We start from the raw sequence: 144179 nt of genomic DNA on the forward strand, positions 1-144179 counted from the left end.
ATAAATAAATAAAAATTATTCATTACTTTAAATAAAAATTATAGATAGGCTACTGTATAAGTATTTTAAAAAGAAATCAATAATTTGCTATTTATTTATTTATTTATTTATTTATTTATCTATCTATCTGTTTTTGTGATTGCAAGTTGTGACTTTTATCAATTTGCCCCAGCAGTTGGCCAAAGCCAATCTCATTTTCTCTATTTACTTTAGTAAACCGTGCCACATCAAGCCATGGTGGTGTCCCTATATATGGTGCTGACCGCATGAGTCAATTACACACTGCTCCGACCGCATACAAAGTGTTTCATTGATAAATAATCGGCTTCTCTGCAAACCCTCCCTCATCTCATCTCTCATGAGATAAGGACAAAGAGACAAACAAACAGAAATAGCAAACGAAGGGGGACAGACTTGCCTGTTCCAGGTGTATCCGCCGCGGGGTGGGGAGTCACTTTAGCCAGCAGAGCACTCTGTTCGTGAGGGGCAGGACTCACAGGGACGAGGACGAGGAGGAGGAGGAGGAGGTTTATCAGATGGTTCGTCTGCTTTTGGGTCTCCATTGAATCTGAAGCTCTGCTCTGCGCTCTCGCATGAGAAACAACTCTCACCAAATTCGCAACTTTTTTTTGTTGCATCACAAGCCCAGAAATCGTCGAATAAACTTGAAAATCTTTTAAGATTTGTTTTTGCCGTTTTCGCAAAGTTTATTTCTTGTCATTGCGTGCCACTGAGGCTGGAAGTTTCCAGTGGACTGAAGTCAGGATGTCAGATATCTCAGTCAATGACCATCTGGAGGGGATATTGTCTGATTTTGAGGGTAAGTGCGCGCGTTCATTCATTTTAATAAGTGCTTTTTTTTGGAGCTATGAGAAACGTAATAATTCACATATTAAATGTTTAAAAACTTTTCTTAACACTTTTCACCATGTGTATGTAGAAAAATAAAAATGCAGATAACTTAATACTGATTAGAATGTAGATTAGTTTTTTCTCTTTTTAAAACTTTTTTAAACTCTCTTTTAATCTATTTTGGCATGCAATTTCTGGTTATGGACGTCTATGAACGTTTGTTTGATGCTTTATTGTAATGCACTTTGTGTGCATCCATTGTCCATACATACCCTAAGCACATGGATGAGTCGAGGCAAGACTGGGTTGGGAAGTCTGCAGTGTTAGGTCATAGGGCATGTTTAAGAGATCCTGTAAAGTGTATAATTTATGTATGCAAAATGTAAAACAATATTTAATACTGCAAACATGCCTTTAGTGTACAGTATATTCTATCTATCTATCTGTTCTGAAGAACTTGCAAAAGTTGTACAAGTTTATGTAGTGAAAGTTCCTCTGGTGTGCTGCTGTAATTATCTTAGCATGCTCCCAAACTTCTGTTCCTTTACACTGCAGAGCGTCAAGAACCATCTTCACAACCCTCACCACAGCCGTGTCCACTATTGAATCTGACACACATTTCTGAGGAAGAGAGGCACCCTTTCCAATAGATCCGTCATGGACGGACACAGCGGGAACAGGAGAACAATAGTTTCTCTCAGTGTTTAGACAGGTGCTGATGTGAAGAGGAAAAACAAATTAGTTCAAGCACTCCGAATAAAGCACCATCTATTATTATATTTGCGTGCTACTTGGAAACAGTTGTCAGCTAAATATTGTCTGAGGAAGCGCTTTTTCTGCTTTGATATGGTGTGGAGCAGTTTGTCTGGTAGATGCTACAGCAAAGACTGTGGCAATGACACATGATGACAGGGAAGATTGAGAAGTCTTTTTGCTTAGCAGTAAACAAACATGTTCACTGGGTGGGTTCCTTCAAGAGCTGAAACAGCACTACAGAGCTCAACATTTTGCCAATGTGCTAAACAAAATCACTTGACTTGCCTTGACTGCTGTCAGTTACCGCTAGCTTTTATTAAGCTCTTAAAAAGTATTATGACTTGAGACAAAGCGAAATTGAATTTAACTAGAAGATGGGATCATCGCAGGCCATATCACTTTGAGTATGTATGTGTTGAAAGACGTAGTGTTCTTAGTGCTGGCCACTTCAGTTTTCTCAGATTCATACTCAGGCCATGTGATTCCTGTTTGAAGATACCACAAGAGAGACATTAAATTCTTTCAGCTTCACCTCAAACCAGCCAATAAGGTCATTTCCGAACAAGAGTTCAGTGTGCCTCCATGTGCTTAAATGTGAAGATAGACAGAACCGCTGTTCATTCGGAGGAAAACGCCTCTTGGAATGTTGTGGGACGTATAGTGAGATTCTTGGTTCTTTTATATGGCCGTTTGTGGTCGAGTGACTTTGAAAAGCAGTTATCCATGTCTTATCAGTAGAAGTTTAATTGTAGGCATGAACTTTTGTGATGCATGGAGATGGCTGTTCAGAGGGTAACGACGGATGCATTTCCCGTAAATGTGATTGTGTGGAAATGTGGGAAAGGCAAAATATGTTCAAAAGAACCAGCCTCAACCTTCCTGTTGTGTAATTTGAGACTGGCCCATTAGAGAAGGCATATGGTATATCCCAAGGCTACATTTTTGCTCAAGCAGATCTAGGGTCTATATGTTTCTTGATTCACTAAAATCTACATTTAAACAAAGGATGATGGTTTTCATTGCCTTTGCAGCCTATATAGTGCATTCCTCACAGCATTATGGGAGTCATAGAATAAAGATTGAGGAGATATGGGGCCCCTGGTAAAGCCTTGTGGGATAAGGGAGGCTAAGCTTGAAAGTCTGTATGAAATATCTATGCACTTTGCACTCAGTGTGTATGAACACTAATGGGAAGAAAAAAATTTGACTACCAAGTTTAGTTCTGAATTTTTGTCACTAAACATGACACACAAATTTGATCTTGAACTTTAGAAACTCTAGAAATATCCCATTTAAAGAAAGACTCATCACTTGCACATCTGATGTCATTAAGAGATGTTGTGTTTGGTTTAGTTTTGTTTGAGTTAGGTTTTTTTTCTGTTTCAGTAAATACTGTTTCACAAAATAGTTGTTCAATTTGTGGTTGTTCAAACTTACACTATTTAGTGTAACGTGTTACCCAGTTGTTAGACAAAATATTTGGGTAAATAATGCATACTTAAAGATGCTGTATGTAAAATTTTGACTCTACTAAAGCATAAAAATAACACAATATGTTTGCAGATATTTAAGAAAATGCAAAGTTAATATACATGTGCGTTCCGAACATCCAGCCGAAATGTCAGTCTCTGTTTTGGTTTATGAAACCCGCCCACTGTCAGTTTACCAAATTGTATTTCGGCACTCCGGGTTGCCAGTTTCTACTACAGTTTCATTTTAGTTTTGTTAATTTATTTATTTTGTACGTATTTTAATTTTAATATACAGAATTCATAGTGTGGATATATTTAGTATGGTGTCTTTTTTTTCTTCTTTACTTAAAAAAAAAAAAATAATTGTGTATTCATTTATTTTGCTTGTAGATGGTAACACAGCTTTCTGATGTTTCATTTTGTTATGTCAATCACAGATATTTAATTTATGGTTGAGCTAAAATGGGGGCAATTGCAGTAAATTGCCTCACTTTTCTTGGCTCTATGTCAAATATTTATACCTACCAAATTTGCCATGAGGCAGTCTCACGAAACACTAATTATAACTTCATCTTTCTAAAGTATTGGAGTTTAAATGGTTGTTTATAGAGGCGAGGGAAGGTAAGAATTAAGTAGTAAGTTTATGGATTATTACGATCTCAGCTCAGCCTCAGTTTGATTACCATTCCTAAAAACAAGTCCACCCAAAACTAATTCTATACATGATGGTCTAGCTTTATTCAACCTTTGTTTACCCTTTGACCAGTGTTTAGAAAAGGTAGTTTCTAAAATGTTTCTCTAATATCAGATTCTACAAAAAGCTTCCAAGTTACATTTAGAAAGACACAGGTATCCTGGAGAACACAAAGTGGCTCAGGCATGTTGTTCACACTGGTGTTGAATAGCGCATGCAGTTATACTTGATCCCAATGATGGAAGAGTTAAATTCAACTAAAAAAGCTAAAAAGGTAGAGAGTATCTGTAATGCTGTATATGTTTTTTATTGCCCCCGGGGGAGTGCATGCAGCACCCTATTCGCATCGCTGCAATGCTAAAAATGGCAGCTCGGAATTTAGCTTCCAGATGTGCCTTAGCAGAGGTGGTCTGAGCAATGTCTGAAATATATGCTTTGGGTGGTGTTTTCAAGGGGTCGTTTGGGAATACCTGTGAGGAATGTGATGGTGGGGGATGGAAAACCACAACAGGCCCAAACTTGCCCCCACCCCCCATCAGCCTGGCCAGGGATACACTCTCCCTATAGGTGCATCTCTAAAACTTTCCCTCTCAAGGACTATGAAATGAAGAGAGAAGCTACATTCACACTGGAAATGTTGCTGATTTGAAGCATTTGCTCTGTACGTGTTTAACAGAAATGTCGTGGATCGGTAATATACATCCATCAGTGACAGTATGGTGTCCTCTTGACCTCCTCCAACTGTCTCTTTGACGACCCCCTCTGCAATTATCCCCAGGCCTTTACCTATTTGCCTTGCAGCCCCTCATCATAAACCTTAGGTCCAAAGTAACATAACAGATAGTGTAGAGAAACCATGAACTCCATGAACCTGAATCTGTGTTTGTACAGAGGAAATGTATCTTTTATTCTTCTGCATGTGGCTCCTTTTTGAACGGGTCAAAACTATATTCACTGTGCAAGGTTTGTGGCTGGCGACATGTTTTGAACCTTATTTACTTTTATTGTATGGACAAAAACTGTTGAAATATTCTTTTGTGTTTCACAAAGGAAAAAAATACAAGTTTGGAATGAGAACTTTAATTTTTGGTTGAAATATTTCTTTTGATCTTATTTCAGAAACCATTGGGAATCTGTGTTTATGTAGCCCATGAGTGCATCAAAGTTTTCTCCAAGGGACAAACCGTCCCAAGCTGGATTGAACCTGGTTATTAACAGGAAATTACAAAAGGACCCAAAATGTCCTTAATGAAAGAATGTAAACAAAGTATTTGACAGGAAGCATATAATCATCACAGCAGGCATTGGCTTCTATCCCGTTTCCCAAAGAACCATAACACGCTGCAGACCGTCTCGAGACTCAGTCGTGAGGAAAAAGAGAGCAGGGCAAATAAGGAGCTTCTCAGGTTCCTATCTTTTATCAGATTGTGCAGGCATTGTGCTGCTCCATGTGTTAACAGAGAGGATTAAACTGCAGCAAAGCTGTGAGAAATAATATTGAACAGCACAAAGATGGTAAGCTTGGCTGCCAGCGTAATTATTTCCTGAGTGTTTGACAGGGTGCCAGTAATTACCTGATACCAGCCCCTTTTTATCTTAGTCAAAGGGGAGTACAAGTTTACACTTGCATGTGCTGTACCGTAAAAAAAGCTGTTAGACATTGCAGCTTGGTTTGCTGTCCCTCCCTCAAGTGACTTTCTTCGCTTTCCAAAACTGTAGTGAGCTAAAGTGGTGTGTACTTCTTTGCAAAAGTGTACTTCTCCATCACTTTGAGTGCCATTGTGAGAGTACACACGGCAACTTTAACCTCCCCTCCATTGAATCAAATGGCACCCTAAGGGTGTTCTTCTCATATTAAATGCCTTCTGGGGCTCTGAAGAGAATGACATTGCTTGTAGCGCAATGCATGGACAGCAGTGCTGCTGGAATTCGATTAGGCCTAAACTTTCACAGCTGTGCAGATGACGAGGGGCGAGCTGAAACAAAGGGTCTGTGGTCTCCTCACTGTAAAAGAGGGGGCTGTTCCTGCGTGAAATGTGATTTCATTTAGTGCCTGTAGTCTTCGTGACTCTAATTAGTAGGATTCCCTATGGAAAGACAGGCGGCCCTGGCTCCAGCCCTGCCCCCTGCCGGGCGAAGATAAAATCAGGGCTGCTGGGCGAGATGCTTTGATAACTTCACACTGATATCTGCTTGTTTACACAAGGCAGCACCTGAAGAGGTTTGAAAACCTCTGGCGTTCTGTCATGGTGCCTGAGTGTGTGATATGCCAAAGATGACACGTGAGCCGTGGTAGTCTTCAACCACAAGCAACTCATGGCATCACACCCTAGACAGATCCAATTGTCTTCACAAGGTGCAATGGTGTCTATGTGAAATGCTCAAGCTTCCACTTTCTAATTGGGTCTGCCACAGAGCTGATAGGACATTTGTACTGTTTGCCACTGGAATTCTCAGTCACGGTGAAGGGCTGTTGTAATCCAAGCCTTCAGCCCCTGACACTGTGTCTTTGAATTGGTCCTTTGTGATGGAGGAAAAGCCACTGCCTCTCACAAAGGGAAAAGGTCGGAAAGCACTGTTTGCCTTCGGCTTTGTGTTGCTGCTTCTGAGAATGAGGGGATTATTCAGTGTCACCACAATTTCCATGCTCCAAGTGTAGACTTACCGTTCAGCCTCACGAGAGACTGTTTCCACAATCTTATTGTACATTTCATTACCACATGTTTTTAATGGACAACAAATGCCATTGTGCTTTAAACGTTAATGTAGGGGTGACATGGACAATTTTTACTTCACAGTCCATGTGGATTTTGAATCGTCAATTAATTTATTTGTTCATTTCTCTGGTCTTAGTATATTTCTAGTTATATCAAAACTACTGAAACTCTTTTGTATGAAAGATCATTAACTGGGGTTTGTATGTGCAGATATTTTCATCTACCTTAGTCCTAATCTCTTAAAGACTTACAAAACACAACCTGGCTGCTTGAACAAAGCATATCTGTTCACAGTTGTTATATCACCCTCAAAGCAAGATTGCTCAGACACCATTGTAATTATGGCTTGGCCCTTCAAAATCTGTCTGACAGGCATCCATTCAGTGAGGGCTCCAGGCTCCCCTCACCGTGAAGTGTATCCTTTTAAGGTTTTAGTGTCTCTTTAAATCAAAAACAGGAAATGACTGTCTTAGCTGATTTATGATTTATATCATGAAAGAAGTCTAAATGTTTGATATATTAACACCTATTTAGAAATGTATTACCTGATAAATTATTGCCTAGTGTTTCTGGAACTGAAAATTGCCCTTTGATTATTAAGTACAATTTAACCGACCTCATTTTAGGATATGGCTTTTGATTATTCATTAAGCCGTCAGGAGTGTCTTCTGACATTGACAATTCTGACGAGTTTGTGTTTTGTTTCTTTATACAGCTCTGAAGAGGTCCTTTGATATTGATGATGTGAATGAGATTCCCACATTCTCCCCTACATCTTCTGTCACGTCTCCCATCAGCCCGAGTGCTATCCTCAACAAGACAAATGATGTGAGGAGTCCAGGGAACCAAGTGTCTCCTCCTTATCGCTCCAGGATTAGCATCAGCTGCAGTCCTGTCCAGAGCCCCGTTATGAGAAATAGGATGGTTTCCAGCCTCTCCTTCAACCGAGGGACAATGGGAAAGCCTACTATCAATGCCAATACTGGGATCAACCGAGCTGCCTCTTTTCAAAACAAATTCAACCCCAACGGCTTCACTTCGTCTTCTGGGCCAGGAAGTGACAACGACAGTCTCCATAGCTCCTCTTCCAGCCTGGAGTACCAGGCCTCTTCAAAACTCTGCTCCTACACAAGCCCTCCCCAGAGTCCTGTTGGTGTTGGGGAATTCAAAGCCCAACGTTTAGGCAGCCCTGCCCTGAAGAAGTTCTCCTCACATGGAAACGTGTTCCATTCAGAGCTGGAGGGTCCTCTGGTCATCCAAACTGAAGCCATGAACATTAACCATGGCTCCATGCCTTCTTTGGACTTTCAGATGGAGACTGCAGGAATGAGACGAGTTATTTCACCTGGATCACAATTCACCAATACAGGTCCGCAGTGGAGTCCCCATAACATCCAGAACAGCAGTACCTTTGCAAGAGACTCCTCTATCAACAGCCAGTCACCTAGACCTAAAGATCCGATTCGCCTCAACAAGTTCCCTCTTGACCTTGATAACTTGGTTTTCAAGTCTCAGACAGAATCCTCAGGCGCACCTAAACCACCTCCAAGATTTCACATGCTATCCAACAGTCCCACTGTCTCAGCAGGTCCCTCTGCATCCATCAGCAACCTGGACAGCACCGACCTACCCATGGCCCACAACAACAACAAGAACATCATTGAAAAGAAAGAGCCCATCACACCTCCTGGAGCTATCCCAGTACCCAACATCAGCGAATCTCCAGTGCCTCTGTCTCCAGCCCAGACTCCACAGTTCAACATGGTCTCTAAGCCCCAAGTGGTCCAGGTGGCCCCTGCCTTACCTTCCCTGTCAGGACGGATTGAGATCAGCAATGATATAGATCAGGACAATATCCATGACAAAGAAACCGTTGGTTCCATATTACAGCGAATTGCCTCTTTCTCCAAAGTGGAGACTAAGGCGCCAGTGTCTGAACCAAGTCTGGTCATCCCCCTGAGTAATGGCATCAAAAAAGACTCAGCAGCAATACAACGTAAGGAGCTCAAGAGATCAGAAGGTAAGATGTAGTGTCCTTAATATTCCAATTTCAGAGACTTAATAGCTAATAACTTGAGTTATTAATGTTAACACGAAGAACTGGGTCAATGCCATCGGTGGTTATGCTTCATGTCGGAAAAAGATTTTCTATTGAGCTTGCATTTAAAATGGGAGGTATGCCCTTTGCAATGAATCCAATTAGTTGAGTAAACCGAACTGTATGGGTCTAAAGGCAGCACTTAATTTGAAGTGCTGCTGTCATCACAGCTGTCTTTCTGCACCTTACTGACATACTGTAGAAAAAAAGGTTGATGGGAGAGAAAAAAAGACACAAAAAATAGGAATTCCTGGCATATCAACAAACAGCTGAGTGCAAACAGTGATAACAGTTCAGGGGAGCCTGTCATCACTGCCTACCCAGTAAAGTGATCCCTGGCAGATATAGCTGAGTCGAACACTGCCAGAGGCAACAGAATCAGCCCCTTTTACAGTTAAATTTCTCAGGTGTGTAAATCTCTGCTTCCATGATCTCATCCAAGCCAGAGACTCACTTGCCATTAGGATTAGTGCAATCCAGACAGGGTTTGGACTCTTGGCCCCATAATTATGTTCTTATGTATGGCTTTACATAGCAATTGGTTCTAATTAATTCAGAACTGAAGCTTAGTGATATCAAAGTAAAGAATATATAGGGGGGAAGTTCATAATCAGCACCATGGACATCAAGTATTGTCACGCTCTGCTGTCAAATATCTTTTGAGTCCGAGCATTAATCTATGAAGTACATTTACTTTTATACATAGTCATTTAGCAGATCCAGCGTGACTTCATCATAAGGGTGACACTAAGCTCTACCCTTGTCGGTTACTGGGGCTAACTAAAATTTACAGAATATCCCATAGAAATGAACTGTAAATTTCCATGAACAGCAAGGTTTCCAGTAAAATATACTTGTACAATATAATAAATTAACTGGAAATCAATTTAATCTGCCTTTGTTTTTTGTTTTTTACTATAACATGATTGAAAATGCTAAAGACTGTTGAACAGAATTCCTCCAAATGCTTCTTACAGTCATCTGAAAAGCAAAGCGACATTTAAAAGTAATTACACTTTTTGCAACACTACCACTAGACCCCACAACTATTTATCATGTTTTTGGATCCTTTCAATAAAACTGGAAATTGGCAAATGAATTGGAAAGAATAAAACATGACTAAATTGGAAATCCAGTACTACCATACTGATCTAACTATTTCTCCTTTATATTTGTTTGGCAGAAATAGTGAGAGTGGTATGCATTCCAACATCAGCATTTGTCTTTTTGAAAAACGTGTCTGAGACACTGTGAGACAAGAAAGAGAGAAGACAAAAAAAAAAAAAAAAAATTATATATATATATATATATATATATATATATATATATATATATATATATATATATATATATATATATATATATATATATAAAAATATGAGCAAGCAGAAAACGTAATAGTCCTAAATCTTTAGTCAATAATCGTAATGATGAGGAAGGGAATAGGTTTCTATAAATGTTGGTTGCTAACATAAATGGCATAATTTTGGTGTAAAACTCTGTAAAACTAAGGTGAAGCCTTAAAATGGTAACGTGTGCATGTTGGATCCACATAAATGTCAATGTGTTTGATATTACAGTGGTGTACCACAAACCGTAATGAATTTTGATGTATTTTAGACAAAAATACATGTTGGGAAAGCTGTGGGTTTGATTTTGTCTGACCAGAAATTAGTTGGGGAATTTTCAGCTCCACATGTTTTATATTTGCCTCATTCTGTTGTGTTTTTCCCTCCGTCTTCACTTCCTGGGGTCATGTCACAGAGGGGAGAGGGGTGCATTTCCTGACCTGAGAAAATAGAGAGCATTGAACTGGAGGGAATCAGTGGGCGCCTGCAACTATGTTTGGACACGTAGATCCTTCTTGTATAGCTTTCTAGCAGTGTTGATTGTGCGTTTCACGTGTGAGCTAACATCAGGGTGGGCGTCTTGACATCTGGGTTGATCCCAGGCAGCCAGCCCCCACACTGAAACATCTCTGAAACATAAACATTTTCACAGTGATTTAGAATTTCCAGTGTTAGGAAGCACATCAAAATAGGTGCCGCCCCAGGCTTGTACCTCAGGCTGAGCTGTGTTGTTTGCTGTTTGTAAGATGGTTGAGCTGTAAAGTCTGTGTTGATGGGTTCGGATGAAACTGACTTTGCAGTACTTGCATCAGTGGAAGTCTGGGATGTGGGTGCTGTTTATGTCATGCTATATGCTTCAGGCAGTATTTTCAGTGGTTCTGTGGTGTCTTGTTTTCTTTTCATTTTTCCCTCAAAATATCTGGGTGCAGTACATACGGATGTAGCCCTTTTACAAAGCCAATAGGAAATGTCCACCCATGTTTTCATCATGTTCCATGTGCATTACGACTTGTTGTATTTTTTTAAATGTGAGTATATTTAGGCCTTACGTCATCGACCCATCATTGAGCTATTTGTAGGCCCTTTGCACAGTTTCCTGTGATAACAAGGGAAAAGATCATTCACTGTTCATGCCAAACACACGACACGCTCCCAACTGTGTTTATAGCTGTCCTGGGACAACAGGGCTTCCCCGTTCATTTATGCTGTCAGTAAAGACTATAATGTTAAGCTATCATATAGGGGCTATCCTATTTTTTTCCCCCTTAACCATTACAAGATAAAGTATGCTCTGTAAGTAAACATGCATAGTATGTAGGTTTGGCATGATATAGGGTGATGGGAAACCATGTACCATGGTTAGGAAAAGGTTGAGTTTGGTGAAAAGCACACAATTATTATTATTATTAGTAGTAGTAGTAGTAGTAGTAGTAGTAGTAGTATTATTACTATTATTATTAATATTTATTTTATTTATTTTTTTGTTCCATTATTAGTTTAATAATAAATTAAAGGTCACTTTAATTTAAGGTCCAATTCTCGCTTGTAACTAACCATTAACTACGACTCTTGCCTCAATAAACTCCTAATTTGCTGCTGATTAATAGTTAATAAAGTAGTTGTTAAGTTCAGGTATTGGGCAGGATTAGGGATGTAGAATATGGTCATTCAGAATATGTGCTGTATAAGTACTAATAAACAGCCAATATGTTAATAAAAGGCATGCTAATAAGCAATGAGTTAATATTGAGAATTGGTCCCTATACTAAAGTGTTACCAAATTAAATTCAAAGCCTAAAATCAAATTGTAACGCATTACAAACTTCATAATAACTTGAAGGAGGCGGGAACTGGCGAATATTCAAATAAAAACTTTAATAATAAAATAAACACAAAAAAGCCCAGGCCTGGTCCTCTCTCGTCCTTCACTGTCGTTGCTCCTCTTTTGTATCCTTCCGATCTCTTCCGTGGGACTCGGGACCGGTGAGTGGCGCAGGTGTCGCTCATTTCCTAATCACTCTGGGCAGCCGGGTGGCGAGCGATCTTTGACAGCACGTCCCTCCTTCCTCCCGGGTTTTGGCACCAGCCCTCCACCATATAAACTTCATAATCACGGGTAAAAGGATGCGGGAACCGGCGAACAATTAAATAAAAACTTGAATAATAAAATAAACACAAAAGTGCGCAACAGCCCCTCGCGTACGACTGTCGCGCACAAACCAATAATTAAAACCAATAATTTAATATTGTGTAGGGAGTTGTGCAATGACAATTACCCTCAGTAACACCAATCAGCAGTTTAGTCTGTTTTAATGGTGTGGATGACATAGCGCTGGTCATATAATTAGAATATCATCAACAAGTTGATTTATTTCACTAATTCCATTCAGAAAGTGAAACTTGCATATTATATTCATTCATTACACACAGACTCATTTCAAATGTTTATTTCTTTTAATTTTGATGATTATAACTGACAACTAAGGAAAATTACAAATTCAGTATCTCAGAAAATTAGAATATAACTAAAGACCAATACAAAGAAAGGATTTTTAGGAAATCTTGGCCAACTGAAAATTATAAACATGAAAAGTATGAGCATGTACAGCACTCAATACTTAGTTGGGGCTCCTTTTACCTGAATTACTGCAGCAATGCGGCGTGGCATGGGTTCGATCAGTCTGTGGCACTGCTCAGGTGTTATGAGAGCCCAGGTTGCTCTGATAGTGGCCTTCAGCTCTTCTGCATTCTTGGGTCTGTCATAGCGCATCTTCCTCTTCACAATACCCCACAGATTTTCTATGGGGTTAAGGTCAGTTGCTGGCCAATTAAGAACAGGGATACCATGGTCCTTAAACCAGGTACTGGTAGATTTGGCACTTTGTGCAGGTGCCAATTCCTGTTGGAAAATTAAATCTGCATCTCCATGAAGTTGGTCAGCAGCAGGAAGATTGAAGTGCTCTAAAACTTCCTGGTATATGGCTGTGTTGACCTTGGACCTCAGAAAACACAGTGGACCAACACCAGCAGATGACATGGCACCCCAAACCATCACTGACTGTGGAAACTTTACACTGGACATCAAGCAACGTGGATTGTGTGCTTCTCCTCTCTTCCTCCAGACTCTGGGACCATGATTTCCAAAATTAACTTTCATCAGAGAACATAACTTTGGACCACTCAGCAGCAGTCCAGTCCTTTTTGAAGCGAGACGCTTCTGACACTGTCTTTTGTTCAAGAGTGGCTTAACACAAGGAATGCGACAGCTGAAACCCATGTCTTGCATACGTCTGTGCGTAGTGGTTCTTGAAGCACTGACTCCAGCTGCAGTCCACTCTTTGTGAATCTCCCCCACATTTTTTAATGGGTTTTGTTTCACAATCCTCTCTAGGGTGCTGTTATCCCTATTGCTTGTACATTTTTTTCTACCACATCTTTTCCTTCCCTTCACCTCTCTATTAATTTGCTTGGACACAGACCTCTGTTAACAGCCAGCCTCTTTTGCAACAACCTTTTGTGTCTTGCCCTCCTTGTGAGATACTGAATTTGGGATTTTCCTTAGTTGTTAAAAATAAAAATAAACAATGAATGCATGTGTGTAATGAATGAATATAATTTACAAGTTTCACTTTTTGAATGGAATTACTGAAATAAATCAACTTTTTGATGATTTTCTAATTAAATGACCAGCACCTCTAAAGTCTAGTATGAATAATATCCAGTATTATGGGATAGTAAAGTGTCCATCAGATGCGCACTTCAGAGGAGGAAGTAGGTACTAGTGTGCCATTCCAAATTCATATTTCTTTCCTGTTTTTAACTGCAAAATATAGATGGTCTAGAATAATTTCTTAATAATTCCCTAAAGGTGAAGTGTGTAAATTGTGCATAATTGGCAACGTCAAACCGAATCGACTGCTATACTTCCATAGACTGCTATGGAACAAAAAAGTGCATCCTTGTAGTGTGGAGGACACAGAAGAGCATAAACAGCATGGTGATATGGAGTGACACAGAGAAGACTTTAAGGAATTTATTGCATAAAGTCATTATTTAAGTTTTCTTCAATTCCGAAAAGTGTTCCTGTTGCTTCATATAACCTAGATAGCACGTCTGATGGCAGATGGAGTATTCTGACGAGACTTTTCATAACTTTTATGGACCTTGACACTGTTATTTTACAGTCTATATCACAGTCTCAAGCCTCCAGGTTTTCATCCAAAATATCTTAAATTGTGTTTCCGAAGATGAAAGGAGCTTTTACAGGTTTGGAACGACATGGGGTTAAGTGATTAATGAAAACAATTTCATTTTAGGGTGGAATATCCCTTTAAACAAACAGTAGTGTACTGATAGCACAGCACCGAAAAGAACTGCAAAAAATAATGATTGGTTTTAATGAACATTCCTACTGTCTTCTGTTGGTTAGCCCTGCACCCAATCTCGCATCATTGGTTGAGCCAGTGTTGCTATGCTGGGCTGGTCGGAATTCTTAAACAAACAGGGCAATGTTTAAGCAGCACAGATAAACAGTTTTAACACTTTTTGTGTGTTAAAAAAAAAGTGTGGGGGGGGGGTTCATTTTTTTTTAAGGGCTTTTAGTAGGCTACTTATGACTGAAAATCATTTTAAAAGTTGTACAGTACTTGATGAGGGAGATTGACTTATGTTCTACGCTTCTTATTTCTCACATATATTGAAGTCTAATACTGATGTAGACATATAAAATCAGCCATCATGTTACAACTGGCTGTAAAAATGAAAAATGTTCTGTTAATGCATGTTAGCTGCTTAAGTTATTTTGTTATCACTCCCTTCTGCTCCAAGATGTTTTTCTAGTAAAAAAAAACACAAAAAAAACATGAAAACAAAACCAGCCAAAGGCTCTTCTTACGCTCTCTTCCTCTAACAGAGAGAGAGAGTGAAATCATCTTTGAAGCTGCTCATAAATTCAGCAAGACCTCCAGAACAGATGATGGTGTCTCTTCTGAAGCCGCCTCAGCTACTTATGTGGTCATATAAAGCATGAGTCTGCTGATGAGATGCGTTTCTTTTCATCACGATGACCTTAGAAGTTCCTCCCATATCCAGAGTGTAAAATTCCATCAACTTCACTTTTTCTTCATATCAGTCAAAGTGCTGCTTTCTGCATTTTTGCAGAATTGAAATCCAGTCAAAATGAAAAAGATTTTTTTGCCATATAAGTCTCTCTCCCTGCTTCCCCCATCTCCTATGTCTTGGCTTCATGTCTCCACTTGTCTGATGAAGGCTGAAAGCTTTCTGCTCCCTTTTATAGAATTTATTCTGGATCTAATGACACTGATTTGGGGAATAAATTCTTTGCAAGCAGATGTTTAGGCCACCCTTCCATTATCCCCTCCAGCTTAGGGAGAGAATGAGAGTTTTCTGCTTTGTAGAAGAAGTTGATCGCCTTTCTTTGAGTTGAACAGTTTAGTTACTTCATCAATTTCTCAAAATATAACTTTTTTTTTTAATCCAGAACATTATTTCTATAGTGTTTTTCTTTTCTTTTTTAACCTGTTTGTAGTTCATGTTTGGTGCCATTTCCAGTCATATCACAGCTTCTTTTGTATAGAGAAGGAAATGTGTTTCCTTAGCAGATAAGACAACATTAACAGGCAGCAGTATTCTTATCTTAAGCCCATAGAGGTGAGTCGGTAATGGGATCGACTTGCCTGTTACCAGGACATTTCTCCATGTGTGAACCTGGTGCTCTCTTCTGAGAAAGATTTGGATATGTCTTCTCCCCATTTAGCATAATTTAGCTTGCTGTCATCGATGATTTATTACCTGCGCATGCTGTCTGAGGCATTGGAGAAGATGAGCAGTGTTTATGGGTTTAAGCCGCATTGTGTGTGTTGCCACTCCACAACAACCCAGTATTAAATCTAGTGGAGCTTTTACAAATTACCATAGCAACCTTCAGGTGCTCTGTAATGTTGATGTGGAAAGGTATTGCCTGTGAGTAGAGTTAAACATGATAGCACTCATTTCCATGAGAGGAAAATATGCCCCTCTGGGTCACATTTGACCTCATCTAATCCTCTGAGCCTGCAATGTCAATGCTGATAACTGAAGGACAAGCTTTAAATCTAGTTTTTGGCCTCACATTCATCAGCTACATTTAAAAAAGGACAAAGATGAAGGAAAATCCTTATTTTAAGGAGAAATTGCTTCAGATATCAGGTCTTCCTGTTCAAGGCATGAAGATTAAACTCAGGCGTGATCGACATTCTTTCCAGAATAAATCAAGAGTACCTGTACGGAATCTGCTGCCAGAGAATTCCACACAAATCTCCACAGAATTCACATGCACATCATTCACAAAGTTCTACCCACACTGTGTCCCTTACATTAAATATTTGGGCTAATTTCATGGTGCTTTGAGCTACTGTACCATTAATAGAGTAATACCCTAATTTTGTATATTACATTACGTTTATTCATTTAGCAGATGCTTTTATCCAAAGCGAACATTTTATCACCTAACATGTGTTCCCTGGGAATCAAACCCACAACCTTTGTGCTGCTAACGCAATGCTCTACCACTGAGCCACAGCCACAAATTCAGGCCATTCAGACTTTTTGATGGTTTTGATGGTATCGTGTAATCGCTCAGTCAGTGTTTCAACCACGGAAAAAGCTAAAAATAAAGCTTGTAAACAAAATGTTGGCATACAATTTTATTTTTATTTAATTTTATAAGTTGAGTGTTGATTATTATATTTAAGTATAAATAGTAATTGAATTTGATTTTGGACTCTGTTGTTAATTGTAACCTTATAGTAATATAAAAGGCTCCCTATAGTTAAGATCCAACCTGTTCTCTAACCAATACGCTCGTATAGGTCGTTTGTCCAAATCCCTAAAATACGACCCATCAGAGCGTATACTACAATTGCGCTCCTATCGGCAAAAGGTCGTTTTCATATTAATGTTTTGTTCTCTTTTATTTGCACTCTGGTTTGCGTTTCGTGTAGCTCAGTTGGTAGATTATTGCGTTATACCTTGATATGTAATCATGCTATCATGAGTTTGATCCCAGGGAACGGACGTGCACGAAAATGTATATGCTCAATAAATCATAATTTAGCATGATTTCTGTGAGGGTTAGGTTTAGGGCTGGGGTTAGGTGTGGTCATTCGAACGAATAAGCCACCTACAGTAGTAAAATATGTAGGAAATACTGTGAGATCGGTGTAAAACGCCCACACATTGCATTCAAATAAACGTGCGTTTTGATTGGTAATAACGTTATACGTCAATTCATTACGACAGACGCAACACAATACTGTCATTATTTTTATTTCAACGTAAATATAGGTCGTAATAAATGCTTGCACAAACGACCTATATGGTCATTTTTTGTTGGAGTACAGGTTCTTAAGATCATACGCAGAGGTAGATTTTAATACCTAAGAAAATGTATTGTAATTGAAATGTATAATTGAATTGATTTATTATTATTATTATTATTATTATTATTATTTTATCTATTTATTTTTAAGAATTCAGGAATCCTGTTTGGGTTTTGATGGATATTCAGATATAAAAAATAAATGACAATTTTGACCCACAGGATTTCCCTCCATTTTTGCTTTAGAGTAGGCTTGATATTTTTGTGAATGAGTTCAGATGAGCTACTTAGGGGGCTTTGTAGCTGATCAGAGAAAAGAGAAGGTTTGGGAAAAAAATAGATAATTGGATGGGATTAATTAATTCTTAGTGGAAAAATATTTCCAGCCTGAGGGAAGTATGCACAGATCATGAGTTCAGATGTTCAGTTGTGTTGGCAGTCTGTGTGGGGCTAGCCTTATTGAGTTTAACACAGTACGCTGATAACAACACAGGACAGGTTTTATTAACCTGATATTGTGGATGCAAAGGTTCTCTGGGAGGGTTTTTTTACACTTTAGACAGAGAAATCTTTGTTAAATCTGGCCCGCTTCCTAAACAAATAATGCCACAAGTGCTTAAGAGTAGCATCGGTTAAACTGACATTGTTGTTCAGCTGTATAGAATTGCGGTTGCAGTATTCATAAATAATTTGAATGAGGTCTCAGTGGAGCAGAAACTAACATGTTTAATGTAGTTTATGTTGATAATCCAGCTTTTGTACTAAAGTTTGCTTTTTTTACATTCTTTTTAAAAGTTTGAGCCAACATTTAAAGCAGCTGATAACTTGATATATGATATGATATATGTTGTCTATTAATAACGAGTATATTGTCTCAAACAGGCAATCTGCTAATGGGCTGTGCACACAGCTCATTCCAAACATGTGACAGGGAGTGAGCACATCATTCAGGGTCTTGGACCGACTTGCTGATTTAGAAAGTGCCAGGAGTAATGCGTGGCAGCTGTTTGGGGCGTTTTCGATCTATCTGTATTTTTCCTCTGGTGAACAGGCACGGTCCTGGAGTGCGAGAATTGTGGATCAGCTTGGGGATTATGATTTTACATGAGGGAAAAACCTGTTTTTGCTGGGAATTTACTTCAGAGACTTCCTAGGTCTTTCTACAGACAAAGATATAATTAGTCAAGCAATATCAACAATCTGACGGCCCACGTCCAGTATATTTTCCTGGGATATGTACATAAATTGTAATTGTATTTCAAAGGATTTCATTTATGAGAGGCTGCACAACTTAATAGTGTTGCATAAGACTGTATAATTGATCCAGACGTAGAGTAATGGTTCACCTAAAAAATGTATTTCTCTCTATGATTCTGACACTGGACAGAGTTTTAAAACTCACTGGAAAAATGATGTATTTTCCAGCAAGTTTCTCGATTGAAAAATTCTTTATCTTTGACTATTTGTGTACCAAACTACTTAAACTCTTGGCAGGGGTTAAAGCAAAAAAAAAAAGCATGCAATGACTGGGACAACTTTAACATTTGAAAGGATACTATGGCAAAGTTATTGCTTTCTTTATTCAAACTGATTTTCTTTTTCATGAATATATCATTGACCTGAAGAATGAAAGCTGTATCATACACTTGGAAAATTATGAGCTACGTATATCACTGCTTATCGACACTAGGGGTGTGACAATACACTTAGCTCACGAGATGAGACAAAATACAGATACTTGGTTCACTAGAACGTGACAATATTTTAATACTATTTTTATTAATTTTCAATGACAAAATATTTGTCTTTTAATTACAAAAAGTAAAACAATGCAGTTGTATTTAGAAATATTTTAACTAATCTAGGGCTGTATTTAATGATTATTTTGGTTATCAAGTAATCTACCAATTATTTTTACAATTTAGTAATCTGATATTTTTTAGTAACACAAACAGACCGAAGTAAAAACCAGGCTTTATCATGACTGTTTATATATAAACTAATGATAAGGCAATAATAATTGGCTCAAATAAAAACCCAAAATTACATGATTGTGTTGAACAAAATGTGTTAAAATACATAATGTAATATGCCTATACAACTTTAGTACATTATGTATTAAAACAAATACCTGCAGAGGGTGCCAATGGCCTGGTGACGTTTCACTTTACAGCATGATTAAACCACGTGTTAAAATCCATTACATTTTAATATTTGGCCACATGCAGAAACATTTATTTTGAAATCATGATGTACAATACATGCCAGATTTAGACATAGGTTGAAGTATTCTCCTGTGTTGGCAAAGGTTTATAAATTATTAACGTTACAAATCTAGTGAGATCATACCAACTGAAGGTGACTCCAAAGTGATATCAATCAACAAGATTTGTTTTTTATTTTTTAATGTAGGATTTTTATTTATTTTTTCGCAACCAAACGCTGCACGCCGGAAATCTGGCTTGGTGCAAAGAACTTTAAGTCCTGCCTTATTAAAAAAGTATTTTAAAACAACAAACAATTTGAAACTATGTACAGAACATTAATTTTAAGCATATTCTTAAAAGGGATAGTTAAGCCAAAAATAATAATAATAAAAATCTATAATTTTTTCACTGTCATCTCATTCCAAATGTTTCTGTAAAAGGCAATTTTTAATAAAAAAAAAAAATAGGGACCCACTTTATATTAAGTGGCCTTAACTACTATGTACTTACATTTTAATTAATAATTTAGTACAATGTACTTATTGTGTACATACATGTTTTTACATTGTACTTATATTTAAAAAAAAACTACATGTAATTACATCTGTATTTAATTTCTGTAATTACATTTGTAATTACACTGTTGACCCATACTTTACACCTTAACCCACCCTTAAACTTACCCATACCTCCAACCCTCTCCCTAACCTTACCCCTATCCCACCTCAATAGCAGCAAAAATGTTTTACAATACAATATGAACACAATAAGTACATTGTACTTATTTTTTTATGTAAGTACATAGTAGTTAAGGCCACCTAATATAAAGTGGGACCAAAAATAGAAGTCAATGGTAACCAAAAATGTTTAGTTACCAACATTTTTCAAAATATTTTAATTAGTAAGTTTTTACAGGTATTTAACAACATGAGGATGATTCTAATTTTTATTTTTATTTTTTATTAACTTATTAATTTATGATATAATTATATTTACACACAATCATGTGTGTGAGTAGATGAGAACTGTGCCTTTAAGCCATGCCAAATTTATTTAAATAAATGTAACATTGTACTTTTAAGGCCCAATTATGGGCCAGTCATAGCATGTTATCCAGCAGAATCTTAACAATGGATGCTTTTGACAAACTTCAGTCAGAACGGTATCATCTTACTGTAACAAAAAATTCTCAACTTTTTTTTTTTTTAATATGGAATTCTTTAATCAAGTCATGGGCTCAAAGGTTCATTGATTCAGTCTGTCAACAGAAGTGCAACTTAATCCCCATATTTGTTAGACCAAGATGTTGCTCCATTCCAAACATTTCTTTGTTGATTATCCAAGTCTGAACATCAGAGCCGTTGCTCCGCGGGGTGACTGATACACTACCTCCAGAGGTTCGATGGGGGACTGATCACGCTGGCACGAGCGGAAATAGAGGTTTAGGGCTTCACTGTCGGTCACGTAGGGTGTCAAGGATATGATCACAGACCCAGGACTGTAATCTGAGTGTGGCCGGAGTGTTACGGTAACCGCTCCACCGCGCCGTAACATGTCGCACCTTCATTCTACAGACGTGACTCACCAGTCCTCACTCGTGCCTTCAATAATCTACTGTTTGTTATGCTTGGTGAAGCCTTCTATATTTAATCTGTGAAATATGTGCTTTTGGAGGAACTGATCTGACTTTGTTATGCAGGGAGTCCATTGTTTTGACAGCTTCTCTGCCCACATTTGGCCGACTTTGATCTGAAAAGGCCATTCGCATGTGCTATTGATTGATCTTTCTCTTGGGCCTGAGTTTCCATTTCTCTTACAGAGCTGTGGGAAATGGATGGGTCAAACAACAGACCTGCAGGTACTCTGGTCTCAAGTGAGAGAAAAATCCCACTCTTTATTCACGTTGAGTCCCAAGCCCCCCATTTTATACTAAAGGACCTCAGATTGGTGCATTCAACAGGGGGGCTTTTGGGTGATTGGCAGGCCGGTGTTTTGCATCATTTCCATACCCTTTGTGAAGAAGGTTATCTTGACAATTGCGGAAAAAAAAGTCAGGTTTTGAGTTGATAGATGAAGCCGAGAGCCAATTATTTCTGTTAGTGTAAAAGTCTAAACAAATGGCAGTCACAGACCGAGGGTTAGAGTCTGAGAGCAGACTGTTTATTCTCCTGATCTGAAATGAAAGGCTTGGGTTTTTTTTTTTCGTAGCTGTTATCTTTTAAGCTGTTTGACATTCTCTCAGGGTTTGTATCAGCCTTCAAGGCACCATATCTTAATAAACAGGAAACGGTAAACTCTGAAGTGCTCTTTCTCACTAATTCTTTACAGTGACTCATGGGTAATGAGGGGTGTTATGTGCTCTTTCTGACAGTTGCAACAGTGAGTCTCTCCCCTAAATATATGCCCCGATGTGCAAAACAGCTCTAAACATTACATATCACTTTGCCTGAAGAAGGAACTGATAATAATATGTCTTAAAAAAAGATGGGAACGAGACACTCACTTATAAAAGCCTTGGGGGCAAATTTCACTAAACGGTTTTGCCATTTTTGCATATTATTCAACAACCACCTGCAACATCTGTCCAGACGTGAGATGACGCATCATTAAGTATGTTCGTTTTTGTAATATTTTAGCCAATCAGATGAGTGAATTATGTGGTCACAAGAATTTTTGGTGGGCATCTATAGGTAAATATTTCAGCTTTCTTACTTAATAAAAAAAGCTAAACTTCAAACAAGCATTTACTTATTTACATTACATTATTATTACTGTCACTTTTGATCAATTGAATGCATCCTAGCTGAATAGAAGTATTATGTCTTTTATAACAGTGTACATCCATCAATGTTTTGATAGCTCCAAGTTAGCATACAAATGCATGCATTGAAATGTGTGACATTAGCATATTAATTAGGCGCATTGTGCCTCATCCACAAATCTTCTGTGCTGTTAACTGACTAGCAAGATTTCCGTGGTGAATCTTGCATCTGAAACACAAATAAACATCACTATCTGCATTCTTAGCAAATTCCCCTTTTTTCAGTGAGTGAGCGGGAGCTTTCAATGAATTCAAGCCGTTATATCACATTACAGGAAAGCTTTAACACATACTCCACCAGTTCCCACATATCTCCAGCTGTCTCAGTACACACAATCTTATTGTGCCGAATTGAAAAAGATTTCCCGGGGGCAACAGGAATCTGAAGTCACATCACAGAGGAGGTTTTATATGCCTTTTGTGGTAAACAACTGTCTCTTTGTCCAAATGACCCTCGGTTTGTTTGAAGCAGATACTTCCCCAGCACCTGATATGCCTGTAAGCTCCAGATGATAATACTAATATTTGGAATCTGTAGACGGACAGTACTGTCATTCATAACCAGCTACCACAGTTCATAGATAAACACAGAGAGTTCGGTGTAGATGGGCAGGGAAGCTGCAGAACTAATCGTATTCATTCCAAGCATCTGTTTTCCTCTCTTTAAAAGGATGATATTGTTTTGGGGAGGAGAGCAGCATCAGCTGTGCATAATGGGAGGCTGCTTGTTTTTGTGTTTATCCTTTGTGACAGGACGGGGAACTACTCACGAGGAAGGAAATGCCAGAACTAAACTTGTGCATTTCCCTCGTTTTAGAGCCATAATAAACTCACCCAAGTGTGTAAACATGAAAGATAAGATACTTACGCTCGCCTTTGAAAAACATCCAGCTACCATAAATAGTTTGATGTGTGCCAAGGATTGCTTTCCTCTGTAGACTACAACAGCCTGTAGTCTACAATTAATCTAAGTTTCTTCTTCTTTTTTTTTTTTATAAGTACAGTTCATGTCAATTAAACAAATATTAAACAAATATATTTAAACTTTCTTTTAGTTCTAAATGTGCACTATACACATTTCTTAATATTAAGCCCAATATTTGTTTTTAATATCACTGTGGATGAAGTGTATGATCTTTGGATAATATTAGTCTTTAAATGCAAGATATTTAAAGTGTACCAGAAGTATACTTGCAATAGTTCAACTTTTGCACAATCACATATACTTCAGTGTGTCTTTAGTTGGACCTCAGCACTATTTTCACACACTTAAAGTGCATTAAGCAATGCTGTTCCAATTCAGCAGGCTTTAAGAACACCAGTTTAGCATACCAAAAGTACAGCTGCAGAGTATTTTTATTAAGCATATAAAAATGTATTTGGAGTATACTTAACATGAAATAAATGTAATGCAAATACGAATTTGCATATTTATTTTTCACTTGGGTTGTCAAATCAAAAACCAATCAAGAACTGACTCAAAGAAACCATTTGGCTGAGAACTGGACTTCGCTGATCATGCTGCATGTTTGTGATTTACTGAAAAGAATCAGCTCGTAAAAATTGTTTACTCAAAAATGAGAGTTTGCTGGTTACACTGCATGTTTGTGATTCACTAAAAAAGAACCAGCTCAAGAGAATGGACATAACTGATTAAGTTGTATGTTTGTGTACCATAGAAGAACTGATTTAATCAAGTCATTTAATCAAGAAATGGGTGTTACTCATGCTCGATATTTCACGCTTAATATTAATGCAGGGAACTCATTTTAAGGTATGCCAATGGAACCAAAGGCCATACAATATATTTTTAATCCAACTTTAAAATCAATTTGAATAGTAAACGTTACAAGCTGTGTTTGCCACCTCCAATAAAAATCATTCACACCCGTGTGATCATCCCTGACCCTGGACCAGACGAGCTCCAATCATTTAAGACTGCTTTTATTGAAAGGGACTGAACCCGACATGCTAAACGTGTTTTGTGGGTGTGAATGATTTCTAATTAAATGAGCACTCAATTACAGCGATTGCTCTCTCTCAAAGTAAGTTAAGCAAATTGATGAGGCTAATGCACATTTCACAGGGAGATGAATTGAGGCTACACCGAGTCTTCACCCTTCTGTCTGGAGATAAGGACCACAGACACCCTGCTGAAGCCAGGAGGACATGGAAAAATGGGGGATGGACACCACAAAGAAAGAGGTTCCTTGAGTCTTTTGAGTCCAGGCTTGTTTGATAAGATATGAATGGAGCCCTTGTTGATGGTCGGGACTCGGGTGTTTTTCTCTTCTGTTTTGTTCACCCGAAAGTGATGAGACCAGGAAAAATAAGTGTAGTGGATATCTTTACTGAGAAAGGGAGAGATAGACACAGAGCATCTGGTGGTGAGATCCTGTTATTGTTAGTGCAAAGGAAAGCCCCAGCTTCAGAGGTCCTTGACCAGTTACTCTCTGTAGCCAGCAGAATGGAAACGGAATAAGGATGAGGCTGTTTTGAGCTCTTTGGGGGGACAAATCGACTCCGAGCAGGAAACTGTTACAATGGGACTGATGCCCTCTGATGTATTATAAATGTCAATCATTATTAGCATAATCACACACCCTCAAATTGTTTACTACAAATTTTTTTTAATGAAACCTATTAAATGTAATCTGATGGGAAAACATTTTGCTGTACAAAAATGAAAACAAACATTACAAGATATGAGCTCCAACACCAAAGTAAGTTGGTTTGGAGTATTCCTTGGAATGGAGGGGAAGAGAAATTTAGAAAGCATTATGGGAAATTAACTAAATTAAGTGTTCTACTACCATTCATTCTAAACATACATTAACATTCAAAAGTCTGGTTTCAGATTGATTGACTTTTAATTTTTGTATTTTTTTTTTAGATAAGCAATATAAGGCTGATAATCCTTAACATAGACGCATTAAATTGATTCATCAAGTATCCTGAAAAAAAGCACGGTTTCCACAAAAATACTAAGTATCACAGAAGTTTTCAACATTGATGATGACAATAAGAAGAAATGTTTCTTAATCAGCAAATCATCATATTAGAATCGTGTGACACTAAAGACTGGAGTAATGATGCTGGAAATCCAGCTTTGCCATCAAAATAATAAATTACATTTTAAAACCTAATCAACTTTTAAAGGCTGTTTTGGTCTTGACAGTTTGCATGTATGCCCACCGGCGCTTCACACCAGAATACCTTATACAACAGATCACCGCCTTATGCAAACACGGTAGCACCTAACTTCAATAGCTGGACTCTGATCCTGGGAGAATTTCAGCCATTTTTTTGGTTGTTGACTCAGTGCTGTAGTGTTCAACTGTGATGGAGTAATTAACCGTGTGCAGCAGACAGGTTATTAGAAGCAGAGTTTGGATAAGATTTTCCTGCAGGATACGTGATACGGTGTCTGATCTGGAAGCAGTACTCTGTGTAAAGGCCAGGACCATCAGTATTCCCATAGTATGGTTTAGCGCCTGTAGGCATGGCAATTTGTCTCAGCTCCACCAACAAACAAACCCTGGGGAAACAGTGCAAGGCTGGACTTGTAATAGTGGCAAGGCTGATACAAAAGACCCAGAGTTATGGCTTGTGGAAAGACAGCGGCTTTATGTAATGACTTTTCTGGCCGACCTGGAAGGAAAGGCAGGCGTTTGTGCTCAAACATGCATTAACATACATGAACTCCCCCGTTCCGCCACACACACACAGACTCGCTGATATGTTGGCTGTGTGAGAACATGATGCTGCCTGCTCATCACATTTCCCTGTGGTCTTTCCAATCAGTTGCGTAAAGCACAGGAAATATGGGTCAGACAGCAGATGTGCTCTCGACTACAGGACAAATCACACCCTCTTTCAACGTGTCAGGATCAAACAGCGTAGCCGGGGGGGCCAAATTCTGCTTTCTAAATGTCTCTAACCTTTCTAGAGGAGAGGAAAAGTGGGAAACGGATACCGCTGTGCTCCATGGTGGTGCATTTGTGGGGTCCGGTGTGTACGTGTTTGTAGAAATGTACGTGAGTGAGCTTGCGTGTACATGTTTGGGGATCGGTGTATATATAGCATCAGTGATGAATAAGGATGTCTGGGATAATGAGCAGATGAAATCTTTAAATGTTATCTTTGTGTTCGTTTATGCAATTTTCTTCACATGCTATACTGGTTAAGTTGAGCACTCATCATGTAAAAATGTATGAAATATTTTCTTTGGATTCTAAAACATAATTATTACTGTCAAAAATGGATTTGAAAATTTAAAAACAAAAATATATTTTTCAGTCATGCACAGCATGAAGTAGTAGTCTTTATTATACACTAGAATTCAAATGTTTGGGGGTGGTACGATTGTTCAAATGTTTTTTTTGTTTGTTTTTTTTCTCCAAGGCTGTGTTTATTTGATCAACAAGACATATTAATACATTTTAAAATGCACTTTATTCCTGTTATGGCAAAGCTGGATTTTCAGCAGCTATTACTCCAGTCTTCAGTGTCACATAATGCTTCAGAAATCATTGTAATATTCCATTGCTTAAGTGTTTGTGTTGCATAATATGTTTGAGGCAAATGTGACTTTTTTCTGCTTTCTTTTATGACTAGAAAGTTCAAAACAGCACCAAAAAAATAATAGAAAATTTGTTTTTGCATTAACAAATTTAATAACAGAAATCTCTCTTTTGATCAATTTAATGTGTCCTTGCTGAATAAATTTTACTGTGATTTATATTTTCTTTGGAACAATATATATATATATATATATATATATATATATATATATATATATATATATCATCTGAAGTTGCATTGGCTATTTTATCTTTAAGCTTCACAAAAAAAAGCAAGTGAAGTTTTAGCAGTAGTAATAAATATCTCTAAAAATTACCAAATTGACAGCTTGCAAGTATATGAAGGTGTGCCACAAGAGAAATTATAGGGGAAAAAAAAGCATCAAGTTAATGTATGAGAATGACATACAGCTGAAAAGTCTGTGAATCTCTCTCTCTCTCTCTCTCTCTCTCTCTCTCTCTCATTCCAGTCATGCTGTTCCTGTCCTTTACAACAGCAACAATCACATTCTCTTATGATAGACTCATTTAGATTGACCTACATCACTTTGGATAATAACTGCAGCTTTAAAGAGAAGATTGGTAGTTTGATGGATGGATTCTAATTTTTCCTTTTCATCCACTCCCTTTTTTTTCATTCTTGCATGCGGGTCTTCTTGCCTCCATGGAACTTGAGCGCCTGCCTTTGCTTGATCTAGCAATTATCCGGTCAACCACTAGGGGGTAGCAATGTTCTCATCTCAGATTAGCCCAGCTGATTCAAATCCTTTATTCTAAAAGATTTATTTACTCCCTGGAATAAAAACATGCGCTCTCACATTCTTTTAGTGACGCTAATGCGTTTTCAAAAAGCTGTAATCAGCTCTTCACGCACACCGCTTTGAGAGCGTGCTCTTTTTTTTTTTGCAGGAATTTATACGGTTGTATAATGCTGATTTGTTCTTATTTCACTTTAAACAAGCCTCTAATCACATAAAAACAATAATTAAGAGTCAATTATTCCAGAGTGCCTGGAGCAAAAGAGAGAGAGAGTGTGATTTTTATCAGGCCATGAGTGTATACTCTACATACTAACTGAGTCTGGGTTGAAACGAACAGGAGTTCTAATTCTCACTGCTGTTAAGCACTATGTTTGATCCCTTATAGATGCCCGATCTCTAGTGACCCCTAAACAAACCCCACTCCACATCATGGGATAAGGGTGGGATTGTGAAATGCTGAGCTGGCAAGGCAGCTCGCCTGGAATGCTGTTCCCTTCATTTATGTCCCCCTGCAAATGAGAGGGTTAACTTACACATTAGCACAGATTAAGGGTACAAATGAGACCTTGTGTCACTAAATGGGGTCAAAAGAGGGGATAAGGGTGGAAAGGAAAGGGCGAACACCTTAGGGTACTAGGGAACTCTAGTTCTTTCTTTGCACATTAACCAGGCACATTTTGCTTCTTGCAAATGACTGATGCTTATTTTACTTACCATCTCCGATGTTATGAGGTGGAATGTGTACACGTCTATGTGTTTGTGTAATTATACTACAGTCAATTTATATTTTATTATATTGTTATATTATATTTTATATTTAAATATATATTTAAATCATGTATTAAGATATGTTTTGAACATGTATATGTTTTAAACATGAATATTGTATGTTTTCTTTTTTTCTTTTTATATTTTAAGGTGTTTAATAGTAATTTATTTGTTTATTATTATTATTATTATTATTATTTATTTGTAATGTTTTTTTTTTTTTTTCATTTTAACTGTAATTAGATTTTTTTATCTGTTGATTAAATGATCCAACAGTGTGACAGATGCAGTATGTGGCATTAGTGGTTTTCAGAAAAAAAAATTCCAGTCAGGTTCAAGTTGCAGTTAGACAAATCACAATTATTGTATAAGTATATTCCAGGAGTTTACATCTTCCAGAAGCAACTGTAAGTACGGCCCAATAGGGAAAAGCATTACTAGTTGCTACTGTGATGTCTATATACCCAGCCTTTGCTCTGGGCAGGGGTGGTGCTGCAGTCTCTATCTGAGTGTTTTCCTTCAGCTCTAAGCGACGTGCTGAGGCTCTCGCCCCGACCTGTTGGGTGTTTACGTGTTGACACTCGCTACGATGGGACTCCACATTCCTGGCAGAGGCCTTCTTGGAGTTGCCATGTTAGGAAAACACTATCTGACACCAAGGCGGTTTGCGAGACAACTCAACACACAACTTGAATACTCTGAGGTCTATACTGGCATAGATTCCAATGAAGAGTTGCGTAAATACACTCCATTTCAGATTTTTCTTGAAGACTTTAGTAAAAATAGGATGTCTGTGACACTTCCCTTTTTCAAACCAATTCCACGTTTGCAGACATTACTGGATATTTATATAAAATAACACTTATTTGTAGGTGGAAATATATAAAAAAAAACTTTTTGCATTCGGTAGTGATTAATTCAACAAGCGTTATGTGATTTTAACATGGGCACCTCCATAATGCAACTTGCTCCGTATTAAATAAAACTGCCTTTATTAGGTTACTGATTGGCTTTTGAATTATTTAAGGTGATTTTTTTGTAACACATAAAGCAACTTAATAGGAAAAATTCCTATTAAGTTGCTTTATGTGTTACAAAAAATCACCTTAAATAATTCAAAAGCCCAAAATCACATTGGAAATGTTTAATCTGTGAAGCCAAAACATTGTGTTGTAGATCTAGTGTAGAAGGTCAAAGTTCTAAGCCTTCTGGACCCACATTTTCCCCAGCCCGGATGAGGGGGAAAGGGGAAAGGTGATTTCCTCTTGGACAGCATGACAAGGCTTCCTGGAAGAGTCATCCCTCCCTAATAACAACTGCATCCTGCCCTGAAAATGAAACGAGGCTCTGTAGATCCACATATGTTGTGAAAACACACTCAGCCATTGTGACACCAACATGCTGTGCCGTCTTGAACCAGTGCTAAAGATGCAGCTATTATATTATCATAGTGATTAAGTTACTCAAGGGAGCAGGCAGGAATAATTATAGAGACACCTTGTGTTTATTGATGGTTTTCTTAATGTCATTGGGTATGCTATAATGACTGAAGGATGATAGCACAACTAATACTATTACAGGCCATTAAACAAACACAAATACAGAGGGAGAGAATATGAAAGTGATTGCTGATCGTGTGTGTGTGTGTGTGTGTCTGTGTGTGTTTTTCTCCTAAATACATCCTCTTGGCAAGAATCCAAGAGTGAACGGTTAATGCAAAGAAAGCAAAATAGAAAGTGAAAAAAGAGAAGTGTGTGAGGGCGGTTTTGTGCATTGTGCGCTTGTACTGTATGCAATCGTTTTTGCTAGTTTTGGAAACCGTGTCCTATCAGGAGCAGCAGCTGTCAGGGCAGGACACGACTCGGCTCTTTGGGCACTGTTGATGGTAAGTTGACTTTGTCATCCTTATTAAGCTTAATCACCGGCTGTTACTTGGAAGCATTTGTTTACCTCAAAGCGGCACAATGTGGAGGTGTGGAGCATATATTTACCACCTCAGATTAACAGGAGACTGTCAAACAATGACAGCTTCTATTCTGACCACTGGAACAAATGATGTTGAACTATTTCACTTACTTTATTTGATAGAAAATGACTTGCTGCAGACTGATAGATGATTGATATGTAAGTAGGCTGATAGGTAGTATTAAGTTAGTTGCTTTGTTTATTTTTTCGTTTAAATTAGTTGGTTAGTCAGTCTGATGTGTAGTTAGTGAGTTGGTTTGTTGGTAGTTAGTATATCGAGCTAAATTGTTAAAATGCCTGACCAAACCATGATTCAAACCAATGTGCTTAGCTAAGTTTAGTTTAGTTCTTATTAGTTAGTTAGTAGCCCAACACAGATCATTATGGGGTCTGTCCTGTCCCTTTATTTATTATTAATTTAAACCAGTTAGTAAGTTAACTGGTTATTTTTATTTAGTTGGTTGTTTGCTTAGTGTAGTTTAGATTAGTTGGTTAATCAGTTTGATGTATAGTTGGTCAGTTGGTTTATTAAATGGCTAGTAAGTTTGTTAGTTTAGTTCTTTAGTATGTTGGTTAGTCAATTTTATGTTTAGTTAGTTGGTTTAGATTTAGTTGGTAGGTTGGCGGGGTAGTTAGTTTAGTTTGCTGGTTAGTCTGTTTGATGTTTAGTTAGTTAGTTTGTACTTAGTTGGTTTGTTAGTTAGCTAGTTAGTTTAGCTGTTTAGTTTGTTGGTTAGTCAATCTGAAGCTTAGTTGGTTTATATTTAGTTTGTTTGTAGTTTGTTTGTGCACTAGCTAGTTTAGTTTGTTGTTTAGTCAATTTGATGCTTAGTAAGTCAGTTGGTTCGTACTTTGTTTGTTTTGGTAGTAAGCTATTTAGTTTGTTAGTTTAGTTAAGTAGTTAAGTTTGTTGGTTAGTCAGTTTGATGTACAGCCATGGCCAAACGTTCTGAGAATTACACAAATATTAATTTTCACATTGTCTGCTGCTTTAGTGTTTTTAGATCTTTTTGTCAGGTGTTACTATGGTATACTTAAGTATAGTAAAGTGCTTGCAACGATTACATTTTTGAATCGTGATTAATCGCACGATTACCTGTGATTAATTGCATTGTTATGCACAAAATTAATAATGCATTCAAAAGTAGTGTATTGTGCGCATTTTTCATTTAAACGTACTGCTATATAAACAAGAGTGCAATAACATTTGGTTTGCAAACACTTTAAACAAATAAGTTTGCGTGATGATCTGTTGTGAAAAAAGAATTCTCCATTTCTTGTCTCCCAACATTTCTTAAAGCTATGTTGCTGCTGCTGTTTTTCTTCCACTGACCTCAACACATGCCTTGCTCTCTCATTGGCTGTAGCTTGTCGAGACACCTGAAAAGATGTGATGTCGAGTCGGCCGACCATTCCAGATATTCAGCATGCTAGATATTCATTTGGTGTTTGCGATGCGTCAATGGGCCTCTTTGACATGTTGTTGAGTAGTTCCCACGTAAAGGTTGGTGAGCTTCAATCACCTGCTGATTTTCCCCCGATCACAGCCCGAAACGTCGGCGAGTTTGTTAACTTAAAATCTTGTAGTGTGAACTTTAGTTATCACTTTTTTAAGCTTTTTTCCCAGATGCCCAAAACAGTATGAAACGGGATTCAACAGAGAAAAAAGATTTTACCCCAGTCCTCAGCAGTCCAATCCCTGCACCTTGTGCAGAATATCAATCTGTCCCTGAGAGAAGTGGCTTCTTTGCTGCCCTGCTTGACACCAGGCAATCCTCCAAAAGTTTTCACCTCACTGTGCGTGCAGATGCGTTCACACCTGCCTGCTGCCAATCCTGAGCAAGCTCTGCACTTGTGGTTCCCCGATCCTGCTGCAGAATCAAATTTAGGATATGGTCCTGGCGCTTGCTGGACTTTCTTTAGTGCCCTGGAGCCTTATTCACAGCAATTGCCCCTTTCCCCTTGAAGTTCTTGATGATCTGATTAATTGTTGATTTAGGAGCTATCTTACTAGCAACATTATCCTTGCCATGTGAATCGCTTTTTGTGCAAAGCAATGATGACTGCACATGTTTCCTTGCAGGTAACCATGGTTAACAGAGGAATAACAAGGATTTCAAGCAACACCCTCCTTTTAAAGCTTCCATTCTGTTATTCTAACTCAATTAGGATGACAGAGTAATCTCCAGCATTGTCCTCATCAACACTCTCACCTGTGTTAATGAGAGAATAGTTCATCAGTCGTCCGTGAGGGCCTAGCGCACTGTTTGGTGTTTATTTTATCATTAAAGTTTTGATTTAAAGGTCCGCAGGTTTCCGCCTCCTTTTTCCCTTGATTCTGGAGTTTTTATATTGTTACTGTATCACTTATTAAAGTAAAACATCCATGCTTTTGGATTTAAATTTAACAAAGCATGCAAACAAACAGCTTTCTTTTATCATGTTAATTTTGTGACCGCGCTAGTTCCAGTGACTTATTTCTTATTCGTTTTCTGATAACTTCCCTTTGTTGGTGAAATTATGTGGTTGTGAGACATTGTTTCTAAGAGGCAGGTAAAGGGGGGTTTTAGTGAAGCGAAGCGGAGCTTCTGGCCCGGCGGTTGAAGCACAGGGCTTTTTTGGTCCCAGTGCTACATGTCCGAGGCTATTAACACTGCACAGCCCGTTTAAAGCACTCGCTCGCACTGGCCCAACAGTGGAAAAGTGGCTACTGGTATGATGTCATCTGGTCTTTTTGTGGCAAGGCTGAAATGCAATTGCAATTCATCTGATCGCTCTTCATAACATTCTGGAGTATATGCAAATTACAATTATAACAACTGAGGCAGGAGACTTTATATTTGTGCCATTCTCAAAACTTTTGGTCAAGGCTGTATAATTAGTCAGTTGGTTTGTGCTTAGATGTTTTTTTTTTGTTAGCTGGTTAGTTAGTTGTTTAGTTTTTTGACTAGTCAGTTTGATGTTTATTTAGTTGGTTTGTATTTAGTTGGTTTGTTAACGAGCTAGTTTTTAGTTTAGTTTAGTTTAGTTTTAGGTTAAGTTTAGTTTATATAAGATGTAACATTACAATGAATTTACCTTTATATATTTGTAAAAACCCGATTCCAAAAAAGTTGGGACACTGTACAAATTGTGAATAAAAACAGAATGTAATGATGTGGAAGTTTCAAATTTAAATATTTTATTCAAAATACAACATAGATGACATATCAAATGTTTAAACTGAGAAAATGTATCATTTTAAGGGGAAAATAAGTTGATTGTAAATTTCATGGCATCAACACATCTCAAAAAAGTTGGGACAAGGCCATGTTTACCACTGCGTGGTGTCCCCTCTTCTTTTTATAACAGTCTGCAAACGTCTGGGGACTGAGGAGACACGTGGCTCAAGTTTAGGAATAGGAATGTTGTCCCATTCTTGTCTTATACAGGCTTCTAGTTGCTCAACTGTCTTAGGTCTTTATGATGCACCAAATGTTTTCTGTGGGTGAAAGATCTGGACTGCAGGCTGGCCATTTCAGTACCCGTATCCTCCTTCTACACAGCCATGATGTTGTAATTGATGCAGTATGTGATCTGGCATTGTCATGATGGAAAATGCAAGGTCTTTCCTGAAAAAGACGATGTATTGTTCTAGAACGATACATATATTGAAGACATATATTGTTCTAGAACGTGGATATACCTTTCAGCATTGATGGTGCCTTTCCAGATGTGTAAGCTGCCCATGCCATACGCACTCATGCAACCCCATACCATCAGAGATGGAGGCTTCTGAACTGAGTGCTGATAACAACTTGGGTTGTCCTTGTCTTCTTTAGTCCGGATGACATGGCGTCCCAGTTTAAATAAGCCTTGGCCCAGAGAAAACAACTGCACATCTGGATCATGTTTAGATATGGCTTCCTTTTTGACCTTATAGAGTTTTAGCTAGCAACGGCGAAAGGCGCAGTGAATTGTGTTCATCGACAGTGTTTTCTAGAAAAATTGGTCCTCAAACTGTTTCTTATATGTACATTTAACTTTTCAGGCCTCTTATTGCTACCTGTCCCAACTTTTTTGGAATGTGTAGCTCTCATGAAATCCAAAATGAGCCAATATTTGGCATGGCATTCCAACATGTCTCACTTTCAACATATGCTGTTTTATAACAAAGTTCGGGAGGAACAGTCGCAGTTCATTAACCTGATTAACACAAGTGGAGACCAATCAGTAATCAACTCATGACAAGGTATAAATAACAGCAGAACCTATCTCTGTTCATTGACAGTTTTCAGCATCCCTCCTCCACCCCATTTCTCCTCACTTATAGATCCATCTACTCTTACCACAACCGGGGGGAGTACTCTGGGTTCGGGCCACATCCCGAGCTCGGAGCCCTCCACCCGGACAGCACGCCAAATACGCATAAACTTACGGTATTAATATACGTAGATGTGAACTCGTGAATTGATATGTTATCTATATTCTATTGTGAATTAAATATAAGTTTACGAGATTTGTACATTATTCCATTCCTTTTTTTACTCACAATTTGTACAGTGTCACAACTTTTTTGTTATTGGGTTTGTAGTATCAAGGAGAGCATCTAATGCAGAAATGTATTTTAATCCCATTATATAGATGCAAACTAAAGGAACTTTTTAAGGGCCCAGTTCACATTTGGTAGAAACTTGTTGTTCTGTAATACTTTTCTCTTCTGGTAATTCTCAGTAGAAAATCCAGCTGTGCATCAGCTCAGTTTAGAAGGCGCTCTAACAGATGTCCGGCAGTTGGCCATTGTCCTCTCGCTCTGTCCTCACCTGTCCCTCCCACTATGTGTGGAAGACACTGAGAACGCACCAGAGGATGGGGTCAAACTTCAGAGTCCTTCTCTTTCGTCTGCCATGTCCTTTTAAGTTTGCTTGGATTAGGATGAGGTTAAGATGCTTTAATTGAATTAACCCCTTGAATCCCACACAAGCAAAAGCTGGAGTAAAGACCAGCAGCTTTCTCACGGTGTGTGGCGACACATCTTCATAGTAACCCGATACTTCCAGTCTCTTTGGGGAGGTTACCCTGGCAACAGTATGAATGAACTGACAGCATCTGTGCGTACATGTGCTTTTTATTAAAGAGGAGCAGTAATGGAGACATTTAGTGGCAATTCACTGTCCCTTGTGGCACAGCAAACGCACACTTCCTCCCCCTCTCTTCCTCTTCCTATCTTGCCTTTTTACTCAACCATATCAACATCCGTAAAAATCAACATCTGTTTAGACAACCTCTATGTTTGTACCACCAAATGGTTTATGAATTTAAAGGAATAGCTCAGTCAGAAATGTAATTTATTAAATATTCACTCTCATGTTGTTACAAAGTTGAAACTCGTCCATACAGTGTTGTTTTGGACCCTATCGACTTTCATTATATGGTCAAAGACAGTTTTCAAAATATCTTCAAAAAAGCTCAGAGGAATAAAATCCATACAGGTTTGGAATGACACAAGAGTGAGTACACAGTTTTGGGTGAACTATCTCTCAGTAAGCAATCCTTGTCATGCAGTGGCCCAGAATTATTTTAAGTGTATCTTATCATACATAGATTTCCAGAGTGTGTGGACTCGAATAGAGGAAGATGTATTAGTCATCAGATAATGACCTGGAATGACCAGAACAATGTGGCAGTGGAGAGCACTTTGTAGGAAACTCCATTAACAAACCGCAGTCAGTTAATTAGCTGTAGACGCAGCCGAGCATACAGACCCTGCATGTGGCTCGGAGCTTTGCGAAAGGCTTTTAGATGAAAGTGATGAATTGCTGTCATTGGGCTTGTTCTATACTTTATCAAATGATTAAATATTGAATGTAAAATAGACAGCTCTCGCCGCATGCAAAGGTCATCTTCCGATTGCCACATTAATCAAAATGCTTTTTCCTGTCAGCGGTGACGAGAGAATTCCCAAAACAGCAGAGATGCGCCGTGTGGTGATATGCTGCAGGCACAAGTGTATATATGTGTGTGTGTGTGAGGTTAGACACTGTAGGATGGGAATTTGCTCTTTCTGGAAGCTTCCACGGCTTCTCTTAGTTCATTTCGTACCGGATTTCCATTCACGCATCCCAGCATATTGTATTCTATTCACAAGGATTGCATTTCCATTTTTCTACTTTACCTGTCTGGGATTGTGAAAGACATTTCCTCGTATCTCAAGGGTGGGATTTTAACAGAGACTTGCGCTGATGACATAAGGAAAATGGATAAACATCCATCCCACTCTTGAGAAACACTCTTATTTAGGTAACCATGGCGATAACAGAGCTTGAGGAACTCCTTTTCTTTTGTGTGGCATAAAACTAGTTAAAATACAACCAGGAAGAGAGAGGCCCAAAGGCAAGGAAATGCATCACCCTCGGAGTGCTGTCTGTGGTTATGCTATGACACACCCTCACACACACACACACACAGGCGTGTTAGACTCACACATTCTCGTAACTGACATCCTGAACAGTTCGCAATTCTCTCTCTGACAGCACATGGGGCAGGGCAGCTGCTCCAGGATCCCACTTATCTGTTAAGGTAAAAGACTGATTTCTGTTAATATTTTACTATACCAATGTCTCTGCTGGAATGTTTCTAGTTTGTGTAATCTACTTACTAGCTGTCATTTGTCGAATGCAACTGGTTATGGTTTGCAATAGGCCTATTTGTTGTATTGAGCTGTAGAAACATGTTGTGGTTTTGTCATTGGCTGGTGTGTTATGAGGGGAAGTGTGAGTGTGTTGTTTTGGGGCCTCACTATGATACATCAGCCGTCTATTGAATGTCAAACAAAGGAACATTATTGTGATTCAAACATAAAACCATGCTCACAGCGTCTCAGCATGGGTTTGACCTGCACACACACACACACACACTTTCTTTCAGTCAAAGGCATTTTCACACTCTCTCATGGCTAGCTGTTTTGAAAAAGGCCCATCCTTACATGGGTGTATTCAGCGGTCTCCTTGACTTTAATTTATATGAGGTGGACTTCATTTTATGGAGAGCATAAAGACTAAACACTTAGATTTTGTGATAAGTCAGAATGACAGTTCGAGAGTGAGAAAAACACACTTCCTCAGTGAAACTGTGCAGAGATGCTTTACCTCCTCACGTTTGAACAGATCTGGAGGGGAGTCCTTAAAGAGATAGTTCACCCAAAAAAATCAATTCTGTTATTATCTGCCCATGTCGTTTCAAACCTGTGTCACTTTCTTCATTCAAATGTAAAGGGTTTTTATTATTATTATTATTATTTATTTATTTATTTTTGTAAGAATATTATTGCCACTCTTTTCAGTTCAATAATAGTGAATAGGGACAGAGGATGTCAAGGTAAAAAAAAAAAAAAAAAGTATCTAAGCATTCCAAGCTGTAAGATAGTTTGGTGTGAGGCAAAAGACTAGAATTTGAGAAGTTGGGATAAACAAATCATTCTTTTGAGTAATATTTTCAGTGAATCATTTGCTTCATTTCCCATTTGGCCTTAATGATTCATTTATTGCAAAATGTTCTCCTCAAATCCATCCCCCTGACTCAACGATCAGGTCGCAGTGTTTAAAAACCAACTGGATTATAAATAAAGGACAGCTTACATTTCAATCTGGCCATTATAAAATATTGCTCTTGAAGACTTGAATATACTGCTAGGATCATACAAACTACTTTTATGATTGATGATTTTTTTTTTTTTACAATGTTGAAATAACCTAAAGGTTCGAAAATGACAGAATTTTCATTTTTGAGTGAACTGTCCCTTCAAGTTCACACATGGTTTTCCATTAAATCCATTTTATTAAAATCTGTGTATAGTTTTTGAAGAACAGCTAAAATTATAACTGTTCAAATGAAAACATACCAATGTTTTTAACCAGTGATATCTGGCTTGCTGTGCACTAATAATATGTATCCATGCTGCTTTTTCTGTAAATGGTAAACTACCAGCTCGTTGTCAGAATAAAAACCACTCACATCTGACTGACCATTTTCACGTCTTTTAACAGCAATCCACAGCCTAAACAGCCCAGCGTGACAGCAAAGACAGGCACTTATTATTACCAGCACTGAACGAGTAACTGCGATTTGCTTTTCTTTTTCTCTCAGATGAGCGAGTCTGTGGATGCCAACTATTCAAAGAAGCACTAAAAATTCTCCTAATTGATTTTATGGGTCAATTACGTATTTTTCTCATTGTGTGGTCAGCAGGGGAGCCTGGGCCGGGCGACTGACAGCAGCCTTACTAGTGTGCAAATGAGTTTGAGAGAGATGCAGGGGGAGGAGGAAGGGTGGATGGGAGAAGTCCTCTTTTGGATTAGTGGAAGCTTCTTGGCGATCTGCATGTGAATGAGCATGAGCAGCTTTAGCCGTTACCCCTGCGCTTTTTCTCCATAGCGAGGGAGAGACACACTGAGAGAGGGGGAGAAGTGCATGGGCAGTTACACAGAGCACAAAGCAGAAGTTTAGGGACAAGTCTTGAGGTACATCACAGTTGCGGACTGTCTGGTGTGGGCCGCGGGGTCTTTAGTAGGGAAAGCGGAGTGGACAGAGCTTTGTGAATGAGAGAAGGTAAGAATCTCTTTTTTTATCCCATGGGCTTTGCGTGTGTCTCAGCTTCACTGCCCCTCTGATAACAATGGAACCAAGAGCAATGGAGCACTTCAACAGTGCCAAAAGGGGGAAGGGAGAGTCTCATGGCTGCCCGAGAGGACACTTTTCTAAAATCATGTCTTCAAAGGTGGCTTGTTTTGCTCTATTTTTGTAATTTCAGACATTTTCAGGCAGGAAGGAATTGAGGGTTGACACGCTCTGATGTTTGAAACCTGGTTACGGTTATTGGTTACCCCTTTTCAAGATGCAACAGGCGTGTTTGCCATTTGCAGCAAGTATAATCAAAAGCTCACTCTCTCATACAAGACCATTTGAGTCACTTCCTCTTGTGTGATGCAACATTTTAGAAGTATACTTTTGAAGTTTTACTAATTTGTGATGAAAATGAACAGGAAGTTGACACAGAGAGCCTAAGAGTCCAAAATGGTGCCATGATGAGGTTCAGATGTAAGGTATTTTTTGTGGTATTGTTGACTAGCATGGATAAAATGTGTTTTACATGGTCCTGGGACTGATTAGTTTTAGCATTTTGTGTTGGAGTTTTCCAGCATTTGAACTAGATTAGTGCTGAGTAACTGTAATTGGCATAAAAATTAGCAATAAGCTAGTGTATGACAGTAAACGCTGTTCTTTATTGCTAGCTACAGAAAGCTGTGGCTAAATTTAAGCAAAATCTGTGCAGAGTCACATAAAACACAACACAGGCCTCAGAAACTTTTACAGCAATTATCAATGCTTAATATTAACACGCACTATTGATAGTTCTCTTTCTCTCTTTCATTATCGGCCAAATAGGTCTACACTGTATTTTTAGAGATACTGCTGTGGTTTAAAATTCACATTGTGATGATATTTCCCATATGGGAAGAGGTTATGAGACAAAACAATGGCATGTAACATCCATTATTTTGAGCTGTAGATCAGATGTTAGCATTTAGCAGTTAGCACAACATATCTGAACATCTTTAAAGTGTAAAATGGGTGGTCGTTTAGCACTGCATTCTTTCTTTTTTTGCCTCTGTGGGTCTTTGTGATTCTCACGGGAAAATGGAGGTGACTTTATTATAAAATTAGATGTGTTTTTTGGTTTCTATTTCCTAGTTTCCTGTCATAGATCTGTTCATGACCACATTGGGCATTTGTGTGATTACACCACAGATTTAGTTGTAAATCATCTTGACATTTACCATTTTTGTTGCTTTATATATAACCCTATATCTCAAAATTGGTTTTAGTGCAGTTTGACACATCTAGTTGTACTTGCCCAGGTCTCCGACTCAGCTAATCAAAACAATATTGAGATGATTTTTATTATTTCACTGAAGTATGAGTTAAAATACACATATTTATGGTTTGGTGCCAATAAATGAATACTTGAGCCTTACTGATGGGGTTATGAGGGGGAAAAGTGCAAAAAGTTTTGAGAAACTAACTTTTTTTTTTATATCTGAGGTGCTTTGTACTAAGTAAGAGTGAGTTTTGTTTTCTCGCTGTGTGCTGCTGTGTTTCTTAGTCATGTCAAATGAAGATGGGCCACATCTGTGAACAGTTTTATTATTAAAGAACAAGAACAGACACTGAGCAAACCTGCAGACAGATCTGCTTTTATTTAAACTCAATATGCATGGTTTTTATTAAAAAGTTCCAACTTTCGAGCCCTTTTCTCTCACTCTGTTTGCTTTTCTCAAGCCTTTGGACGACTTTATGTCTCCCCTCTCAATCTCCAAGCATGGCTTTATTTGTCAGCTTCTATTAACAGGCAGACAGCATCAAATAAATAAATCTGCCAATCCACAGTCTGGCTGTCTCCTCTCCCTTTTGCATAAGCTTTGCTTTCTTACTTCAAACTTTGTGCGTCCAACAGTAACAACACATACTTTTCATATCACACAAAGTTCAAAATCAGAAATGTACTTGCTTCACCTCAAGTCAATGCAGTCTTGTGTAGATCCTCATGTGCTGGATCGCTTGAATGTAGTGTTAGTTAGGGAATAAGAAGCCTAGGATTAGTTCCATTTTGGTGTTTGGAGGACGTAAGCTATATTTATAGCTGATTAAGTCTTCTGGACCAACAGACGTGATCCTCAGTTCACAAAGGTTGTCTCAGCTAATCAAACGCAGCACAGGCTGCATGCTGATTTCTTACACGTAGTTATTGACTCTCTAAAATGAACATGAATCAGCTTCTGCATGTGCCATGCAATGTTTCAACTCTTAAGCCAATATAATTGGACAGTATGACTCAGCAAGATTTAGGGTTGTGGCCAGGCCGAAGTCACAGCATGAGAAAGTCTTAAGAAGTTGTGAGAAAACCATATTGGGGTGAATAACATCTTTACAGCCTCTAGCAGAAACACACCAACACTTGCAGGAATATTAATACCAAGGAAAATTAAGAAGGCATCAATTTGTGCCTGAGGTGGACGATTATATAATCATATTAGTTGTAAACAACTCATGGTGGAGCTTGTCTTGAATGGATTGTTCAGCCCAAAAATAAACAATTCTTCCAGCATTGTGGCAAAAACGGTTAAAACACTCTAGAAATAACCTATTCTTGGAAGTTATACAAATGTGTAATAACATGAAGGTGATTTGACAAAATTTGGGGGTGAACTATCCCTTGAAGATAAATTCTATTGTTATGGTGTACTTTGCATACTTGTGTTAATGACATTTAGTTGACCTGTTAATGGGACACACTCGTGTGTATGAAGCAATCAGAGCGTCATGTTGGGTGCAGCTCACAGTCACTGCCATTAGCAATGCATAATAAAGGATAGCAGACCTGGCATTTCCTGGGGGTCATTTTACAGTCCCATGTTTTCATACACAAATGAGCTGATTTGAACACAGACACACACACTTTGGTGTTGGCAGAGTTATTAAGCTCGTCTTCTCATATTTGAGATCCCTTGTTATATGCTAGATCTTCTTATATTGTGACTGCACAATTATAAAATTGTCGATCATAAATGTCAATTACTCCCTTGAAATTATTAATTGCGTTTATTACTATTTACACTGATATTCAATGTTGGGGAAGTTACTTTTAAAAGTAATGCATTACAATAATCCGTTACTCCCTAAAAAAGTAACTAATACATCACTTTTTATGGAAGGTAATGCATTACATTACTTTTGCGTTACTTTTTAAATCATGGCAGGGCTTGCTTTTTTGTTATTTTTATATAAAAAGTTGTATTTTTGTCAAATGTAAAAGTGAAAAGGAGTAAGCCTCAGGGAGAAGGAAAATGAAATTCATTGTCTGTACAGTAGAATGGAGAAGAAGAACGTTCAACACACATAAGCAATAAAAAAAGAAGTGCAAATGTGTATCTAGACTAATTTTTGCTTATTAGTATAGTTTAACTGGATCATCGAAGGTCAGCAGAAAAGACATTGGTTAATAAAAAAAGATTAAATGAGAGATGCAAGTCAGACTACGCCGCAGCCTGCACGTACTGTGCACAACCTCCGGCGAGTGTTGATGCAGAAGTATAAATCAGCCTTTACTCTTGACTTTCTCTCAACATGCGGACAGGAGAACTGTCAATCATTAATTGGGGAAAAAAGTGACTGAAGTTACTTATTTGAAAAAGTAACTCCAATATTTTCTTGAAAATTAAAAATAAATGCATTACTTTACTAGTTACTTGAAAAAAGTAATCAGATTATCTAATTTGCATTACTTGTAATGCGTAGCCCCCAACATGGCTGATGTTTTAAATAGTTTTACACAATTGTTTGAAGCAACGCTCGACCAATTGAGCTACAGAAACACTTAATTAAAACAGTGGGAAACCCCCTTAAGATAATCTGTAGAAAAAATATATTCACACACATCTTAAGCCTGCAGAATAATGCAAGTGGTCCTTTTCTCTGTAATCATGCCTTTGAATAATTACAGTTAAACAATTTGTTGTGACTGAACAATTTGTTGTGACTGGAGTATTGTCTCCACCAGGACAACTTCAGGGGTTATCAGGGGGGTTGTTACCAATCCTCTTATAAACAGAGCTGTCTCAAGATAGTAGCCAAATGGTACAAACTACAGTAAATGGATAAGAAAAAAAAAACATTAGCCCAGTAGCACTATCCAGCCCCTGCTGCTGCTGTGCTCAGACGGGGCATCCTCCGGCCGAGCCAGATGACAGGTGTGTGTGCCTCAGTAGTTAACCAGTGCCGTGTGAACTGCTGTCTCTGTGTTGGCCGCTCTCGCAAGTCAACTCAATTGAGCTGAACAAACTGACGCTCCGGCAGCAAACCAATTTCTGCTCTGGGTTGCTGTTTTTTCACTGCTGACATTATGTTGAATGAAGTTCAATGCACATTGGTGGTACTTTACATATCCATTTCCATTTTGTGAATGCAGAGTAAACCTTAAGATTAAATCAACCTCAACCTGACCCTCATATCGAGCATTAACAAATGAATCTAATGCCTCATTTCAGCCTAGGATGGAAGCACAATTATGGACAATTCTCAATTCTTCGTTTCCATTATTTCAATTCCCCATCTGAATCGATTTGCGCCTCACCTACATTTGCGTCCTGTCAGTCATCATGATGTGTATTAATCTTCACCTGCATGCTCAGAGCATGCTCACAGCGGCACAACTCTCTGGCTCATAAACAAGCCTGGCAAAAAATAAAAATCTTTTCCTCAAATGAATTGAAGCGGTGAATTAGGCATTTGTGCAAGAACATAATATGTCAGGAAACGTGGGCGCAGATGTAATAGAATGCCAGTGTAAAAATGCTTGAAGGAAACTAACCTTACCTGGTCTAGGGCTTTTTTCTGCTTCCCCATTCAATAATAATAGTAATGAAAATGTAAACAGTTCTGTTATTTTGTTAAAATAAAATACAAATATTCAATGAAAAACTTCTACTCAAATCTGAAATTAAAATAAAGCTAAATAGAAAAATAAAAAACAACAAAAATGGCTAATACAACAACAAAAGTACTAATATTTTAGCTAAACGTATTAAAATATAATATTATAATATATATATATATTCACTTTAATAAAATAAGTTTTAGCTAAAATATATATATTACTAAATAGCTCATAATAATACTATATAATTTAAATGAAGACTTAATTGTATTATTAAAATAATTATAATTTTATATTTTTTACACACTTTTTCATTTAATTTTTTTAATGTGATTCATTTAATGCCATTCTACAGTGTTTGGTCTGTAATTTTTAGGTTTCAGAAGGGTCCCTTGATATGCTGAGTTATATTGCCAAAGCCTTTCTGATGCAAGCTGCGAGGACTCATTTGGGACTGAGATTTTTCTAAAGAAATATGTGTAGTCTAATATTTGTTTAAGGGCTTCCTGAGAGGATACTGTACTGTATCTTCTATATGTTAAAGGTGTCATATGATGTTTTTAAAAAAAATATATAATTATAACACCATGTATTTGGAATATGTTGACATGCTTTTTTTTCAAATACTGTACATTATTGTAGGTCCTCTATGCCCTGCCTATCTCAAACTCATTGTTTTCTACAAAGTCCCTCCTTCTGACAAGCGCAGTCTGCTCTGATTGGCCAACTGACCCAGTGCATTGTGATTGGCTGAACACCGCTTGCACTCGTCAGAAATGTAAAGCCCCTTTCCATAATCGTGGGCTTCCTCTTTCAAAATAAATGTAAAGACAGTTAATAATGTCCTTAGTTTTACCGTCAGTTCAAGCCTGAAAGAGGAACAGAGTCGCGTGACAGACACAGTGATGAAGCTCGGATGTGTTTTCAGTACACAAGACACAGACGGTTAAGACAGCTGACTCCACTGTGTGACCTCGTCTCTCTCTCTCTCACACACACACGCAGACACACACACACACATACAATGCGCTAAACTCTGCATTTGAACATTCAATAGGAAAAACTTAAACTAATAACAAAAAATACTTCCAGTAGCTGATTCAAAAGCGCCAGATTGTTATATCAAAGTCAGAAGTACCTCCTCTCCTAATTTCACGAAACAGGTTGTTCATTAAATGCATTGCTGTTCTGTTGTAAGTAATCTTAAAGATTCCTAAATGCATCACTTTCAGAAGGTCAAATAAAGTGCTTTTGCTTTCGTCTAGATACACACAGCATCTCCCTGACATGGCTGCTTTAACACTAACTGTGGTTACCTAAACCACGCCTTCTTTCTTTGCGTGAACATTTGTCTGGCATTACGCAAATATTTCCACATAGTGACATAGACATGTGGGGGCGGGTTTGAATGAGCTGTTTTAGGGGGGCGTGGCAGAGTCTACATTTTTATAAAGAATATCTTGTTGTTTTAAATGATAAAGACTTTAATCTTTGAAACTTTACAGATCTTATTTAAGCACCGAGAGCTTGTAAGAATCCAAAACGAAAGAAAAAACTAAAATCGCATCATATGAACCCTTTAACTAATGGGTGTCTCTTTCTCTCTCTCGGCAGACACAGCACAGGAGCAGGGCCTGGATCTGGAGCCACCTGTCCAGATGGAGGAGGAGATGGAGGTGATGGAGGAGAGAGTGGTGGAGATAGAACATCCTCTGCCATGCCTCAGTGAATCTGACACACAAGGCATTATCAAGGGCAGAGATCTTTTCGGATATGTCGGCATTGAGGCAGTGCTGGACCAGATGAGACGCAAAACCATGAAGGCTGGCTTTGAATTTAACATCATGGTGGTTGGTAAGTGGAACATTGCTCTGACTTTAACTGAATTTTGAATGTGTTTTTAAGCAGGATATGTCCAGTTACTTATACAGAACAGAAAAATACAAAGCCCTCCAAACTGGTTCAGCAAAGTACACAGAAACTTTGAATTTCAAACGACATGCATAACGGCTCTGTCTAAACGACTTCACACCTCTTGTTTTCTCTGTGCTCAATGTGTGAACTTTAACTTGTTTTGTCTCATGAGCTTAGTTGAGATGGGGACGATTTAGCCAAGACTGCAGAGATGAAAATAGAACAGACTTGAGGTGTCAAATCAGGTAAAAAGTCACAAACATCAACAGTGGTTGTCTATGGTGGGGGCAGAAAGACTGTTCAGCCTCTGACAGGAAGCACAGATAGGTGAAGAGGAAATCGTACCATCGCCTGTTAAGGGAACTGTTTAAAAACTCATCTCCTTTCAGAGACTGTTGTTCACTTGGTAAAATAGTGTATTTGTTAAAGGTGGATTCTGTCTGTCTTGAAAGAGCTTGTTATAAACAAACATTACTTGTGTAGAAAAAAATTATGGGTGATATAGTCAAATTGTATTGCAATATTTTTCAATATATATAATATGCATGTGGTGGCTCTGACATGAGACCATCACTTAAATATAATATCATTTTATTTATAAACAACAAAATCACATTGCATGATATGTTTGCATAGATGCATTAAATTGATCAAACTGACAAACACTTATATTGTTACAACGATTTCTATTCCAAACGAAAGCCAATTTTTTAATTCATGAAAAAAATAATACTGATATACAGAAATCTAAAAATGTCATTAAATGTTGTATAAGGTAATGATATATTGTATTGTTTCTTTAATCAGCACATTGATTTCTGAAGGATCATGTGACACTGAAGACAGGAGTAATGACAGCTGAAAATCCAGCTCTGTAAATAAAATAGAACAGAGATCTGTTATCTTTTTATTTTTATGAATTTCATGAGAAGACTGTATTTTCTTATAAGTCTTAAGTCACAGATTTTATGCCAGGTTACCTGCTAGTGCTGTACTCTGCCGGCTCAGTAGAGCTCGCTGGTATTAACTGTCCTGGGCAGTTTCTGGACATCTGCCTGATTCAAACTGGCCACCTTATTCAAGCCTGACCAATCAGAGCGCTGGAACCCCCCAAACCCCCCTGAGCGTCTAGCAAGAGAGGGGGGTGTTGGCTGAGTGTGGGCCTTACCTAATTAAATGGCAAGGGCTATTGTTGTGTTGTCTGTGTGCTGGGAGGCAGGACCAGGCTGGATCCAAATGTGGCTCGGTGTGTTCCCCAACTGGGCCAGCCAAGGGGATTTATGATGGTCGCAGCATCACAAATTCAAGGCCATGCAGCTCTCCAGTGAGAGCCATTCTACTTTTTCACTTTTTTCATTCCTCTGTTTTTTAAACCGAGCTGCCAGGTTTTCCTCACTCCCTTGCTTGTGCTTTCTCTCCCCGTGGTGGCTCCTCCATGGTGGTAATAGAAAGGACATTTTGCCAAATCCTTCAAAGGCTGCGAGTCTCACAGAGAAACCCAGTATCAGCCGCTGTTCCGCAGCGATGTCAGCAAAACAAATTAAAGCTGAAGTGTGTAGTTTCTGCACCACTGAGTTCACCACTAGCTCTCCAAACTGTTCTTCCAAAACGGTCCTGCAACCCTGTTCCCATCTGTCATTGTTTGGACACTCGGGTAGACCCAGCCCAGGACCATTTGGCTTCCTTTTAAGTAATGAAAATTACTACAGCACTACAGCAGTCTCATTACCATCTGAAAGGACAAGTGTGGTGATTTTAAACCAGCTTTGTATTGTTACAATGTCAGCAGTACATATAAATATGTGTACTTTTTCCCTATGCCACCTGTTTTGTCAGCAAAACACTGTATCTTAACTGTTAAACTATGGATCGTACTTCTGCAGTTCTGTATTCCCACCCACAGACAGTTGGCTCAAGCCCAGAGCATAATGGTTGTCGAAGTTTCCCTATCTTTTTTTGGCAAAAGGAAACACCACATCCCTTTTTTGTATTCATGTAGCACTTTTTCCCCCTTCCTTCTGCATAGAAAGCAGAGTTTTATTAAATGCCGGTTTTTATTATAGACATTTAAAAAAATATTTCAAACATTTGTCCAAATAACCATTTGATTGGAAATGATGCACAGTAAAAAATACTTTTAAGATATTTTAAAAGCAATATCATATTAAAAAAATATATAGATATTGCATTGGTTTGTTTGAATATATATATATATTTATTTTTACACTTATGACTTATAAATCGTGACTTGGTTTATGAAATGATCCACACCCATGATCCACACTCACAAAAATAGACTTCTTATAGTGTTTTATTTTACATTAATCACCAATAGGACAAAACATTTCAGCTCAAAGCCTTTTTCTCCCTTCCTATTGGTGATTAATATAAAATTAAACACTAAAAGAAGAATTTTCTTTGTCAGTGTGAATCATGGTTTTTATATTTGAAAAAAATAGATTGATGCACAAAAATTAAATATTGTATGAAAAAAAAGAGTGCAGTGCAAACAGCTTTATGAATTATGACTTAAAGGAACTGTATGTAGTATTGACACAGAGTGGTTGAACTAGGTATTGCAGTCCAAATTCAAAATATTGGAATATTTTTTTTTTTTTAAATATTTTTTCACACGGCCCCTCCTCCTCAGACGTGACGCACATGCAGGTTGCCAGATTGACTACAACAACAGGAATGAGTGCGCTTGACGATGAATGAAATCGCTCTGAGTTTTCCGCCAACTGGCAACCCGGGGTGCTTAAATACAATTGGGTAAACTTGCAGTGGGCGGCTTTCACAAACCAAAACAAAGACCAACATTCTGAACAGGAACACACATTTTCAAAGGAGAGTAACTGACTGTAGCATTGTTTTTCAGATAAACAAGTATGTTAACTTAGCATGTTTCTTAAATATCTGCAAACATGTTATGGTATTTTTATGTCCAAAACTTACATACAGCACCTTTAAATCAGTCTTAAACATGAAAACAAATTTAATTCATTTTCATATTTAAAGACTGAACGTCTAGCTTTGGGTTTTAATGTGATGTTTATCTAACAAAAGGAAAAGATTAAAAATCTTTCTCTTTTTTTTTAATCAAATAAACCCCTGAAAAAAGTAGCCATGGTTGAAGAAACACTGACTGAAACACTCGACAAATACACTTCAGCTTTAAAAATGATCCACTCAAAGTGTGTGTGAATGATATTATGACAAAAACAGTCTTCACCTGTTCTCATTTTGACCATTTGGATTCTTCCTCTCTATCCAGAGCAGCTTGAAACCTGTTTGATGGGGAGCAGATCAGAGGCATGTTAAAGCAGATCAGTATTGTGATGAATTCTGCAGAGCGAACACGGCTCTGTTCCAGTGCTAACTCCCAAAAAAGCTGCCTCTGTAACATTCGGCCTGTGAAAGTTTCTTCCTTGCCTCAGTGAACTGTGGAGGTTACAGTGTTTGTGTTGTAGTAGGTATGGTGGTGCACTCCATGCCTGCTACTCTGGACATACATCAAAGGTGAACCGCTCTCTCCCTTTACCGGTAGAGACAGGCATGGAAATGCTAGTAGTAAAAAATGGAGCAAGAAAGATCTGACTCACTTTCGATGCACTGTAAAGCTATTGACAGATCATTTGATTTGCCCCTTTCAAAGGACTTTAATTCTGGACATGGAATGTTTGTATTGAAAACATATTATGGTTTATGTACAGTACGTCTTCTGTTTGTGTATTTTCTTGTTTCCCTGGCAGTGCATTGTAGAACACAAGGGCAGGGGTTCTGACAAGGGTGTGTTTGGGAACTCTAGCATGTATTAGCTAGCATGACATGACAGCGAATGCAAACTTGACAAGATACAGGAAGAGGAGGAATTGTGCGAAAGCAAGATATACACAACAGGATGAAGTCGCAGCAACGGAGGAAACTCTACAGGATGAGTTTGGTGGGCTATGCTCGCTTGTCCACATTTCCCTGCCCTGGGGTGCTCTTATCCAAGAGTCGCACACACATATGGTAGCACTTGGAGTCTGTTGGTCTGTGTAGTTTGTCCTCGGTTGTAAAGGTCAGGACCTTTTCGTAGCCTGAGGACTTAAACTACTACGAGTCTCCCAGTTTCCCATAAGTCAAGTAGCAGTCGTCTCCCAAATACGAGCTTAGCATATTGTGACATTTTTAATGCAGTCAATACATTCAGCTTTGTTGTCAACCCTCAAGCCAAGGGGGCTTTGTAGATACTGTGTTCAAAGAAAAGCTTTGCAAACCGTGCTTCAAAGTGTCTCAGAGGCGATGTGTTTTCACCATTTGAAATGCTTTTGAGAAATCAACTGGAGTTAAACACATATGACACTGGTGAAATTGCAACCTGCATTTGTTGGAGTTTCATGTGGTTGTGGTTAAATGACAAGCTGTTACAACACCGCGTTTCTGGGCGAGTGTGTCAATGCATGACTCACCTGACTGGGTCTAGCCTTTATTCTTTTCACATTATCTCGGCACGGGGGCTTTTATGAGGTCAGTTAATGTTCGGTTGCTTTAATGGCTCTCTCCCATACATTATTCTTCCACTGATGCAGACACTGTACTAAAATACTCTAAATAGTGTCACTGCTGAATATACAGCTTGCAACAAAGCACGACCGAAGCACTCCTTTTGCAAAATAAAATAATCTATAAGCCAGATCTTTCTAGTAAATCAAAAATATACAGCATGACAGGTAAAGGCTGAATCATGAATGGATGAGTCGGTTCTTGTTAGTGAATCAAAAATATGCAGTGCAATCAGTGTAGTCTGATTTCCAAAGGCATGTGACTCATATGAAGGTTTTTGTCAAAATTTTTTTACTCTTGTAGCCTAAATCACTGTAGTTGCTGACTAGTTGTTAAAAAAAATAATTCAAATTAAGAAATGTCATCATAAATTGGCAATGGATTTGCATTTCTTTTTCCAATTATTTCTTTCTAAATGGTATAGAATAAGAGTCATTTTTCAAACCTCTTGTTCCCATCCCCATAGAACAGGTATGGTTTATGTGACCACACTGAAATCTTCAGGAGGCCCTGCTTTACTCAGGCATTGTCTGAACTGGTAAATCATATAGGCCCAGGAGGACACACAACTTGCGTTGTCAGTTCCTCATAAATTTGACGTCAACTGCCTCCCATGGTAAGAGGCCATGGCATAAATCCATCAAAGCCTCTGCTGAGGTGGACAATGATAAAGGGGCCAGATCTCCCCGGCTCCGTCGTCTGTCTCTGTCAGATCGTTTCAGCCATTGACACTTCCCGAGGCAGCCAGGCCTCTCAACAGGTAGAAACGGAGCGCTGAGAGCGATTAGCACATTCCCCACCCCTGCCCTGTGAACGGGAAGCTGACCAGTGGGCCCAAGGGTCCCTCTGTGCGAGACCGAACACACACTGCCCATCATCAGCACTCAATACTAAGCGGCTCACGTTAACAGAGCACATGTCCTTTGAAGCAATGAAGGTGGCCCCATAGATTTACTCTTATTTGTGTGAATTGAGATGGCCTTGATAAGGCTCCCTCTCTGGTAATAGCTTCCTCCCTCTGATCTGATCTCCGTGAGGACTAGCGTGAAAGAGTCATTAAGTGGAAAAGCTCCCCAAAGCTCCCGGCGGCGTGGTGTTGTCAGTGTGTTTGGACACCCACCAGATAAGATGCTAAAGCACTTTGCCTTGGCTTGAACTGGTCCTATTACATCACCGATGATTTGCAGTATCAAGGGCTTATGTAAACCCCGGAGGCCTGCGCGGCCTGGTCATGTGATACTTTATGACCTCAATTTTATGTGTGCCATCTTATCTGTGTGCAGTAATAAAGTTTTATCCCCCCCTGCTAATGGTAAGCAAAGGTCGTCCTGCAAATAAACGTGCCCGGGGTCTGCTACATATGCAGTTAATTGTGCTTTACTGCAGTTTACAAACAAAAGTCATTAAGTCTGTTCTCGTTCTCATTGACAGGTCAGAGCGGTCTGGGGAAGTCGACGCTTGTAAACACACTCTTCAAGTCCAAGGTCAGCAGGAAGTCCTGCACTCCTAATTATGAGGAGAAGATCTCGAAAACTGTCCACCTGCAATCAGTCAGCCACAGTGAGTATTGAGCGCCTCTTTCTTCACAGCTACGACATCACACACCCGTCCGTCACACCCAAGAGGTCAAGGTTTGGCTAGTTTGCACAGCCTGTTTGCCCCTGCTGGTAATATCATAACTGCAGCATTTGGACCCAGTAAACGTCTCTGAACATTTATGGTCTTTCAATATTGTGCTTTTACCCCGAATAGCCACTAAAGGGCATTTTGTCAATACATTTGTCCCAAATTATGTACGTCCTCTATATACAGTGCTATCTAGTGTATTCATTTCATGGAATGTTCAAGTCCTCCTGCGAAGTTTATGTTTATGAGTTGGGAAGTCGTAATTAAATCATGTGTATTCAGATGACTTAGCTCGATGCAAGATGGCAAGACACTCTTTTTTTGCTTTATGTTTTTGGTCACATTTTATTGGACCCTCCTGGTCTAATTATCATTATTAACTGACTATTAACTGTGTTAACTATGACTTTTGCCTCAATAAACTCCTAATTACTGCTAAATAACAGCTCATTAATTGTTAAGTTTAGGTATTGGGTAGAATTAAGAATGAAAAATATGGTCATGGAGATGTGCTTTATAAGTACTAATAAACAGCCATTATGCTAGTAATAAGCATGCTAATAATTAAAAAGTTAGTAGTGAGAATTGGTCCCTAATATAAACTATTACGATGCTTTCATTTAGTTTATGAAGGTGTTGTAAACTGGTGTTATGTATTTTATGGTAATTGTATGATACAATCATATTTTGTACATGCAACTATATTGTAAATAATATGCACCATGTAAAGAGAAGTAGAATACCTAACCGGTTTTTATTAGAATTAGCATTTTTTCCCACTCAATTTAAAAGACAAGATGCTTCGAACCAATCTGATGTGTTACCATTTAGCCCCTCCTCTTCTTCTACATAGGGAAATAATGCAACTGATGAGTGCGCACAATGCCCACACTTATTTTGTATTTGAGGAATTGTACACTTAGTGTCCTATGCCTCCCAGGAATTTTTTTTATTTTTTTTATTGGACTCTCACTATTCTACGGTATTGGTACAAACCACACATGGTGTTTCACATCAGTAAGATGACGTGTTACAGTGTTGGCCTGAGTGACTTCTGAAAGGATGAAGGGATTAAAGAAGAATGACATTTAGACAGGACAAACTGGAGGCAGCTCAGTGTTTTGTAGGGTTTGACTTGGAAAAGGGCCAGAGTGATCGGAGCATGTGCTCTGAAAGGAAAAAGAAATTAAAAAGCCTGCAAAGGGGACGGATTAGGAGAGATCAATCACACAACTTCAACTGCTGAGATCAGGCCACGGCTGTCATTATGAGCTCTCTTTCAGAGAGAATGACAGAGGAAGAATGCGCAGGGGATGTGCTTTATCCCACTGGTCAGGAGATGACTGCTGCTCTAATAGAGGCCAACACTTAAACAAGGCGTCTGGCTCAGCTGAGTGAATGAATTGGTTGATTGAGCAATGTGGCGTCTCGGTCTTGCATACTTCCTCCAGAGTAACAATCAACAGAGGCTTGGGTTCTTCTATCAAAACAGGAAGGTGTGATTTTGTGGAGATGTGTAGAATTAAGTTTAATTTGGGCTTGTTTTGGCAATGAAGCAAAGCTTGTTTCAAAGGTTTCTGATGGCTGTAACATCTGCCACTTTGCTTTTGATGTAAACTATGAATCGTTTTACTGATTTTCTTGACTCTACATGAGGATCATATACTTGATTATATTCCTAAGAGAAAAATGTCATGATAAAATTGGCAATAAATGTTGGCACTGGGATTGATAACCTGGTAATTGTTTTAATCTTGTGGTTTCATCACAATACTTTAGTCAACATAAAAAATAAAACTCTCAAATTTAAATAAATTGTTAGCATTTTAAATTTAAATACAGCGGTTTTAGGTATCATAACATTATAATGTATAATTTGGATGAAATAGATGTTCACTTTGAAGCTGAAATCTTAGCTGAAGATTTAGCTACGTTTAACACTGTTATTAAAGTAAGCATGGAAATGTCATAACTGGATGCTCATGTTCATCCGCCTTTTGAATGCAATACACACTAGAAAATGTATCACAATACAGAAGAAAAGACCGGATGTTCCATCAATTTCATCTACGCTTAATTATTTTAATTTTTTTTACATTTTTATTTTATTTTAAAGATAAACTATGAGTGAGCATTAAGCCCAAAGTATACTTGTCTTTTGACATAAGCATACAGCATAGCCTTTTGAAGTATACTCCATTTGATTGTATGTGCGAACAATGTAAAAATATGGGAAATGATCGTGTACAATACAAACAGATCAGTTACATAGACCATCTCCAAAACCATGTAAGCAGCTATGCAAGAGATGCACGTACATTCAAACATCCCTCATACGGCAATGAAAAAGCAATGAATCTCTATTTTGCTTTTGGCGACGCCTTTTCGTTGGAAAGAGGCGTGAAAGGCAGATGCCGTATCAAACTTCACTAGTCCTTTAAATTAATGTATTGTTTGTGTGTGTGTGTGTGTGTGTTTGCTTGCCCTCAGTAGTTAGAGTAGTCGCACCCAGCTATCCGTCTTCATTTCTCATTTTAGACTGTCTGACAAGGGTCTAACAAACATAAAATTTTATAGTGGTCCTCTGTCTCTTATGTTCAGAAATAGCTCGGTAGGACAAGTAAAGAAATTGTGCTAACTTTCAATGGGTTTCAAAGGCCACTACGACTACAAACTGTAGACTAACTAATAAAATGTATACGCTATTGCGCTGTTATCTAATTAGCCCTGCTATTTTCATTTGGGTCAGAAGTTTTCGGAGTTACCCATGTTGTCTAGTTTAACCACAAATCTGCCCTTAAATAGAATGACCTACAAATTAGCATTTCATAAGCATGCTTCCGCTTGTAGTTTTGAGTGTCAGTCATTTGCTGTGCAAAGTCCTTTGCTGGGCTGGGTCATTAGCGTAGCCTGCTATGTTAATTTCCATGGTTCCTAGCTGACAGCAGAAATGTATGAAGACCGCTGAACTTTAACACTAGTCTGGATATGGGTGCAGTAAAATGCAATTACAAAACCCTACAGAGAATTATCACCAAAACGACGGTGTTAATTGTTACTAAGGCCATGTGCAGGTTTCGTAGCCGCTATGCTAAACCTCTCTTGTTATTCTTTTAGTTTGCTGCCCACTGGTTTTAAAATGAGTCATTTGATTTTGTTTTCTGTTAAAGCTTTAGACCTAGATCTGCTTGGTTATCTCTCTTCCGTTTCTGACCACTGAACTTTAACCCTAGACTGGATATGGGCACAGTAATATTTAATTACAAAACCCTACAGAGAATTATCACCAAAACTATGGCATTAGTTGTTACTACAGCCACGTGCAGGTTTCGTAGCCGCTATATTAAACCTCTCTCCTTATTCCTTTAGTTTGCTGCCCACTGGTTTTAAAATGAGTCATTTGATTTTGTTTTCAGGTAAAGTTTTAGACCTAGATCTGCTTGTTGATCTCTCTTCCGTTTCTAACTTCCCCTTGACAGGTTTTAGATATGTAAATGTTAGCCTGTGTCACACTCTTGCAACAGTTTTGCTTCTCTGCAGCTTTCAGTTCAGTAAGCCGAAGGACAAATTGTAGAAATCCGTTTTTAGATTCGAAACTATAATTTCCTGTAAATCTGTGCATTAAAATCTTCACAGTTGCTGTTTCAGTAAATTGTTTTTGTGGAAAATCTTAGAAGCTTTTGGAAGTTTTCTGTGTAAAATCAAGAACAAATGTTTTTAGCATATCTGTGTCATTGCAACTGGAAAGAGGTTTCTATCCAGTTGTAGCAGCATCTGTTGTATCTCTGTCCTGCCATAGCTAAACCTCATCCCTCACAGACCTCTCAAAACTTATGGCCCAATAGTTTATAAATGTTTGACATGCAGAATGGGAGAGAGGGTGGATGAGAAGAAAAGAATGGGAGAAGCTGGGTGTGCTGTTTCTTAACAAAAGAAGATTGACGATAAGTCAGTTCAGCTTGTGACTTCTTGAGATATCCCTGTGCTTCAGGAGACACCCCTCACTGACTTCTCAGTGTAGCACAACGTAAACATTACAGTGAATGAGAGTGTCCTGTTCCTTTTCGTTTTTTTTTTTTTATGTTAGCCTTCAGAAAAGCAGGTCCGTAGAGCTTGACACATGATGTAAATATTAATGTTTCGATTGCATTAGTCCTCATGTGAGAATTTATCACTATCTATACAATTACTGATGGGGAAAATGTTCTATATTGAACTTATTACATTAAAATATTTTAATTTGCATTAGTTACATACACTGCCATTCAAAGTTTTGGGGTTGGTAAGAATTATTTTTCATTTATTATTTTTTTTACATTTTTGTAGGAAGTCTCACCAAGGCTGCATATTTGATCACAAATACAGTAAAAAAAAAAAGAAACTGTAAAATTGTGAAATCCAAAGTTCTGTCAGGAAACTCTGGATGGTGCAGTCCAATAGGTCAAACTCAGTCTGACATACTGACATCATCACATGATGTAGCTGATTTAATTAAAATTTTTATTGTTTCTTAAACTTTTTGTATCAGCAGCCAATGAGCTTGCAAAATACTTTAAATACTTGACTAGAGCTTGCTGTAGCAGTTGAAATGCACTTCAGAAACCCTCCATCTTCCCCAGCTCCACCTGTATAGATCTGAGACTGGGCGATTTATGCATGTTACACTATGGGGTTATTTCATATATGATATATGTGCAGCAGCAGTATTTCTTACATGCTCACAGCAGCACCAGTTGTGGATGTATTGGAAGTAGCACATCTCAGTCTCTGCAGAAGCAGCAGAGTAGCAGATCTATTCCGCCAAGACCAACACATTAACATTGTCAAGTTCATTACCATGCCAATCCCTCCGAGAGTTGTCATAATAGAAATATTGTTATAATTTAAAATAACTGTTTTCTATTTTAATATACTTAGAATTATAATTGAATTGAATTCCTAAGCTGAATTCTCAGCAAAGATTACTCCAGTTTTCGGTGTCACATGATCATTCAGAAATGATTCTAATTATTCTATTTGTTTGTTTGTTTACATGGAATCTGTAAAGCATTTTAAGCATTCTTTGATAAGTAGAAAAAATGTCATTTTTGACCAATTTTGATTAAAACTTTTATTTCTTTATAAAGAATACAGCACCTGATTGAATGAACTGAATGAATGGCTTTGTATGCATATGTAATGATTGTCTCCTATCCTCCCAGCAATAAATGTTATTTTTTCTTAGACAAGATAAAGTATACAACCTTCTGTCTAGATTCTAATTAATGGTGCCTTTTTGTTCCCTAGCAACATTTTGCTTCTTTGATAGAGCTCATTCTAGTATTCATCAGTGTAAATATAACCCTCTGCAAATACTTTAAAAAAAGGCTGGAACAATAGACCTGTTCTGGTATTTTCTATCCAAATGACAAAAACTACTCCTTGTGTTACTGCGAAACTTCTAAATTGCCTCTGCAGTCTCCGTTTTGAGACATTCTGTCTAGCAGATGTCTTGCCGTCCCGTGCTTCCCCAGCAGTTTTGTCTTTCTAAACTACAGGCCTGTGGAAAACAAAGAGTACCAAAGTCTCAGGGTGCCTGACACCTCCACACACTACAAAGCTGCCCACTGGCCCTCACAGCCCGTGAAAAAAAGAGCTGACCGCCAGGAGAGATGAGTGTTACACAATCCCCCCTTCTCTCAAAGACTACACAGTGCAGAAAATGAAGTGGCGGGCTGCTCAATGCCACCATTCAGCTCTGCTCCCTCCATGTGGGTGAATACAGGAAGAACTAAGCCCTGCTTTGTCGCTGAGTCATGCCAAGAGAAGCATATGTGTTTCCATTAGCTGATCATGAGGGGGTTTTCAATCATTGGCCCAGCAATCCAAAAAAATGGCACTCTCTTTTGCTAACGACCCACTGTGAACGGAAAATTGATCATCGTCAAATAGGGTTATAGCACTTTGAAACTCATTGACAGTTTATTTTTTCCTCATTACAGTCTCGTCATATTTTTTCTGTGATTGCCTCATCAAGAAGACTTAACGTGATGAGTTAACTGCAAATGTCAATCAACCAATGCCAGGGATACAGCAGGCATCTCTGCTTGCACAAACAGCTTATTAGACCCTTTTTACAGACTGATTTTCATATTATACAATGCATTCTTGCAACATTATATCCGATATAGAGAATAAATGGAAAGCTTAGGGTCTTCGGTGTGCTATTTTAATTGATAGTCCTGGATTGGTAGTGGATTGATAGTTTCTGGAAAATGAAAGTTAAATCCTTGTCACCTTAATCTTCATTCAGTCTGCTGTGGATTTTTTTGCCTTTTCCATTCACTCTTTTACTCTTTTGTCTTGTTATTTTCTAGTCATCGAGGAGAAAGGGGTGAAAATGAAGCTTACGGTAATTGACACCCCTGGATTTGGAGACCAAATCAACAATGAGAACTGGTGAGAGCGATTTATTTATCTCTGAGAGATTATCAGATCAATTCATACGATTTAAAAATGCAGTAGAGTCTGAAAGTTTAAGAGCACATTTAAAATATGGTATATTGTGTTCAAAATCGAAATTTAATCTTGAAAATAAACACCGTTTTAGAACTATGAATCATTTTCAAATAAAACTCCAAATTAAGATACTGTACTATTTTCTAGGTCACTATTCAAAACCTAAAAGTATATTTGTGGCTGACATTTGTGACCTTTGTACAGAAGGTCAGGTGTTCTGCTGAAGCACTACATGCTCTTTGGGGTTTTATAAAATAATGCTGGAGAGCATGTTTAGCTGGTTTTACACTGAACCAAATCCAAAAGACATCATGGTATTCGTGTTGATTCAACCGTTTATTTATGTTGATAATATCATTTTCACTAGATCAGACTCAGGCTTTTGGTCTCCACTGTAACTGTTTATATAGCTCTACATTTTCGTGAGATCAATTCTCTAGTAATTAGAGAGCATTTTGCCATAGGCTTTCCACTGAAATCATACTTCGACTTTGCCTGACTGCTACATTAACTTTAAGTATAAGCATATGTTGTTAATTGTGATGATAATCCTTCCCTGTGTCTTTTGTCTCAGCTGGGAGCCCATTGTAAAGTATGTCAACGAACAGTATGAAAAATACCTGAAGGAGGAGCTGAATGTCAACCGGAAGAGAAGAATCCCAGACACTCGCGTTCATTGCTGTGTCTACTTCCTGCCAGCCACTGGACACTGGTGTGTATCAACGTCCTGCAAGCATCATGTGGTTCACACCTAGCCTAATGTGTTAAAATGCTGTTGTGCATCTGTCACAATTAATATGATATGGCTTTATTTTACAGGGGTGTGACTTTAGAGATTTTAACCTGTTAACCTACAGTAGTGAGAGTTTGTGAAAAAAATAATTCTTTTGGCAGCAAAACATATGCATCTTACTGAAAACAATCTGACAGCTGTGAGGTAGTTGCTGTCTTTTGGATGCAGTGGACCTTAACATACAGACAAAATGTCCCTCAGTAATGTTCCGTCCTGCTCTTCTACAGGTTACGCCCTATAGACGTGGAGTTCATGAGGAGACTGGGGAAGATAGTGAGCATCGTCCCTGTGATCGCCAAGGCAGACACACTTACCCTGGAGGAGCGGCTAGAGTTCAAACAGAGGGTGAGCTGTCCGTCATCAACACATGCGCGCAGAACTTCACTCACATTTGATGATATGCAGGCACAATCCGATTCATCCCTCTATATTTCCCACCCACACGTAAATATTCAGCCCTTCGCATAATTGAGGTCATGAATATGGATGACCTGCTGCTGTAAATGCTGGAATTTTCAAAATTCGCAGTTCAGTGATGTGGATAAAAAAAAGAAAAAGGGTGAGATGGATTGAAAAACCTGGGCTGAATGGAGCGAGAGACAATCATCGCATTCGAATATCCAAAGGTCTCTTGGCATGCGGCCGCTCGCTCTGGGTTGGAAAAATGAATAGGGCACACTAAGGTTATGAGCAGTTTCTACGACATCTCCGTCGGGAGACGGTCTCTCCTCTGACTGATGTATAGCTACTACTTGGGCCCGGGCCACTTGCCATCAGTTCTCCCCACGGAGCACTTTTGGACAGCTCCGACGGCACAGACCGCAGGGCCAGAACGGCCCCCGCACACAGTGTGTCTTCTATCAATATACACCAAACAACACTCCTAATGATGTACTCTGTCATTTCAGCCCATTATCCAGAGCTGTCTCTCACTGCTCAATAGCCCGAGCAGAGCGCCGTGCGGGGGCGGACGTCACACTGTGCTCAAGATATCAATCGCTGATATCATATCCATGTACAACAGCAGTACTCCAAAATCCTCCCCCACACCAACACATGGCAGCAAAGGCATAAATGTCTAATGCTTTGCACCTCGGGCCCCAAATTCTGACTGTGAGGGGGAGAAAGAAAAAAAAAACAGAATTTCCTGGTGAACTTTACTGTGGCCTCTGAGTGCAGGAATGCATGAGGGTTGAGATTGAGACTAGTAAAATACAGCGGGAAGAGCTGGAGGGAGAGAAGCTGCTGTCATATTTCACCCCCCGGGGCGAGTGTGCGGGTTTTGTGTATGTGTGTGTGTGCGGTAGGTTGTAAAAATCAGTGTGAATCCATCTAACTGGAATCTTCTCTCTGCAGATAAGACAGGACCTGCAGGCCAACGGGATCAGAGTGTATCCACAGAAAGAATATGATGAGGACGCTGAAGACCGGATACTCAACGATAAGATTAGGGTATGATGGCACTACTTTAAGAATGTATTGCTGTGCTGTGTTGATCTAAATGGTTAGTTCACCCTAAAATGATCATTCCTGGTGAAGGGTTTAGAAGTTAGGACAGAGGTATCATGTTTGGGGGTTGAAATTATTTCGAAAATGTTCTCATCTTCAGGCCATCCAAGATGCAGATTAGTTTGTCTCTTCATCTGAACGGATTTGGAGAAATTTAGCATTACATCAGTTGCTCACCAATGGATCCTCTGCAGTGAATGGGTGCCGTCAGAACGAGAGTCCACATTTAACTCCAGTCCATCACTTAATGTCTTGTGAAATGAAAAGCTGTTTGGAAGAATCAAATCCATCGAGCCTTGAAAAAGTCCATCCCTGGTTGTTCTCTTACATCAAAACTTACATATCTGTTTAGAATGGTTTTGTTTGTATACAGAGCTTGATCTATGCATATTTTCCTCCTGATTCAGATAAGATGATGTTGTCACTGGAAAAGGAAAATTATTGATAGAGGACTCGTGCAAGAAGCAGTGGTTTTAAGTTAAAAATGTCTTGATGGATTTGTTTCTTAGAAGAGCACAGCTTATCACTTCACCAGATGTTAATTGATGGTCCGGAGTCACAAGTGCATTGCTTGTGGATTATTGTGATGTCTTTTATCAGCTGTTTGGACTCTCATTCTGACGGCACCCATTGACTGCAGAGGATCCACTGGTGAGCAAATACTGTAATGCTCAGTATCTCAAAACAGGTTTTGATGAAGAAACAAACTAATTCACATCTTGGTACATTTTTATGTGATGGATTTCTTTAGTGGCTTTAAGTGGATTCATACTTTGTACTCAATGAAATTTTGAGGGTGTGGCGAATGTTTCTTTCAGGAAAACATCCCCTTTGCTGTGGTGGGAACAGATAAGGAACACCAGGTGAATGGGAACAAAGTCTTGGGAAGGAAAACAAAGTGGGGGATCATCGAAGGTGAGAGTCCGAATGAACACTATGAATTGTGGGTCATCAGTGATATTTTGTGTTTTGGATGCTGGTGTCTCCGCCAGGCTTCTTAACTAGTTTCACCAGAAAGATTGTTGGTTGACCTCCATGGAAATCCATGCTGGTATTTTCGGCAGGGAAACTGTAACAATCTTCAAATCTAAGTGTGTAATGATGGCTGACAGGCTTCACAAGGCAAGATTGTCTGTGATTTAGGTTATTCAACACTGCCATCAAGTGGTGTGTGTCGAAAGTACAGTGGTGCAATATCCCCGGATGAATTCTTGAACATGCCTTTGTATTTTGTTTATTTCAGTTGAAAATGTTGCGCATTGTGAGTTTGCACTCTTGAGAGATCTTCTTATCAGGTAAGTCATATTTTTTCACTTGCAAGTCTTCAAATATCATAACAGAATGACTTGAGTATACTAATGGCATATGGTCTTATTATTTAGGTCAAATGGGAGCAGACATTTATAACCCTTACATTATAGTTGACAAGATATCATCTCAAACTTAATGTTTTTAGAATATGGTCCAAACCACAAGATCAATGGCATCCCATACTAGTGTAAATCAAATATTCAGCTGTAGGTGGACAACCAGAGGTACAGAAGGCTTACTTCCTCAAGAATAGCTCAAGTGGTAGAGCATTATCGTTATTAATGCATTATCAAGCACAAGGTTGGGGGTTCGATTCCCCGGGAACACACGATAGGTTAAAATTGATAGCCTGAATGCACTGTAAGTCACTTTGGATAAAAGCGTCTGCTAAATGCATAAATTTAATTTAATTTAATTTAACTAATGTTTTTAGACATTCTTATCTCATCCCATAAAAAAACTACAATAAATAAATAAACAAAAACTACCAAAGGAATGCTAACTGAATTTAGATCATAATCATATGATTTCAAATCATAATTTAGAACCAATCCTACCTGGGGCGAGAAAACTAAAATCTTCTATTAAGAGAGTACTGGAAAAACTAAAAATGTTATTTAATTTTAGTTTTATTGTCTTTCTTTTCTTTTATGCTTTTTTTTTCTTTGCATTCTAAAATATCCTTTTTATTGTTTTATCTTATGTTTTATTGTGTCCTGTATAATTTTGATAGATTTTTTACATAGTTTTATTTGATTATTTTTATGATTGACTTCAGCTTATGAAAGAAATTTGATTCGCATTCCTTTAGATTCTTCAAACAACGGATTGGTCAGAGTTTCATGCAGTTATAACCAACGGTCTCACTATTAAGTGGCCTCAACTACTATGTACTTACATAAAAAATCATTACAATATACTTATTGTGTTCATATTCTATTGCAAAACACTTTTGCTGCTATCGACGTGGGATACGGGTAAGGTTAGGGACAGGTTTGATGGAATGGGAAGGTGGTTGGTTTAAGGTGTAAGGGATAGGTCAAAAGTGTAACTATAAATCTAATTACAGATGTAATTACATGCAGGTATTTTTAAAAATATAAAAACAATGTTAAACATGTATGTACACAATAATTGCTTTGTACCAAATGATTAATTGAAATGTAAGTACACAGTAGTTATAATCTGGGACCAAACTAACTGTTCTGGTCACATGATGTCAGTTTTACAAACTTTTCTTTTTTGGTTTAACCAGCTGAAATGGTTATGGGCTTTCTAAAGGTGATATCTGAGTAGTAGGGCCGAACAGCACAGCTGAGAAAGGCAAGAGGACATCCTTTCCTGTGAGCTCAGTAAAGGACAGGTTAATTACAGTCTGATCGGGTGAGGCCGGGTCACAAAGCCCCCTTGCCGTAACTCTTGGATGGCGGCCCGTTGACAGATGGTATGAGAGTGATTCCCTGCTGAAACGGGAAACAAAGGATGACCGTTAGAACTCTCCACACTTTTGAATCGCCTTTCACACGTTTTGATCGGCCTCCTGCTGAAGCCGAGATCAAATTACACCAACCGAATCACACAAAGGGATCATAAAAAGCTGATGTAGTCCGAAAACAATTCAGTTCCACATAAGAGAATGACTTTTATTTTACACTGTGCATATTTCCCTTAGGGGGTGTTACTGTGGGATCAAAACTGATATTATGCTCTACTGCGCTCTACTTTCAAGGTCCCACTTGCAAGATTTGAAGGACGTCACTCATGACATCCACTATGAGACCTACAGAGTGAAGAGACTTAACGAGAGCAATGCCAATGGACTGGCGCTTTCACCTTTGACCCTGGAAAACGGTACCCTAGAGAAGAGCGATGCAGAGAGTCACCTTTGAAAGGGATGGAGCGAGTGTCCGTCCTTCACCCCGAGTCAGAACGGGAGAGATGAACATTTCACTTCTAGATCGCCATTGATGGAAAATCGACACACGTTTGACTAAAGACATTTCCGCTTAGGCGTGTAAACTTCATATATGAGTCTATTTTTGAAATAAATCTATACTTGTGGCTAGGCATCTGGGATGAATTATGGGTAGAATTGAACCAGGTTTTGGCTAAGAGAACGTTCCCCTTTATTTTTTTTTCTCTCTTTAATCAGTTTTTTTGCCGAATGAATGGCACAGAGGGATGGCATGTTGGAAAATGTGTGTGTGTGTGTGTGTGTGTTCCTGCACACCTGACACCTCACAGCATGAGAAAATCCCACAATCTGTGTTACTGCACCTATACATTTACACTGAACCAGCAATGTGACATGCTCCTTTTGTTCTTTTATTTCTAAAAGTAATTATTTTAGGGTTTTTTTACCGCTAAATATGATCTTTCCCTGTACTTTTGTAAAAGAAGAGTTTAAAAAGAACCTTAGACAAATATTTTTGTTACCATAGCTGCTTCGAAGCTGAAGGTATTTTCTTAACGGATCATTAAAGACTCTTTTCCTGCTATCTGTAAATGGCTGCTGTGATGCTAGCCAATGTGTTCTTGATATAACGGGACATTTTTTTCAAATATAACCTTTGACCTTAAAGGTTCCGGTGTGAAATGTAATACTATTGATCATTTCTAACGCAGAGATAGATAAGGGAACTAGAGAAAGTCGATTCTTACTGATGTTTGCTGAACAGTAACAGGTCAAGCTTACGGTTGTATGTAGGAATGTTTGTCTTTCACTAACCTAGTTAACTTGCTGTTTAAAGGTACACATTGTGCTGTTTACTTCTCTCCATTGGACGTCAGGAGTCCATCTTGCCCTGTTGCTTATCAAAGCTATTGTACATATCCATAATGTCTTCTTATTTTCTATCACAGCATCACATTTTTTACTCGAAGTGTATTAGCGGCATCGTCATCATTTCCTTGTTACTAATATTACTATACATGTAAACACCATTGATTTATGATTAAAAAATTGCCACCGTTCAATATTTATGTGGAGCCACTGATCAATTGCGTTAGTTTCATTGGGGATTGCTGTAATATTATACACTACTGTTCCAAAGTTTTGGGGTGAGGTACATTTTCTTCCATGGATGAATGATAAGTGTCTCAGGCTGCATCCGAAAACTTAGGCAGGTGACTTGCTGCCTCGCTGCCGTATCAGGCAATGACTTTGCAGGCAGTGTTTTTGCACGAAGGCACCTCATGAAACGGATTTCGAACAGGCTTCTGAGGCAGAGTAACGGTTAAATGATCTACAGCAAAATATAGAGCGCTTTGGTGATAACTAAGAGGAATTTTTCATTACTGCAATATTAATTTTTTTGCTAGAAATTACATCAAAAGTGGAAAACGTTGATCAAATACAAACATTTACACACAAACTGACCGCAAATTTCAGATGCTATCTTTAATTTTGGGCTCAACTGTCACAGAATGGAACGCACAGGATTGTGGGATATCAAAGGCAGCGAAGGATACATCCATGCTACCTTAAAAATCGTCCAGATGAAGGCATCTCAGGAGACATGAACTGAAGCTTACATTGAATTCGAATATGCCTTGATGCCTTCCTATCTTGGAATGCGTCCTCCAAAGGCAGCATTTTTCAGTTTTCGGGTGGAGCCTCAGTCTCACCAAGGATGCATTCATTTGTACAGAATGCAGTCAAAAACTAATTACAATTTCAAATATCTGTGTGTGTGTGTGTGTATATATGTGTATATATATATATATATATATATATATATATATATATATATATATATATATACTAAAAACTGGTGTACATGGCCTATTGAAATTCAGCATTGCTGAATTTTTTATTTATTAAATAAATAATCTGTAATGGCAATGCTGAATTTTCCAAAGCCATTACACCAGTTTTTAATGTCATATTATCCTTCAGAAATCTTTCCAATATGCTGATTTGGTACTTTATGAAATTTTTATATTATTATCATTATTATTAGTTTATTAGTTGTATTATTAGTTGGAAATGGTTGTGCTGCTTGATGAAGTCCGGAATTGTTTTATTTTGTATAATATTTAATTATTATAAAAATATCTAAAAAGGTCAAGAGAAATGAATCCGTTGACATTATAAATGTCTTTACCGTCGCATTGGGTCAATTTAATGAATCCTTGCTGAATAAAATTAACTTCTTTAAAAACAAAAACTTACCGACTCCAAACTTCTGAACAGTAGTATTTATAAAATGTTTATGTGATAGTTGTATGTACAATGACTTAAAAAAGGTAATGTCTTCTTATTTTAGAATGGCCTAAACTCTTTACACAAGACAGACAGTTAGACAGATGTCTTTCTGCATTTAAAACCTCAATCATACCTCAACAGTCGCTTCACCTCTGATCCGTTTTCTTCGTGTCCTTGTTTGTGTTTTTAGTATTTGCGAAAGCCACTGAGTGCCAAGTGAAGACGTCTTCTTTGTGACTTGCTGCAGGAGTGTTAACATCAGACTAAATTTGCCAAAATAGCTTACTTAAGACTCTTATATAACACATGCTTATAAAGCAGAGCCCCATTTGCCTGATTGAAACATCTTTTATCAAGCTCTGCGGGATAGGTTTTTGTTGGCCTGCAAAGCACAACTAAGCTTTTCTTCATTTTCAGAGCCTTTTTCATTAAAAAATACAAAATAAATGTCTCACAAACGGTGTGTCTCAAAATAGGCAAGGTAGATGTGTTTGTGTGTGCGTGCACATTCAGAAAGCAACATTCAAACATACAGGAACAGCTAACAACATGTCTTAAAGGAATAGTTCACCCAAAAATAAAAATCAGTCCTTTATTCACCTTATATGTTGTTCCACAGAAGCAAGCTGTACGGTTCGATCATTAAATACATTTTGGGGTGAACTATGCCATAACAATTTAATGTCAGAGAAAATTAATGACGCAAATATGGTGCTTATTTTGTACAACTTTTACTAAAACGGTGCAGACTGGAACCAACCAACTGAAAACAACAACGCTTGTCTGACAAGGCACTGCAGCCATGAGATGGAGTTCATAAAACTTTTGTCTTTTTTCTCTTTCATTTAAAATTAACCACTACAACAGTATTTACAGAAAGAAATGTCCCCTAAAGAACTGGGAACTGTGACATGCCCATGGCACGCCAGAGAAATCAAATACCAAAGAAATGCGAGAAACATTTGAGCTAATCAGCGTGAGGCAGATATTTAACATTGCTCATTATAGGCTGTTGTACCACAGTCACCCAAACCAAGTGTTTGCACCAGAATAAAAGTCGTTGTTATAGACCCTGTATGAATGTCAAAAGCATTACTAATATTGGTTTAGTATTACATGTACAAGTACATACAAAGAGCCAACAAAAGAGCTGTTTTCTGTCGTTGAATCATGTCATTCTCAAATTTTATAAAAGAAACAATCCTGACATATGTTAGTTGGGAAGAGTTAGAGGTGATGATTTACAGATGGTTTATTCTATTCGCTTAACAACTAGAAGCGCCAGACATTTAGAGTTGAAAGCAAGCTGGAGGGTGAACAGAAACTCCCAACACACGCTGGATGGGATAAGCTAGTAAAAACCTTCAGAGAGCAAGATCAGAGGAACACTATTCATGGCAACTGGCCTTGAAAATGGTTTAAATTTACAGTGTAAATCAGACAGAAGCACTCCATATCTGCCAGTCAGATTTATCTGGCAATAAAGCGAAATTCGCACAGTAGTATTCACCAGTACTTCATTGACTCCCTGCCTCGATCATATGAGGAAGGCAATGTAGACACACAATAAACATCTGTTCATGTTCTTGCATTTAGCCCGTATTAACTTGTCTTTGATATTAGCTCAACATACAAAGTGAAACAAGCTTAAGTCTTCTATACGATCCATTGCTGATGTTACTCATCACTAAAAGACATGAACCTTTTTTTTTGCATATCTTGCCTCTTTCTTGATCAGGTTTCTCACGTGCGTGCGTAGAGCCAGGCAGCCTGGAAAACAGTTATGACCTCGACGTATTGATAGATATTTACAGATTACAGTGGGGTTAGTGCATGAGTTATCATACTTATATTTAGGGTTCTATCCTGTGAAAAAAGTTCCCACACGCATAAACTCTCATTCTATACAAAGATGGGAAAAGGCTCGGTTTGGAAGTGAAAACGATAGTATTTATACAAGATTAATACAACATCTCCGACAGTTTCATACAGTTGTCCTCAAATACTATGCAATGCCTTCGCGATATATTAATAATCTCTCTTTATTTCATTCATCTCAAATGGTTGTTTCTGTTATGGAGACATACGAAATGAAAAGCGCTTTGATGGGATTTCCTTCAGATCTTTGCGATTGTGAAATCAAATCGTGCTGCTTGCTTTGTAAGACTATCAAATGAATGTAAATACTGCCTTTTAATAGTTATCAGGATACCTTAAAGCAACCAAACAGAGCTACAATTTCAGCACAGGCATATGAACAAGTGTAGTATATTTCACATCCAGTCCTGGACACAATGCCGATTCACTATTAGGATACTAGACTTTATGACAGCATCTCTCACCTTACATCCATTTTACAATCACAAACAAAAGAGGTGAACTAGATTAGTCAGTAAACACGAGAAAACGGGCAGCGGTCGGGCTAGAAATAGGTCAACTCACTGTCAGCCAGGCCTCTGTCAACAGGTTATTGCCCTTCCATTCTTCTGTCAGGTGTGTGTTAACAAAAAAAGCACGTGCCTCGGAGACCGCGGTTATTCTAACCCTACAAATAATCGAATAAAGCTCAACTCCAATTTCCATAATAAAATAACAAATCTAAATCATGTTCTACTTCTAAATAAAGCTAGTACCATCCTCGGAAATGTAATAAATAGATAAATAAATATGTGCATCGTGTCAATAAATTAACCCACTACCAATGATAAGTAAAAGCAAATAAATACGTAACAACTTCAATGATTCAAGAGATAAAGTCACACAAGGTTGTGAGATTAAAAGTCTCAGGGGATCTCATCTGGGTAACCAGCAGCCGCTGACCCTGATTAGCTGTGACCCCCCATTAAACAGGTCACCAAGAAGAGAGATCCACTGTCTGAGGTGAGTGCTAATGTGTCTTTTAGTAGATATAATCAGTTATCTTTAAAGCCTAGTGAATTTAGAGTGGGATAGTGAAGTGTCCACTTAAAGACTGTGATGCTGGAATTACACACTCTCAGAAAAAAAGGTACAAAGGCTGTCGCTGGGGCAGTAGCTTTTCAAAAGGTACACTTTTGTACCTTTTAGGTACTAATATCTACACTTTAGGTACTAATATGTACATTTAAGGTACCAATATGAGCTTTTTAAGGTGCAACGGTGTGCATTTAGAAAAGGTAGGTACCTCCCCAGTGACAACATTTGTATTTTTTTTTTCTTAAGAGTGGACTGACATAGTTTACATCTGTTTGTTCTATACTTTATGGAGTAAGATTAGCTTAATGTGTGAATCTAAGACGTTTATAATACCTGGAGAAAGCTAGCAATCGATTCAAATTGTTATTGTTCTCAAATGTCCACAAAATAAAGGTTCCTTCCTGGCAAAAATAGTTGTTAAAAAGAACTGTACACTGTAAGATTTCTTTGGGAAAACTTAATATGGTTCCTCAATGCCATAACTTCTTGATCGTTTGTTTTTAAAATATAGTTAATAAGTCAAAATATGTTGCTGATTTTGGATGGCCAACGATGTAGAGATACACTTTTTGCATCTAGATGATGTAGTTCAGGCATGTACCAGCAGGGGCACTCACCAGCCGTGGTTTGAGTGGGACAGCATGGCTAAAATCTCAGTCAACAAGTACATTTCTGTACACTCTCCTGAAGAAAGAAGTACCAAATTACATGCACTACTACCATATCGGTCCACAGATGATTCGAAAATTCAGAGGTAAACACATTTAGCTAGTTAGGACTTAGGGACTGCTTTTAAATAAATCATTCGACAATCTAAGACTCCAAAATTAGTCACCACCCCATATTTTCTGCCACTTTGCGTGTGTTAAGTTTGACACTGTGTAAAGTAGGTGAACATTAAAGTCATCAACATCTAAGCAAACCCATCTGAGGTGATCTGAGCAGCATGTTAATCTCCTGAGAGGACAAATGCAGGGTTCAGTATGGTGTATGGTGTATGGTGTGGGGTGGAAAACAAGAAATGACGGTTTCAGCAAATTCCCCTACGGACCTGTGTTCCACATACCCCATGATAAAACGAGGTAGGCGCCACAGATGAGCACAATTGTGAGGGCGAAGAACCCGACACTTCTGAAAATAAATAGGCGCTGCTAATCTAAAAGCAGACATGTGGGTATTGCTTAATGGGAAAGCAAAACTGCTAGATGAAAAGAGACTACTGTAATAAGCTTGAGTGGGATGTTTGGGATCTCTTTAATTACACTGGCCTGCCTCTGCATTTGATGAAAATCACTGTAAACCATATTCACCAGATGTATTTAAAAGGACTCGGGCTGAAAGAGACAATTCGCCCGTACTGTAAGAAACTATGGAAGAACCGCCATGCTGTCCACAGCTGTAAAGGTTTGGCCTGGTGACAAGTGAGCAATGACGTGCAGTTTCAGTCTATGAACGGCTGTCACGTGGCCCAGCTGCATTATGGGATCACTCTGAGATCTCATTTTCATTTGACTCAGGATTAATATGGAAACCTGCACATAATCCACTAATATCAATTGACATCAAAATGGAATTAAAACAAAACAGGCAGATGGAAAAGCCAAGCTATCTTTTGTACAATCCACCGTCCCTCTGAACTATATTAAAATTTATGAGCAGTTCCGATCTGCCTCGCTCTCCCCAACTCAAAATATCTGGAAATGTCTTTAAAAGAGCAATCTGCTGGAAACAAAAAATAAAAAATAGCCTCCTGACTTCTGATTATGCTGGTTCCTTTCAGAGGACAGTACCAATTAATACTGTACCTTCACCGTACCTGGATTTCCTTCTTATTCAAAGTGTCCAAAACCACCAACACATACCATACATGTTTCACAGTAATCCTTCTCATCAAAAATAATGCGTAAAAAAAAAAATAATAATAATAAAAGAGAACTGCATGACAAAAAGCAAGTAGCGTAGATGTGAAAATCTAGGTAGCTGTTCATCTCTAAGGTTCTGGATTTTTCCCTTGATCAGACACCGAGATGGAGCGGCAGCACCACTGAGGGGAGCGAGAGACCCGGATGGCACTGGACAAAAGCGAAGAGACAGACCCTGTTGCAGTGGCTCCATAACCTCATTCTTTCCCTTAAATGTTTCGGTTCCTTTCTAACTTTCCCTGGATATATGAGAGACAGCTCAAACAGGCAGCGCACACCTTTATCACTTCAAGATAAACAGTTTCGGATGAGACACGGAAGCTAGTCTCACAGCTCAGTGGAGGAACATGTTTCATGTATGTGTGGGGGCTGATTCTTATGTGTCGTGTTATTTAATGAAAGATCTAGCCTCTGACCCACTGCGCTTTGTACATTTGCCCTCTCGCTCGTCAGTCCAGGCCCGTCCCGACCTTTTCTTTCAGATTTCCCTTTTTGTCTTCCATGTCAATGATCCCTTTTCACCCCTCCAGAAAAAAAACTTCCATTCAGGTTCTCTTGTTGATTCTTCCTGTGGGTCCAGGATGAAGATTGGGTTTATCATCAGTCTGTAGGAGGAGGTTTTGGTGATGTGGTGGGTGCTGGTGCCCATGAAACTCTTTGCTCTACTCGATGACCATGCAGCGCGGCAGATGCTGGGAGTAGTATTTGAAGAGTTCGGCTGTGGCGCCCGGGCAGTTGGTCAGTTCCAGCTCCTCCAGCTCTTGCAGTTGGATCAGGCCTGATAGGCCAGTAGTGGTCAGCAGAGGGCACCCTGAGACCGAGAAAATGAGAGCTGGTCAAATTTAAACACTAGCAGCCACCTCCACTCACCAGCTCACTTCCTGTTTATAAAGCTGTGTGACAACAATGCTGCATCCTAATATGCCTGCTTATACTATGCCCTTAAAGTATGTACTCTTTTGGTGAAGACTAAGTAGACACTTTTGTGTTTGGAGCAGAAGAGTAGCAAGCTTTTGGGACATACATGCGCTGTGTTACATTCACCTTGTCAACTTGTAAACTGGTCTGTCAGTCATCTTGTCACAGTTAATGTCCTCCATATTTCATTTAATTTAACTTCCTACAATATTTATCTGCCAGCTGCGGGGTCTTTATGCAGAGAACTCTGCTCATATTCTTTGCGCATAATGATGCATTTAAAAGTTAATGGCCAAACAGATATTTATTAAAGTTTTCATTGTTGTTGCAGATGAAATATAACATAGGTAAACATCTCTACTTAACTGTCCATAACACACATCCGCCATGTTTAAAGTTTTTTATAGCTTTTTATTAGTGTTTGGAGTTCTGAACCGATTCCTTTACCAAAGCACAATATATTGTGGGCAAACTTAGGCATTAGAGTGTGCACAGATCCACACTTCAAAAATCATTTTTGTTTTGAGACACACTTATTCTAATCTCACATAATATTTAGGATGGATAGTATGAACACTGGGATGTAGAGCAACACTTCTTTTTGCATAACAGATGATTTCATTTCAATTTTACTTTGTTAAACCTATATAAAAAATTAAGATTTTTTATTTGTTTATTGCTGTCAAAAGATTATAAAGATAAAATGCTATTAATATAAAGATAAGTGGCTTAAAACATTTAGTTACTTCAAATCAAAATCAATCTCATAAAATGACGTTTAGTGTACTATATACAGTATATATATATATATATATATATATATATATATATATATATATATATATATATATATATATATATATATATATATATATATATATATATATAGTTTAAAAGTGAAGTTTATTATGTCATATGACATTGACAATAATTATTTTAAAGGAACGTGCTTGGTCTGGATGAAGGGGTACTTGAGGCCTTTGTATGCAGCTATGTGGGGGAAAAAAACACTAGAATGGAAAATCCTTATGCACAGCTACTGTTAGAAGAAGGGGATTTTTCTAATCTGCAAATGTAATATTGAATAAGCTTTGTATATGTTTATGTGTTCATTAACTAAAAGGAAAGTTTATCTTTCTGTTCCAAAGCAATATATTTTTACTCTGGCAGCATTATCTGTTTTTGAGGGATTAACTGAGCTCATGTATTCATAGAAACAATCTACTTCCAAACATACAGTGTCATTTCATTATAGACCTTTATCAGGGCTTTATCATTGCCTTCTGCAGTATCAGCACTTCCAGAGTGTTTTTACCTGCTAGAGAGAGCAGACGAAGACTCCTCATGCCATATAGATGCTGTAACCCAAAGTCTTGCACCTAAAAGTACAGGGAAATGTTTAGTTGATGTGACATGCTAGAAATGATCTAATATATACATTTGAACCTAATTGTGATGAATAAAAAAGTTAATGGATAACGTATATGTCAGCAACCCATATCTTTATTTTCATAACAAGACTCGCCCATTAAGCTGACACAAACAGTCGCACAAACACTTACCTGACAGCACCAGCGCAGGTAGAGACTTCTCAGAGTTGACATGGTAGATAAGTAACCCAGGCCTGTATCTGTGATCCGCACACATCTGAACACAGCCATATAAAGAAGAGTCATAAGCACACAATACAAATATAGTAATCATTCTTTCCATGTACCAAATTTAATCCCAGTGAGGCTCTGTAAGAAGAAATATCAGCAAGATTTACTTAACACTCCATTAGTGCAAACTCAGCAGACTCACCGGTCCAGAACCAGCTCCTCCAGCTTGTGTAGGTCACAGGCGATATACTCAAGGGCCATGTCAGTGATGCGGGGGCACCAGGACAGATCCAGACTCCGGAGCTTCCTCAGATTCTCTGCGACCAATTCCACGCCATCGTCGGTGATCTTCGAGCAGCCTGACAGGCTGAGGGAGGTGAGGTTTGGCAGGCTGTGCACCATGTTAACTACGCCATGGTTGGTGATCTCCCAGCAGGAGTTCAGGCGCAGCGTGTGGGTGGTGTAGCCTTGCTTGGCGGTGAAGTAGGCCATGGCCGTGTCAGTCACGTGATAGGCCTGCAGGCTGAGCTCCGACAGGTTGGGAAGGAGCTGAGAAATGGCGGCGATGGCGTCATCTGCCACGTTGATGCAGTCGCTGACACTGAGAGAGGTAAGCCGCGCATTCAGGCTGGACCACAGGCCGGCTTCTGTGAAATCATTGCAGCCGGAGAGTTCAAGGTGCATCAGACCCTGCATCTGTTCCAGCATCACCTGAAGAGTTCAGGAGAAGCAATGTTATATCAAGCATACACTTAACTGCAAATGAGCTACTAGTGCAGTAGGTAATGGGCTACTCTACTAAACAACTGATGAGTTAATTCGACTGTATTAAATAAGCCTGAGAAGCTCCAGAAGAGTCTGAAAACCCAGGATGTTCTCAGAATTTAAGGTTATGATTTCCACTTAGTTATTGTTTTGTAAACCAATTCCTAACAGTGCTAGAATGTTCCAGGAATGCCTTTGTTCACTAACGGCTCCAATGACTAAACATTCTGTACATTAAACATTATCTAATTGCTTTGTTTATTGCTTTGTTTTCACCATAAATTAACTTTCCCAAAACCATTGCAGGAAGGTTTTTTGACAACCTAATAATACAAATACAGAACATTTCTCATGGTCAAATTCGTTCAAAGAGATTACTGTCTTTGGTTAATTGTAGAAAATGTCAACATGTGTTATAGTTATCAGATATATGTTATAACTCCAAATTTATCACTGAAAATAATAAAACATTGTTAAGCGTAAAGGGAAAAGCATAGACATTATAAATCTGTAAGCTTACTTTTACCTTCTACTATTTTGCACAGAAAGCCACGCGCTCATATAAATGAAAAGGTAACGGTCATTACACTTTTCCCGCTCACCGACTTATGTAGGTAGCCTACTTATACACATATGAGATTAAATATTTATTTTTCTGATTTCAGCGATCGTTTCTGCTTAATGCACAGAACATAACAGAACGGAACTCTTCCTCTTCATCGCAATTCATTTTCGAACCAAAGTTCTGAATTTATTCCGAGAATCATTTTGAAATCGCGGCCACATTGCTGTAGACGTATGACACCTGCGTGTTGCCAGTTGCAGACAAAAAAAGCAAGTAAACAAACTTTCCCAAAGTTTGGAATAGACAAGGAACATTCGGTTCAGTTCAGCTCAGTTTGCGATATGTGCACCCCAAAGATGTCGTGAATGTCCATTGTTTTTCATCGATATCTCAGAGTTCGGTCTCAATTAGACTGCAATACCCACTCTACAATGACAAACAAAATTCAAGATTTGAAATTATTGAGCAAAGCGGGAAAGCATGGAAATAACATGTGATATATGTGGACACCCAATACAATATCATCGGTGAGTGACAGACAGCGCTGGTGTTACTGTTAGTTGAGCCAAGTCCTTATGTAATGTCACAGAACGATTATCATTCAAGAGACCCTATTTCAGTCATAAATGTTTGGCCAGATGTTTTGTTACTATATTTTGTCTGCTTCTTTTTAAATTCATGAGAGATATAATGAAATGTCAAGATAATTTCCTGTGGTAACCAACACTATGCTACAAATGCTGTCAATAACATTCCTTTAGTGCCACATTCTTTAATTTATAAAACAAGACAAAATGGAAATAATAAAAATAACGATGCTCATACATATCTTAAGCACTTCCAATCATTTGTTTTATAGAAACTGAGGATTATTTGACCTATAATACTATGCTAATTCATAAACTGGGATGCGTTTGCCAAAAGCGACTTTGGTCACAAGGTCTGTTGATACCAGTAGAGTTTAACTGAACTTATACTTGAACAATAGTTGGCTAATAATGCTTTTGGGAAATGCACCTCTGATTGATGTAAATTGGGAAATGAAAGATGGTCCAAATATATATGCAGTGGATATATGGCCAAATAATGAACACCTGAATAGTTAAGATAATTCTTGGGATTAACAGCAAATGTCTGCATTTAGGTGGTCTACAACTATTGGATTGTGTGACCCCACTGACCTAGTTACTGAGCCAATGAAAAAGGGAACAATGGGCACATTTTCTGTTTATAATCACTGAAATGTTTCAGGGACATCTTAATTATATTGAAGGGACCAATGGTTAAGACAAAATGAAAATGAAAGAGCTAATTTAAGGCAAGAAAAAGAGCTCTTGAAGGCAGGACTCTGCTCTCTTGGTCACGATCCAAGACCTGTGCTGTGAGATCTGCCCTACCCTATATAATTCACAAACAAGCCTGAGGTGCCCAATCCTCTCTCAGACAGAAGAAGCTCCACAGTCTCTATCATTGCACATGCTGGTTTGCATATCTGAGGGAAAAAAGCTTGGATGCTGTCACGAACAATTTGAGAGTTCACCATGGCAACAAAAGCCCAGTCCTAGAATAGCAACAGCATAGAGACAAGTGTGATGAGTGTGATCATTGCTGCATGTTCTTGCAAAACACAGTTGTTTCTAACCATGTCTGATGGAGGCTGCGACCACATTGCAATCTAGATAATTGTTTAATAATACTTGATAGGGGTGGGCAGTAAATGATGGAGATCTTAAATTCAAAGGATGTATATTTAGGAGTAATCATAGTTTAACTCATGTTTGAAACACTACATGAACTTTACTTTACTATACTTTACGAATGGACCCATCAAAGACTGTGTTGACATGACCAGCATAATCAATCTCAGTATTTATTTCCTCCTTTTGTAATTTAAAAAAAAAAATACTAATACCATATATATATTTGCTGTAGTTTCCATAAATCATTAGGGCCTAAAGACCGATTCAGTGTTTGCAAACAGTGATGTTTTGTTGTGGGCGGAGCCTATCTGGTGGCAGAAAATGAGAGTTTTCAAAATGCAGTTTATGGAGGCCATGGAATAAAAGAATAAAAAAGAAAAAATTGAGTTCATATTTCAAAATTCAGACTTTTCTCACTATTCTGAAATGATATCTCACAATTCTATTATGAATTATGAAACCAAATTTATGGTTAAAAAGCAGGGTAATACTAATCATAGCAGGGTCTATAGCCTGTCCATTAGATGGACTGCATTTAGATTTAAATGGCGTCTTTGACGACGGTATTCTTAAATTATTTGCCTTCTGATACTTACATCCAAAGGCACAAAAATATTTTTTTTTCTCTTATTCCGTGGATTTTACCTATTTCCCTCCACTTGTTAGCAGTGTTTTTCTGCCACCACACTTGCAGCTGCAAGTGATGTTAACTGTGACATCTATAGTACTACTGGTCTATAGTATTTTCCAAACTATGTGGACTTCTGCTTATGAGAGTTTCTGAGTAATTCATTTAACCAAATAAAAAAGTAAAGCAATATGTTACATTATGCATAACAATTTAATGGTAAGGCATTATTTTGTAGATAGTTGCAGTTCACAGTGTATGAGTGTGTGTGTTTTATATATACTTTTGGTATAAATCTCTACCATTTGATAGATTTTTTACCATTACACATCATACCAGGGGTCACCAGACTAGTTGAAGGCTGGTGTCTTGCAGAGTTTAGCTCCAACCCTAATTAACACACCTGAAACAGCTGATCAAGGCCTAACCTGAAACTTCCAGACAGGTGTATTGAGGCCAGTTGGAACTAAGCTCTGCAGGACACCGGCCATCCAGGATCAAGTTTGGTGACCCCTGTATTATAAACATAGTTGTTTCCACACAAATCATGTCTGAATTACTCGATAGTCAAATAAAAGACAGCATGACATAATGGAATATATAGTTACCTCAAGTCCCGCATCTGTAATAGTCGACCTCTTTAGACTGACAGACTTGACTCCCTTCTTCGACAGCGGATAGTTGTCGATGAATTCACAAATGTCCAAATCCGAGACCCCCACTAGACAGAAGGACTGGAAGCCTCTGAGAGCAAAAGCCTGCAGGCTGACAAACTCCTTCTCCCCATTTGGCAGAATAGTGTAGAGTTCCTTGGCATGTAGAATAGGTGTCACGCCTTCCCAGAACTTGGGCTGGTAGAGCACTTTCCGCCACGTCTTGCACACCTGGGCTAGAATGCACTTTTCTGCCGTGGTGAAGTACCACAAGAGCCGGTTCAGCACCTTTTCGTCCAGGACCAGTTGTCTCTCCAGCAGGGTCTTGGGAAATTGCCAGAGGGGAGCTTTGATGGCAGTCACAGGGCTTGTGTCCAGGTCGGGGCCCAGAAGTGAGGCTGCTGTGGGCAGGGGCTCCAGGTGATAGGGCAGGCTAGTGGGAGGCAAGATGGTGGGCACGGAGGACGACTGGCACAGGCGATTCTTGGCAGCTGGAGTGCCTTTAGTGATGCTGGCCGAACCGAGGCCATTGGGCTGGGGGGGAAGTTTGACCATGCCGTTTCGTGTCACGCAGGGAGACTTGAGGTCACTGGGAGTGGACATATTCAGCATTGGAAGCCTGTGAATAGACCAGAGTTGAATCATTGCTCTTGCATACAATAACATATTTACAGTGATATTTAAAAAATATATAATTATGATTTAAAAAATATTTTTTCACACTATGTGTGAATAAATGTGATCACAGCTCTAAAGAAAGTGTTAATTTCTATGGCAGGGCTTAACAATAACAGTTTTTTTTTTCAATGACAGATTTGTCCTTGTTCTGCCAACCATTTCATAGATAAATATTTTGAGCAAAACATATTATGTGTGTTTCTCTCTTTCAGAAGATGTTACATTTTCTTAAGGTGTAATTTATTTTTTTTTATTTTTTTTTTTCATTTTGGGGCTAAAAGTCAAAAAACAAGACAAAGAAAAGACAAAAACACTGTTAGTTTGATAAACGTTTAAGTCCTCACCTTTTCACACTTTTGGTAAAAAGCTCTTTAGCTGCACTTATCTTTACATATTTTTTAATCAAGACAACATCTACAATTTTCCACACATTTTGTAAAGGCTTAAGATGGGGTTTAAGCCCCATTGTAGCTTAATATTTGTAACAGTAGATGTAGATTCAGAGGCTTGGTTAACACTGAACAAATTAGATTTGTGTTTCAAATCCGATCTTTAAGACTGACTGGCTACTCGGTGTTATTTAGCAAGTAATTGGATCTGTTTGTACAATATCTGATATATCTATATCGATTGCCATAGTAAGAACAATGACATTAGTTGTTTTTTGTCTGCAGTAACTGATAGTAAATGTCGGTATGGAGAGAGTGAACTAAAAACGTAGAAATTTGATCTTTGATTGACCCCTTGATAGTGACCTCAAGAGGTGCATGACATAACATGAGCATCAGCTGCTTTACTGTATTTCACACATCAATGCAGGAGTTTGCTCACACACTCTCAGGCTCATTTATTATTCACAATATAGTCAGATAATTTACTGTGTGCATTCATTTTTTAATTACAATGCGAATAGAGACATTGCAGCACAGAGAATGAACAAAGAAAGATTGAAGATTCAGTGAAATCGAAACGGTGATAAAATAACTAAATAGGAATTAAACATTTTCCGAGAAAAACAGGCGCCTTTTCAACACTGGTCCACCTTAAAACTTCCATGCAGGTGTGCGTGCTCTGTGCACTAATGCTTCAAGTGTAAAATGTCAATGAGTGTTGCCTGCTTTCAGACATTTTTCTCAATAAGCTGTCGTGAGCCTATCTCCGCAGCTCAAACACTTATCCCATAAACACCCCATAATGATTTTGAATGCAGAATGATTAAAAGCAAATGAGATGGATTTACATAAAGAAAAGCAAAAAAAAGTAATTTTGCATGAGAGTGTTTTGACTGAATGACCACTAAACCTTCACAGGAGAAACACAATCTAGGCAAAAACTATGCAAATGAACAACTCATTTCACAGCTTTTGAAAACTAGTGGGGGGAAGCACATCTAATTTGCTTCCCTAGGAAATCAAACACTAAAGAGCAGACCACAAACCCACACCCACACCACTTTCTAAGATGACATCTGAAGAACAGTAGTGCTAGAACCTACAGAAAAAACGATCAAAACTATAATTTATTAAGCGTCAAAACCTGTGAAGACAAACAAGCTCAGGTGTCTCATTAAAAAAGAGAGGTGAGACTTCAAGAGTCTGATTTGTTTCCATTTTAAAGTGAAAAACTGTATTAATAACCATTTTAAGTAAGATTGATAACAATGCTGAGGTTTTATATTAATGAAGGCGTGTTAAGGCATTATTGATGGGAATGTAGGGGTACACACAACAAAAAAGCTTGGGGAACACTGTATTAAAACCCAAATTAACTGGCAACAACTTAAAAAAAAAAATAGCACCTCGAATTAAAAGGAACTTTAAGTACCTCAAATAGCAGATGTCTTTGTGACATGTCTAAGGAAAAGGGCAGCTAGTGGAAAAGCAGTGAGGGAGACAGAAAGAGAGAGAGAAAAGTACCTGTTAGTGCAACTTCAGCACCAAGGAGAGCAACTGAACTGCCTGATGAAGCACATCAGAACGCCTTTAGCTACACTTTTGCACTACAGAGGAGCGCACTGGCCCACCAAGATGTGTCACTTGTGTGGGCAATGCAGTCGAGAGTTCTATAACCATTTAATAAATTGGCACAGAAAGAGCTAGTGGCCCTCTGCACTGGGGCAAATCAAACACTCATTGGGCCAGAGATGCAATGCCAAACCATGTGCAGCAAATGTTCGAGTGGAGAGGGACAAGTGGTATAAAAAAGCTAGCTGACATATTTTGGACGGGGCTTGATGGGAACTTTCTGTACCGAGATATGTGACAAGAGGGAATCGCTGGCAGCTTGCCAAGGCCTCATCCATATGCTGTCTTTACCCTCCATTTCAGCACAAAATGTATAATCGTAAAGAAAAAGAATTAATGTGCATTGAGGATCTATATTTTAAAAGTGTATTTTTTGTCGCAATACCATAGTGATATTCTTTAACCAAAATTATTTGGCACAATAATAAGAAAACTCATTCACTTACACAGGAAGTATATTGTATTAGATCCATGTTCAAATAACCAGTAAATCTGTTGGTCAGCATTTCTCAGACACAGTGACCCCTCGATGTGAAGGTCCAACTATAACCTCTGGCTGCTGTGTGTGTGTGTTCCTCTCATATTTCAGTCAATTGGATTTTATACAACAAAACATTATTACATAAATGCTGTTAACACCTTACACACACACACACACACACACAGATATATATATATATGTAGCTGAATGTCATTTAAAATTCTTTAGAACAATTTGAAATTCAAGTAATCATTAAATATTCAGATGCTGAAGCTACATGGTTGTTCTCTTCACATTCAGCACTAGAACAAATCAGTTCAGCTGTCGCCCTCATGAAGTATTTGAAAAGAGGAAGTAGCCAGGGAAAACTTCCAGAAACACTGTTAAGCAGCAGTGTATTTGAAAGTGAGGCATGTAAAGGACATGGCTGCTGTCCAGATGGGTTCAAGGGAGTTCATCAGGATATACAGAAGGGAAAAAAAGCACCTTCTTAAATAATTATGGTGGTGTTTTAGAAGCACATGGCTATAAATCGTGTCTGCATGCTGAGCGCCTTTATACTTTTCCAAATAAAAGTGCCACACGTACAGAAGTTCTTTCTGAATCAAGCTGAGAGGATTAAATAGCTAGAATTAGCTTGTAGAAGATACCTTAACTACTTGGTTACAAATAGATCAACCAAATAACTGATTAAACTTGTTTGTTTAGCTTATTGTCATGCTTTTAGCTCTGAATATTTCATTTGATTTCACTTAAGACTTTAACTGCAAATACATTTGCAAAAACAAACAAACAAAGACTTATATTGGGTCAATCCCCAATTCAGAGAAACGTCTAAGTATTTCCTTCTTTTCTAGGGATGATTATTGTTATTTAAAATAACTTTTACAAGTTGAACTAATTGCTGGTGGTTGAGATCACATGCTAATGCCTTAAACTACACTGTAAAAATGTGTAAACAAAACAAAGATTACTGTTTCAGCTTCAGTCTTTCTTCCATTTCTTTGTAATTATTTGAGAAATTTACCAGCAATTTATGACAAAAAAAAAATGTTTTTTTATTGTCTTCCTTACAAAGTATATGGCTGGGAAGACCTTTTTGAAGCTTGAATATATAGGACCCACTGACTTTCATTATATGGACAAAAACAGCTGAAACATTCTTCAAATATCTTCTTTTGTGTTTCACAGATGAAAAAAAGGCATGCAAACTTAGAAAACATAAGGGTGAGTAAAGATGACTTGTTATATTTGGATAAACTGTTCTATTAAGGTCAGATGGTAGAGAATAGTTGGACTTTTCACAGTACAGTTCAATACAGTTCTAAACACATGGAGTTGTTTGGCCTGAAATGTTTCCTTTACAAACATGCCATTAAAAAACATGTCAATTTGCAAATGCTTTGGAATACAAGGGAACTGGTCTGCATCACTCAAGGGACAAACGACTAAACTTTTCAGAGTATTTCCCCAACAGTTGGCAGTGTGTTTGCATGGAGTAAATCTGTTATCCCCTCTGCCACTTTGCAAGCCTTTCCAGTTTGCCCACAGGCCCGGCCTCCTTACCCATGTTATTTGGATTTACTGATGAAGCACACAAGCCATATGACAACAAACAAGCAGAGAATGGAGCCCTGGCGCTTCTGCCATGGACAGATGTGCGGTGCTTGGCACACAATGAGAGTGGGGGATGGGACGAGAGAGAACCGGGGAGATGGGATAGTGGAAGCTCCTTGGAGTGGACAGGATTGGCAGTGGTCTCTTTGAGAGGGATTTGCATGTTCAAAGCAACCCCACAATCTAGTCGTGTTTTCAGCGAGAGGTGGCTTAAGAACACTTCTGAGACTTCCTCGGTGGAATTTCAAATTAAGTTTTGGAAGTTAGATGAAGTTAAAGCGAGTCTTTGGAAGTTTGTAAGTGGGACCACAGAATGAAATCTTAACCTGCTGAGGAATGGTTCCACTTTAACATTACAGACTTTACAAATTATATTAATGTAAAAAGAAAATCTGCATCTGTGTCAGTTTTGTTCCTGGAAGAGCTGCCGCTAACTTATGTAATGGTTCTCATAGCGTGTGTACGACTGCAGATGAACAAAAATAAATAAGGAATGAAGTAAAGTCTCTAAAACAGAGAAGGAACCAAAACAGTATCATAATAATTCAGTTCATATGGTGCTTCAGTTTGACTTCAGTTTGATCTCAGACAGTTTGAGGTTTTCCATTTGAGAAGCCAAAACTGTATAGGTTGGAAAACAGCAGAATTAGGCCCCGTTTACACTAGTACATTTTCGTTTCACTACTCCGGCATTTTCCACGTTCGAAAAAACTGAGACTTTTGAAAATGCTGCTGACCCTGTTTTAGTTTGAATATTCTGAGGTTGCATTTCAGTGTAAACGGACCAAAACAGGGACTTTCGGGGAAAACGATAGCGTGGCTGCCCACGTGATCTCAGTGTATCCTTGATGACCGTATTTAACCGTATCATGTCTCTGTCTAGTATGTTGCTGTATTTCTTTTGGCATGATTCCCAATCAACATTTTCGGCCACCTTGTAATCATTTTAAAATGTAAAAATAGTAAAAATTTCACCTCATCATCTGTTCACACACTGAAGTCCTTGCTTTTCCTCACCATCATGCTCATTGTTGAACCTGCCAGTGAATAGCAACCTACTTCTTGTTTACACTTTTACGCTCATGCCCACTGTGCATGAATGGTCACGGGACATGCATTCGGTTATGTAGTGTAGACGGAGATTGTTTCTAAAATTCTGATAGAATTAGAGTGATAATTAAAACTTTATAGTTATAAAGTCCTTGGTATAACTTGCCACTACAACTGACCCTTTAGAGAGGGGGATGTTCGATGTGAAAGTGAAGATGTGTAATCTACACTCTCTCAGTGAGGATAGTGTACACTATGCTGTCAACACTGAGTTGGCCTCCACACATGCTCACTTTCACCCATAAAATTACTTACAGCGGTAGCTGCTATCGCTGATCTTATTCCTGACAAACCAATAGAGAGAGATCTGTCACTGTTAATGTTTCATCCAGATTAAATCATTCATTTTAATCCTGTCAGAACAAATAGCTTGGTGAACAGCGGTTCAACACGTGGCGCGGTTTTGCTTTAGGGAACCTGATTCCTTGACTCCTTTTCTTGACCCTTCATGTTGCTTCATGTTAAGTCTCTACAGTCCTATATAATAAAGGCAAAAATGCTAATAATAAATCTTAAATAAAATGTAAGAATACTGAGCAAAGGCCAGATTTAAGTGCCCATATTGAATATGTCGTTTCGAAATTTTCTGAATGAAATAACAGCTTACTACATGGGGAAGTTGGGGCCTAGTGGTTAGAGAGTTTGACTCCTAACCCTAAGGTTGTGGGTTTGAGTTTCGGGCTGGCAATACCACGACTGAGGTGTCCTTGAGCAAGGCACCGAACCCCCAACTGCTCCCCGGGTGCAATTGTTACAATTAAGTAATAAGTCAAGGAAGAAACTTTGAAAATCATGCTGAAATAGTATTGTTGTTATCAAGCAGTTAGTCACACTAACATGGAAAGCCAAGTAAAGCACATTGCATTGTGCGATACAGTATTCTGTGCAGTAAACTCTGTTATATTCTACTCATTACTGGCAAATGTAATTAGTCATCAGGTTATGCATAAAGGAAATATGCACATTTAGCGCACAATACTATATACAGTGGTAATGGTTAGAGTATTATTATTGTAATCTTTTCTAAACATAGGCTAACTCTCATTAACTCACTGATGATTTTAAATTAGAATAGTAGGCCTAATCACTAAGGGTCTTCTAAGCTTCTAAACAACTTAGGAGAATCAATCCCTGGCTAGACTTTTTAAGAAATCCTATAGGCCTAACGGTTGAGCTTGTGTAGTGAGAGGTGTGTCTTCATTTGCAGCCATGAGCATGTGCTTTTGCTGAAGCCTTATCTCTCAGCATCATCACTGGAAGATAAACATTAACAAGACTGTTCTCCTGAAAAATTCTGTCATCATTTTATCACCATTTTGTTGCTCTAAACCTTCAATTCACTCATAATACATAGAAGAAAAACGCGCATGATGAGCATATTTTCTGTTTCATGTAATAATAAAGTTAATAGCTTTGGAAAACATGAGAGTAAATGATGACAGAATTTTCATTTTGGGGTGAACTATCCCTTTAAGTTCCTGTCGTCGTATAACACTGCACAGAGAGCAACCTTGGCGCCAAGTGTGGAATCATACAGATGTCTAAATATTAACAAACACTCTACGGGGCCTTGTGGCGTTCTGTAAACGCCGTTGCCGTTTCTAGAACAAAACATTTGCCTGTTACATCATGACAGCCGCGCGAAACGCGGAGGATAACGTGTGTATCTCGACCTCGGAAAGACGGACAGGTGACGTCATCTACATGAGGACTATTCAGCATCCCATAAGCGAGACAAAGACTGTCTCAAAACATAGCGAGCCGCCTACCTGGGCATTACGAGGACATATCTTCATTAATGAGTACATTTGTGTCATTTAGAACGCTATAACTGAAATCGAAAAGCTTGAATTCAGTTTATTTTCGGACCCCACATTCTAGTTTTGAGCATAATTCAAACAAACTTAAGTGAGGTTAAGTAAAGCAAACAATCTGCCAACGGGGGGAAAAAATATTAGTAGTACACTATCTTGTTTTAAACGCGCTTTAGATGTTTTACTTAAAAATTAGACAGTATAATAAGAACATATTTATTACAGTGTAAACGCGTGCAACATTTTTAGGCAGCATGCCCCCTATGTACAAAAATGCTGCCTATGTAGGCAGTATACTAGGTTTCGAGATACAGCCAAAGACATGCACATTCACCCGAGCAGTAATAATGTTGCATTCTCGTTCCCTTGTCCTTTCACCCTTTTATTCAGATCAGCATTACTGATACTCTTCCTATCAGTGCTTGTTCACTGGGGAAAATTGTTATTACCAGTCGCTGATATTCTGGTTTTCCTTGAACCCTTTGCGTCAAACGCCATCTAAGCTGGATCAAAACATGCATCACATTAAAGAATAATCGACTGTATCAATAGCCGATTCTCTTACCTTTCTTTCATATGCAGCTCACACGACCATTAATCCATCATAAATCAGATACCGCTGCCTGACTCGATCGCGTTTCCCACAGCGTTGCAGGACGCATGAGGGGAAATAAATAAATAAATAAATAAATATACCAGTAGCAGCAGCAGCAGCCCTGCCCGTTATTTCCTTGCGGAGGTGATGATAATTTGATATGTCGATGTTGCCATACAGATGTAAGCCTCTCTCAGTACCAAACCCGTAAAATACCACTTTACATGTGTATGGAAGGAAATATTAAACTAGTGTATTAATGCCCTAGCCTAAAATAACAGCCCGTTCATTCTGTTTCTCCACACAAAGCTTGCCTCCCACTCGCTGTCTCTTTCTCTCTCACATGCACACGCACACAAAACAGACCAATCCCATTTAAAGAGATAGCAGCAAAAAATATCAATAATGCATTGCTTTGGGCTGGTGAGCATTGTTTTGTGAGCGCTCCGTTAGAGAAAGATGAAGGCATTGTTTCATTATGTAACCACATATTTACATGCGTTTTGAAGACGCATGCATAATATATTACACAATGGAATATAATGTTATTAATCTTCATATGTAAGGTAGTTGTGGTACTTACATTTGTTTGGCGTTCCAAAGGTGTTGATATTTAGTACCGGTATCATATCAACACTAATAATGACCGCACTGTAACACATCAGAAATTCTCTGAAAAAAAGTTTTATTTTTATAAAAGAATAATGCTTATTTCTTTGCACTGAAATCAACGCTTATTTACATTTCTGTAAATAACATAGTGTAAGAGTTAAAAATTAAACCATTTTATTTTTGTGTTAGAAATGCCCCATGTTAAAGTACCTGTTGTTATGAGGACTTTTATTCTGACGGGGCTGAAGGCGGAAAAGAGAGAGGAGTGAGGAGTTTTGTAAAACCAGAGAATAAAGTAAGGAAAAAGAGCTCGTCAGTATTCGAGGGTTTTATTCCTATAAACATTCAATTAAAGCCCCGAAAACACCCACAAGCGCTGAAGCAAGCGTTACACTGGTGGCAGCGGTGGTTTTCGTCGGATATTCGAGTTTCTTTTTTTTATTTACGCTTTGTTTTCGCCGGCGCCTTGCATAAGCGCGGCGTGGACATCTGTGTGATATCAGCGGGACTCCGTTAAGGTCGGTGTGCTGTTAATAAACTTGCGAGATGTCGGACGAGGAAGCCCAAGCGTCGCGGGAGAACAGTGGTCATACCTCGCGGCCGCGCCGCGCACAAACTTCCCCAAAAGACATTCCTTTACCGCCGCCATTTCGCAACGACGGTAGTGAGTCCTTCCAGCTGTGGGCTCGTCGTTATGAGGTGATTCAAGAGGCTCGCTATAAAGATAGTGGTGTTGATTTGGATGCAGTGTTAGCAGCAGAGTTGCCTACTAGACTGCCACCTGAACTGTTCATTGTTTGGGACAATTTTCCATCTGAAATTCGGCACTCGTTCAAAGAAGCGAAAAAAGAATTACAAGAGGCGTTTGGCCAGAAGGATGTCATAGCATCGTTTCAAACATTTCCAAATTCACGTCATAAATTGCCTAATGAACCAATGGAAGTGTATGCAGCAGACATATGTAGATTGGTCAAAGAAGCTTTTCCTGATTTTGAACAGAATGCATCAGAATACATGAAACTGTCACGATTTCTGGCGGGTTTAGATCAAGAACTCCAGATCAAATGCCATGAAAGGGGTGTGAAAACGTTCAAAGACGCATTCCAAGTCGCTACCCAAGCTGAACGGGCACGTACAGCAGCCAGATTGGTACAGCCAGTTTCGTCTACAGTGAGAGAGAATTCGATGGCACAGACAGTGAATGTTATTTCTGAAACTGACAGTCTTTTTTTGAAGCAAGCCGTTGTTGATCTTACAAACACAGTCAAAGATTTAAGCAAGGACGTCTCAGCATTGAAACTGCAACTGCATGATCAACGCAGCCGATCTCATCAAACCCCATCACCACATCGTCATAGTTCTACAAGGCATGTTAGTCCAACAAGATATGCCTCGGAATGGGGTGCATCGTATGATCGTTTACCAACCAAACATCCTGAGGCTCGTCCTCCATCACCTGGCTTTTACAGAAGATCTCCCAGCCGTCGCAGAGACCTTTACAGACAACAAGACAACACTTACCAGCATAATGACAGAGTGGATTTATCACCGCATCGCAGGGAGAGGTTTGAGGATTACTATTCTCCAAAATACTCCACTGCAGCCAACACTGACCACTATGTGGATTACAGACAGGGACAACGTCGTGACACCATGGCTTCCAACAACTCGTCATTACAGCGACGCAGTCCAAGCCCTCATCACAGGCGTGTCACCTTTGACGACTACCAGGACTATAATTACAGACCTCAGCAGCACAGCCTGGATCATCGGAGTGGTTCACGTGATGTCTATCCAGATCGTTGCAGCTATCGTCAGGGAAACTTCCGTTAGCTGATGCGGCGGGGCACACATCAGCTACTTCATCACCAGCCCCACACGACACCGTACGGATGACTACTACAGACACCAGCCATCCAGAGACTGAACACTGTCCTGCTACAAACATAAAGGACATTTGTACAGCACACATCAATGGCATTGTTGAAGGTACTGACATGCACATCATGATAGATACTGGTTCTAGTATTTCATTCATTAATGAAACTACCCGTATGGCAATTCCCTCACTGTGCAAAAGACCACTAAAGGGTAATTTTATTCTGTCAAAATCTGTAACTGGTCAGAATCTAGACACTCTGGGAACTGTGACTGTTAACCTGAGATTAGGTGCACTGACATTACAGCATGACATGCAGGTAATCAGAAACGTGAGTCAGGGTATCATACTTGGTTGGGATTTTCTCCAGAAGCACGAGGTTATCTTGAATGTTGGTAAGGGTTTATGTTGTCTTTATGATCAGACTTTACAATTGTTAAGCACATCTCAACTTGCCCCTGCACATTGCACGGCTCAAATTACTGTGACTACTACCATTCCTCCCCAGTGTGAGATGCATTGTAAAGCTCAGCTTATACCATTTGCTGTTAATGCAGGTTTTGCAGATGGTTACAGTGGGTTGCTCGAGCCATATCTCTCTAAGTTGGATGGTATTGCAGTTGCACGCACTCTTACAGTAGCTGAAAACGGTCAAACTGTAGTGCGAGTCATGAATCCAACAAATAGCCCTTTTGTACTGCAACCAGGTATGCAGCTGGGGGAATTCACGCCAATAAACCAAGATGATGTCGTTCAGCACTCAGATTATGTATGTAATGTGTCCACCCCTTCTACACAGGCACCTCTTCCATTTGAGGTTCAGAGTGGGAATCTTTCTGGCCCTCAGATGAACGAACTACACTCACTGTTGCATGAGTATTGTGATGTGTTTAGTCAGAACCCTACAGATTTTGGTAGTACAAATATAGTCACACACAAAATCAATACGGACAATGCAGTTCCAATTAAAAAACACGCCTATCGTACTTCTCCTCAGATGCAAGAGGTGATTCAATCACAGGTGGATGACATGTTGGCAAAAGGTATTGTGGAAGTTAGTCATAGCCCTTGGGCTGCACCTGTCGTTATGGTGCGGAAAAAAGATGGCACCTGGCGTTTTTGCGTAGATTATAGGGGCCTTAATTCTGTCACCATTAAGGACGCCCATCCTTTACCAAGAACGGATGACACCTTGGATGCACTTAGAGGTTCCTCTATATTCAGCACCATGGATCTTTCATCTGGATATTGGCAAGTGCAGCTTAATGAGGCAGACAAACCAAAAACAGCCTTCACTACGGGTCGTTCTTTATATCAGTTTACAGTGATGCCAATGGGTCTTGTCAATGCGCCGCCCACTTTTCAACATTTGATGCAGCTAGTGTTGCAGGGTCTGTCCTGGAAAACATGTCTTGTGTATTTAGACGATATCATCGTCTACAGCAAGAATTTTGCAGAGCACATTCAACACTTGAGAGAGGTCTTCCAGCGTTTGAAAGCAGCAAACTTAAAGCTGAAACCAGCTAAATGTTCTTTTGCTCAACGGCAAGTGACATTTCTGGGCCATATTGTGTCTTCAGCTGGTCTTCAGCCTGATGTCAAAAACATTCAGAAGGTTAAGGAATGGCCTACTCCTGGAAATCCTACAGAAGTTCGAGCCTTTTTAGGCCTGTGTTCATATTACAGGCGTTTCATTCGCTGCTTTGCTCAAATGTCACAGCCACTGCATGCTCTAACTCAGAAAGCGAAGTTGTTTGTTTGGACTGATTTAGAGCAGGAAGCTTTCAATTCCCTGCGACATGCACTTACAAATGCTCCAATTCTTTCTTACCCAGATTTTTCAAAAGAGTTTTTACTCTTCACAGATGCTTCTAACACAGCCATTGGGTGTGTTCTATCTCAGCTGCATGCTGATAACAAAGAAAGTGTCATCGCTTATGGCAGTCACATCTTGACACCTACTGAGAAACGATGGTCAACATATGACAGGGAGTTGTGGGCTATTGTTTGGTCCATTCGTCACTTCCGTCAATATCTCATGGGTCATTCTTTTCGAATCATTACTGACCACAAACCTTTGCTTAATCTGAGAAGAATGGTTTTGGATGGTGATCCAACAGGGCGCAGAGCAAGGTGGGCTCTGGAGATTGACCTCTATGACTGGACCATTGAGCACCGACATGGTCACAAACATGCCAATGCTGATGCCATGTCTCGTCGACCTGACAGGGAGAGCAGTGTTTCCAATGACTTGGAGATCAAGCTTGTCCATTTCGTTTCTACTTCGACGCAGACTGAGGTAGCCGAATCACATCCTACTTCTGCACAGCCTGTCTTTTCTGGTGTGGGTTCTGGGTTTGAGCCTTCAAACTCTGCGTTTTCTGCCTTTTCCAGTGTTACATGCCTGGGTATGGATAATGAAGATATTATACATGCTCAGGAAGCTGATCCTGTTTTGAGCGTTGTCGCTGAATGGGTGTTAATGCAGAAACGACCCCCATATGCAACTCTCAAAGGTGCTGCTAATGGATTTCGGCATTTCTGGAAAGAGTTTGCAAGGCTTACCTTTGTAGATCATATTCTTTGTCGACGAGTCAGACCCCCGCCAGGTGAACAGATTCTGCAGGTTGTAGTTCCAATTGCACTGCAACGTAACGTGTTTGAGATTTTGCATGGTCATTCACTCTCTGGACATTTCAGTGCACAAAAGACATTGCAACGTGCTCTAGTGAGATGCTACTGGCCCCACATGTCTAGGGACATTATACAATGGTGTTCCCAATGTCAAGCTTGTGAATCAAGGCGACCACAAACACCTCATCAGCACGCCCCAATGCAGAACATAGTCACAAGCATGCCTTTTGAAAAAGTTGCTGCTGATCTGACGGAGTTGCCCATTACACAGAAAGGGAATCGGTATGTTCTTGTAGTAATGGATTACTTCACCAAATACCTCAATCTCTATGCAGTTACTGATCAACGTGCAACGACTGTCGCCAAGTGCTTGTTTGAAGACTATGTGAGCCAACATGGCGTGCCCCAGAGTTTGCACACTGACCAAGGCAGACAGTTTGATTCTGATTTGGTGAAAGAACTGTGTTCCCTGCTTGGGATTCAAAAAACACGGACATCTCCATATCATGCCATGTCAGATGGAATGGTAGAACGTGCCAATAGGTCCATAAAAGATCAGCTTGCAAAATATCTGTATACTAAGGGTGGGGAATGGGATGACCACTTGAAACAGGTTGAATTTGCCTACAATACTAGTGTTCATTCCTCAACCAAACATACACCTTTCTTCTTAGCACATGGCCGAGAAGCTCGCCTTCCTGCTGATTTTCTTCTGGGTGTTCCCACAGCACCTTCTAGAGCTACTCCAGGAACCCCAAATGAATATGCACATTCTATGCTTGGTCGATTACGTTCTGCTTTCACCACTGTTGCAGACAATATCCAGGCAGCGGGAGCACAGCAGAAGCATTACTATGACCGCCATATCCGCCATACAGCTTATCAGCCTGATGATCTTGTATGGGTTGATCTTCCAGCTATGTCAAGACACAAACTCTCTCCAAAATGGACTGGACCATGCAGGGTCTTGAGCAGATTGGATTCATCTACAGGTGACATTGGAGTGACATATAAAGTGTTAGATCTGCTTGATCCTAGGTCAAAGCCTAAAGTGATTCACTATAATCGGCTAAAACCTTACCGCTCTTTGTGGTGCCCTGAACCACGTCCAGTTCTGATATCCCATCAAAGTGGACGCCCTCCACTTACAGCGCTATCAGGGTCCAGACCTTATGTTTTTCAAGATTCATCTTTACCCAAGTCTGTAAGACCCATTCAAAAAGTACAAGAGAGGGATGGTACATTACCTCCTGTTCAGAATGAGCTGTCTGAGGGGTCTAGACCTACATTGCCAGTAGAAATATCTTTTGAAAAACCAGCAGAGGGCATGACAACAAGGTCAGGACGTTCTGTGCGTCCTCCAAACCGTTATAGAGAATTATGATTTTTTTTTTTTTTTTTCATTTATCTATAGTTTTCTTCCCATTTGCTAATACATTTCGGAGTATGGCATTTTGAAGGGTATGGTAGAAAACAGTGGAAGAATGCCAAATGAGGTCAGAACAATAACACATTCAAGTTGTTATTTGTATGTTGTAAAAGTTTAATGTTGTTGACATTTTGGAATTATTATTATTTTTTTTTTTTTTTTTTTTTTTTTGTACCTGAATGTGTTTTGTGTTGGAATTACAAAGGTCTGGACAGCTTACATTGTTACATATGTATTATTTCTGTTGTGTTTTTTTTTCAGGAAACGAGGACGTTTCTTTTCATAAGGGGGAAGTAGTGTAAGAGTTAAAAATTAAACCATTTTATTTTTGTGTTAGAAATGCCCCATGTTAAAGTACCTGTTGTTATGAGGACTTTTATTCTGACGGGGCTGAAGGCGGAAAAGAGAGAGGAGTGAGGAGTTTTGTAAAACCAGAGAATAAAGTAAGGAAAAAGAGCTCGTCAGTATTCGAGGGTTTTATTCCTATAAACATTCAATTAAAGCCCCGAAAACACCCACAAGCGCTGAAGCAAGCGTTACAATATTTAAGGTATCCCTGCTATGTATGCACTATCCGCCAATTTTTTAATCTGTGCATTGAAACATTCTGATGATGCTTTGGCTTCTATTGGAACTATTTAATGGGTAGTTAAGAAATATAAAATATATAAAATATATAAATAGTATAAAATAATTAGCCGTTTTTATCTGAAAGGCAAGTTACTCATTCTTAACTTTGAGTTAACTTGGAATTTTGTGTGAAAGCAATATCACAACTGCATATTTTTATTTGTATTTATTTTTGATCTGAAATGAGCATGGCCTGTGATGGCCTTGTGCCCACAGCCGAAGCACAGCTGTGCTGATCTTTAAAATGCATGACCAGTTTTGAGGATGATATTATTTGACTAAACAAAATGAATGAATATTTCTGTATATTTTCTGTCTGTACCTTTCTAAAAACAAACAAAAACATGAATCTTTTTTGGGGTGGAGTCAGCATTCAAATGATTTTTTTTAAACTACTGAACGAATTACAAATGTAATACTTTGTAACTTATATTTAAGTTACTTATGTAGGTTTTGGATCATTTAAGGACACTGTAGTGTGCACTAGCAGATTGTTTGACTCATCCACACTCCAGTCGGTCATTTCAGCATTGCCTAGAGGCATAGGATGTATCCGACACCATTTTAGCTGCCATTACATAACATCCTCATACTGGCTTCAGTTCTCAGCCAAGAAGTCTGCATCTCCTGTAGCAGTTGTTTGGATAAAATTTCTGCCGAGCACCAGCTAGACCCGCTCACAGACTGCTTTACACCTTTAATCAGCAGGTCTGTCAAATGGCTACTGGTGAGTTGCTGTATGCTCGGCCGCAAGAATTCTTCGGTGCCACCTTTACTCGTTATGCATGCTGAGCGCATCCCGTGTCAGCCTCCACACGGAGTCAGAGAGCTAGAGAGCTAACTATTTATAGCCTGCTCACTTGCTCCCACCCACTCCCAGCCTTCCTCATTGGACAGAGCCTGCACAACAAATGAAGAAATCCTATATGCCTATTAGGATCCTACTCAGTCCTTCAACATAAATAATGGAGGGATTTTGGTGTGGGGAGAAGAAGTGCACCTCCTTAATAATGCATGAGCGTAGGAGCAACTGTGCCTCACTCTTCCGATGGACGAAGGTGGGGTGGATGGGCATATGGCTGTATTGTGTTTAATCTTCTATTTAGGGTATAGGGTCTCACTAGCCATCTGGCATACTGAATTTGCCTCTTTAGAGGGTTGCCCTGGGGATTTGCACAGTTCTTTTAAATTGAGGCCGAAGCAGTGTTGTCCTAAATCTAGTTTCCTCACTTTTCCTTTCCTAGGTTGCATGTTTTTGTGGGCCTCTAAATGGAAGGGCCCCTCTCACGCTCTCCGTGGCTGGCACCAATCTCATCAGTCATGACTTCATGCCATACAAAGGATTCCCTCACAATCAGGCCCCATCCTCACAGACTCGGCTCACCATTGGTGTGCGTGTCTGTGTACTTGAACTGCAGGTCTAGGGAATCTCATAAAGATGTGCTTACCCTGGATTATTGTACAAAGCAGCTCAGAGAGGGAGACGGTTATGGTTTTATGGCCTGTCAATAAAAACGAGGTATGTGAGGGACCAAGTTCTAGCTGCCAAAACCTGATATTTTCCACTTTCTGCTTCTGTTTCTTAAACCAACACTTGGGAATTTGTCAGGAAAATGCAGTAATGAGGTACAGGTTTTCTTCACAGTTGATAATGCAAATAAAAGTCATTTCACCAGTGGAGGAGTAGGAGTGCCATATTAATAGGAGTTGGTCTTCCATGTATTATTTAGGATATAAAAATATAAACAAATCACTTTTCAAACTGTCAAAATAAAAATGAACTAAAGCAAATGTTGTTAAATGTGTTAGCAAATGATAAATTGATAAATGCAGTTTAATTATGATATTGTGAAGAGTATTGTGAAGAGTTATGGGGGTGTTGACATATTCTGAACTAATTTTAGATAGCATTTTTTTTTCTTTATGACTGGTCATAACTTCTGAAAGTCAGTTATAAAAATTGAGAATTGTCTAATTTGAATCTAAAAAGTAAGTCTGATCACCTCTTGGCTAGCTGCTAGTTGGTCAGACTAGTTATGAAGACACAGTCTTAACAATGTGGCTATGTTTATGCAACTAGCTTATGATAAAAAGATTTTAATTAAGGCTTTTATTCACATATGCATTTCAGTTATAAGTTTCAGTTTTTGATTAAAATATCTTAATTTGTATCTTAAAATTAACCAGTGTCTTATAAACATGAACATGAGTAAAATATGACAAAATATTCATTTTTGGGTGACACGTCCTCTAACACAGGGCATGGCTGAGAATATGCTTCTCTCAGTACAAAGAGAGAGATCCCTTTATATGTCACTCCTAGTCCTCCATGCAACTTTAATTAAATGACAGCATGAAAAAAAATGCAAAGTACGTGGCCATTTGTACCTCCCATCTTATTTTTTTGGTGCAGATCTCTTTTTTTGTGGCGAGGTGGTGAATGACAACTGCATTGCCTAATTGTGCAAAAAAACAAAACAATCAAAGAATACAGAGAGTGGAAGACACCTGAAAATGCTTCTGTCATTTGCACAGTCAAATCAATCCACCAACGGTAAACTGTGGTCAGGAGGGTTGTGATAACAGCGTAAACCTGAGAGGGAGTGTGACAATCTGTGTGTGTTAAACTAACAAACATCTGCAGGATATTCGACCCGTATGAAAATGTCTGCAACCGTTTCCAAAAAGTCATTTTTATGACATGTTACAAAGAAAAGGGAATCGTAGGAAGGTTTCTGCTGGGTTAATATTTCAGTATTATAGAAAGAAAGTGAATAGAATAAAAATGTTTAAATATGTATTTAATTATTTATCAAACACACACCTATTAGTGGCACGAGATCCCCCAGAGATCTAATGTGTTTCGCAAGAACGTGATGATATCCTCGCCCAGACCTTTCAAATATATTTGCATGTCACTGGCCCTTTCACCAATGGTTGTTTGTAAAATATATTTTATATTCAATGTATATATATATATAATTATTAAATTAATTATTTAATTAAATTTAATTAAATTAAAATTACAATTAAAATTTAATTTATGCATTTAGCAGACGCTTTTATCCATAGCGACTTACAGTGCATATATATAGGTATGTATTTTTTTTTTTAAGTGGAAATCACTTACTAAATAATAAACTTGACTGACTGCTTCACTTCCACTTTAAAGGGATATTTGTTTTGTTTATTATTTATTTTTATTTATACTATTTATAATTTTGTGCAATTACTTACCTGTCAGTTTAGTTTGTGGCAAAACCTTCTCCGGTGTTTACATGTTGTTTATACCTGCATAAAATGTATTAAAATAGATGTTTAATTTCATAAGTTGATTTCAAATTGCACCAAATCATTTGGATCTTGTGCTTTTCAGTTAAAATAAAAGACAATTTTTCACGATATATTTCATAGAGGACTTAAAAAAAAAAAAGTAAAAAAATATTGTCTCGTCTCGTCTCGTTCTCGTTCTCATTCTCATTTTCCTGAACCCAGATAGATAGATAGATAGATCTATATATAGATAGAAAATTAGCTATAAAAAAATAATAATTGTTTAATCAGCAAATTAAGGCTTTTCTGAATAGTCTATTCTCAAGTATATCATACTTGAGAGACGTGTTATGATCCATAAAGCAGCAATATTTAATTTTTTTATTATTATTTTTTTGTAGCAAGGGATAACAACCGCCAATCAGATCGCTTTCCATCCAGATGTCACCACAGGCCTCAACAGCTGGAACGATGACCGTAGGGTGGGTGTGTAACCTGTTCAATTCAGTAAAAAGCCCTGAATTAAAGCAAACCTCATGGAAGAGGATACAACTGTCCACTGAATAATAAAGCCTACAAGGGCACAGGGTATTAGCTTATAGATCTTACTTCATCACACCAGCCCTCCTCCATGTGTCCTGTGTAATTTAATCCCTCAGGAGGCAGATTTCAGCAATAAAAATGCGTTGCATTGTATCACATCACTTTTTGTGTCATAACAGCAGTTTGATTTGCAGGACCTTGTACTTTCACCATGACTTAGAGACTGATCAGCTTGCCAGTCCAGCAACATGCTGCACTGCGGATGACTCAGCCACATCTGTTGCCATGGAAACCAGCCTCCTTTGCAATCAGTCTCTTAGTAACAGTGTCGTTGCCTAGTAACCGTATGTGAGTGTGTGTGTGTGTGTGTGTGTGTGTTTATCGAGTTACATTCAGATTTCTATGTGAGGGCTTGTGAATCACAGCGTCGCCATTATTGCCTGCTCCAATCGCTCACAAGAACACTACTTGACGTAACAAATGCATAAACAAAGTGCTTGTGCACAAAAAAATAAATACAAATAAAATAAATCGTCATATGACTATCAGCTAAACAGAGAGCATGGAGGGCCTATGGGATAAAAAACAGCATTAATTTAACTAGAAATAATATCTAGAGTGGACTATAATTTATATACCTTTAAATTTAAACTGTTAAAAAAAAACAGGTTTTGAAGTGCTGTTTGGGAACACAGTTTTGGGAGTTAATTATAATGAAGCATTTAGACGAGTCTTTGCCGAAACATTTTTGAATGACAGAACTAGCATTTCAGATGCTGTGTGATGAGAACGGTCTAACACATTTAGTTTGTCCAGTTTTATGCTGTCCCATATCAGCATGTTTTCTTCTTGGCTAAGAGATGTATCCTACTTAGTTGAGCACAAGTTTTTTTATGCACATTTTTAGAATTTATATGCGTCTTGGCATTTCCATCCAGTGTTTTTAATGCGATATCCCAAAACGCGCATAAAAATAGGTGGATGGAAACATAGCTATTGAACCTCAAATGTGTGGCATTCTGTTTTCCATATGCAATGCACCATTACCATATTTGGTGCCATATTTAAATCAGTCTAAACTTTTATTTTGAGAGACTATATATGTTGTCGCTATCCGCAACACACATTGTTGTATTTTTGTATTGCGATATGTAGTTGCACCCCTAGTATCCAGAGTTTGGGGCTGTCATGACAATTCGTTGTCTGTTGAACCAAGGAACTGGATTCAGACATGTCCCTAGATGCACTCAATGTCACGCAGCGCCTCAAAACAATGTTAACAACGTAAATAAACACGTTTTGTGTAGGGATTGAGAGGGTGGCAATTAACGGCCGATGTACAGCGTGAGCGGTTGAATAAGGATGGGATCCGGGGCCCCTGCTCAGCAGACAATGCAGATCTCTCAGCACTCGGTTGTTCATTCATACCGGCTGCAGCAGCCCACCCACAAGCCGCTCCACCTACAACAGGAGCCCCTCTCCAGCTTGATTGACGTCACTGCTGACGCACAGGGCCCGGAGTGGCCCGCAGATCAAAGGCAGACACGCGCAGGCCTGAAAAGGAAGTATTTTTAGCTGGTACTGAGAGGGGGGATGGAGGGGGTAGCGACTTGTATTTGTCTAGCCCCCTCAAACAGCATATGCAGCATTGTGCTCTTCTTTTCTCCCCTCAATCTGTCATTCGTCTCCATTCCCTTCTGTTTTGCTCAAAGATGTCAAACCACAATCTGTATGTCTACCAGTTTGGCTTCATTCTGTCCTCGGTAACAAGTCTGGTTACGGGGAAAACGTAATCCTAAAAACGCTCTCTCACAATTTACTTCTACAGCTGCCATGTAAGGGATTTAACGTGTTTTCTGTCCGGTGTCCAAAATCATTCTGCATGGTCACTGACATCACATAGGATGGTTGTGTGCAAATGCTCCCGATGGTTTATCAAAAGCCTTTAGTGTGTGTTGTATGGCTGATACACAGAGTGTTGTTTGTCATCGCTGAACCGAACAGAATGGGGACATGCTGACTTGCATTGGTGTGTCTGAATTAGTATTTGTCTACTACATGACTACATTTTTCTGGTGTGGTCCATATAGTTGCTCTGTCAGCATTTGCACAAGCGTGTGCGTCTATGGGGGAAAGTGAACACAACTAGAGTGCTGAACAAACTGGGGCTTTACATTAGGAGTGGGAGTCATGAAGAGTTTAACAGTTGTAAGGAATAAAGGCTCGCTAAATGACAAGATCATTTAAATAATAAAATCAGAGCAATTTTTACAAAAGGCGTGTTTACACAGACTTTTCAGAGTCTTTAGAGGTGGCAAAAATTATTAAAGGGGTAGTTTACCCAAAATTTGCTACAATTCTTTCATTAATTACTCACCCTCGTATGACCATTGTTCATCTTCAGAACACAGATTAAGATATTTTTGATGAAATCCGAGAGCTTTCTGATCCTCCATAGACAGCAACGCAACTACCACATTCAAGGCCCAGAAAGGGTTTAATACATCTGTAAAATATTCCATGTGACATCAGTAGATCAAATGTAATGTAATGAATCTATGAGAATACATTTGTGCATACAGAAATAACTTTATTCAACGATTTCTTCTCTTCTGTGTAAGTCTTAGGCACATGCGTGTGATGCTGCTGATGCAGGAGCCGGATGCACTGCACCTTGTTTACAAGCAGAGCAAGATGCATCCTGTAAACATGTCTTAAGATTAGATAAAGATGACTTGCAATTTTTTGTTCAGCCTTCCTTTTTGACAGACAGACAGTGAAGAGAGATGGACGCATCTTTATTACTCTTGTGAACACAGAAGAGAAGAAATTGTTGAATGAAGTCAATTTAAAAAAATATTTGGACACACAAAGTATGATCGTAGCATAACAATTTTAACAATGTCCCTTCTACTTTTCTGGCCCTTGAACGTGCCTAGTTGTGTGGCTGTCTGTGAAGGGTCATAAAGCTCTCGGATTTAATAAAAAATAATGTGTTATTATTGTGTTCTTCAGATGAATTAAGTTCTTACGGGTTTGGAACAACTTGAGTATTGAGTATATAAGTATTGAGAGAATTTAAAATTTTGTGGGAACTAACCCTTTAAGTAAAATGATAGACGTCTCAGAGAAAAATATTGATAGGCCTATTTAAAAGGGTTTAGTATTATCCACTATCAGCGACTGTTAAATGCAGGTTCATGAATTCAAGTGCGTTGTTTTAACTCTTTCAAGAAATGACGGTTCCCTGTGCTTCCACACCACCTCACACACAAAATTGACACTTGACTGGAAGCAACGGTTTTCTATGGATATAATAATGTAGTTTTGTATGGTTTTTGAAGCATTGACCTTTTTCTAAAAAATTATATTTGTGTTTATCTGAAGAAAGTCAGTCATATATGGGACACCACGAGGGTGAGTAAATAATGAGATCATTTTTCATCTTTGGCTTCAGTATCCATTTAATCATGTAATTGATACTGAACAAATAAAAATTGTGGTTATTCATTTATTAAATACTTGTGACATAATATGGATCTTTAACTACACAATGTCATATGTGACTCTGGAGCACAAAACCAGTCTTAAGTCATCGGGGTATATTTTTAGCATTAGCCAAAAAAACATTGTATGGGTCAAAATGATTTATTTTTTGTTTTCTGACAAACATCTTTAGGATATTAAGTGAAGATCTTGTTCCATGAATATATTTTGTAATGTATTTCCTGCTGTACATATATCAAAACTTTATTTTTGATTAGTTATATGCATAAAGAATTCATTTGGATAACTATAAAGGTGATTTTCAAAGTATTTTGATTTGTTTTGCACCCTCAGATTCCAGATTTTCAAATAGTTGTATGTCGGCCAAATATTGTCAGATCCTAATGAACCATATATCAATGGAAAGCTTATTTATTCATAATTTTGAAAAATTAACAATTAAGACTGGTTTTGTGGTCCAGGGTCACATAAGAACAACAAAGTTCAACAGCTGCTGAACTATAATTTGTCTTACAGCTCACTGATAGGTGTAGGAGTATTAGTTTCACTAAAGAATAGAAAATAACTCATTAGAGACTCATTCAGCGCAGTGGCACTAGGCCTTTGCACTATATTTTGCTGACTTGCTAAAAAGAACTGTATAATAAGAATAATTTGTAGTGGAATCGTACTACACTGGTTGAGCTGTATGCTTTTAATTCACTAAAAAGTGTGTGCTCAAAAGAGCCATTCATTCGGGTGTCAGACTGGTTGCCCTTTATGTGTTTGATTCATTAAAATGAATCAGTTCATAAGAATTATACATTTAGGTGTCCAACTACACTGATAGTGCAGTATGTTACTGATTATCTAAAAAGAGCCAAAAGAATCACTCGTTCTGTAATGGGACAACACTGGTTGAGTTCCATGCCTTTGATTCACTAAAAACAACAGGCCATTCGTTTGTGAATTTTATCATTAACTCACGACTGCTCTCTTAATTTGTAACATAAAGCAATTCACCATACAAACAGAATCCCATCAAGCTTGACATGATTGAATTTATAATTATTTTCAAAGCATCCTGAAAAGAAAAAAAGTGTCAGTGACAAATAATTGTTTGACAAACAAAGAAACTGTTTATGAACTGCTGAGATGGCTGATGGCTGAATGTGTTTTACTGGAGTTGGAGAAACTACATTAATCATTTCCCCCACACCTCCAGACTCTAGATTTATATTTTACAACCCACTCATGTGGAGGAAAAACAGACAAACGTTTATGGCTATCTGAGTCCTCCTTGTGGTTGTTCTAGTGGTACTACATCCATTCCTTCTAGAATAGATTACACTTATGTCTTTTATCTATAACATTGATCTAATCTTCTGCTGTGTCACTGGTATACTCAAACACCACAGTAATTCAGAGTTATTCTGTAATTTGTTCTCTTTTTATTTAATGGATGTAAAATGGATATATGTTATTTAAAAGCACTGTTTACACTGGAGAGTGTTTTATTTTACTACTGATTTTAATCTACTACTCACCCCCCTCCAAAAATACTATGGCAGTAAATCTGTGCATGATATGGTAATACCATATTACTTTTGAATACATATATCATAGAACCATATTCATGTACCATTTTATTTACATGCTACTTATTCATTACTCAGTGACCTACTGTGAAATATTGATCAGTGAAATAGAATAATACTGATTGTTTTAGTCCCATATTATTTATTTATTATTTTATTGACATGGTATTGATTTCTTTATTTATTTGCTACTCAGTCAAACTCACTCTGTAGTTTAATAAAATAAAATTGAATCTGCATGCTACTAAAATGTAAATGTTTTAAGATGCATACGTATATTTATTTATTTAGCCCCCCATTAAAAAAAAAAAAAATGGATGTCCTAGCAAAATGTCTCTCCCTTACAAAAAGCGACATAATGGATTCATATAGAACGTTTCTTTTATTACTCTGAACAATAGATGGCAGCAGAGGTAAAGCTTTTTCTCTGAATATATGATGGACATGTCCATTTACAATTGTTACATCGGGTTCTTAATAGTAATACTTTTTTTATATATATCATTTCAGATTGTATTTATACAATATAATATTATATTTTAGATTTAAATACACTGTTTACCATTGTTTTGCCTTGCTGTCTCAACCAGAGCAAGTCTGTGATCATTTTTGAGTTGTGGCCCACCTGTTGAGAACTTCTGTAACATCTCATGCCAGTGTTTTTGCTTAATGATGAAAGCTGGGTGAGGATCATTTCCCCTCCAGCAACTCTTTTCCCAAATGCAAAGGAGTAACGGATCCATGCCTGTCAGGACTACTCCCAACAGGATGCCATAGTTCCTCCAGAGGGCAGAATAGTGCAGATGAAGAAAACTGGGATTCATTGTTTATATAAACTGCCTTAAAGAGTATACAGCTCTGAGCCTGGAAGCCTTTTGAGAGACGGCTTGGGAATGTGATGGCTTGTGTGGAATATGGATCAATGGATGTTTTGGTGTCAGCTTGTGACAGAATCCCTTGTGAGAGTTGAGCATCAAACAGAAGGCTCTTCAAAGAGATGTTTGTTCTGTCATCTCCCAATAGCCTTCTCTGATCAGTAAACCAAGACCCAGCTTGTGAAGCAAACAGAGGAATTAAGGTGACAGGAAATGGTATGTGGTTTACAACAAAAGTAGCTGGTGAAATTGACATTCATGGGTTTAAACATGTATCTTACTGTGGTCTAAACACGAGGGTCCACACTAATATATCTTTGTGAATGCATACATATCTCATGAAAGGAAAAAGAATACACCACAGAGGCATATGGTTAATGACAGTAAAAGGAAAAAGATGAACCCACAGGAGTGCTCTTCCTGCTGGATATTGAGGACATTCATTACACTGCCCAGCTGTTGCTGAAGCGTCTATATCATCATCATCATGACATTAGCTGCCTCTGAGGGAATATGGAAATCTGAGATCGCTGGAAAAACAAAACAAAAAATGGGTGAAACGAAATGAGTTTAATTGTTACAGTTCGTATGCATCATAAACAAATTATATTTGCTCTTAAGTTTTTAAGTTAGCCTACTGTTCAGTTTGTAGAGACTTGGTGTTTTTTTTGTATAGGCTTCCTCTCTTGATTTACTGCTTTTTATGATTGCAGTTTTCAATTTATGTATAAAATGATTGCTAATGCTCTTTTAAGAGAGGTTTCTTTGTAAATTAAATTGAATCGTATATCAGATTAGCTTGATTTAACATGTTTGATGACCAAGACAACCATTATATGCTTGTTAGCAACTTAAGGTATAAAAATACTTCCACATTTATCCAAATTTGAAGATTGCATTTAATTTTGTTGTAGAACAAAATGTTAAAGTCTCTTAAAGTAAATGTCACTGGCCTTGATGTACTCATAAATCTAAAAATCCATAGAAAATTCCACTAGAAGTTTCCATTGTGAATAGAATCTTCCGGTTACTAACTGACATCATCATCACTGAACTAATTATTTGTTAATGTTTTGCATACTTACACTGACACCTAGCGGCGTAAGTGCAGCATCAGACAGCCTTGACTAGTCATGTGATCTTAATATGGCATCCCCATGAGTTGACCTACCAACCTGTCCCCTTATGAAAATTAACCATGGTTTTACTACAAAAAAACAAAAAAACAAAAACAAACGGTTACTATAGTTAAACCATTGTAACCACATATTAACCATGGTTTTGCTATATTAACCATAGTTTAACTATGGTATTTGTAGTAAATCTGTAGTTATACAAATGGTAGTCAACACGCCCCAAAACCATGGGTTACTACAGTTTTACTATAATAAAACCATGGTTACTTTTCGTAAGGGGTCCAGTTTACATGATTTTAAACTTAAGGTTAGGTTGATTGCATTTGACTGCATCATTTTCAACTGCAGACCATTGGATGCTGTTGTATATTTACATAAGTATATTTACATTGTATATTTACATGGCAAAACTAGTAATAATGTTATGACCGTGTAAGTTTCCTCACCAGTGGTTGTATTCATTATACGGATTTCAACTAAATGATGTTGAATGAGCATAAATACACTGCTGTTCAGCCCCCTTAAATACATCTCCTATGTTCAACAAGACTCCATTTATTTGATTAAAATGTGAGATATCATTGCAATTTGAAAATAACTGTTTTTTTAAAAATATATTTTATAATGTCATTTATTCCTGTGATGCCAAAGCTAAATTTTCAGCACCATTACTCCAGTCTCAGTGTCTGATCATTACTCAGTGTCGCACAATCCTTCAGAAATCATTCTAAAATGCTGATTTGATGGTTATGACATATGTCTTATTATAATCAACAGTGAACAACTTTTGATTGGTAAACAGGAAATTTTGATTGGTGTTTTCTATTAATACTGTGATATGCACTTTCAAAACCCACATCTCATTCACCATGTGATTGTAATGTGAATATTAAGATCTGCACTGTTCATTACACATTCAAATATCACCTCACCTTGGCTATCACTTTAAGTGTGCTTAGTTTCTAGATCAGGCCAGTGGTTTAGTTAAAAGCTCCTCTGATGGATCTGATGTCCCAGCCAAGGTAACTGAACGGTAATTAAGGTGGACGTGATTTGCGGTGGGCCGGGCCTCACCTGGCAAACTAGGTCATTAGAGAGGACAATATGGCACGGCAGCTGTTTCACCTGTCACCGGGGTTCAGTCTGTGCCAGACTCCCAAACAGCCCTGTAAAATGTGAGAGAAATATCTCAGGCTGCCAGTGAGTAAAATCTATTATGTTTGTCTGCCCTCCATAGCTCAGAGCAGCAAAGCCTAATGAGAATTGACCAATGTGAATAGATTGATTTCGTTGTGGAAACCCAACATTATTTATTAAGATGTAATCAACCTCCCCATATGTGCAATTTGATTATCGCTAATCACATAAGCGAGTGTGTCTTTTTTTTATATGGAGACCAGTGGACTGCATTTATCAGTTACTTGAAAAATCACTACAGTGCTTTGCGAAAGCACTGTTTACAAAAAAAAAAAAATAATAATTATCTTTAATAGGCAGCTTGCTTGCAAATTTTTTTAACATAATGCCTTATGAAAAGACAATTAAGAATAGGAGAGAATAACAGAAATTAATATAGATAGTCAAGAATCTTTCGAGAATAATTAAAAGTGTTGTTTAGAGTTTATAAAGCATAAACACATGTTATGCGTGTATGTAGAATCACATACATTTATTTGCAGTGGTAGCATGGCAACAAAATGTTCATACAAATGATTAAAATGTTCCGGAAATATTCAGTCCTGACAAATGACTGCTATTTGCATTGGTACAACACATTGCAGGGAAGCTGTGCAAATGAACTGTGTAAAAGTGCTTTCTATTGAGTGCATTACATTAGATGCATACATTAGTACATTATAGCTGGTGCCATGAAAGCCATAGTTATACGGCAGGGTACGTTCTGTGTATCAATTATATAAATGAGAATATGTCAGGCGATAATGCTCAGAGAATGTAAACATCATGTGATATGAGCTGCAATCTGATGCACAATTGCAACAGCAGCCAGAGGAGCACAAATCAGTTTAGTAAATGGTGTGAAATGGTTTTTCTACGTAAACATGCACGCTAGATGGATGATCTTGAGCGTTCTCAGCATCTCGCACGAGAGACAGTTAACGTTCTAAAAACATGACACTGAAGTTAAATGTTTAAACTTTCAAATATAAAATAATAAAATGAAATGAGAAAAAAAATGTAAATAAAATGCAGATACACTCTTTGACAGTAGGTGGCGTTTACAGAATATTAGAAAAGCCCTCTGTTTGATTGGAGATGCATATTTAATTCTGCTGTAGCTTCCTTTGGAGTTATTTTCGATGATGGAGTAAAAATACACACATTAATTGTCAGTAGAGTATCCAAAATGTAAGAAACTCAATATAAACTTGAACATGATTTATGGAAATGTTTTCTAAAAGAAATATCCCACCCGGTGTAAGATGGAAAATCAGTGGCAAGAAACACCATCAGGACTTGTCCAGTCTGGTTAGGCAGATTTAGGACACAAGCACCTGAACCATCTGTAGCTCTTCAGGATCAATCAATCCATTGATCTAATTGATGGAGAATTCCAGCGAGCGTGTCACTGAGACCGCCGTTATCAAATGACAAATGAACTGGGGTGCCATCAGCTCCAATTTAGAAGACAGAGTCACAGTGAACCTCACAATGTGACTCCACCACAACACATTGCTTATGAGGGGGGTTAATTCATGTGAATAAAGCTATCGATTGCAGGCTAAAAATAGAAATTAGCGTGTATCATTACAAATGTTCTTGCACTCTCAGTTTTACAAAGCGCCAATTTTTTTCCCCAAATGGAGTTTTTTTTTTTTTATAGCATTAACTTTATTAACGTTACCCATGACATGAATTTACATAGCATTTCAAAGTACAAAAGCTTTTGGTACAAGATGACTTCTCTGCCATATATTGAAGACTAATTAGATTTCTTTACATTTGCTGTGCCCTTGAACAAGCTCCTGGATGTAAATCAATCTTGCAGTGTTTGTCTGAAGGAGAATATGTAGCCCAATTGCTTTTGGCATTTTCCTCAGATCAGGCAAGCATTTCACTTGAATAAAGAAAGATCTCTACAAGGTTTCTTTTTCTTTCTTTCTTTCTTTCTTTCTTTCTTTCTTTCTTTCTTTCTTTCTTTCTTTCTTTCTTTCTTTCTTTCTTTCCAAATCAGCCACACTAAAGCTATTACCTTTTTTTCTGCTTTCAGCAAATCAACTATTGAGCTTATTGAATATGAATATTAATCATGTGGTGACAATTGATTAATGTTGTAGAATCAAAGATTTTGTTATACAAGAATAATTTTGTAATGTTGTTTTAGAAAACATTATCAGTTTTTTTTTTTATGAATTGCATAATTGATATAGCTATGTGGTGGATGTGTATCCTAAATCTCATGCTCTCATATTAAGTAGAATCATTTCACCTTATTTCACAGAACTAAAGTAGCTTACATACATTAAAATAATGAATTCAGATTTAAAGAGGGAGTCAGTGGTGGTGTTCTCATGAATGTCTCTGAACCATTCATTGAATGAGAGAATCTGATAAACTGATTGTACCTTGTGACTTTTTTTGACAGATGTATTTAAAAAGAAAAAAGACTGCTTTCATTTTGTTTGATGGTCAATCAGATGTTGCAGACTTAGTTGCTGATGATATCTGAGGAAACCAACACAATTTAACAGCAATTTGTATTTTACATTTTCGAGAATTACTGGATAATTTGTATGAATGTGTATTATATCATATGCACATTTTCATAAATTCTGCTTGCACCCAAATGACTATTATGTTTAGTGATGGGGATAGGGCTGAACCCTTCATACTGAGTGTTTTTCTGTGATTCACATCATACAGTTTCATACAAAATCTGCCCACTGTTTTCCTGTAAGTTGGGTTGAATGAAATGGCATATTGACCGGCTAGTGATTTATAAGTCAATGTTCAGAACTCTGAAAGCTTGATTATGATTATTTTTTAATATAAAGTGTTTTGTATGTACGCAGCCCCTCTACACCAAACCACACAGTTTAATAACTATGCCTAATAGGGTATGCATGAATGAACAATCCCTAGAATTGGCGTATTCCCACTCAACAAAAGTAATTAAATGTGAAGAGTGGTAGATGATGTCATAATGCCCTCATAAATGATTCAGCATTGTAGATGAGGATAATAAATGAAAGAAAGTTTCAGAAAATGGCACAAGATTCAGAGGCGGCTCTATTGTGTTTCACAAAGCGTCTGCAGTTCAGTTAATAAGCTCCGGACTTGCACAACTATAAAACTCTGCACAGATAAAATATATGCAGGGTTTCAGACGGGCCACTCTGAAGCTGAGCTATGTGAGAGGGATACAGCCCCATTCTCTGTGGCTGCTTGCATAAATCTCCTGTACCCATTAAGAAGTGGTCAGTGATGCAGTGCAAAACACTTGTCCCCCCCATCCCCCCCATGTCCGCCCACACTGTACCTCACCAGCCGTCACCCCATTCAACCAAATACATCACATGTGTAAGTGACACTGCGGAACAAATCCCACCCACTTAAAGCACATTAACTCAGCCGGGTCAATGCAAGGTGAACTGCAGCTGCATATTTGTTATAGTTGTTTCCCTCTAAGTCAATCATTTAAATGAATATAGACATAGAAGGGCGGTGGCCTTGTTGTAATTCTGTAGCAGTTAAATTTTCAGCTGTCAATTAATGTTGCAAAAAGAAAATATAGTGAAAGAGAGAGAAAGAGAGAGAGAGAGAGAGAGAGCAAGTTTCCATTCCAGGGCCTATGTTTGATTTGACCATCCATCAAGCTCTGATAAGACCTTTGATTATTCTCTGTCTGGAGCATATGTCAGGATCTGAGAGACCATCTGAAATCCCATGATGATGGAGAGGACAGTCTATCTGACATCGAATTACAGAGCATCTCGTGTAGATAAAACGTACATGGGTGAGTGCTTTTAGCCCTGTGGACATTTTTAGAAGTATATTTAATTTTTCTGCTTACAGCATCCAGCATTTCATATTTTTCACTGGAACTGTTGTCTCCTTGGCAAAGTACACTAATGAAAAAAAGACTTGATAAAACGAATTTACTGTATATTATACTTATAACATTTTATTATTACCCTAATTAAAAAAGATGCCATCATTTATTTAAATAATGTATGCATTTTTTTCATACTAAGTATAATTAAAATCCATTAGCATATTAGTATTTAAGTATATTAGTACATAGGAGTATTTCTTTTTGCACAATGCCAATATTGCCAATGTCATATTAATGTCAATATTGATGAAGATTATATGAACTTTGAATAACATCAGTCTTTAAATGCTAGATATTTAAGGTGTACCTGAAGTATACTTGCAATAGTTCCACTTTAGCAAAATCAAATATACTCCTTCAGACTTCAGCACTACTTTGACAAAATTAAAGTGCATTAAGCACAACATTTGTTGTTCCAATTTAGTACACTTTTAAGTATTCCAGTTTAGTATAATTGCAAATTGCAGGGTATTTTTTTATTAGGCACATAAATATGTAAATGTATTTGTAGTATACTTAGCATGTAATAAATGTATTTCAGATACATTTTAGTATATTTTTTTTTTACTAAGGTAGCTTTACTATTATTATTATTATTATTATTGTTGTTGTAAAAATGTCTTGCTGTTATTTTTGAAAAACAGCAAAAGTGTTGAAAACCACACAGGTCTACCTTACCCAAAGAAACACCTTCATTCTTGAGTCTTAAGAATTAGTGTTCATCTTAAAACAGCACATCCTGCTTAAAGGAATAGATTTCACATGATATTAAAGACTTTAATAATAGTCATTTAAGAATATAGCACATGAGTTTTATGGATAACTCCTTTCTTGTTTAGACTTTAAAACAGCTGTCATTACGAACTTTCATTTGAAAGTATTCACAACATTTCTTAAATGTGTCTCTTTTTGTTTTCCTAAAGGATCAACAACAAGGTAAAACAGTATATTTTAATGTTTTTTTTTTTTATTATTTTCAAAGGAGCTCTCACTTGTGGTTGCATTACCATCCTGCAATTAGAAACGGTTTGATTTATTCAGTCTTGTAATGATTTATGCCGTGTCATTGGAAATGATTGTCGTTACACCACAGCCTGTATCTCTGGTTTCATGTGCAGCATGCTGCTTATTTTACGCTTATTTTCAACCTCCATTTCACCCACGGCAAGGAACATAATTTATTATAATTTGCATGTCTTAATTACTGTTATTTGAGCAACATCGGGGGCAGGAAGGGCGAGAGATTCCTCTCATCTGCAAAGGAGAATGAAGCTGGATCTCAGGCCAGTCATAGCTTCAGACGTAGTCGTATCGTGGCGACAGAGATGCCAATCGCTTCTGTCTGCCTAATGAAAATTACACAAATGACCCATCCAGTGGCCATCTCGAAACGGCCCAGCAGGTGCACCTCATAAACTCCTTCAGCTGCATTTCATTACCTACCATGACTAAACATTATGTAAATGGCGAATATATGCTCTGAAAACAATTGCGCTCTGTTGTTTTGCATGTGGATAAAAGGGAGCCAATTTTAGGCCGTTTCGATTGCATCCTCGCTGTACAAATGAGTTTCTTTGTTTTGAACATAATTTGCAGAGCTGAAAGTTATAATACTGTAAGCGATGCTGCGAGGCGAGAGACACACTGCTGATGCACTTTAATTAGTGATGGCTTCTCCTTGATTTATCACCAAACCATGATGAATTTCTCCTCTCCCTCTGCGCTATCTCTTACCCCAAATGCCAGCTCATTGTGTTTCAGCTCCAGGGCTGAAATTGAGCCTGTGCCGCATGACCCTTCCTGTAAAACATAATGAAAGCAGCTTTGCATTGTTTGCTTTGTAAAACCGAATGTGAACGGAGGCTCTTTTCCATCACTGAACCATCCCCTGTCAGTGGCAGAGCAGTTCATTCAGATCTCTCTGTGGTCTGCTGTGAATCCCTTGTGCCATATGGTGATAGATGTAATTGCTTTTCACTTAAGGTGCTGATAATCTATGTCCAATAGTACGAGGGTCACCCACAGGTCAGCGGTCTAGTTAAAGAGCAATATTATGGCAAATAATCAGAGAAGGCGGATCTGATGCATCACACTGTACTTGGGGCAGATGGCAAGAAAAACCCACCCGAGACAAAAATGATGGATGAGGGATGCATTAGATGATGGATGTCAGCTGATTTTTCCAGATTTGCGACACGTCTTCAATAGCCCAGCATTGAAAAGCATGCTATAGATTCTTCCCTGTAGATTTCACCCACTAGAGGAAGCACTTCACTAATGCATGTGTTTATAAAGGCACTATGGACCAGCAAGATGTTATTTGTGACTTGAATATGCATAGATTATAGAAAGCATTCATTAAGTGTTCTCCATAAACATACAGGGCTTTTTTTTTTTTTTTGTAGGGGATTCTAGAAGAGACTCTTACTAATTCAGACTCACAGTTTGACCACACAATGGCACAATATGTTGAACTTGAGAACTTGAGTCGAATGTTAGGGAAGCACCTTCTGTAGGTGTGCGTGTGTAATTTCCACTACCAAACAGAACTGCAAAAATAATGATTGTTTTTGAAAAAAAATTCTGGTTTAGTTCTGTTAATGGCTTTTGTACGTGCATTCTTCTGTCAATGCGAACAGACTAGCATAATTAAATGCTCAACATGGAGCTTCCTGAAATACTTAATGCACCGCTACCGAATATACACTCCAGAACAAAAGGCTGGAATGAGCCGGTTCTTCTTAATGAATCATAAACATACAGCACAACCAGTGTAGTCCATTTTCTGAATGAATGGCTCTTGGTTTGTCAGTTTTTAATGAATTTAATGTTTTTTGTATTTTTTTTTATTTTTATAAATAGTACAGGTTAAGTATCGAATGACGCAAACGTCATTACAAATATTATTTTGATCAATTGGCAATTTCAGTTTTGTATTTTTCCAAACATGAATTCCTTGAACGTTTTAAAGCGAGTCACTCAGATGCTGTTTTGTGATTGTATCAGTGCTGTTTACTGACATATCCCACCTATCTGGCATACTGCTTTTTGCATGTGTAGCAGGGATGTATGGTAATGTATATTTATGACTGTATGCAGGTAAAGGTTTATATTTATAATGGACATCCACTCCTTAATAACACGAATGAATGGAAGTGTGCTCACTGTCTGTACAATTTGACACAATTACATGAGTGTTAAAGAGTGTTACATTAGCATAAGCTTTATGCGCTAGCTTTCGCACTGCAAGTTCAATCCCCTTTCGTTTGATCTGGGCTTCTGCTGAAGGCATGTTCTACACCATGCAAGCGCTTGCTACAGCAAGCAGTTTTATGGCTTCTAGGAAATACTGTGTAATTCAATAGCTTGAATCGTATAAATCCTGATCTCACCGAAAATGATTTACTGAGAAGGGCTGTGCTCACAGACATGCTGTTGAGCTCCAGATGGGCAGAAAAACAACATTCCCTATAATAGCAAATGCAGGATGTCTTATTTTAGTCAGGGATGTGTGTTCTTCCTCATTACACTTTACAATAACTTTTTAAGGTCTTTAAATAACCTCTGAATGTGCGTGAGCCAGAGTTCTCTCTCTCTCTCTCTCTCTCTCTCTCTCTCTCTCTCTCTCTCTCTATCTTTCTGTCTGTCAGTGGCACTTGTGAGATAAACAAAGTTGTGATTTCCTTTAGGGTTGAAAATGTATAAGGTTTTCAGTATTTATATTGAATGAAACATTGTTCATGTCCGTGTTTTTTTTTTTTTTTTTTTTTTTTTTTACAAAACGTAACATTTAATTTAGTTTGACAGTATAAACTGGCTCAATTCGGCACACTTCTATACTAAAAAAATTAATGATTCATAAAAATTAATCTATATGGCCAAGGTGGAATACAAGGTGGAATATATACATGTATATAAGAGCTGTCGTCCTTAATTTCCCATATCTTCTAGTCTAAAAACAAACTTGAAAAAAATCCAAGATGGCAATTCTGTTCCTCTTTTATCAAATGAAAAAGACAGGATTATAGTGCATACATAGATAAATATACAATTTAGTACATTCAGTAATAGATAGAATTCCATTCATCGTATGTACATTAATAAGATGTTCCAAATATTACAAAAGAAAACATGATTTGGGGTCAGGGTTTACAATCACTGACTGCTGCTAATCAAGCCAGTAATGCATGACAATGGACAGAAACAGGCAAAATCCAAGTGGCAGTAACCTTGTATACCTACTAGTGGATGTTGCAACTGAAATGGGCTGTGCTTCTCCTGTGTTCAGCTGCAGCAGTATTGAAGGCAGGATTTAAACGGTACTCTACTCTGCTGTTTGTAACATGAAGGCATATTAAAGCAGATCTCACCAAGGGAGGAGGGCATCTCACATACTGTGTGAGATCGATAAATACTCAGGAGCATGTCTTGCTGTCAGGGCGAGGGACCGACAGATGCTTTGATGCACGCACTGCTCAGTCTTCACGGCAGTGTACGTTGTATGGTTTTCCCAGCTGCCCGTGCATGTTCCTCATGATTTTATTTACAATCACTGATATCTCTACGCTCAGGCTCAGCTTGTTACCGGCACACCTCGATCAATACTGTTCCTCATGTCTATTTTTTACCCTCATAATGCGTATCAAAAAAGGGAATTCAACATTCCAACCCCTCGCATCCCAGTTGATCAGTATTCTGAGTTGTCCAGTCCGAGCAAGGCCACCTGTGCAGTACTGAGTTCACGTCCTCTCAGCACTGCTCTTCTCCCAGGGACTCTGTGTTGTCGCTCTGGTCCACTGGAGCCGGAGGGGAGCGCATTTTCCCGCGACTGCTCCCATGGCTGCTTCCGTGGCTCGGGTAAACATCTATAGAGCTGGAGATGGACTGGACGGACCTGTCACGGAAGTAATGGAAGGCCTCTGGATCCAGGAAGGTTTGCTCTTCGCGCAGGCCTTGCTCAAAGAGCTTCCGTTTGTGCCGGAACTCGATGACCGTTTTTGTGTAGGAGTTGAGGGTGGTGACGGAGGCAGCCATGCAACACGTAAATGAGCCCCAGGCCATACTGTAAAAAAACACACACACATGAAAAATATAGGTGACTATACATGCTATTGATTTGCATCTTTTTTTTTCACATGATAGCACATTGTCAAACAATGTTAAAAAAACCCCCTATTTTTTAAATAAATAAATAATATTTGATCCAGCTTTTAGATTATTATTATTATTTTTTTTTTTTTGAGGCACAGTTACTAAAATGCGAATCTGACTGTGAATGTTGTCACAGCTAGACTAAAGGAGTTGTCTGAACAAACTATTTCATACTGAACAATTTATGAGCTCCCAGAATGCATTGCAACATGAAAAAAAGGTGCAACTGTAAAGGCTTATTTTTTTGCTGTTTGCTGCATTTATTTCAATTCTGTTTTTTTGTTTGTTTTGTTTTTGTCACTGTTAGTTATTTGTTGTGTGTTGATGTTAAGAGCTCATCTCTAATGTGTGCTTATTGTCACCAGTGTTAAAGTCTATACAGATCAAGCAGAACAATTTTAGGGGAAAATGCGTTTCTTTAGAGGAACGGCTTATATTTGCTATAAAATTTATTCAAAAATATTATTAACTTTGTTACATATTTAAATAATTTTACATTAGTTAAACTATTACACTTTTTTTTTGTCTTGATAGGCCTAATTTATAATTCACTGAGAAAGAAATCTGTAGATTAATTTGTTAGGTCCTACCAATGATGTGCTCAAACACATATCACACTCAAAAGCTTTGTTTAATGCAGAAACCCAGTGAAGCACATCAGAAAGAAAAATGAAAACTATTTATTCTCTTAGTAAAATGTAAAAAAAAAAGAATAATTTCACTATACAGAATGAGACACTACTAATATTAATGCATATTGCTTTGAGGTTTTAGATTTTTTATTTTTTCTAAAATAACTGTGTTCTTTTTGGCCAGTTCAATTCTTTGTCTATGATCTGAAACAGTTTATTAAATTTTTTTGTTCTTTATTTTTATTTATCAGGAATATTAAAGTTGCATTCAGCAAAAAGTGTCTGTGATTTGTAGACCGTAAATGACCTTCTATTTCCAATCAAAAACCGTGAGAGTTCAGTATTTGTACTTGTGAGCTGGGGAACATAAACCTTGAAGCTAAAACTTCAATTACTCTTTAATTTTCAAGTTCTTACCATTCAGTAAGGTAGTAAAGGTAGTACAGAAATAGAGGGAAAAAACGAGAAATTGGCCAGATGGCAGAGGACAAATGAAGCAATTTTTGCCTAGACTAATGGATGCCAGGCAAGCATCTGTGGTAATTCAGCCAATGTAAATACCACTTTCATGCCTGTCAGAACCCCAGTGCATGTCTCTTATATCCAAGTGCCAAACTAACACAAATCATTTGCTGGGAGATCCAGTACAGCCATTCACTCTCTGCTCTAACAGACAGGCATGGTCCCAAAAATTGAAATGACAGAGACTCCCTCCAAAAATTTCCTGTAGAGCTGACATGCAACATAAAACACCAATGGAAAAGTTTCTAGTTAAGACTTTTAACACTGATATAAAGACAGTAAAAGCACTTCAAACTTTATATTGACAAGAAACTGGATTTTCACCAAAAAGACACTCTTGGTCACAGTCTACTGATAGCACTGAATGTTTAGTATCCAATTCTACAATCCAAGTATTTGACCTACAACATCTTTCCTAATTATATAAATATGGCAGAATTTCAGAAAAGATAAGTATTTTGGAAATTAGAGATAAATTATTTCGATATCACATAATAAAACTCCTGACTGCTAAAAATTTAGCTTTGCCATCACAGGAATAAATTGAAATTTAAAATCTATTTAAATATAAAACAGGTATAATTGCAATAATATATCATATTATTACAGTTTTTACTATATTTTGAACAAATAAATGCAGCCTTGGCGAGCAGAGACTTCTTTCAAAAATGTAAAAGATCTTCTATCCAAAAATCTCAAATTTGTAATATGCCATGATACCATGTTTTATTTTATTATTTTCACAGATACATGGGTCAACGTGGCCTCGGAGAGAGAAACTGAGGAAACTGGTTTGAAGTTTAGTTCGATATTTAATCAGTATATTGGAGAAAGTGAACCTGAAATGAGAAGGGTCTGCAAGAGCCAGATTCATTTGTGTCAGAATGAGGACCAGACAACCGCACATCTGTGATTTCTGAGAATGCCTCGCCTCGCGCAGTCATGGATTACTTATAATGTCCTTCCTGAATTTAAGCATTAGTTTTTTCTTTCTTTCACTGCATATCCATCAAATTTAGGCTGATGATGCATATTGCGATTGGAAATAGCAGAGAAAGCTTACCAGAAAGACCAGCCGTAGTCCCATGTGTGAGGTCTCCAGTCCTCTGGTCCCAAACTGACTGTGATCTGGAAAACTTGTGTGTACATCATGTGAGCCACCATTCCCAGAAGACCTGTTGAGGAATCCACAGCTGGTAAGAGCGTGGCACTTATAATGCCAAGGTTGTGGGTTCGATCCCCGTACTGGCCAGCTATCAGGTAAGCTGTGGTCTAATGGTTAGACGTGTAACCCGAAGGTTGCAAGTTCAAGTCTCTGTACTGGAAGGAGTTGTAGGTGGAGGGGAGTTCACTTTCACTCATCCCAAACTTCTATAACTATGTGAACATTTAAAAAAAAAAATCCCCTTTTGTGTTCCAGAGAAAAACAGCACATATTTGAAATGAGGGTCAGTAAATTAGGACCGGTTTATGGACGTGTTTGTATATTTCTGGAACTGTGTACACAATTTACTTCATGGAGATGATACTAGCACACTTGCAATACAGATTTACAGATTTTCTCTATGACAAACACTGTTATTAACCTTTGATCTTTTGGATTACAGGACAAAATCCCTGCATTATGTGCAGGTAGAACCTGTTCCCAATCACGTACAGCAGGCTCAGTGTGTCGGGTGTATCTAGTGTCAAGCCGGGCTCAATAACACCACGGTTCAGGGATAAATAAGGTGCAGTTGTTATGAAACATGGATCTGTAAATCCTCACTTGCATAACATTTGCTTTTTTTACCCTATGTTACTTTAAATACAACTTGTTACTCTACTGACAAATATATCACTCTGTTATAGATACATTTTTTATTCTAACACAATTTCCTCAAATTTTTCCAAGTTTTTTTTTTTTCCTTTTGCCTGATAATAACCCAGATTTTACATCAGATTATCTATTGACCACAACAAAAATGCTTTTCAAATCAATTGATATTTATTAATGTAATTTGCTTTTTAGTTCTTACATCAGTTATATTTTCTAGTAGCTTACATGGTTTTTTTTCATGTTGTTTCTTTTTCCTTTGAAAAGTTTCAAGCCCATTTTGTTTATCTTAACTTGTGTTTAACCGCTGTCAGCTAACCACACGAAGGCTCATCTCTGCATGGGTGATTTCACTCTCTCTCTCTCTCTCTCTCTCTCTCTCTCTCTATCTCGGCTGCACTAGTAATTAAAAAGCATTAAGGCCCCAAATGAACAAGACTATTGGGTATTCAGCAAATCAAATAATCAGAAATTCAAAAAGCAGCAGCTGTTCTGGCTTTCTAACTGCTGAGGTTTACCCACGGTGCACTAGACTGTAGATGGAGAGAGATGTAGTCCGGGGGGAGATCTCTGTTTTGTCCACATCATCTCATTCTCAAGTCAGTGTGTCTCGAGTGTGAAATTACCTAGTTAACAGATTTCACAGAATCTTAATAAAACATTAACAACAAAAATTTAAGGTTATGTTTTAGATTAATCTGGTCATAAAGAATTATACAAATTCTAATATTCACCCATACACACAAATATATCGATAGACGACGGACGGACGGATCGATGGATGGACAGCTAGATAGATGGATAGATAGATAGAGACATATCTAGCCATTACTCCAATCTTTAGTGTCACATGATTCTTCAGAAAATCATTTTAATATGGTGCTATTTCTTATTAATATCAGTGCTGAAAGCAGTTGTGCTGCCTAATATTAATATAAAGAATAGCATTTTTTTAATATATATATATATAATTGTTATAATGTAAAGACTTTACTTTTAATTTTGCTAAATTTATCTATCCTTGCTGAGTAAAATTTTTACTTTCTTTCTTTCAAAAACCATTCCTACTGTCCAAAACTTTTTAACAGTACTGGATAACTGGAAGTGTTGCCATTTTAAAAACATTAACATTTAAAAGATCTCTCAAGACTACCAAATGAATTACCAATTCTGAATGACTGCTGAGGTTCTGCAGAGATTACAAATAATACTTTATAAGTTATACAAGCCCAAAACTTTCTTTTGTCACCATCATTTGTGAAAGTGGTGAGACCGAACAAGCTGTGTGTCTTTATGGGTGCTAAATGTAATGAAGTAATGCACAATTAGTTTCTCTAAGAGTGAGGTGGGGACAAGGGAGGCCTACCTGACAGCACAGTGAAGACTGCGGCGAAGGCGTTCAGTTTGAGTCCATCGATCACGTTACTGGAGTGAAAAAGCTCCAGGCACATCAGACTGAAGCCAACGACCAGCAGCATGATGTATAGCACCTCAGACACAACTGACAGCCAAAGGACACCTGCAACACACACACACACACACACACACACTGGTGAGGAAAGCGCTCAGCTGTTGCCCCATAATTCTCTCTGTCGCTTTATTCACACGGTCAGATTTGAGCGGGAATCTAACAACTTGCCCCCTGCATCTAAATGGACATGCTTTGGACACTTTTTTGTATAGTTCTTCTTTATGTTGAGTTCAGCTGAGCAGATAGCAGAACGGTGTTTTAAGTCACTAAGAGATATGACAGCCGTATCTAATAACCGCTCCATCAAGGAGCATATTACAAATTACAGATTTAAACCTGAAAATAAACAGAGTTTAAAGATTTTGAACAATGTTAAACAATGAAAATTATATGACTTAAAATTCATAAATATTTCTATGCAACTAATCATTAAGCAAATCTGTAAAACAGTAATATAGTGAATTATTATTGCAATTTAAAATAGTTGTTTTCTAATTTATATATATATATATATATATATATATATATATATTTTTTTTTTTTAATTTATGGTATAACTGAATTTTCAGTAGTCAATACTCCAGCCTTCACTGACCTTTAGAAATCATTAATATGTTGATTTGATGTGCAATCTTTTATTATTATTATTATTATTACTATTATTATTATTATTATTATTATTATTATTATTATTATTATTATTATTATTATTATTATTACAAATGTTGGAGACAGTTGTGCTGCTTAATAGTTCAGAAACTTTATTTATCAGGAAAAAAAAACATTATTAAAATTTTAAAATGTAACTGTAACTGTAACTTTCGTTTTTTTTGTAATAAAAAAACAATTATTGTTGAAAATAAGTGTGAATGTCTTTAAACAAACAAACAAAACAAAAACACACTGACCCCAAACTTTTGAATTGTTGTGTATATTACAATGATAATAATAATAATGAGAGAGAGAGAAATCCAAAATAGAAGCATTTGGATTTTGTTTGTTGAATACAACAAATAGGAGTAAATAAATGCATAAACATTGCTGAGTACTTATTAGAAGTTGACTTTTTCTTTAGCCACAATTTGAAACAATGCTGCCCATGTGTTTTAAAAGATTCTTTAATCTCTATTTTATTTTATTTATGAGGGTATTTTTACGAGATTAGGGAAACATAACTGTATTCATCAGACTGACTCCAGGGTGTTTCCATTACAGCAATCAGCTCCTCCTAATTAGCAGAAATCCCATTCGCCCCAGAGCTTCCTCTGAGGAGAGTTCTGAAGAGATAGCAGAGCTTTTTTTATAACACTATTTGCTTGTTTTCTCCATTCAGAGTTCACCGTACAGTCTACTCTGCCTCTACACTTGTGCTACCCATTTTCCACTGAGAGATTTGGCTTCATTTGAGGCTTCTCAGTCATTCCCTCACACACGTTGAATAAAAGATGAAAGACTTTGAAAGAAACCAAGGTGGTGAGTGATTAAAGCATTTTAACCTGAAATATGATGGCATTATGCAATATTAATGTCTGGAGAGTTTGTCTTCAAGAGTTCAAACACAACGGGGCACCTTTGAAAGTGCGCCCTACATTTTTCAGAGGCAACTATAAACAATGTGTCAACTTTCTCAGGGGCTCCTTGAGGCTGTCCAAGAGAAAAGAACAATTTAAGGGCTTGACATTGTCTTAACTATGGCGTCACTGAGACAGGATGGAGATGGAAGCACTATATCCTCAGTCAGCCTGAACTGAGTATATTCAGTAGTCATAAATCAAATTTCTCACTATAATTTTGCACAAACAATTTTTGACAAGTTTCTGTCCAAGACAACACTTATATAGAGGGGTGAATCTGAAAACACTTCAATCAAAATGCACTATCTCTTCGGCTGATTCCACAAATATCAGCAGCTTTGTATCAAATGTGATTATCACTGGAGACCTTGAGAGTCAGTCATGACTTAAAAGATAAAAGACGGGGTCTAAAGAGAACAGAGGATGGTGTAGTTTGCCTTGCAAATATTCTCCCCTGGAACTGTGGCAGATGTAATTTGCAAGCAAAATTCATTTTCCTTTTTGATTGCGGAGTATTATCTCCAGATTTGTTCAAGGCGAGATGTATTATGCAGCAATCCCCTGAACTGGAAAAAAAACATAATCCATATTCAAAATGATGTTTCCCCTGTGAAGGCTCTGCCACCGCAAAGAAAACATCAACAATAAAGCATGCCATTAAAATGATTTTTAGTAAAAGAACGCATTACATTATCAAACGTAACCTCAAAGAAAAGTCAGATTTGTAATCATTATTGGAGCACACTTTTGTTTGTGGGTGTTTCTTCAAATACAGCTCCTTTGGACATTTAGAAAATAAATGTTCACACTTTTACAGTTTAATTTGTATGTTAACCGCAGACACACAAGTTTCGCATTTTGTGTTACATTTTTACAGTATCAAACTATGTACTGTCTTTTTTTATTTTTGGAAAATTACCTTATGCATCCTAAATATTTCCACACTTTTTATTACTAGGCTGACTGGAAATGATGCACTGAAAATAATTTATTCACAAGTGATATTTCCTTTGACTTTTCTCATAGATCGAGTTTAACCCTCATTTATAATGGATTTTCATACTTTAAGATTAAAGGTCTTGGCCTAGGACAAGAATAACAGTATAAATTATACATAAAAGCTATTTGAAAAGCATGACAAAAGTTTCCCCAGGTTAAATGTGAACTTCATGTTGAAATCTGTTAGATTATACAAATGAACCCTTGCCACATAACAGTGTCTGCTGAAGAAACACCCTCACCTTCTCCTAAAGAGTGACACTGCAGCAGTCTTCTGCAATCATCATTATCATTACACACTTTTTATTCATAGAACAGTGGACAGAAGAAAATAAATGATTGAGACGGGGGCAGTATAAGGAAATGTTCTAAGCAGGTTCACATGTCCTATTACAGGCACAACTCTAATACACTTTTTGCATCACAGTTTACCATACAGCACATAACCTGCCCTGTCCTGGCCTGGAGAATGTCAACATTCACTCCACCATGCGTACATCAGTTAAACTACCACATATGTACAGTAGCATGCATCAAATAATAAAGCAGGGATGCTCAAAGGCGGACATAAGAGATCCGTCATTTGTGAGTTTGGGTGTGTGCTGTCGGACAAGCCTGAACGGCTATCTAATGACAGCCATTACTCACCTCTCTCAGATGCCGGGGCCAGATCAATAAAACTCCTGCATTTCTCACCTGGAAAGACACAAGACAAGCGAAGAGTTAACATCTGTGCTCTACAAGCTCTTTTTGTGTACCGAGAGTCAGAGGGCTCAGCTTCATCTTTACAGTGCTGTTTTCCAGTGATAAGACAGCTTTAGCAGTCAGCTGCCCCTTGGATCAATCCATCATTTCAGTTTTTGTCTAAAGACATTGTGGTGTTTCTTAGTGTTAAGCTCTATGTATTTTTTTGCACTCCTGTTGCTTGTTAAACTGATAACATGGTTTTCTTGTAACTAATCACTAGCAATCATAAAAAATGTGTAGAGTCTGTACTTGCCTTGATAAAACATGTAAACCAATTGTGTGTGGTTTCACCAAAATACCTGTTATAATTAAGATTGTCCTATGTGTCTCTGGGCTAGAACATAAAGAGTTTTTTTGGTGCATTCTCTCAAATTGGACTTTTAATGAAACTGGTGAGGATAATTTGAGACTCAAGGCCATTCCTTCATAAAACTTCAGTGTGCAACTGCAAGTTTTAATAATAATGTTGCCAGTGGAGGGGTGAAAGATGCTAAGCTTTGCTTAAAGGACAGAGGTCATATAGAAGTGAGAGATTATCCAAAGTAGCATGACAATGTGAAGACAGCAACACAAGCACAGAAAACATTTCAAACCATTTCCTTCGTGTCTATATGTGGCTCAATGTTTTTCTTGCAGTGTGGCCCAGTTCAAAGAACGTAATAAATATATTAGCAAGCTGCATACGTCTACAGACACAACACTCATAATTCCAGGCTTGTCAGACTCAACAAAACTTTATGTACGGCATCGTCTACATTACGGATCCCACAAGCTTTCAATGTTTTATTACCTTAGGAAATCAAGATTTAAAGTAGCATTTAAAAAGTTGGCTAAAGTTCAAAAGCAGTTCAAATGAATGCCGATAAATTGCACCGCCAAACAGCCGGGAAGAATGAGACTTTTAAAGGTTCAATCAGTGGAACCAAAACAAAGGATTGGAACGCTTGTGGTTCCTCACAGAGACCTGCTCTGTAGCGACAGCAGAAGTAAAGAAAGAATCAGACAGAAAAGAGTTAAGAGTGTGACTGATCACACATTAGTTTGCCATTGAACATGACAGGGAGTCATATTCTGGATTTCATATTCTGGACCTTCTAAGTGCACTTCTTTTCTCATTACATCTCCCTTGAGCTTTTTCTTCGGTAAATAAGGTCCCCGGAGGGAGTATAATCCGTCTGCCAGGCAGATAAGTGGCCCATGGTAACCTCTCCTCAATTTAAATAAGGAATCTCACTGCACCGGGAGAAATACATTAACCGATTCCAAAAACGACTGGTGATGCAAGAACATGAGTAATTGAATTTCTAGTGAGCTTTATTTCACCAGTTAGGTGAGGCACTTGTGGAAATCATGTCATTTATATCAATAACATGGAATGTCTACAATGATACATTTTAGTCCCTTTTTCTGATACAGACTCATCTGTGAACTGGTCCCTCACAGATTTGAATAGAGCTATTTGAAACCTTTAAAAGAAAATCTGTCATTTCAAAGTTTTCAGAGATGTCTTACTCAAGAAATCTATTTCCAGTTTACACAAATCTATATGTTTTAAGCATTTAAATATTTAATCTTAGGCACAACGTGATGTAATCATATCACATGCATAATGAGAAGAATATGCCGCTCATTTTCCAATGCCTACCCTGTGGGAATTGGAATGACATGAGCTGACTCAATCATTATGGATCTAAAAGCTGTAATCATCTTCATTCCATCCGTTCCTGTTCTTCCAATATTCCATACGAATAAAGCCCCCTGGCTTGTGATCGGCCTCTAATGTGTTTAATCTGCTATCTGAGGCTGGTTGAGGGTAATTGCATTGGTAATGAGAGTGGATGATTTGATGGCCATTAGCATTATTATGTGATACTGTATGATCAGGCAATGGGCAAAGAGAAGAGATCTTTAAGTATGATTTATTAATTAGCACTCAACATTTTCATGGTGTCTATGAATTTGACTTTGCCACTCAACCTCCGGAACGATCCGTCAAATTCTTGGCCGTTTTAGTCACTTTATAAATCTTTTATTGATGGCTCCGCAGTTTAGGCAGTTAAACTGCTTCTGTATTTACAAGAAAGAGATTCAAAACATCACCAAGATGTAAAGGGGATTGATAAAAGTAACTGACAACCCACCAGTTGTCAAAACTATCTTGGCTTTTGTTTTACTTTTTATGTTTTCTTCTTCTGATGCACTGGTAAGACTGGGAGACGATACTGCATTTACAGATGTTATAGGTTTGGAATATTATGTTAATGATGACGAAAAATCATTACGCAAAGACTGAGCTGAGCTACTTGTGTGGACATCTGATGAGTTTTCAGCACAAAGCTTGTCTAACACTGTTGGCAGATTAATCATAAATCCCATTGATCACTAGATAGAAGAGGGTTTTAACAGCAATGCTGACAAAAAAAGAAAAAAAAAAAACTTAACGTAATCCTCATCAGCGTAACACAAACTGACCTTCTCTCGCTCCCTAGACAAAGTCTGTTGGATTAAATTGAACACAATATGAACTTTCTGTTTATGTCTGCGTATTAAAGCCATTATGTCAGTATGTCTGAGAACAGTGATCTGATCACATACGACCTGTTTCCTGGATTTATCTGGTGACCTTGTAGTGCACTGTCATAGTGAAATGATCTACAGAATCAACCTTGGACTTCTTTTTTCTTGTCACTTATTTGTGAGCAATAAAATAATTTTAAGATAAACAAATTATTTAGCATGTTCTTGAGACTGAATAAATAAACATTTTCTCTTGGAAAACAGAGTCATTTTTTTTCCACATGATTGATGGTACAAATACATACTGTATTGTACAGGGGCGGACTTACCCATTAGGCAAAGGTAGGCGATTGCCTTGGACCCCCAAAAGCCAAGGGCCCCAAAAAAGTTTTTCATATACGAGATGTGCATTAAGCGCAGACACGCGAACGGTTGCTGGTTACAATTGCTGGTTTATTACCAAGACAACCGTCTGCGTGTCCGAGTTGAACTTCTTGTGTATCTTGCTTGTAGCAAATGAAAATACAGTATTATGCAAACCTGAAGCGGACACTTCTCTCTCTGCGTCTGCTCTGTTCAGCAAGTGGGTGAAAGGAGCTGCGCTTTCACTAAAAAAAAAGATATGTTTCTCTAATTTTACATGCAAGTTTAGCCGAAAATACAGAATAGCTATTGTCTTTATTTTGTGTGTAGCCTATTTAATTTTATCAGACAACGGCATGATTATAAATCAGGATTTTAGTGCAGATTAACTTCTTGGAAAGGAGAACTGGTTAGTCTTAATGGGTCGTGTTTCAGTCACTATTTCATATTCATCTCGTTGTCTGCCAACAGAAACAGTCAAATATATAAATGAAAACAGTTTTTAGAATTTAGCTGCATCAAAATACAGCATGTGGCACAGAGAGGCAAACACATGTAATAATAAATAATAAATGTACATTTTGCATGTTCAGAAGAAGAGTCTTGTGAAAATCTAAATTGCTCAGTGCAAAGAAAGAGAAGTAATAGGATAGAAATCAAATTTTTCTATGTTTGTTAGTTTTTTTTTTCATGTGACTAATAGACATAAACAAGTTCTTTGAAAAACATCTATGACCTTTGAAACATGTCTACTCTTCATGCTCTGTTAACTATGGTTTCACTAATATTAAACATACCTTACATAAAGCATCCATATTTGTCCATGACCATTCTGATTAGGATAAAAACTTGAAACCCGGTTTCACAAACGTTGCTTAGCTTAAGCCAGGACTAGGCCTTAGTTAAATTAAGATATTTAAGCAACTTTTACAAAAATGCCTTTGACGAAACTGTTAAAGAGCCAGTAAGATGAAAATTCTAAGCTTCCTATCACAGTTTATAAGTCCTGTACATTAGGTTTAAATCCATCCAAGGTTAAAGGGGGGGTGAAATGCTCGTTTTCACTCAATATCCTTTTAAACTTGAGTACCTATAGAGTCGTACTGCATCCTTCACAACTCCAAAAAGTGTTTAGTTTAATTATATTCATAAGAGAAAGATAGTCTGTACCGATTTTTCCCGGAAAAACACGAGCTGCTGGAGGCGTGACGTGTGGGCGGAGCTAAAGAATCACGAGCGCGAGTAGGCTTTTGAGTTGAGAGCGTTTGGAAGCTGTGACATTATCGTGAGGAAAAAAACATCCTAAACAAACCATGGCTAACAGTCAGATTCAGCCGTTTATTTATGATCCAGAATCAGATCCCGAGGCTGAAACTGAACGAGAGCAGCAACGACTCGCTCCGAGCGGGGCTCGAACCCGGGTCTCCGGCATGGGAGGTGGACGCAATAACAAGGAGGCAGAGATATTTTAAGCAGTTTTCCTAACCGCCTGCGGTTCCAACACACGATTGTGACCCTTTTTCGTTGGGATTGCATCATCCTTAAGAAATAAACGATACGCAAATCCGTCGTCAAACTGGGCCTTGTTTGTAAAACAAGCATCTTCGAAATGCAGGGAACAAACAAAAACACTTGCACAACTCCGTTGAGGCTCTGTAAAAATAAACTCCATCCACTGGTCCCTTAATGCTGTTTCTCTTTTGGTAATCTGTGCAGGGTTGTCTTGCCCTGGCAACCAAAAACACACTTCTTTTGTGACATTTCGCGACGCTCTCGCTCTGATCAGTGAAGTCTGTTGTGCTCTCTCTGCTCTGCTATACGGCAGCGCGCGCTCTTCCGGCAGAAGTGCCCTTAGGACCCATATAAGGAAATTCCGCTCCATCTAACGTCACACAGAGCCATACTCGAAAAAAACTTTCCGAAACTTGTCACAAACCGGAAGGAGTATTTTTGGAACAGAAATACTCCTTCAAACGTACAACTTAATTTTTGAAACTTTGTCCATGTTTAGCATGGGAATCCAACTCTTTAACAGTGTAAAAAACTCAGTATGCATGAAATAGCATTTCACCCCCCCTTTAAAAAACATTGTCATTTTGTCAAAATATCATTTTTAAATAACCTCAATTCACAGAGATCCCCAAACGGTTCGCGCGAAGCTGTTAAAAAGATTCAGTTTCCTTAAACCCCACCTTTCGGTAGCATACTGTGTTCTGATTGGTCAACTGACATAGTTTTGATTGGTTGTTCCGCACACACCTCCACGGTAAACTATGCGTTAGTATCTGTTTGGGGTGAATTATGTCTTATTCCTCTCACCGCGAAGCAAACAGTAAAATAAAAAACTTGAACAGTCTCGCTGCTTTTCTTCTGTGCGGGTGTATTCAAGCCACGCGCTTCAGTTTGAATCTGAATAGCGCGTTCAGCGCGGGGGCGTGGTCACATTAGATATAGTGAAGGGAGACGTGAAAAACGGACATCGCGTTGTTTTCATATGGATTACTTTATCACAGAATATCTGTTTTCGGCAGCACTTTTTTAGTTTTAAAGTAGACATGTCAAGCTTTCTATAGATATCTCTCTCATGTATCTTCGTTGAGTATTCATGGAGTTACACTTCATTTTAATAACGTGTTTGTACATGAAGATCAGCGCAGACAGGCTGCAGACAGCACACATACTGATAAGACGCTCGGGAGAAAACAGACACATAACTTCATAATCATACTTCGCGTTGTGATTCGGAGATGCTCGTTGGTCTAAATAAAGTTGGTAATGAACCATCTTTTATGGCCAAACACTTTGAAAATCCCGCTGTACTCACCGAGATTAGAAAAGCAGTCATCAGTGAAATGTTGTGAACACAACAAAAGGGATTTGTTGTACTGCTCTGGTATTGTGGTGAAAATGAATTTTAGCCATTGGTTCTGATCTTCATTCTTTGGCAGTGAAAATAAAACAAACTTGCCTTTACAATTAAAAACACACTGTCTCCTCGACATGATGCTCTCACACCAACCAGAGCGTCTGTGTGTGGGGGTGGGGCAGGTCAGAGTTCAGTTTCTCCCAAGACGGTAGGCGGAGATTATTATGCAAAGTGCTCCTAGTGACGTACATAGAGATGGGCAAAAGATTTGAAATCTATAACGACTCGTTTCAGTGATTCAGAGTCGACTCCTTACTTTAGAAGTCAATAACTTTATAAATCGTGTACTTTTTGGTTTAATTATTTGCACATTGTTTACACTGATGGACAGCTACATCATACACTGTAATACAGGTAATTTTTGATTTCCCATCTGTGTGGCTCTTTAAAGGTGTCCATCTTGACACAGAACAATGACACTGACATATTTTAAGATATGTCAGAGCAAAATATTTTCAGTTGAGACATCTCAGACATGTGTTTTAGTCTGGGTCAGGCTTAAGCCTTGTCTGTGAAACCATGGGGAAAATTATTAATTTAAGGTACATTTAAAACCAATACAAATGTGCAATTAAATTGTGATTATTCACCAGTTAACTCATGACAATCATGAGATAAATCGCAAAGATATATTTTAATTGATTGACAGCCCTGAGTTAAAATGACTAAAATCAAATGTAGGCTTACGCTTGGTAACTCATCGGTGGACTTTCCTCATCAATATAGGCTATATTTTTTCTAACTTTTCTCATTTTCACTCAATTATTCAAGTTTTTATCTGAATGTATCTCTTAAGGGAATTGATTTTCTTCAGAAAAGTTTCGATCGCATTTTCATTTTATCTGATAAAGTATAATTTATTAGCTGACCTGCTTTTGTGTATAGGAAACCACTATAAATCTGACGTTCCAAAAGCACCTCCTACTGGCAGAGAATGAATGTGCATTTTCAATAATGCAGTCTGCAGTTTTAGTTCAGACCAATGCGAAAATTCACCCACATAAATCCGTTTTAAATAATATAAAAATTGATGCTTCCGACTCATCCCTTTTCTTAAAAAAATAAATAAAATGGTTTAAAGGTTCAATTGTGAGGTTTATCATTTTATAATTTATTTAGGTTTTTTTGTTTAAACTTGTATCTCAACAGTAAATCAATTGTTATGTTGTGGTCTACAACATCAAACAATAAAAGTGTCTGCTAAATGAATAAATGTAAATGAAAGAATTCTATTATACACAAAATATGTAGAAGCATTGGACACAATAATGTGGTACCATTGTGCAGAAGCAAGCTTCACGACAAAAAAGCAACCTTAAGCTTGATCTAGGTAAATGTTTGCAAATGTATAGGGCCCCATTTCTATATTTGCCTTGGGCCCCCAATTCCGTAAATCCTTCCCTGGAATTATGCAAGTAAAGATTTCTTCATTTCTTGTTCCACTGTAGTTTATTTGGACATTAAAGCACTGGTTTTCTCTCTGGACATACATTTGAAAGATTATTCTGAAAAACGATTTAATTAAACATGTGAAGAAGCAAAAGACACAGTCGTATTTTCCTTTCATATTCTATTCCTTTTTTTTGCAAGATAATCTTGATGTGCGTTTACTAACCAATAACTCCAGATGATCTAACATAGAATTTATGAAAGACGAACCCATCTGATTAAAAATCACTTTAGAGAGGGCATTCTTTAAAAATATGAGGCTATGCAAGAGCTGCTTATTTCACTGTGTTCCACGGGGAACGTGGTTATCTAATGGCGCCTTTACCAAGTTCCTCAAAACTCATTGAGAGTAAGTAAATCCTGACAGATGTTTTCAAAGCTGTTGGCACACAATCATTCCCTCCAATCCATTGCGCAACACATTCACACTGCTTTACACATGACATGGTGAAGTTTCCCCAGCACAAAAACACTAATTTCATTGCATACAATCTGATATTTGATGATGTCAATGAAAGCTAATGGACATTATTTGACAGATAGCAGGTTTTTTTTTTTTTTTTTTTTTTTTACACAGCTTTTCATCTACGTGTCTAAAACAATTAACCAAAGTTTGCACTAGCCTACTGTACAGTACATGTTATAAATTAAATCGTTTCGGCAACATTTAAGGTCACATATTAATGCATTATTCTGCATGAACTCTATCTCCTATACCAATACCTAAGCTTAACATCTACTTTACCAACTATTAATAAACAGCAAATTAGGAGCTAGAATTGTGAGAACTGGTTCACAATCTAAAGTGTGACAAACGTTTCATACGTTTTCCAAATGTACAATTTAAAAAGAGGTAGCATTTAATAACAGCAGACGTTGATATTGATTCACACCGTTTATGGATACATTTCAAAATAAGTTAACGCCTAGAAGACAAATATGGGACTATTATATATTTTATCAAAGTTTTGAGACATAAGCAATACCCCCCCCCCCCCCCCCCCCCCAAAAAAAAAAAGACGAGTTAACAATATCAACCATCGAGTTTTATGAATGCCTTTAGGAAACACTTTTTTGACATTTGAAATGTAACCCTTACCTCCTCCATGGATATCCTCCTCACACGAGTACCAGATCCCTGTATGAAAATGCCTAAAGATAAATCGGTCGTCACCAGTTTCCCAGCTATAGTGAACTTTACTCGGGTCTGTCTCGTTCACCCCATAGTCAATACAATTATGCCGTCTTTCCTTACTACAGTTGGGTTTGGGGACCCTCTGAGTCCCCTCGCACCAGTAGGTCGTGATGAACGCCGTCGTTGAGAATAAGAGTGCCAGAAGATTTAACCCCACAGACAGCAGAGCACGGCATTTTCGAGTGGTCTTCATAGTCCTATAAGATGTGGCTCACACACTTGAATGAGTTCATTCAAACCCGGCTGGAAAATCTTGACTGGTGTGAGGAAAGCGCAGAGGTTCTCACCTCACCTCTGCTCACCGGGCCGAAGTGACAGCGACAGGTTCGATCCTCACACATATGAAATGAGCGTCACTCCTCTGGCGCGCGCAGGTGGATCCATTCGCGTGGAGACAGACGTGACGTGACTCAAGTAAGAAAGATCTCTGAGGCATCTTTGAGACAGACACTCACGCTGCCAACTGTTGTGACTCTCTCTCTCTCTCTCTCTCTCTCTCTCTCTCTCTTTACGCGCGCGTATCCCTTTCCTATTATTTATTTCATTCTTGCTCTGCTGTCTGGCAGGCTATATATTTTAACTTACGTGAAACTGTTTTTGGAACCCTTTGAATCATTAATTTATTTCGTTAAAGTAATTATGGGTCAATATCGTCAGTGTGCGAATTATACAGAGACTTGCAGTCGACTTGTTATTAGTCATATTTGGTGCACAGATGAAGTTGTTCTTTTGCGGCTCAAGCACAGTTAGCCAACCCTTAAATGTCTTTTATTATTGCAAGTAACGCGAGTTACGTAATGCGATTACTTTTTAAGTAACTAATACAGTAAGGCATTGCATTTTATTAGAAGAAAATATTTTTAGATAAGTAATGCCTGTTACTTTGTATCCCATGTCTTGACTGACAGGTCTCGTGTTGCCATGTTGAGAGAAATCGGGAGTAAGTGCAGAGGCGTTGTGTGTGCTGTGTGAACATGATGTTACTGTAGCTCTAGACTAAACAATAACATGTATTTACTCATCTCACCTGCAGATAAAAATATTGTTCCTCAAATGAATAAAAACAGTCAAATGCAAACTCAGAATCTTATACAAACCTGCAATAATTAAATATGTCAATGCTTCCAAAATCCTGGAGGACCCCCTGCCCTGCACATTTTGTATGTCTCTCTAATCAGACACACCCAGTTTAGTTCTTGCAGTCCCTGCTTATGAGCTGATGAATGGAATCAGGTGTGTTAGATAATGGAGACATACAAAATGTGCAAGACAGGGGGGCCTTCACGACAGGTTTGGGAAGCACTGAAATATGTTAAATAAAACGAATATAATTTATGTATTCATTCCAATTTTATTAACCAGTGTCTTTGGTACTGACCTTCAATGATGGAATTCAACTATATACTAAGCAAAAATGGCAAATTTTTCATTTATGTTGTTGCTGAATAGTGTTGAACTTTATTCTCCTGCGTCATATTCTTCATGCAATTTATTTTTAGCTGCACCCTCTACTGTACAGACATGAATTTATTTTTATGAATTTCCTTCAGCCTGAGGCGTGTTGATTTAATTTGTTCTGAAAAAGACTTTTACATTTGTAAAAGAAGATGTTTTTTATATTAAAAAACAAACAAGCAAGCCCAGCCATACGGTGCCCCGCTCATGACACGCACAAAAAAAAAGGCTAAATTGAGTGCAGAATTTACTAATTTGTTCCCTCAATGGACTAAAACGTGCACACGATTACTATTGCATACACTCGATTTATAAATTGTGCACAGGATTTTCTAATTTGTTACCTCGATTTGCTAAATCGTGCGCACGATTTAGCAAATCGAGCGAACGCAATAGTAAATCGAGGGAACGCAATAGTAATAGTGTGCACGTTTTAGTAAATTGAGGGAACGGATAGGTAAATCATGTGCACAATATATTTATTTTTCTTGCATGTCATATGCGGGGTTCCGTACAGCCTTGATTTAAAAATTAACTCAATTAAGTCAACCAGATGATGAACACTATTAACAGCAATTATTATATGATGCAATCACACTTGTAGCCATATTTGTTAGTTCTGTATGTTGTTTCAGGGTTAGCGTCATCTGAGGTCCTCTGAGGGGTTAACATCATCCCTTCTCAGGTGTTCTGGATCCAGACTGAAGCTTGTGTAATTCCTAGTTACCATGGGATTGAAATCCTTTGGCAAAACATTGAAACAAAGAGAGACATAATTAGCTGCTATTCCAATCAAGTAAAATTAATTAGTTTAACCCAAGCTAAAAAATATTAATGTGCATTTGATCAGATACAACTGCAGTCACAAATTATGAGATGCATTATTTGAATGCTTGGAGAAAGAGATTATTTTTAATCTAGATTAAAACATAAACAGCGCGACAGCCCCTCGCGGAGGACTGCCGTGCACAAACAAACACAAAATAAAATCCAGGCCTGGTTCTCTCTCGTCCTTCACAATCGTAACTCGTCTTTGATCCTTCCGGAGCTCCTCCATTGTACTCGAGACCGGTGAGTGGCACAGGTGTCGCTCATTTCCAATTACTCCACCAGCCTCGCTCCATTCCCATGGCTCTCAGCGCCACCCCACTCATCACAATAACTGATATGGAACTTAATAGGAAGCCAGTATAGAGAAGGTAAAATTGGGGAAATATGATTATATTTTCTTGACCTGGTAAGGACTTTCTCAGCTGCATTTTGGACTACTTGTAGCTTGTTTATTGAAGATGCAGGACAACCACTTAGAATTGCATTACAATAGTTGAGTCTAGAGGTCGAGAATGCATGAACTAGCTTTTCTGCATCAGAAACAGGTAACATGTTTTGAAGCTTGGCAATGTTTCTAAGATGTTTCTAAGAACAATGCTGTTTTTGTAACATGGGAAATATGGTTTTCAAAAGACAAGTTGCTGTCTAATATAACACCCATATTTTTTACTGTAGAGGAAGTAACAGTACATCAGTCTAGTTGCAAACTGTATACAACAAGATTTCAGTTTTCTGATCCAATATTTAATATATTTTTTCTTATTCAAATTTAATAGGATAAAGTTATTGGTCATATAATATTTTACATTTTTCACACACTCTGTTAGCTTAGATAATTTAGAAGTTTCATTTGGTCTTGTTGAGATACATAGTTGAGTAACATCAGAATTACAGGGGAAACTATTTTCCAATATTATTACCAAGGGGCACCATGTATATTGAAAATAGCAGAGGACCTAGGACAGATCCTTGTGGCACTCCATATTTTAATGGTAATAAATGAGATGACTCCCCATTTAAATAGACTAAAGTGGTAGCGATCAGACAGGTAGAATCTAAACCAACTAAGAGCCTGCCTGCCCTTGAATACCTGTAAAGTTTTGTAATCGATCTATGAGTATGTCATGATCTGTGGTGTCAATTGCAGCACTAAGATCAAGTAAAACTAGCAATGAGATGCAGCCTTGATCTGACGCAAGAAGCAAGTCATGACATAGCAAGTCATGGAATTTTAACAAGTGCAGTTTCTGTGCTATGGTGGGGCCTAAACCTGATTGAAATTCTTCATACAGAACATTTTTTGCAGGAAGGAGCACAATTAAGCAGACATAACTTTTTAAAAATTTTTTTTACATAAATGGAAGATTTCAAATGGGCCTATAATTTGCCAGTTCACTAGGATCTAGTTGTGGTTTTTTAATAAGAGGCCTAATAACCGCCAGCTTGAATGGTTTTGGGACGTGACCTAAAGATAATGAGTTAATCACTTGGCAGCATAATTTCAACACCATCAACATCAATTCCACGTGACAGTATTAAATCTAGAGTATGGTTTCGACAATAAGTAGGACCTGACACTTGTTGTCTTACCATATGAATGGCAGCAATACCGGGATATTTAAGAAGATTAATGTAAGCAGCACTACACACCCAAAACAAAACGGTTTGTTTATATGTTATTTGTTTATCATAGCAAGGGCAACAAATTAATTCTGTGAATTTATGCCTGTTAGAAGAAATTCATTGGCATTCTGATCTTGGCTTGTCTTGAAAAACAAAGTTGTTACACTGCAAAACTGTGTGCCAAATCTTCTGATACTGCCAGAATTTTGTCTGAGGCCAAATTTGTTTCGCAACAGCCATTCATTGGTGAACAAGTCAAACCAGCAATCAAACACTACAGATTTTAGCCTAGGATTAAATAAATATTTTAGGAATTTCTAAATTTGTCTCTGACAACCAAACAGTGAGAGTAAGGCAATATTGTAATGCATTACTTTTAAAAGTAAAGGTTTTTGCAGACCGAGTACGAAATTGTCGCATGTTAAAATATAAATACGACCTCATGTTGCATCAATCGCGTTTACACACAGCCTCCATAAATTTATGATGAATTATTATGGACTAAATATAAAATGCATATAAAAACTTATATTACATTTTTGGAATCAGAATGTGCAAGGACCTTAACCTTCCCCAACACTGTTTATAGACTTCATAGAGTATGTATTTTTAAAATATATATATATATATGATGTGAAAAACTCTCTCTCTTATATGTATGTGTACAGTATGTGTGTGTGTGTGTGTGTGTGTGTTTGTGTGTATACACAACTTTATTCATACACACACACACACTTACATTTATACAGCTGCATACAGATATTACATATAATAGCATAAATTAGATTATATGCCTAGATTTATGGGGAAACCTCTTCTTTTTATAATCTTGATCATCTTTATTAATCATTGACCTTTTATAAAGATAGCCCTGTTAAGCATTAATTATTTGTGGCAATTTGGCTCTTTTATACAAACTTAATTTTATGGGAATTTTATATGTCCTTTGAATCTACAAAGTATTTACCAGATTAGTGTGTATAGGGCAAAATCAGCTTTTATTGATTTAAACACAGACCTATGTCTCAGACAGACCACTCACAACGAGAATTCATCACATATAATTGTATGGTTCCTCCTTAATCAATAAAATGGTGTATGAGCTGCATTCACCTAAAGGGTGAAATATATCACGGGGTTCAGACTTTTTGTATATTGTGAGCATTATATCTTAGCATTAGGTTGTAATTTATTCAACAGGAATCAACTAACCCTGTCATAACTCTTTAAAGACCAAGTTTTTTGCACTTATAGTTATGCTATGGCAGTAATAAAACATAGGTTGTAATTTAAGGAATATAGATTTATTTTATCATTTGAAGGGATTAGCTACCACAACATGTTACGTGTGTGTGTGTGTGTGTGTGTGAGAGAGAGAGAGAGAGAGAGAGAGAGAGAGATTTATGTTCAGTGATTATGAGGGTTAGAGCTTCTGGTGGTCATCTCCATTAGGATGGAGAGTATGGCCCAGCTGTCAGCTAATGTTTTCTTCGTGGCAGGAGGCTGCAAAGCTTGACCCTGTTTTGCAGTCAACTTGACATTCATGAAAGAATTCTCATCATCATACAATACCATTTCTACCCCACACACATTTATCAGAAGCCTCGAAATCCATATTTCTGTCATCTTACAAAAGCATCCCTTAATCACTGGAATATTACAATACTCTCTGTGTCTTGAGATTTCTGAGCACCAAAAAACAAAATCTTGCTATTGTTTATTTTACCATATTTATCCCTATACTTAGATGAGATGGGGAAAAAAACAAAGAAACCCTTCTTGATAAGCCATAGCAAATTGAGCTTAACATGCTGACGAGCAGGCAGGTGGTAGCGTCGCTTCCCTGGCTGTCAATTCGAATTAAATTTTGCTCAGTCATGCCTTCAGATCACACTAAAACACACTCAACAAACAAGATCTGCAGTAGCAAGGGATGCTCTGCATGCTCATTCAAACATGACATTGACATCCACCATTCTGATCATGGAGCTTGACAGACAGATTTGACCTCTCTTCTGAACCATTCTGATCAGACAACTGTTGACCGGCTTAATAAAAACAAACCATGACTTGTTCTTTGTCAGTGCATTCATTCAAACCCCTCCCTTTTGGTACTGAGGTTTGCTGAGTTATATTGCCGCAAACCATACTGTCTGGACTGCAATATAAAATAAAAGCAGTCCACGTCACCACCAGTCCCTTCAAACAAATCACGCCTCGAATTGTGCACAACGGCCAATGAAATGGTGCTTGCTGTGAAAGTAATCTAGGAATCCATTCCACAGTCAGGAGTCATTTTCAAAATACCATTTCCATCAAATTTGTATGGCATGAACTGGGGAAGTCCATTATTTTGAGAGGTTAATGATATTTATGCAAATTGCAGTGTGATGGATTTGGACAAAAGGATGATAACAGGGCTGTGTCTAGAGACCTGGTCGTTCCCATTTCAAGATCTGACAACACTGGGCTTACAAAACAACCTAAATTCTTGTTTTTGCAGGCATTTCTGATAATTGTTATGCTTTTCACCATTTTATTTCGATATGATTTTAAATATATATATATATATTATTATTATTATTTTTTTTTTCTCGTCAGAAGTTTAGCAGAGACAGGCCGTTACAAACCAGCCTGTTTAACTAAGTTTAAATCTTAATTGTGCTACATTATGCATTCTCTATGTGCTCTGTATTTGGTTTATTTATAGGTGGGGAAAACTCATTCATATTCTGTTCATACAAATGCAGACTGTCTCCCCAGGTAGTTCCCAGAATTGCTGTGATTAACCTAACAGCATGATCAGACGGCTCTTTTCCTCTTCTCATCTCCTCATTCCTGACCATTAATGCGTTAATGACTCTTAACTCAGACACAAACTGGTAAGTTCACTCTGTGAGTCTCTATTGATTCTATATCTTGGATCTGGATGCATCACCAGGTTGCAATGAAATTAAATGTATGCATTTAGCAGACACATTTATCCAAAGCGACTTACAATGCATTTAGGCTAACAATTTTCTACTATCATGTGTTCCCCGGGATTCGGACCCCCAACCTTGCACTTGTTAACGCAATGCTCTAACAGTTGAGCTACAGTAACTTTGCTTTGTAGCATCCATTTTTTATCATATAAAATGTTTCCCCACTTTTATGCCAGTAACAATCATATTTTAGTTTTTCATGAACATTTTCCATACTCTGTCTGAAGCTGATACTTTTTTTTTGTTTTGTTTTTTGGCTATTGCACCTCTATGAAAAGCACCCTTTTTGTTCTTCTAACATATTGGTTGTGGATTTGCTGTCAATATTTCCTTTCTGGATGTTACCTTAGATGGCAGCATGTGACTTTATGAGTCATTGCTGCATTGATTAAACCAATTTCTTCAAAACACTATTTCGAGACATGTGACTGTCTTTATGAGTGAATCATTGACTTGCTCAAAACATGGATTCTTACAGGAACAACTCCATTTGGAACTGTTTTGTCCGAGCAAAAATAAACAGTAACTGACGATATTGTATATGAATGCACACTTATTATGTGCCATAATACTGTTATGATCAAACTAAGATGCAAAACTCTTATTGTTTATTCCTCTGGTGTTTGGGAGTAATATTGTCTATCCTGCATACTCTGTATGAAGGCATGTTGTAATGCAATCTGATGTAACCATGTTGTCATTTTTGCAGCTACTTTCCATAATTTCTCTTTTTCAACTTGACAGGAAGTTTTGAGTCCTGAAATTCACAGTATGTTCTCATACTATATATCGAACTCATTACAAAACATCAAGACAATTTTGACTTGTTTTGACCATGATTGGACTAAATAACATTTGCTCTGATGTGAGAGTTGGTTAGCACCTGAACAGTGGGTGTTTTTAATCTGCCGTGCGAACAGCTGTTGGCCTGTCTCATCCCATAACCTCTGAAGGGGCAGAGAAAAAGGTGTTGACAGATGTTTATGTGTCATCTTTACACTTCTACAGATGCCCAAAGTCAACGGCTCAAATCTTCTCATCCTTGGTACCTGCTTCCTCCTGATTGCACCTGGCATTGATTTCATTTTTACATCCTCCTCTTATTATTAAAACTGTTAATTATGTCTTGATCAAAAACAAACAATTGCATTTGAAAAAAAAAAAAGAAAACTAAATGTCTTGCTCTAAGTAGCAGCCATATGGTGAGAAAGATCAGACTATAACATTATCTAAGAACCTACCGTCACAGATGGACAAATAATCCATAGTCCTAAGGATGAAGACTGCAAACAAAGAATTGTTTTCCCCACATATTTCCATTTTAAAGCATCTGTGAATGTCACCTGTTATGAGCATGATGACTCAGCTTCATAAACACTTCATATGGGAATCTTATTGGATTCACAGATGCATGTGCATAAATCTCACCCCTTGTGATGTTTCAGGTGCACATGTTGTTCTTCATCCTCCTTTAATTAAAATCTTTTGAAGTGTTGCCATACAACAGTTCCTCGTGATCATTCCACAGTTCCTCCCTGACTCGTCAGATGCCCTTGCCCCTACCATTCTGTGAACCTCTATTTCACAGATGGTACGGCACACAACAAGAATGATCTTCTGGTGGGCCGTGTTCATTTGTGATTTAGGAAGAGCGGGAGCAAAGAAAACAAGCTCTGTGGCATCCATCAGCGTGGTGGCCTGAGAGTGGAAAGGTGGCGTAAATCTGAAGCCTCTCCATGGCAAGCGAAACAAGGCTATTACAATATACCTCTCTGATGAATGCTCACACTTCACCTTGAGAATTATTTTGAAATCCAGGAACAGATGCTGTATGAGGAAGATGCAAACGCACTGGCGTCTATGCTTATTCCTCAAGGGGATTTATATTATGTAACTCGTTCTATTGATTTTCCAATTGGAGCTTGTGGTTGCTTTCATTAATATAAAAAAAAGCCACAACATTAAACATGTAATATTTTGGAACTCAAATCTTTTGAGAATTCAGGAAGCCCCTCTGCGCGCTTCATGAAATTAATGAATTTATTAACTAGAGCAACCTTACCAGAAGTGTCTGATAAAATATACCTCGGTCGCCAATTACTTCAAAATTTGACTTTGTAATGAATGTGTCAGGGATATCAACCTTAATCCCAGCCTGGAGTAATGTCTTGGAGATCTCACACACTTTGAATCCCACAGGCGCCGGCTTTACTTTGCCATATTTTATTCATTATTTTGTCAGGTTGTGTGAGATGCCTTCTACTCTCTTGTTATTGTGTGTTTGGTTCTAAAAGTTACAAACCCACATCTGTATTGCGTTTCTTGGGTTATATCTGTGATACGGCTAACTTCAAAGAATATTCTACTTTAGAAAGAGCTTTTATTCTTTCACAAAAAGCGCCGGTGGTATCTTACCAGCTTGTCAATTCCAATTATAGTCGTCTCTCCACAGCTGAGGCTTTGGAGCAGAAATCTTTACGAGTCATCAGACGCCTGCGCTGACTTTTTGAGCAGACCCTTTTGCCAGACCGGGGGAATGAGAAAGGGATTGTAAAAAGACTGATAGATGGCCGTCGAGCCCCAGTACAGATGTGCGCCTCTGTCTTCCACACGCCGCCTGCTGTCTTAAAGCGTTCCGACGTAGGCGGTGGGAAATATGACACACCAAAGGACTGTGAAGGATCAATATTTAATCTTTAATGTGCTTCTCCCAAAAACCTGCGACTGAAGATTTTGTTTACAATATATTATCCAACTTAAAGAGGCCTTGTTCCACCCGGGGTATATTGACAACATTGGGTACACAAATCACGCTGAGTTTTTATAGCGGTTGGGAATAAGCGGGCAGAATGCAGAGAATAGCAGATACAGAGTGCCAGAGAGAAACGAGAGCGTATACTAACAGGTTAAGAAGGCTACTGTTAATGACAAGAGAGTGATTAATAGCCAACGGAAAATGCATTAATGAGCTGCCACTTGAATCTTGTTATGCTTCCAGAATGAGTGTGAATTTGAAGGAAGCCTGTGAACTTTCTATGGAGATTCTAACCAATAGTTGGAGATATATGAAATTTTTTTTGTGAGATTTCAATATGGGCACACATGTGTTGTTTTCAATTAGTACAAGATGTGATTTAATTCTAATAGCCTATATACACACAGTCATGCACAGCTCGGTTTTTTTCACACACCAACTTGACTGACGGAAACTAAAACTGCTTGCTCTTTTTTTTTTTTTGATAAATGAGACTGAATGTTTCTGAGATGTTTTGTTAGATAAGGTTAATCCGAGTAAAAACTATAAGAATAGAGTGGCTCTACAAAAGATGGATTTATGAAGATTATCCCCTGCATCTTTGCAAATGTGATCATATCTTATGTTTCACAGTGTTCCCTCCAAATAAGCATTGGGAGCTGGTAATTAGAAAACAGTCCAAGAAAACAAAGTAAATATTAATCTCTTAAAAGCACCAAGTTTAATAAAACTGACACTTTTTAGCAGTCATGTCAGTGGTTAAAGTTTTAGACTAAAGTGAGCTAGAAGTTCTCTTGTCTGTATAATGCAAATGTAGAAAAGTCACATGTGAGGAAACAATGCCTCTATTGGCCTACTCTATAATTGGCCTGTTAACCTGTTGGCATCCTGGTCACACTTTATATTAAGTGGCCTTAACTACTATGTACTTACATCAAAAAATATGTGTGAAGTACTTATTGTGTTCATATTGTATTGCAAAACACTGAACAACAATTTTAGGTTTCACAAATAACTTTTTATTCTATAGTAAGGTAAAAACCCTTAATCTCTTAAGAAGCATTGTGACGAGTGGGGCGGGGCCGAGGGCCGTGAGATGAGCGACACCTGCTCGACCCACCGGTCTCGAGTCCCACGTAGGAGATGGAAGGATATTAAACTGGAGCGACGACAGTGAAGGACGAGAGAGGACCAGGCCTGGGCTTTATTTTATGTTTTGGTTTTTATTTGTGCGCATCAGTCGTCCGTGAGGGGCTGATGCGCTGTTTTGTGTTTATTTTGAATTATTAAAATGTCATTTGATTGTCCGCCGGTTCCCGCCTCCTTCTTCCTGTAGTTATGGAGTTTTTATCATTACAAGCTTATATCAGCTAAAGAACCCTATACAGCCAAAATATGACTGAAGAACAGAATTGTTGGATTTCTTGATTTTTAGCGAGTAAACTGAATCCTGGCTCATGTGCTACTCCAGTTGGAGGAGCATAATGGTGATTCATCGTAATGGGTCTCGCTTGTATTCAGAGCTCCATAAGTGCTTGACTCGGCCAAGGCCTTAATCTCTAGGCAGCAATTAGACACTTTAGCTCTGGAAAGCGCGTAGTGTGACCTCTTCTCTTGTTTAGATTTACTTGGTGGTCCACTGAGACAAATGAATCAAATTATGATTTGACTAAAGGCCTCAGAATTGGCCCCAGCTTTGATGCTTGCAACAAAATCACACAAAATCTTTAAAAGAATCCTTGCAACAAAATGGCACAGAAAGAAAGAAGCAGTGATCCAAACACTGCTGATGCAATAATTATTCACACCGACTTTTTTTCTCATTCTAAATTTCTCTCAAATGGTTCTCAAACTCAATACTAGCACCATAAAAATTTCTGAAATGTAAGATGACTTAAAAGGATGGAATTTAATTCTAAATAAGTGTTACATCAACACAGTGTGCAGTAGATTATACATTTATCTACAGTATGATGAAGAGTTGATTGAAAATGACCTCTATCCTCTTAGTTCATGTATGTTATATTGCCACAATGTAAATATTGAATTTTTTTAGTGCAACAAATTGTTATTCGCTGGGATTATATGAAATCTATGTACACTGATTCAACCTGGTTTAACCTCTGTGTCATTTAAGGCAAATATTATTCATTAATTATATATTTGCTCTTTTCTCGTAAGTATTAGAGTTCTGAATATCCCTCCAGTATTTATTGAAAAAACTTCTTTTCTGCCATCAGATCACATTCTGCATTAATGATCTCAGTTTATTTCAGTTCAACAAACTCATCTGGGACCCCAGCATATGCTGCCACAGAGCCTCTAACAGACTTTTATGTTGTAAATATTGTTGTGGTATGTAATATATATTGTAATCTGTGGATTGTGCTTTATCCTTGTATCTTTCCATGTATCACATTATGTTTCTGTTGAAAGTGCATGTGAGTCCTAATCCTTCTGTTCAATAAAGTGACTGTTTCAAGCAACATGCTCTGCACTGGTCAAACACTTATGAGATTTGATTCCCGTGGGTTGACCACAGACTTAGTGTGCTGCCGTGATCTGTAATCTTCACCTCAACAGCAAGGCTTGTGCCTATTAAGCACTGTGCTTTTGATGCATATGTATTTCTGCTTTACTTTAATAAACATAAATTGTAATGGCCTGTAATTTACTTAAACAATAAAGGTTACCAAGTGATGAGGTCTATAAACTGTAAACCACATCATTTAATTATATTGTGTGCAAAAAAAAAAAAAAAAACACGCATGAAAAGAAACCTCAAAAGAAGAAAAAAAACTTACCATTTGTGTCGGGTGTCTGTTTTAGATGCAAAGTATTTTACTTGACTTTTGTCCTAGTTGTGTCTCTTGAAACTGTGATGTGGAACTAAGCTCTCTCTCTTTTTTAGTCTTTAGTGAAAAGATTTGTGCGTGTTTAATACAAAGACAAGGCTAGCATCTTATCAAGAGTCAAGCACATTGCTTCCTGGCTTAGAACTGATCTGCATGAGGAACAGATGTTAATGTGTGTAAGAGATGTCAACACGATGAGCCAGTTCACAGACCAGCATTTACCCTCTAAAGCTTGGGTCTCCTCCCTAGAGGGAGTTTGTACAGATCAAGTCAACAGCATGCTCCATGATTCTGGACTCTGGGCAGGAAACACAGTGTAGGGGCCAAAGTGAGTGTTTGGGCTCTGAAGTAGATGTATGCCATATGAGGCTAACTTGGGATCAACACACAACACTGTCAAATAATATCTTGATTTTGTAAAATTATCCTTATATGTTGTACAATCACAAGTTGTAATTGCTGAATGCATTATTATATTATAGATGTATATTACTGCCATATGGACATTATTTAGGCGCATTCCTCTCTGGCTGATAACATTTTCTACATTTTCTATGAAGCTGATTTGAAACAATATGTAAAAATGTGAAAAGTGTAATACAAATAAATTTTATTTGGATTTAACTGTTGGACTTTTTCTCCAAATACTGAACCACATTGTTCATAGCAGGATCTAAGCTTCTTTGTTCCATGGAAGAAAGAAATTCATATGGGTTGTGAGTAAATGATGATTGAATTTTAATTTTGTGGTGAAATAAACCTTGAACTAAATTGCATTTTACATAAGCACACCAAACTCATTTTCTCAACCATTTCATCTC

The 144179-nt window shown here is 38.0% G+C and overlaps 3 protein-coding genes across 6 annotated transcripts; 1 reads left to right on the forward strand and 2 right to left on the reverse strand.

The window, feature by feature from the left end:
- The first annotated feature begins 481 nt into the window (after positions 1–481).
- On the forward strand, positions 482–65087 carry LOC113046993 (neuronal-specific septin-3-like). Of its 4 annotated transcripts, XM_026208201.1 has the most exons (11): positions 482–820; positions 7207–8511; positions 45507–45746; positions 51786–51914; positions 58337–58418; positions 59053–59190; positions 59499–59616; positions 60628–60723; positions 61599–61695; positions 62024–62075; positions 63821–65087. In XM_026208201.1, the coding sequence occupies exons 1-11, from the start codon at positions 766–768 to the stop codon at positions 63978–63980; spliced, it is 2472 nt and encodes an 823-aa protein (XP_026063986.1). In that variant the 5' UTR covers positions 482–765; the 3' UTR covers positions 63981–65087. The 4 variants fall into 4 exon arrangements, with proteins under 4 accessions (XP_026063986.1, XP_026063990.1, XP_026063989.1 ...); XM_026208205.1 differs by lacking the exons at positions 482–820; positions 7207–8511 and adding an exon at positions 30204–30341; XM_026208204.1 differs by lacking the exons at positions 482–820; positions 7207–8511 and adding an exon at positions 36856–36979.
- Positions 65088–67013: 1926 nt separating this feature from the next.
- On the reverse strand, positions 67014–86677 carry LOC113046994 (F-box/LRR-repeat protein 16-like). Its single transcript, XM_026208206.1, has 6 exons — positions 86295–86677; positions 77961–78624; positions 73897–74405; positions 73656–73740; positions 73409–73472; positions 67014–71986 (listed from the first exon to the last, which is right to left on the reverse strand). Exons 1-6 carry the CDS (start codon positions 86303–86305, stop codon positions 71838–71840), a joined length of 1482 nt encoding a protein of 493 aa, XP_026063991.1. The 5' UTR covers positions 86306–86677; the 3' UTR covers positions 67014–71837.
- A 26809-nt stretch (positions 86678–113486) lies between these two features.
- LOC113046995 (germ cell-specific gene 1-like protein) lies at positions 113487–131317 on the reverse strand. The gene is made up of 5 exons (XM_026208207.1): positions 130760–131317; positions 122307–122354; positions 118981–119133; positions 116862–116973; positions 113487–114555 (listed from the first exon to the last, which is right to left on the reverse strand). Exons 1-5 carry the CDS (start codon positions 131046–131048, stop codon positions 114243–114245), a joined length of 915 nt encoding a protein of 304 aa, XP_026063992.1. The 5' UTR covers positions 131049–131317; the 3' UTR covers positions 113487–114242.
- Between the last annotated feature and the right edge of the window lie 12862 nt (positions 131318–144179).

This window comes from Carassius auratus, chromosome 28 (genome assembly GCF_003368295.1).
Source record: "Carassius auratus strain Wakin chromosome 28, ASM336829v1, whole genome shotgun sequence".
Taxonomy (NCBI): Eukaryota; Metazoa; Chordata; class Actinopteri; order Cypriniformes; family Cyprinidae; genus Carassius; species Carassius auratus.

What these genes read in the sequence shown, in the direction of transcription:
- LOC113046994 (XM_026208206.1), bottom strand. An exon ending in GAGGAGCTGGTTCTGGACCG is followed by an intron (nt 73,741 to 73,896) that starts GTGAGTCTGCTG and finishes GGCTGTGTTCAG; the next exon opens with ATGTGTGCGGATCACAGATA. An exon ending in ACCTGCGCTGGTGCTGTCAG is followed by an intron (nt 73,473 to 73,655) that starts GTAAGTGTTTGT and finishes CTGTACTTTTAG; the next exon opens with GTGCAAGACTTTGGGTTACA.
- LOC113046993 (XM_026208201.1), top strand. Translation starts at nt 766, where the DNA reads ATGTCAGATATCTCAGTCAATGACCATCTGGAGGGGATATTGTCTGAT. An exon ending in GGAGCTCAAGAGATCAGAAG is followed by an intron (nt 8,512 to 45,506) that starts GTAAGATGTAGT and finishes CTCTCTCGGCAG; the next exon opens with ACACAGCACAGGAGCAGGGC. An exon ending in GGCTAGAGTTCAAACAGAGG is followed by an intron (nt 59,617 to 60,627) that starts GTGAGCTGTCCG and finishes TTCTCTCTGCAG; the next exon opens with ATAAGACAGGACCTGCAGGC.
- LOC113046995 (XM_026208207.1), bottom strand. Translation starts at nt 131,048, where the DNA reads ATGAAGACCACTCGAAAATGCCGTGCTCTGCTGTCTGTGGGGTTAAAT. An exon ending in GGCCCCGGCATCTGAGAGAG is followed by an intron (nt 119,134 to 122,306) that starts GTGAGTAATGGC and finishes TGTGTGTTGCAG; the next exon opens with GTGTCCTTTGGCTGTCAGTT. An exon ending in AGTCTTCACTGTGCTGTCAG is followed by an intron (nt 116,974 to 118,980) that starts GTAGGCCTCCCT and finishes ATTCCTCAACAG; the next exon opens with GTCTTCTGGGAATGGTGGCT.